At 43.1% G+C, this 144,179-nt stretch overlaps 1 protein-coding gene across 1 annotated transcript; it reads right to left on the bottom strand.

Moving 5' to 3' along the window:
• Window positions 1-60,955: 60,955 nt before the first annotated feature.
• Window positions 60,956-118,083, bottom strand: B3GNT2 (UDP-GlcNAc:betaGal beta-1,3-N-acetylglucosaminyltransferase 2). Its single transcript, XM_073628176.1, has 2 exons — window positions 117,753-118,083; window positions 60,956-68,626 (listed from the first exon to the last, which is right to left on the bottom strand). Exon 2 carries the CDS (start codon window positions 68,615-68,617, stop codon window positions 67,424-67,426), a length of 1,194 nt encoding a protein of 397 aa, XP_073484277.1. The 5' UTR covers window positions 68,618-68,626; window positions 117,753-118,083; the 3' UTR covers window positions 60,956-67,423.
• Window positions 118,084-144,179: the final 26,096 nt, after the last annotated feature.

The following is a 144,179-nucleotide window of genomic DNA, read 5'->3' as shown; positions in this document are numbered from 1 at the left end:
GTCTCGGTCTGATTCATGTTCCCTGATAGTAGGTGAAGGCCATGAATTCAGAAGATACAGTCAATCCACTTGTTGGTAATATTTTTTCCAGATTGGATGAGCAAGATCACCGCATGGATCAGTTTGCCATAGCGTTACAAACACTCCTGAGTCGCACGGCTCACCTGAAGTCTCCCACTGTGGCTGCTCCGGTACAACCTGAGTTGCATGCTGTCCCTGCTGCTGCACCAGTCTCTGTGCAGGCACCTGCCTCGAGTATTACCTCTATAAGAGGTATGTCTGGTTCGCCACGCTTCCCCAGCGATTTGGGGGCGATCCAGTTCAATGCAGAGGGTTTCTCAACCAGGTTGAGATTTACTTTGAGATGCTGCCCAGGCGTTTCCCACCGACAGAAGCAAAGTAGGTTTTGTGATTTCTTTGCTTTCTGAGAGAGCCTTGGCCTGGGCAAACCCTCTATGGGAGACGCAAAAACCTGTTGTCTTGAGTTACCCTGACTTTGTGGCCTCCTTTAAAAGGGTATTTGACGTTCCCGCATGCTCCGCTTCTGCTGCCAAGTGCCTCATGTCCATCAAACAGAGTACAAGAACTGTTGCAGACTACGCCATTGAATTCCGTACTCTGGCAGCAGAGGTTGCTTGGAACAATGAGGTCCTCGTGACTGCTTTTTCTCATGGTCTCTCGGATTCCATCAAGGATGAGATAGCAGCCCAAGATATACCCACTAAGCTGGAGAGGTTGATCACGTTTGCCATCCTCATTGACTCCAGACTCAGAGAAAGACTCTATTTTAAGGAGCGCTTGGGGAAGCCTCATGTACGTTTGCCTCCGAGCTTTGCAGTCCCACCCGTGCCTCCCTCACCTCCCATGCTTCCTGGTACCGAGTCGGTCAGTGAAGATGAACCCGTGCACTTGGGCTTCACGCGTCTCTTTGCGGATGAGAGAGCCTTTAGGAGGAGGGAGAGATGGTGCCTATATTGTGGCCAGGCAGGTCACTTTTTTGAAGTCTTGTCCTACCCATCCAGAGAACGCCCGAACCTTGCGGTCCTGTCATGGACAGACCTTTGTAATGCCCGGCAGTTTTCCAGGAATTTATTAACGATGTCCTCCGAGATTTGTTGCAGTTATATGTGGTGATTTATATCGATGATATCCTCATATTTTCCAAGTCCCAGGAGAGCCACCACACAGATGTCTGTCGTGTGCTTCAGAAGCTAAGAGAAAACAATCTCTATTGTAAACTGGAGAAGGGCGAGTTCCATCGTGAACAGGTTAAATTCCTGGGCTATGTCATTTCCACTGCTGGTTTTTCAATGGACCAAGAGAAACTTTCGGCAGTCCTACAGTGGCCCCGACCCGTGGGTTTACGTCCTCTGCAGCGTTTCCTGGGCTTTGCCAACTATTATTGGAAGTTTATTCGTAACTTCTCGTCTCTGGTTAAGCCCCTGACTGATATGACCAGAGAAGAGGGTAACCCACAGAGTTAGTCCCCGGAGTCCATTGAGGCCTTTGAGAGTCTCAAGGCTGCCTTTGTTTCTGCTCCTGTGTTGGCACATCCTGATCCTACATTGCCTTTTATCCCAGAAGTTGATGCTTCTGAGACTGGAGTTGATACCCTTCTGTTTCAACGTCCTAACCCTGAGAGTGCTATGCATCCATGTGGCTACTTTTCCAAGAAATTGTCACCTGCAGAGTGCAATTACGAGATTGGTGACAGAGCTGTTGGCGATCATTTTAGCCCTGAAAGAATGGAGACATCTCCTTGAAGGTACCACTGTGCCGGTTCTCATTCTTACTGACCATAAGAATCTCACATTCTTGTCTGAGGCTAAGCGCCTCTCTCCCAGAAGGGCGCGATGGGCTCTTTTCTTGTTGAGTTTTAATTACATTGTCTCATTCTTACCCGGTACTAAGAATGTAAGGGCTGACGCCTTGTCACGACAATTTTCCTCCACCTCCAAGTTGGAGTCGGTTCCAGTTCCTGTGATTCCTGCTGATCGTATTCTGGCTATGGTTCGCACCAGTCTTACTTCTCCTTTGGGTGACTAAATTCTTGCTGCTCGGGTCCATACTCCTCCTGAGAAACCTTTGACTGCTGCTTTGTCCCAGCGAGTCTCCGTCCTGCTGTGCTCCAGACTTACCATTCTCCCAAGGCAACTGGCCACCCTGGGAAGAATCAACTCGTTTGGGCCATTTCCCAACAATTCTGGTGGCCTAGTCTACAGGCTGATGTAACTTCCTTTGTAGCTGCCTGTTCTGTGTGTGCTCAGAGTAAGACTCCACAACACCTTCCAGTGGGCCTCCTACAACCCATACCCAATGGAGAGAGGCCCTGGACCCACCTGTCAATGGATTTTATTGTGGAGTTACCCAACTCCCAAGGCAACACTGTTATCCTTATGGTGGCTGACCGGTTCACAAAGATGTGTCATTGTATTCCACTTATGAAGTTGCCCACTTCTAAGGAACTGGCTTCCATTTTTGCTCGGGAGATCTTTTGCTTACATGGGCTACCTAAGGTGATTGTCTCGGACAGGGGTAGTCAGTTTGTCTCCCGGTTCTGGCGAGCCTTTTGTGCACAGTTGGGAATTTAGCTTGCTTTCTCCTCTGCTTATCACTCGCAGTCTAATGTGGCCGCAGAACGAGCCAATCAGTCCTTGGTGCAATTCTTACATTGCTACATTTCTGACCATCATAACAACTGGTCAGACCTATTACTGTGGGCAGAGTTTGCTCACAACAGTGCCTTGAATTCTGCTTCCCGATTGTCTCCGTTTATGGTGAATTGTGGTTTCCAACCTTCCATGTTGCCTGACTCGTTTGTTCCGCAGAGTATTCCTGTGTTAGAGGAGCATCTCCGTGGTCTTCGTTCCACTTGGGCACAAGTTCAGGAGGCTTTGCAACATGCTAACGATAGGTACAGACTCCATGCTGAACGCATACGCCTGCCTGCACCTTCCTACCAGGTTGGGGACAGAGTCTGGCTGTTGTCTCGCAAACCTCCGACTTCGGGTTCCTTCTTTGAAGTTTGCACCTCGGTTTATTGGGCCTTTCTGTATCCTTCGCAGGATTAACCCAGTGGCTTACGCCTTGAACCTTCCTCCTAGTATGCGCATCTCAAATGTGTTTCATGTCTCCTTATTGAAACTTTTGGTCTGCAATCACTTTACCACCTCTGTGCCATGTCCTCAACCTGTACAGGTTGAGAACCATGAGGAGTATGAAGTACAATCCATTATTGACTCCTGTAGGTTCCGTGGGCCCATACAGTACCTGGTGCACTGGAAGGGGTACGGTCCGGAGGAACGCTCTTGGGTCTCATCCTCGGACGTACATGCCCTTGTCCTCCTCTGTGATTTCCATAGATGTTTTCCCCTCAAGCCCAGTGGTCCTCTGAGGGGGAGGGGTCGTTGAGGAGCGGGTACTGTCAGGGCTGGGCTCAGCCCTTCCTTCTATGAGCTGGTCGCTCAGCTGTTGGCTAATTGCCAGCTCCCATCTCTCTCCACAGTTACCCAGCTGTTGTTGATTCTGCTCCTCAGTCCTGCCTACTTAAAGTCTTCCAGCATACTTGATCTCTGCCTTCGACTTTGTCAACATCACAGAGACTTTCTCCTGCGTTCCTGTTGAAGACTTGCTTGGCTGACGTTCCTTCTGGCTCCTGATTCTGCTTGCTGTACTGCTACGTTTATCTCTGGCTCTCTGACATTTGCTTGGCTGACTACCCGATCCGGTTACTGAACTCTGGCTTGTGTTGACTACGCTTACTCTGTTTACCTTATTATTATTATTAAACAAGTGTGATTTAATTATACTTCTGTCTTGGTCTGATTCATGGTTCCTGATATTCTCATACAAGAGAAGTCATTTCAGTACCATTAAGTACAACATACATGTATCTTGCTGCATGACATTTTCAATGTATTGATCGCTGCAAATATTGTATCACTATTTATTATTATGTTATTGTAGCACCCTATAGCTTAGTGTGTTTGTTGTATATAGTTTTTTTTTTTTTTGCTAGTGTAGGTAAATTTGGCTTGGCTGACAGCCAAACCTGTGTTGAATCTGGGTCAGGGTGAGTGACTCAGGGAGGCTAGATGATTCATCAAGCAGCACCTCTAGTACCTCCCCCTACTTGCTGGAACCTTAGAGAAGCTTCTAGAAGAATGGGTAGGATGTTAGGAGGAGCTGCTTACAGTATTGAGGAGGGCCCCAGCCAATCACCAGCAAGTGGGCTGGCAGAGAGCAGGCACCTCTTAAATACTCTGAGTCATGCCAGCAAGGGGGAGTTGGGTGGAAGATGGAGTTGGAGTGCTGAGGAGGCTGTTGGTGGCCCTTGAGGGTACCCCCTAGTCTGGGGGGATGACCTTGGGCTCGGGACTTAAGTGCTGGAGGGATCATCTAGCAACACACAGAGAAGTCCTGTCCTGGATGCACAGGAGCAAAAGTGAGGACAGCAGGAGCCAGCTAACACGTCCAGGAGGTCTCCAGGAGAAGTCAGCTGGGTGAGCCTGAAAGTTTGCAGTCTGGGAGGACTGTTCAGAAGTAGCCACAGGAATGTAGCTGGACACTAGACTTTCTCTACACAACCTAAGGGGCACACGGTTTCTGTCTGTAAAGGGTTTTTGCTTGATCTGGCTGAGTGCCTTGCCATATTTATCAAACAGTGTTCCAGCTGGGTCTGTGTTATCTTCTGCAAGCAAGTGATGTGCAGGAGGAGTGTATATATAGGACTGTAAATAGAGAAAAGTTGTCCCTGCAAAGTTCTAAAGTCAAGTGGGCATCCCATAATTTTCCCTCTACCCTATCCAAGTTTTATCCTCTCAATAAAACATAAAAACAAGCACTGGACTGTTTCTTGACTCTGGTATACTGTGGAGCTTCAGTGTGCTTGGCTGTGCAGGGTGGGGGATCCCTATTCACCAGCGGCTCCTACATGGGGTGCGCTACATTACTATGATAGTATATAGTTAGTCATCATAGTAGGATAATTTGTAATTAGTTTAGGCATTAGGTAGAGGTTAAAGGAGAACTGTGGACCAACACCAGCAAATAACATGGCTCCCCAAATCATCACAGACTGTGGAAAATGTTTCATTTCATTTGGAAATCAAGGTCCTGGAGTCTGGAGGAAGAGTGGAGAGGCACAGAATCCAAGTTGCATGAGGTCAAGTGTAAAGTTTCCACAGTCAGTGATGATTTGGGGAGCCATGTCATCTGCTGGTGCTGGTCCACTGTGTTTTATCAAGTCCAAAGTCAGCGCAGCCTTCTAGCAGGAAATTCTAGAGCACTTACCGTATATACTCGAGTATAAGTCAAATTTTTCAGCACATTTTTTTGTGCTGAAAGTGCCCCTCTCGACTTATACTCGAGTCAAGCACTTTTCTGCAGCAAAAAATTTCATTTTCCGAACCGATTTTGGGTCCCCGTATCTCAGGGCCACTTGGCCCCGAGATACATGGCCCCAAAATCGGTTCGGAAAATGTCATTCTCTGTTGCAGAAAAGTGCTTGACATTTTCTGAACCAACTTTGGGGCCCCGTATCTCAGGGTCACTTGATGCTAGGAACCCCAAGTTTGGTGTGCAAACCCAATGGAACTGGTACCATAACATATCCAAAGCTGGGGTTCCTAGCACAAAGTAGCCCCGAGATACAGGGCCCCAAAGCCGGTCCGGAAAATGTCATTCTCTGCTGCAGAAAAGCGCTTGACATTTTCTGAACCGATATTTGGGGCCATGTATCTCGGGGCCACTTAGTGCTAGAAACCCCAGCTTTAGATATGTTGTGGTCCCAGTTCCACTGGGTTTGCGCACCAAATGTGGGGTTCCTAGCACCAAGTGGCCCTGAGATACGGGGCCCCAAATTCAGTTCGGAAAAAGACATTTTTTGCTGAAGAAAAGCCACTTGGTGCTGGAAACCCCAGCTTTGGATATTTTATGGTGCTAGTTCCACTGGGTTTGCACACCAAATTTGGGGTTCCTAGCACCAAGTGGCCCCGAGATACGGGGCCCCAAAGTCGGTCAACTGTGTCCATCTGCAGCAACGTCATTTCGGGACCCTTTGGGTTCAGAGACCCCAAATTTTGGCTGCAGCTAGGGGGCATCTAGGAACCCTTAACTACCGAGTTTGAAGTTCGGGGGACCTATGGCTGCAAATGGGCACAGTAAGGCATGCAAATGGGCACAGTGAGGCTGCAAATGGGCACAGTGAGGCATGCAAATGGGCACAGTGAAGCTGCAAATGGGCATTGTTGACCCTCTTTTCCACTTACAGTAGCTGTGCATTTCTCACCCTCGTCTTATACTCGGGTCAATAAGTTTTTCCCATTTTTTTGTGGTAAATTAGGGCCTCGACTTATACTCGGAACGACTTATACTCGAGTATATACGGTAATGCTTCCCTCTGCTGGCCAGCTTTATGGAGATGCTGATTTCATTTTCCAGCAGGACTTAGTATATGCCCACACTGCCAAAAGTACCAATACCTGGTTTAATGATAAAGGTATCACTGTGCTTGATTGGCCAGCAAACTCGCCTGTCCTAAACCCCATAGAGAAGCTGTGGGGTGTTGTCAAGAGGAAGATGAGTGACACCAGACCCAACAACGCAGACAAGCTGAAGGCCGCTATCAAAGCAACCTGGGCTTCCATAGCACCACAGCAGTGCCACAGGCTGATCGTCTTCATGCCACGCTGCATTGATGCAGTAATTCATGCAAAAGGAACCCCGACCAACTATTGCGTGCATACTATACTGTACATGAACATACTTTTCCGTAAGCCATCATTTCTATATTAAACATCCTTTTCTTTTTATTGGTATTATGTAATATTCTAATTTTCTGAGATACTGATTTTTGGGTTTTCACTAGCTGTAAGCCATAATCATCAAAATGAAAAGAAAAGAAATGCTTGAAAAATATATCACTCTGTGTGTAACACATCTATATAAAATATATGAGTTTTACTTTTTGAATTGAATTACTGAAATAAGTGAACTTTTTGATGATATTCTAATTTTATGAGATGCACCTGTATGAGCCGGTTCACACGGGGACGACTTGTCAGGCGACCTAGCCGCCTGACAAGTCGCCTCCCGTTCTGTACAATGGAACCGTTCTAATCGGAGTGACGCAAGTCGATCCGACTTAGAAGAAAGGTTCCTGTACTACTTTGGGGGCGACTTGCATAGACTTCTATACAGAAGTCGTCTTGCAAGTCGCCCCGGCAGTCGTGTGCAGGTCGCCTCGGTGAGGCGACCTGCAACTGGTGCCGCGTCTAGTGTGAACTGGCACTATATCATAACCTGATAAATGAGAACCTTCACGGAAATATGGAGAAATGTTTGTCCATGTCTATTTTTTACAATATCAATGCATATGTGAGATTATGGCATATGTATGATTGTGTACTTCAGCTGGCTATTTCAATGGAAGTAATTTCAACATCACATGGCAGCAAATTTTATATATTAAGCAGGAAAAAAAATAGAATAACCTACTACTAATCTCAATGGTGGTCATTCAGAAGAGTGGCCGGTCTTGTGACAGTCACTTAGTTTATGTTGGCTTTGGGATAATAGACTGCTGTGACACATAACGCCTGTTTCCTCACAGTAAGCAATCCTCAGCTTTCACTTCCTAATGCCTCATTCAATATGACAGGTTCTCATGTGGCTTGTTGGTATGTAAACCAAACTGTTACTTAGCTGAGTGTGCTGTATTGAATGTTCAGAAGCAGACAAATATTTGGAGTGCATTTAAGTCATATAATCTCTAAAATAAATAGTATTCACCAACAACTGCTGTGGTCATGTATGCAAGAGCTGGGTCAAGAATTTCCCAAACTGCAATCTGTGTAAAAGTAGCCATAAAGATTCCAAAACCACTCTACTCTAGGGAGGTTACTAGTGCTTCTGAAATATCAAATCCTAAAGCTAAATTCCAGGTGTGGATTTTATTGTATATTTACCCTATATGCATATGCCATACATGTGGGACCACTATGGAAGTAGAGATTCATTGTAATGCATGAAGGTAAAAAACCTCTACAACCACTTTAACCATAAGTATATACAGTAGATGCATGCCAGTATAGAAATAATACAAACTTTATATTAGAAAAGAATAATAATAGTATATATTGTACATCCAATGTACAAACAAGCATTATCAGCAAAGGGCCCAACAAGCATCCTGGTAGACTTGTGCACATATACCCGGATATGCAATACAGTATATAGTTATTGATAAAGATATCTCCAGATGAATGTTGCAGAAATGTTCAGTTGCAGGGACCTCTGAAGATGATTGCAATGTGGCATCCATCTTTGTGTCGGTGACCTGAGAACAAGATCAGCGGTGATGGAGAGATCCTCCAGCTTTTGTCCAGCCAGCCTGAAATGCAGATTTTCACCAGCAGAAACCATCATGTGGCACTGGAACTCAGAGTCAGCCTATCTACTCTGTGTCTTAGTCCCTAGTAGTTTCTGATCTGTCATGCAACCGGAGCTATAACTTTCAGAAGTAGCTGCTGAATACCTACCCCGGATCTAGCCTATGCTAGTTATAGAGCCCTGAGCTAAAACTAGCTTTATAATGCTAGACCAGAAGGGACAGATTTACCTACAGTTCCTTAAAAAATTATTCATACCGCTTGAAATTTTCCACATTTTGCCACTCTTTCACAAAGGCCAAATTTGTGGAGTGCATGACTAATAGCTGTCCTGTGGACAGATTCTCCCGCCTGAGCTGTGGATCTCTGCAGCTCCTCCAGAGTTACCATGGGCCTCTTGGCTGCTTCTCTGATTAATGCTCTCCTTGCCCAGCCTGTCAGTTTAGGTGAATGGCCATGTCTTGGTAGGTTTGCATTTGTGCCGTACTCTTTCCATTTTCTGATGATGGATTGAACAGTGCTCCATGAGATATTCAAAGCTTGGGATAATTTTTTATAACCTAACCCTGCATTAAACTTCTCCACAACTTTATCCCTGACCTGTTTGGTGTGTTCCTTGGCCTTCATAATGCTGTTTGTTCACTAAGGTTCTCCAACAAACCTCTGAGGGCTTCACAGAACAGCCGTATTTATACTGAGAATAAATTACACACAGGTGGACTCTATTTACTAATTAGGTGACTTCTGAAGGCAGTTGGTTCCACTATATTTTAGTTAGGGGTATCAGAGTAAAGGGAGCTGAATACAAATGCACAACACACTTTTCAGATATTTGTAAAACAAATTTTCACTTCACAATTATGTGCCACTTTGGATTGGTCTATCACATAAAATCCCAAAAAAATACATTTACGTTTCTGGTTGTAACATGAAAAACTGTGGAAAATTTCAAGAGGTATGAATACTTGTTCAAGGCACTGTAAATAGCAGTATCTGCATGTAACTAAAATAGCAGGAGGTAGATATAAACTCTATTGCAATTACCAGGTTCACCTGCTAATATACTGGAAGGTGACCACTACACACATACAGTAGAGCAGACTTAGCTTTCTGGCACTGTGCATGTGAGATAATAAGAATAGAACAGAGATAAGTTTGTCACAAGGATTTAGATACACACTCAAGAAGCTATGGGCAGCTGCAGCTAAATTATTAGAATATCAGAATACTTGCCTCACTACTTCCGGTTTCCGGCGCTTCATGTAGTGGAAGCGGGAGACGACGGCTCTGGTGGGGATCGCTTTTAAAACCAGCATCGATCCGCCAGGTACAACTTCCTGCCACCTACTACACTACGCACGTCTCCCGCATCGCTCCCGATGGATCGTTATCTTATCTTGGGTGGCCCCGGTCCCGCACAAGCCGAGGAGCATGACCCCTCATCACTAGGCCCCCAGGCGGCCAAGATGGCCAACGGATTCATTACAGGCTCTGCCTCTCATGCAGCCTACACTGCTCAGATGTCCCAGGCCACTGCAGATGAACAATATGCTATGATGGCCCAGGCAGTGGCAGCTCTACTCTCCCCCACAATCACCGCTGCTGTGGACAGAGCTGTTACCTCAGGAATTGATAAGCTCCAGAGGGAGCTAAGAGAACAAGCAGGCAGGATTACTGAGGTTGAGCAACGCTTGTCAGATTAGGAGGAGGAAGCACAGAGCTCTCAAGCAACAGCACACCAAGCATCCCAAACCCAGCAATACCTTTTGGAAAAGATAAATGGCCTGGAAAAATGTTCACGCAGAAACAACCTTAGAATTATAGGCCTCCCAAATACTACAACTCGGACTCTCTGACAGAGTTGTGCAAAACCTGTATCCATGTGGCCCTCTGCATCTCCACACACTGCATAGTGGAGAGAGCTCACTGGGTGGGAGCCCCTTCCAGCAATCGACACTCCCCACGCCCAATTTTTGTGAGATACCTAAACTACTTGGATAGAGTCGCCATCCTAAAATATTTCTGGAATGCTAATTCCTTTCAATTGGAGGAGCACAAGCTGGTCATTTTCAATTCTTATTATTCCGATTATTACCAAGAAGTTTCCTGCAAGTGGAAAGCCTTCCAGCCTATCTGCTCAGCCCTCCATCACAAGGGGGTGAAATTCCCCTTGGCATACCTGACTATTTTACGCCTCACCGATCAGGCAGGGGAGACAAAATCATTTTCTCACCAGATGAAGTGGCCTCGTATTTTCAGGCGCATCTGCATATCCCACAGGAGCTCTCACTCATGGATACAAGTTTGTGCCCTGAAGGCCCCAGGGAGCAACACAGTCCCCGCAAGGATCCACCCAAAAGGTTACGTTCCTCACATAACCAGGGATCCCCAAAATTCCGCTGAAGGGCCCTTCACAGAACCTGAGTGTTCGGATCTACCCTTCTCTTCCTGGTCTCCCAGGAGGCTAATGCTCGACATAGATGTTTGACTGTTTTAGGTTACTTTTTGTGTCAATGTTCTTGTTATTTAACTATTACTGTTTATTGTCCTTTATGACAGCCTTCCAGAGACGTGTGATACGGTATCCATAAGCACTGACCTGCACCTTTAGATGACCCCCAAGTTCCTAGCCGCTCCCGCTGACCTGGCCATCTGGCGGATGCTAACTGGCTAATCAACCAAGTTCCCCTCTCTGGTAACGTTGTCCTAAGGTGATTGCTACGTGTGGAAGAAAAGCGAAGTCAAGGCTTCCCCTAAATTGTGAGTTAATTCTCCTATATCTATTCTAATCTTTATCGCTGTTCTCAATACACGTACACTACTCCTCGCGCCCCCCCCCCATCATCCACGACCTAGATCTAATATTCATTTATCAGGTTTATTGTTAGAAAAAATACTTCCCAGTTCTCTTCCAGGTCCCTTTCTATTACACAATGAAAATCATCTTGTGGAATGTCAAATGACTCCGGTCCCCTCACAAACCTATGGCGATACTGCGTCACTTAAAAAGACTAAGAGTAGACATAGTGCTCCTCCAGGAAACTCATCTACCTTCGGCTGACTTCTGGTGCATTCACAAATTGTGGGTAGGCCAAATACATGGCTCAGTCTAAAGGCGACTTTAACTGTCATGGACATGAAGGAGGACAAATCCAGAGATAAACCCTCCTCACAACCCCTATCTCAGCCCACCACAAGTCTGTAACAGCTCTCCAGCTTAATGACCCATGGCACTTAGCCCACCCAAAAGGTAGGAAATACACATTCTTCTCTCCCCCCACCACACTCTGTCCAGGATCGACTACCTAGTATGCAACTCCGCACTCCTAACTAAAACTTCAGAGATTCTCATACACGACATTGCTATATCTGACCATTCCCCTATATCAATAACATTGCGTGACTTTAGCCCTTCACCCCCCCACAAAACGTTGGCGCTTCCCCCAATTTCTGGCCCGAAATCCTGACCTCCAGAAAACCTTACAGGAGACATGGTCTGACTATGAGTCTACCAATGCCTCACATTGCTCTGACCCAAACTTGCACCATGTACCAAAGAAAGATCCTCACCAATTTCCGTGAAGCCAGTGACCACCTGCGACATACCCAACACAGCTATCACATAGCAATACCCCCACGCACCGCAAACTATGGCGAGAAGCCAGAACAAATTTTGTTCTGTGGGCGGACACTAAGGAATGCATATTTTAATCCTACTCTAATTTACAGTACCATAAGTTTGGCGACAAGTCAGGGAAGCTGCTTGCGAAGCTGTGTAAAAGTGCACATTTTCCCACACACATAACGTCATTGAAAGATACCCAAGGTAACATATGCTCCTCCTCCGTTCCTGAACAATATTACACCAATTTATATAGTCCAGACCCCTCCGCCCGAACGCCGATCAAGAATTATTACAGAAGGTTTCCCTTTCCTCACATTGACCTCACTCTCCTTGCTCAACTCAACTCCCTAATCACTGAGCAAGAAATACATAAAATGATCTCTTCCTTTGCAAATGGGAAAGCCTGGTTTACCCCCAAATTTTTCAAGCTTACAGCCCACACGTTAGTCCCAACCTTGGTGAGGGTCTACCAGACAATCCTCCAGGGAAGAGACTACCTCCTGTCTGGCTACCAAGCATACATTAAACTGATAGCTAAGAAAGGTAAAGATCCATCAGAACCCAGCTCAGATCCTTTAGACCCATCTCACGGTCCTTGAACATGCCAAATCCGATACCACTAATGACATAGCCATAATCTCCCTGGACGCTGCCCAACAACATTTTGGCTTCTTAGGCCCTTTCCTCCACTTAATCAACACCATGTACGCTGCCCCCACGGCAAATATTGTAGCAGCAGGCCACATCTCTAAATCTGTGAAACTGTACAAAGGCACCAGACAGGGGTGCCCCCTCTCCCCACTGCTTTTTAATCTGGCCCTTGAACCACTTTCTCGCTACCTCTTCTCCCATCCTTCCTTACACAGTGTGCAAATAGGTCAACAGGAACTCCGTCTAGCTCTATTCACAGATGATATACTTATTTTCTCCTCCAACCCTACCTTTGACATGCTTCTTATCCAGGATGTTTTCACTCAATTTAGAGGTCTCTCAGGCCTAAACATTAACTTTGCCAAAAGTGAAATCCTTCCGTTGTTTCACTGTAGAATCCCCTCATGGGCTAAAATCACATTACTTATCTAGGGATAAAAATTGGTAAAACTCCTTCATCCCTTTATAATCTTAACTTCACCCCAGTGATCTCTAGAATTATCAACGAATTGGAGACATGGATGGATCAGTTTTCGCCAGACCCTTATACCCCCTCCTATACCCTTACTCCTACGTCATAAAGATATTCAAAACCTGCAAAAAGCCTTATCCCATTTTCTCTGGCAGAGACGGCATCCCCCATATTTCTTTGAACAAACTATTCCTCCCGAGGAGCGAGGGGGGTGTATGCCTCCCTAATATCAGCGTGTATATCCTATCTTGTCTCCTAAGAATATGTCTAGACTGGATTGGACTGAACCTCCAGATACTCCAATTTTGACCTAGAAACCCAATTGGTCACCCCTTACTGCCTCCTGGCTATTCTACGCTGCAAACTGTGGTCCTCCCCCGCCAAAACTTTGAGACACTTCGATTGCCTCTCCCCATGAGTATCCCAACACCTTCAAATCCATCCTTCTCTCCCACCACATCTCACCCAGGTTTCAAAACCTGGGTTCATCAGTGGCTACTACACTTCACTCAACTATTCAACTCGATCATTGGTAATGCGAGTCCGGTCTCCCAAATCTTGGTCCACTTTGAGCTTCCAAAACACCACTTCCTGATCATCCATCAAGCTGTTCAATCATGTCACAAGTCTATGCCCAAACAAACTTCAGCGCTTTCTCAACTCCATTCTGGACACCCTACTGGGACGGCAAAAGTTCAAGATCTCAGACATCTAAAAACCTTTCAATGCATGCCTTTGCAAACCTCTACAGGCAACTCTACCTGTTCATTTTTCACCAATGAATTTTGGCATGAACAGTTCAAAATAATGCACTGCACCTAGATTCCTTTCCTGACTCCACCACATCAACCTCACAAACACCAATGTCCTTTGTGTAGCCTGGAAAGACCCACTCTACTCCACAGACTTTGGCTCTGCCCCTTATTTATTCCTTCTGGAACCAAGTCGAACATCTCCCCTAAAGTTCACGGGGCGCCCATCCCCCTTAAATAACATCTTCCCCCTGCTCTTTGGTCATCTGGAATCCTCCACCTCAAAAGGCTTTAACACTCAACGAGAAACCGATCAGTGTAACAAGGCCTGGCTGGCAACATGCTTCATGTCAGCTAGATGAGCGATTCTCAAAAAATGGTCCTCCCCCAGCCCCCCTACAATCCAGGATGTCAAAAACGACCTCACATCCCTGTTGGACAAAGAAAAACTTGATGCATGCCTATCTAGACGTGGACCTACACCCCGTTTGCAACGCAAATGGTCATCTTTCATCGGTATAACACTATAAACATTCGATCATCCTGGTACCCTAGCCTTCTCTCCCATGCTTACTGGAGGCCCCCACCTTCCTGCAGATCTGCTCTCTCGTTAGAGCCATGTTGTACAATGCACCAACTTACGCCTGAACTCAGCAGCACCCACACCTAATCTTCTTTTCAATCCATCAGCGTCTAACCTTTACGGGTGCCTACCTCCTGTCTCAATGATGGATAACTCTGTACCACCCCCGACCACTCCCATTTTCCCCTCACTTCAGCTCACCAATGGCTACAGGTATCGACCATCGCCTTGTATATGATACCTAGTCTGTACCTAGTACCTAGTCTGTATTACTAAGGTACAATGTTGTAACCTCAAGCCGTGGTTGACCCTTCCCTTTATTGCTTTCTGGGGACTCTCTTGTCCACACCAAATTTCTTTTGTCACAATGCTGTAACACTGCCTGTGTGCCCTCTTTAGCCTCGTGATCCATCCATAATCTCTGAGCTAGGTTATGTACTTCATCTAAACTCACAAGTATTTACCCTTTGAACCTTATTGTGTAATAACAAGTCCCCACAGGGTCACGGACTTGGAGCCGTGCCACCCTCTCAGGTGGTATGGCACCAAAGCCCTCATCTCAACCGCCTCCCCCTTTCTCTCTCCTGCTTGGAGCCGAGGAGGGGTGATGCCGAAGGGATTGGAGAGATATCCCTTCACCCCTCATGTATGGTTATTATTTCTCCTCATATATATATCTATATCTATCTATCTATCTATCTATCTATCTATCTATCTATCTATCTATCTATCTATCTATCTATCTACCGTATATACTCAAGTATAAATCGTTCCGAGTATAAGTCGAGGCCCTAATTTACCACAAAAAAATGGGAAAAACGTATTGACCCGAGTATAAGATGAGGGTGAGAAATGCACAGCTACTGTAAGTGGAAAAGAGGGTCAACAATGCCCATTTGCAGCTTCACTGTGCCCATTTGCATGCCTCACTGTGCCCATTTGCAGCCTCACTGTGCCCATTTGCATGCCTTACTGTGCCCATTTGCAGCCATAGGTCCCCCGAACTTCAAACTCGGTAGTTAAGGGTTCCTAGAGGCCCCCTAGCTGCAGCCAAAATTTGGGGTCTCTGAACCCAAAGGGTCCCGAAATGACATTGCTGCAGATGGACACAGTTGACCAACTTTGGGGCCCCGTATCTCGGGGCCACTTGGTGCTAGGAACCCCAAATTTGGTGTGCAAACCCAGTGGAACTAGCACCATAAAATATCCAAAGCTGGGGTTTCCAGCACCAAGTGGCTTTTCTTCAGCAAAAAATTTCTTTTTCTGAACTGAATTTGGGGCCCCGTATCTCAGGGCCACTTGGTGCTAGGAACCCATTTGGTGTGCAAACCCAGTGAAACTGGGACCACAACATATCTAAAGCTGGGGTTTCTAGCACCAAGTGGCCCCAAGATACAGGGCCCCAAAAATCGGTAGGAACCCCAGCTTTGGATATGTTATGGTACCAGTTCTACTGGGTTTGCACGCCAAATTTGGGGTTCCTAGCACCAAGTGATCCTGAGATACGGGGCCCCAAAGTTGGTTCAGAAAATGTCAAGCACTTTTCTGCAACAGAGAATGACATTTTCCGAACCGATTTTGGGGCCCTGTATATCGGGGCCACTTGGTGTTAGGAACTCCAGCTTTGGATATGTTGTGGTACCAGTTCCACTGGGTTTGCATACCAAATTTGGGGTTCCTAGCTCCAAGTGGCTCTGAGATACGGGGCCCCAAAATCGGTTCGGAAAATGAAATTTTTTGCTGCAGAAAAGTGCTTGACTAGTATAAGTTGAGGGGGGCACTTTCAGCACAAAAAAAGTGCTGAAAAATTCGAGTATATACGGTATCTATCTATCTATCTATCTATCTATCTATCTATCTATCTATCTATCTATCTATCTATCTATCTATCATCTCACAAAAGTGAGTACACCCCTCACATTTTTGTAAATATTCTATTATATCTTTTCATGTGACAACACTGAATAAATTACACTTTGCTACAATGTAAAGTAGTGAGTGTACAGCTTGTATAACGGTCAGTGTAAATTTGCTGTCCCCTCAAAATAACTTAACACCCCTAAGTGAAAAAAGGCCAAATTGGGCCCAAAATGTCAATATTTTGTGTGGCCATTATTTTCCAGCACTGCCTTAACCCTCTTGGGCATAGAGTTCTCCAGAGTTTCAGGTTGCCACTAAAGTCCTCTTCCACTCCTCCATGGCAACATCACAGTAATGGTGGAAGTTAGAGACCTTGTGCTCCTCCACCTTACATTTGAGGATGTCCCAAAGATGCTCAATAGGGTTTAGGTCTGGAGACATGCTTGGCCATCACCTCTACCCTCAGCTTCTTTAGCAAGGCAGTGGTCATCTTGGAGGTGTGTTTGGGGTCATTATCATTTTGGAATACTGCCCTGCGGTCCAGTCTCCGAAGGGAGGGGATCATGCTCTGCTTCAGTATGTCACAGTACATGTTGGCTTTCATGATTCCCTCAATGAACTGTAGCTCCCCAGTGTCAGCAGCACTCATGTAGCCCCCAGACCATTACACTCCCATCACCATGCTTGACTGTAGGCAAGACACACTTGTCTTTGTACGCCTCACCTGGTTGCTGCCACACACACTTGACGGCATCTGAACCAAATAAGTTTATCTTGGTCTTATCAACCCAGGACATGGTTCCAGTAATCCAACTGTTTGCGGGCTTTCTTGCTCATCATCTTTAGAAGAGTCTTCCTTCTGGGACGACAGCTATGCAGAACAATTTGATGCAGTGTGCTGCGTATGGTCTGAGCACTGACAGGCTGACCCCCACCCCTTAAACCTCTGCAGCAATGCTGGCAGCACTCATATGTCTATGTCCCAAAGACAACCTCTGGATATGACGCTGAGCACGTGCACTCGACTTCTTTGGTCGACCATGGTGAGGCCTGTTCTGAGTGGAACCTGTCCTGTTAAACAGCTATATGGTCTTGGTCATCATGCCCCAGCTCAGTTTTCTCAGAAATTTTCTTATAGTCTATGCCATCTTTATGTAGAGCAACAATTCTTTTTTTTCAGATCCTCAGAGAGTTATTTGCCATGAGGTGCCATGTTGAACTTCCAGTGACCAGTATGAGAGAGTGAGAGCGATAACACCAAATTTAACACACCTGCTCCCCATTTACCTGAGACCTTGTAACCTTGCAACACTAACGAGTCACGTGATACTGGGGAGGGAAAATGGCTAATTGGGCCCAATTTGGACATTTTCATTTAGGGGTGTACTCACTTTTGTTGCCAGTGGTTTAGACATTAATGGCTGCGTGTTCAGTTATTTTGAGGGGACAGCAAAAGTACACTGTTATACAAGCTGTACACTCACTACTTTACATTGTAGCAAAGTGACATTTCTTCAGTGTTGTGAGATGAAAAGATATAAGTAAATATTTACAAATATATATATATACTGCATGTGCTAACATTTCTGAACTTGACCAATATTTTGCCCTTTGTGCGGAACATAAAGATTACTTGTTATTGGACTACCTAATTGTCCAGAATGCCTTAACATGTTTATCCTGCTTTGAAACAGTGTTTTTTTTAAGGTTTGAAAGAAAACAAGAATACTTGCCTAATAGTTTTTGCTTCTGGTCTGGGTGAAAATATAACAGCACCTGCGTGTTTAAGGACACATGGCTCAGTTCTCTGTGTCTACTTCCTCAAAACCCCCCTTTAATTAACATCACAGTCCTCCAATCAGGGTTTCCAACTCAGTTAGCAGGGACAGGAAGTACCTGTCTGTAATCAACTAACTTGATTAATTGGTAATTAAAATACAAATGCTATTTACAAATACAGACCGTAGCGAGCAGCAGATTCCTACATTAAAATGCCCACATATATTACAATTCTTTACATTTACCAGTAACTATGTGATGCAGGAACCTACCTGACTAGATATTAAAGTGATTGTAAAGCTTTGTTTTTAAAAAAAAAAAAAAAAAACAAACATGTTATATTTACCTCCTTTGCAGTGGCGGGTGGTGCTCAAAACTTTTTGGGGGGGTGCAAACAAACTGAAAAATTCTGAAAAATACTGAAAAAAATCCATCAATTGCATTCTCACTGTGCCCATCAAATGCAGTCATTATGCCCATCAATTGCAGCCACTGTGCCCATAAAATGCAGCCATTGTGCCATCAATTACAGCCACTGTGCCATCAAACGCAGCCCCTGTGCCATCAATTGCAGCCACTGTGCCACCAATTGCAGCCACTGTGCCCATAAAATGCAGCCATTGTGCCATCAATTACAGCCACTGTGCCATCAATTACAGCCACTGTGCCATCAAACGCAGCCACTGTGCCATCAATTGCAGCCACTGTGCCACCAAATGTAGCCACTGTGCCATCAATTGCAGCCACTGTGCCATCAAATGCAGCCACTGTGCCCATCAAATGCCCCCACTGTGCACCATCAAATGCAGTCACTGTGCCCATCAAATGCCGCCACTGTGCCCATCAAATGCCCCCACTGTGCCCATCAAATGCCGCCATTGTGCCCCATCAAATGCAGCCACTGTGACCCCCGCCCACTGTCTGACCGGCACTTACCCCATCTTGGTGGTGGGTTAGGCAACTGTGTCCTTCGTGTGTCTCGTCTTCCTGCAGCACCTGTTCTTTCAGTTAATCAGGTAACGTGTATTAGACCTGCGCTACCTGATTGGCAGAGAGACGGTTCAGTGTTAGAAAAGCAAATATTCATTTGCTTTTCTAACAAATCTAGGTGGACTCCGAGCACAATGCTCTGCGCTCCAAGTCTACCTTTTTTGAGCCTGTTAGAGCCTATGGCTCTAATCAGGTGGTTCAAAAAACACCCCTGCCGCTGTAATTCAGGCCTCCGGCGTCCTAAAAGGGGCCGGATGCCTGAATGGGGGTAGCGGTCATGGATAGATTCATGCAATGCATAAATCTATCCATTCTACATAGAGGGGGTGGCCGTAGAGAGGGGGCAGTGCCCGTTCGCCCTTAATGGCCCCTGCTCCTCTGTGCGGTGATTTTACACAGAGTGGCCCCAATGCTCCTCTTCTGGGGTCCCCACTGCAGCACTATTCCTCTTCTCGATTGCCCCCATGGAGAGCCGCTCTCTCTGAGGGCACTCGTGCAGGCGCTCTCCTGAGTCCTGCTGCTGCGTCCATTGTCACAGACAGCAGGCCTCGGCCCCGCCCTCCCCAGCTCCAGGGGTGGTGCATCACAAAAGGTTTTTCACCTTAATGTATATGCATTAAGGTTAAAGACCGTGAGGGTTTACTACCCTTTTATTTGAATGGACTGATTAGGTATCCCCATAACTTTTAGTCAAGCCTTTCCTTTGCTTCCCCAACAGTCATATGAAGAAGTAGGTGGGGGCTGGTGACAGTCCTTAGCCCTATATAAGCTTGGACTAGAGAAACTTTATTCAGGGCTGTTTTTCATCCGACCAGGAGGCTGCAAAGAGTAGTGTGGAAGATGAGTATGAGCTTCTGGGGCAGATTTAAAATCAACTTAAAAGCACAGATTTGCTTTATAGCTTGCACTTCATGATCCGAAGGAGAAGGGTGTTTGTACACCTGCATGTTGCAAATTTATATGTGCAAACGTATTTATGCGTGCATGTTTCTTCACTATAAACTCTAGCCTCTAGTCTTGCACAGTTGTACAGGCTCCTATTCTGAACTTACTTACCAATATTTCACTGTACACTATGAGCTTTTCAGAGTGTGCATTAGAAGCAGCAGCAAGTCAGGTAGAGCCTTAAGAGCTTAAGGACATCTAGGACCATTTGACCCTTTCTTCCCCAGACTTACTATCCCTATCACTCTCCTTTTCTTTAATTGGATTTCAGTTCTTTCAATCATGGAGACTCAGCATCTTGTGGGCATTAACATAGGTCTGCATGCAAATATAGTCTGCCTAGTATCAGGGCTGAGGGCCCTGGAGAGAAGTACTGAGACCCTGTGATGACATCAATGGGTCGAAAATATAATGAAATGCGAAAGATTTTATTTTAAAATGTATGTATTAATATGCTGCTGGATGGAACCAGTGAAGGTGAAATACAGGGGGTCTCGGGAGGGGGTGGCTAGGGGGGGCTGAAGCCCCGAATGTGACCCCGAAAAGCCCCGAGTCTATTGAGTGCTGCATTCCATTGTTAGCCCCAAGCGTCAGGACCGATCTGATCGTGAGTGAGGCCGAAAGTGGCCGAGTGCGGCCGAAAGTGGCCAAGTGCGGCAGTGGCCGAGTGCGGTCGAAAGTGGCCGAGTGCGGCCCAAAGTGGCTGAGTGCCATAGCGGCCGATAGTGGCCGAGTAAGGGCGAAAGTGGCCGAGTGCCACAGCAGGTCCCACCTTCTAGAGTCTGCAGCGCCAATGCCAGGACCGTGGGACGTGTGAGTGATGTGACGTCCATCTTAGCCTGCAGGCTCCAGAAGGCGGGAATGCCACATCCCCACTCCCCGCTCGGGCGGGCGGCTCTCCTCTCCTCCACGGCTCGGCTCCTCTCTGACGAGTGACTGACTGACTGCCTGCTGTGACCTGAGGTAGGTCAGACAGTGTGTGTATGTATGTCGTCAGTGTATGTAGGTCAGTGTATGTAGGTCAGGCAGGTCACTGATCAGTGTATGTAGGTCAGGCAGGCACTGGTCAGTGTATGTAGGTCAGTGTATCTAGGTCAGGTAGGTCACTGGTCAGTGTATGTAGGTCAGGCAGGCACTGGTCAGTGTATGTAAGTCAGTGTATGTAGGTCAGGTAGGTCAGTGTATGTAGGTCAGGCAGGTCAGTGCATGTAGGTCAGGCAGGTCAGTGGTGAGTGTATGTAGTTCAGGCAGGTCAGTGTATGTAGGTCAGTGAGTGTATGTAGGTCAGTGTATGTAGGTCAGTGAGTGTATGTAGGTCAGTCAGGTCAGTGGTGAGTGTATGTAGGTCAGGCAGTTCAGTGGTCATTGTATGTAAGTCAGGCAGGTCAGTGGTCAGTGTATGTAGGTCAGGCAGGTCAGTGGTGAGTGTATGTAGGTCAGGCAGGTCAGTGCATGTAGGTCAGGCAGGTCAGTGCATGTAGGTCAGGCAGGTCAGTGGTGAGTGTATGTAGTTCAGGCAGGTCAGTGTATGTAGGTCAGTGAGTGTATGTAGGTCAGTGTATGTAGGTCAGTGAGTGTATGTAGGTCAGTCAGGTCAGTGGTGAGTGTATGTAGGTCAGGCAGTTCAGTGGTCATTGTATGTAAGTCAGGCAGGTCAGTGGTCAGTGTATGTAGGTCAGGCAGGTCAGTGGTCAGTGTATGTAGGTCAGGCAGGTCAGTGTATGTAGGTCAGTGAGTGTATGTAGGTCAGTGAGTGTATGTAGGTCAGGCAGGTCAGTGGTGAGTGTATGTAGGTCAGTTAGGTCAGTGGTGAGTGTATGTAGGTCAGGTAGTTCAGTGGTAAGTGTATGTAGGTCAGGCAGGTCAGTGGTCAGTGTATGTAGGTCAGGCAGGTCAGTGGTCAGTGTATGTAGGTCAGGCAGGTCAGTGGTCAGTGTATGTAGGTCAGGCAGGTCAGTGGTCAGTATATGTAGGTCAGGCAGGTCAGTGGTGAGTGTATGTAGGTCAGGCAGGTCAGTGTATGTAGGTCAGGCAGGTCAGTGGTCAGTGTATGTAGGTCAGGCAGGTCAGTGGTGAGTGTATGTAGGTCAGGCAGTTCAGTGGTCAATGTATGTAGGTCAGGCAGGTCAGTGGTCAGTGTATGTAGGTCAGTGTATGTAGGTCAGGTAGGTCACTGCTCAGTGTATGTAGGTCAGGCAGGCACTGGTCAGTGTATGTAAGTCAGTGTATGTAGGTCAGGTAGGTCAGTGTATGTAGGTCAGGCAGGTCAGTGGTCAGTGTATGTAGGTCAGTGTATCTAGGTCAGGTAGGTCACTGGTCAGTGTATGTAGGTCAGGCAGGCACTGGTCAGTGTATGTAAGTCAGTGTATATAGGTCAGGTAGGTCAGTGTATGTAGGTCAGGCAGGTCAGTGGTCAGTGCATGTAGGTCAGGCAGGTCAGTGGTGAGTGTATGTAGTTCAGGCAGGTCAGTGTATGTAGGTCAGTGAGTGTATGTAGGTCAGTGTATGTAGGTCAGTCAGGTCAGTGGTGAGTGTATGTAGGTCAGGCAGTTCAGTGGTCAGTGTATGTAGGTCAGGCAGGTCAGTGGTCAGTGTAAGAAAGGTCAGGCAGGTCAGTGGTGAGTGTATGTAGGTCAGTCAGGTCAGTGGTGAGTGTATGTAGGTCAGGCAGTTCAGTGGTAAGTGTATGTAGGTCAGGCAGGTCAGTGGTGAGTGTATGTAGGTCAGGCAGGTCAGTGGTCAGTGTATGTAGGTCAGGCAGGTCAGTGGTCAGTGTATGTAGGTCAGGCAGGTCAGTGGTCAGTGGATGTAGGTCAGGCAGGTCAGTGTATGTAGGTCAGGCAGGTCAGTGGTCAGTATATGTAGGTCAGGCAGGTCAGTGGTGAGTGTATGTAGGTCAGGCAGTTCAGTGGTCAATGTATGTAGGTCAGTGGTCAGTGTATGTAGGTCAGGCAGTTCAGTGGTCAGTGTATGTAGGTCAGGCAGGTCAGTGTATGTAGGTCAGGCAGGTCAGTGGTGAGTGTATGTAGGTCAGGCAGGTCAGTGGTGAGTGTATGTAGGTCAGGCAGGTCAGTGGTCAGTGTATGTAGGTCAGTGTATGTAGGTCAGGCAGGTCAGTGTATGTAGGTTAGTGAGTGTATGTAGGTCAGGCCCACTGCCAAAAAAGCCGCGCCACATACATCAACACCCCCCCCACCCCCCGTTTCTTGGTCTTCGGGCTAAAGCTCCTGGTCTTTTTGCCACCTAGCAACACCCCTGGTGAAATATAAGCAGATTAAACTGCAACTTTTAATATGTGTAAAGCCGCGTACACGCGAGCGGAATGTCTGACAGAAAAGTCAGACGGAAGCTTTTCATCATCTATTCCGACTGTGTGTATGCCTCTTTGGACTTATTTTTCGAAAATTCTGACGGACCTAGAAATGGAACATGTTCTAAATATTTCCGACAGAACCAATTCCTATCGGGAAAACCGATCGTCTGTATGCTGACGGCCTGACGGACCAAAAACGAAGCATGCTCTGAAGCAAGTACGAGACGGAAGCTACTGGCTACTGGCTATTGAACTTCCTTTTTCTAGTCCCGTCGTACGTGCTGTACGTCACATCGTTCTGGACGGTCGGACTTTGGTTTGACCGTGTGTAGGCAAGACCACTAGAATGGAATTCCGTTGGAGTTCCGTCGGAGAAACCTTCGGAGTTTATTCCGACAGCAAAACTGGTCGTGTGTACAGGGCATTAGGCTAAGTTCACACTATCATTGAAAACAGGTGTTTGAGGGGCATTTGTAACGCTCCTCAAAAGCCTATGCAAATGACACTATGGATAGCACACAGTGCTGTTCACAATATCATAACATGCAGTATTATCGTTGTTTCTCTTCAAAATTAAAGCCTCGTGTCGAGTGCGGAGGAGTTTTAAGCCTTTCAACGCCTCAAACGCACTTTGGCAGGCATTTATGGTGCGTTAAAATGAGTTTAAAAAAAAACATGCAGGGGGAATATAATTTACCACAATGCCCTGTATTAAGGATGAGCTCCGGCGTGTTCGCACAGCCAACGTGCAGAGCCCGCCAGGAAGTCGGCACGGCGATGCGCTAATCACGGGCAGTGATACATTTCCCGATCTCTGAAGCCGCACAACGAGAAAATGTCTCACTGCCTGTGATTAGCGCAGCACCGTGCCAACTTCCTGGCGGGCTCTGCACATGGAGTGTGCGAACACGCCTGAGCTCATCCTTACCCTGTATTGATAGAGGAGAGCATATAATGTCCTGCAGTCACTTCCTTCTATGCACTTCCTGTTTGTGCTCCTTGACGAAGGCTGACATCTTCTGAGTGTAGGTGCATAAATCATGATACAGGACGTGAAAGTGCCCTTTAAAATATCTCAGACAATTAGATGTACTCAATAGCACCTGGATGCCGTCCTCCTCTTCCTCTGCTCAGCCAATTGCTCATACATCAGCATCATCTGCAGGAGTCCAAACATGAGATAACACATAGTGAAGGAATCCATGCTGCTGCCTTCCCCGCTAATGGAGTATGTACAGGCCACACCTCAGATTGTTTCCTGTAATGTCACTTACCTTTAACCCCTTCAATATCAAACACTTTCGCCCCCTCCTGCCCGGGACAATGTTCAGCTTTCAGCGCTGTCGCACTTTGAATGACAGGTGCGCGGTCATGCAACACTGTACCCAAACAAAATTTTTATCATTTTCTTCACACAAATAGAGCTTTCTTTTGGTGGTATTTGATCACCACTGTGGTTTTTATTTTTTGCTAAACAAACTAAAAAAGGCCGACATTTTTGGAAAAAAAACTGATGGGCACTGATAGGTGGCATTAATGGGCACTGATAGATGGCAATGGATAGGTAGCACTGATGAGGAGCTACTGATAGGCATTACTGAGTGGCATCTGAAGGGCACTGACAGGCATTACTGATGGGGCACTGATTGGCACTTTGATGGGCATTAACAGGCATTATGGGGCACATGCTGGCAGCTGATGGGCAGTGATTGGCAGCTGATGGGCACCACTGATAATCAATGTGCTGATAATCAGCACAGATCCCCCCCCCCTGACAGGGAGAGCCGCCGATCGGCTTTCCCTGTCAACATGAATCGAGAAAAGCCGTTTACCGGCACTTCCTGGTTTACGCGATGATTGGTGATGTGATTGGTCTCAGCTGATCCCGTGGTAAGAAGCCTCCGTCAGAGGCTCCATACCACGATCGGAGATGCAGTGTGTCAGACTGATACACAGCATCTCAGATCGCCACGCTGCGCGCCGGCTTGTTATCCTGATCACGTCATATGACATTCGGTCAGGATAACAGAACCACTTTGCCAACGTCATATTGCTATATGGCAGGCGGCAAGTGGTTTAAAAAAAAAGGCGCTTGTGGAGTGGTTTTAATATGACTTAACGTGCATCAAATGCGTCAAAACTGCACATAGAGGTTTTGGGGAGTGCGTTTAAAGCATCAATAATGTTTGTAAAATGCCAGTCTTAAGCCTCGCACACATGGTATGATTGTTGGTCAACCGAGCGTCTGATCTTTGTCCAAAGGGCGTGTGCCAGGAACTTGTCTTGCATACTAATTTTCCGACGGGAAATGTTCGATGGGAGCTTGTTGTTGGAAATTCCGACCATGTGTAGGCTCCATCGGACATTTTCTGTCAGAACTTCCGAGAAACAAAATTTGAGATCTGGATCTCAAATTTTCCAACAACAAAATCCGTTGTCGTAAATTCCGATCGTATGTACACAATTCCAACGCACAAAGTTCCACGCATGCTCGGAATCAAGTAGAAGAGCGGCACTGGCTATTGAACCTCATTTTTTTTTAGGCTCGTCGCACGTGTTGTACGTCACCGTGTTCTTGGCAATCGGAATTTCCGACGAGATTTGTGTGACCGTGTGTATGCAAGACAAGGTTGAGCCAACATCCATCGGAAAAAAAACATGGATTTTGTTGTCGGAATGTGCGATCGTGTGTACGCGACATCACGGTACACAATTGTCGACCAACAAACACGAACGTAGTGACGTACTACGAGGAAGTTCAGCTCTTGAGCACCACCCTTTGGGCCCCTTCTGCTAATGTTGTGTTTGGTGAGCATTGATTCCGAGCATACGTGTTTGTACTTTCAACTTTTGTGTGACGGGCTTGCGTACGGACGATACGAAAATCAAACAGACCAATGTCCGCCAAAAATTTACTAGCCTGCCATCCACCATTTGTTGGCCGAAAGTTGGACAACAATTGTCAGAAGGAGCGTACTAACGATCAGATTTTAGGACAACAGTCTGCCAACAGACAATCCCCTGCCAACAATCTGATCGTGTGTACGAGGTTTAAGGCTCATACTAAAGCGCATTAGCTCTAGTCTAAAGCCCCATACACACTATTAGATTTTCTGCAGATTTTTGTCTTTAGATTTACCAAAACCATGTAGTGCAAGGGCCTGCCTTGATTGCATACAAATTGAAACTCTTTGACCTCATGTTATATGGTTTTGGTAAATCTGAAGACACAAATCTTCAGAATATCTAATAGTGTGTATGGGGCTTAAGGTCCCATACATACTATTAGATTTTCGTCCTCCGTATACCAAAGATTTGCCCCAAAAAAAGTGTGATACCCTGTTTGACTTCTGGAAATGTCTGACTCAATACTTACAGACACAACCACAGCGGCTGGTGGGAAGGTGTAATACTTTCTGTTCTCTGTTACGAACTGAACACAACTGTTACTGTTACAACATGAAAATGTTTCCTCATTTCCACTGTCAGGACATTCCACACCAACACTCATTTGTAACCTATTAATGTGTGTCACATGAAAACTCTCCAGATCTATTCTCAGCAGCCTATCACATTCACAGAAGTACTGGAGAGGAAGGTACAAGAAAAAACTTGCTAGGGAAAAAATGCAGGAGAAATGTTATATATTTATTTATGACTTTTATCTATATATATAGCACCAGCTGTATTTTTCTTGAAAAATTACCAACTGAAGTATCCAACACATGACCGTGCAAGCTCTTCACAGTAATTCGGTAAGTTACTGTCAGGAAGGCCAAGCTTGTATGTTTATTGATATATTGTACATTGACAGCAGAACCTTAATAAGGCCCCTTTCACACTGTTGGACTGTTCAGGTTCGCCTGTCAGTTTTGTCGGCGGACCTGAACGGGTGCTCCATGTTAGTCTATGGAGTATGAAGTAATGTATATAATGGAAAATAAATAAAAATGTGATAATAAAAAGTCTATGGAGCGACGGATGTCAGCGGTGACATGTCCGCTGACATCCAACCCTGTCCGATCCGCTAAAATCAGACGGATGGCCCTACGAATCGGATCAGGTGAGATCTGATGAAAATGGACATGCTGTCCATTTTCGTCCGATCTCTCCATAGCATCCAGCGGCGCCCGACAAGCCCCTCCCCGCTCAGTGAGCAGAGAGGGACCTGTCATCCATCGGCTCAGCGGAGATCAATGGAGAGATCTCCTGCTGAGCTGGCGGACTCAGTGGCAGCGAATCCGCCTCGTGGGAATGAAGCCATAGACACTGACAAATGTTTGGTTTGTGTGGATGGCCATGCTGCAAAATTCTCATGAATACCAACTGTAGATGTGTAATAGTATAAAAAAAATGTACAATGTCAACATTACAGTCAAAGGGATTCTAAAAGCTAAAGGTTTGCGTGAAGGTAAAAAACCTTCAGTATGCACCCCCCCCCCCCCCCCCATACTCACCCGAGCTTGATCGCGATCCAGCGATGTGCAGGAGAGTGGCTGCTCTCCCTGGTCTCTGCCTCCCTATTGGCTGAGAGACAACAGCGGGAGCTCCCACTGCTGTCAATCACAGCCATTGAGCAGGGAGTGGGGAGCAGGGACGAGCCTCCGTTTGTGTGTCTTATGGACACTCAGATCATGGCTTGGGAAGGAGCACGCAGGAGTGCCCCCATAGCAAGCAGCTTGCTATGGGGGCATTCAATAAAGAGGAGGGGCCAGAATCATCAGTGGGGGATCTGAAAAGAGGAGGATCGAAAACCATTGCACAGAGCAGATAAGTATAACATATTTGTTATTTAAAAAAAATAAAAAAATACCTTTAATACCAGTTTAACCTGTGCCCACTCTATGGACAATAAAGTATTTACACAACCTTAAAAAGTGGTTAAAAATCATCTGATCAAGACATCACTTACCTCTCTAGCCACACGTAATGTGAAATTAATCATTAAAAAAGAAAAAAAAAAAACCTCAAAGATCACAACCTAGACTGTAGTTGGGTTCTAGTCAGTTTCTGACCACTTAGTCCCCTTGCAGAGAGGGCGGACTCCATAATGCACATCTGCCTGCTCAGCAGGGGATCTCTCTGCTGATCCCTGCTGAGCAGGCGGATGACAGGTCCACTCCGCAGAGCAGATACGGACATGGTCCTGCTGTTCTCTATGGGGTGGTCAGATGGAAATGAACTGCCAGTCCGTTTCCACCCGACTGTCATCCGATCCGCCGGACAGGATTGGATCAGATACCGGCGTGTGTCAGCGGACATCCTCCGCTCCAGAAAGAACAATGGCTGGTCTGATCAGGTCTGCCTGAAAAACTGACAGGCGGACCTGATTGGACCTCCCGTGTTAAACCAGCCTTAGAAACACCTGTCTTTACGGGAATTCACATTGATAACATGAAAAGCCTCTAGTATGCAAATAGCATTGATACATGGGCACTGTTAAAGTATAACTATAGACAAAACTTTTTTCATTTTGAATAGAGTAAGGGAGGGTAACCCCTTTAAGATTTATTTTTGCCCGCTTTGTCCCAATGGGGAGAGTTACCTTCACTTCCTGTCCCATAACCAAAACAGGAAGTGAGAGAAATCCCTGCAAATTAAGGGAATCTCCTGGGGACCCCAGGTCACCAGAACTAGTGTCCCCATTGTAACATTACGTCTCTATTACTTTTCCTGGTGACGACCCAAAAATTGGGGTTTTCTTTTACTTTCACTTTCAATAAGGGTAAACAGAACAAATAGAGAGGGCGAATCTCTATTTAAAAACTGCCAGGTGTTCTAATCCCTCTCCCCTCTATCCACAAATAAAAAACAACAACTTTGCCTGTAGTTATACTTTAATGCTCCTCCATATGTTTATAGCTCTCTCATACTCTGCTTCCCCCCCCCCACCCCCACCCCCCCTCGTTGCCACCTAATGTACAGCTATACTATACATGAACTACTCCTTCACAATGTGGCCAATGAGTACCCCAAAAACACTTACAGTATGCCCTCAGATTGAGGCCACCATGCTTCCTCTAAGAAGGGTGCATTTGATAAATAATACTGACGCATTTTTTCTGAAACAATTCAGGTGCTCCAAATGTAGCATGACAGCAGGTTTCCAGCTGCATTCATAAATGGTGATCAATCTGCTCTCACTTTTGTATATGCCAAAATGGATGCAGATCCAAGAACCCAAATTCAGATAGAAATGGATAGGAGACATCATGGATGTGTGTATATTGCTTCCTCTGCTTTTATAACCAGTAAATCAGTCAGGCCAATTGGTCACACTCATCCTACTGCATACAAAAAATACAATGATCACGTAGGTGCTGCTGGGCTTGTTAGAAATCCCTGAATGCCTTTAAAACTCTGTTCTATGAAGGTCCCTTATACTTATTGTTTTGTTTTTATCAATTTGATGTTTAATTGGTGTAATGGAAAAATAAACGATCATTTTATTCCTAGAACCAGCAACCTTAAAGCAGAGCTCCAGGCTCCTTTAGAAAAAGTTATACAAATACTGTAGCTGCTGACTTTTAATATTAGGACACTTGTTCAACCTGACCTGTCCACAAATCCAGCGGTATCTTCACCCGAGCCAATTTTTCAATCATCTTTACAGGGTGCTGCCGCCACCATCTCGGCTAAGGGAAACCAACAGCGAAGCCTTACGGCTTCAAAGCCAGTTCCCTGCTGCACATGCGCAAAGCGCGTTGCACTTTGAGAATGGCCTGGCGGCGGGGGAAGGAGGAAGGGGCCGAATTCCCTGCTTGAAGTGACAGCAGGGGGGGGGGGGGACAAGTGGAGCTTCCCCTTTTGGGTGGAGCTCTGCTTAACCACTCAAGCCCCGGACCATTTGGCTGGCCAAAGACAAGAGCACTTTTGCGATTCAGCACTGCGTCGCTTTAACTGACAATTGCACGGTCATGCGCCGTGACTCCCAAACAAAATTGACATCCTTTTCTTCCCACAAATAGAGCTTTCTTTTGGTGGTATTTGAACACCTCTGTGGTTTTCATTTTTTGCAATATAAACAAAAAAATTGCGACAATTTTGAAAAAAACGCATTCTTTTTTACTTTTTGCTATAATAAATATCCCCAAAAAATATATAAAAAACATTTTTTCCTCAGTTTAGGCCGCTACGTATTCTTCTACATATTTTTGGTTAAAAAAAAAAAAAAAATTGCAATAAGCATTTATTGATTGGTTTGCGCAAAAGTTATAGTGTCTACAAAATAGAGAATAGTCTTATGGCATTTTTATTAATCTTTTTTTTTTTTTTACTAGTAATGGTGGCGATCAGAGATTTTTATCGTGACTGCGACATTATGGCGGACAGATCAGACACTTTTGGCGCTATTTTGGGAACATTTATACAGCGATCAGTGCGATTAAAAATGTATTGATTACTATGTAAATGTGACTGGCAGTGAAAGGGTTAAACACTAGGTGGCGCTGTAGGGGTTAAGTGTGTCCTAGGGAGTGATTCTAACTGTGGGGGAGGAGGGGCTGTGTGTGACATGACACTGATCACCGCTCCCGATTACAGGGAGCGTGATCAGTGTCAGTGTCATTAGGCAGAACGGGGAAATGCTTGTTTACATTAGCATCTCCCCGTTCTTCCTCACCGTGAGACGATTGCGGGTATCCCCGTGGACATACGGGCACGCGATCACGCTCACGGAGCTCCCGGCGGGTGCGCGCGTGCCCACAAGCCGCCTCTTAAAGGGCAACGGACAGGTACATTAATCTGCCTGTTCCCTGCTGCACATACGCAAAGCGCGTTGCACTTTGAGAATGGCCTGGCGGCGGGGGAAGGAGGAAGGGGCCGAATTCCCTGCTTGAAGTGACAGCAGGGGGGGGGGGGGACAAGTGAAGCTTCCCCTTTTGGGTGGAGCTCTGCTTAACCACTCAAGCCCCGGACCATTTGGCTGGCCAAAGACAAGAGCACTTTTGCGATTCAGCACTGCGTCGCTTTAACTGACAATTGCACGGTCATGCACCGTGACTCCCAAACAAAATTGACATCCTTTTCTTCCCACAAATAGAGCTTTCTTTTGGTGGTATTTGAACACCTCTGTGGTTTTCATTTTTTGCAATATAAACAAAAAAAATTGTGACAATTTTGAAAAAAACGCATTCTTTTTTACTTTTTGCTATAATAAATATCCCCAAAAAATATATAAAAAACATTTTTTCCTCAGTTTAGGCCGCTACGTATTCTTCTACATATTTTTGGTTAAAAAAAAAAAAAAAATTGCAATAAGCATTTATTGATTGGTTTGCGCAAAAGTTATAGTGTCTACAAAATAGAGAATAGTCTTATGGCATTTTTATTAATCTTTTTTTTTTTTTACTAGTAATGGTGGCGATCAGAGATTTTTATCGTGACTGCGACATTATGGCGGACAGATCAGACACTTTTGGCGCTATTTTGGGAACATTTATACAGCGATCAGTGCGATTAAAAATGTATTGATTACTATGTAAATGTGACTGGCAGTGAAAGGGTTAAACACTAGGTGGCGCTGTAGGGGTTAAGTGTGTCCTAGGGAGTGATTCTAACTGTGGGGGAGGAGGGGCTGTGTGTGACATGACACTGATCACCGCTCCCGATTACAGGGAGCGTGATCAGTGTCAGTGTCATTAGGCAGAACGGGGAAATGCTTGTTTACATTAGCATCTCCCCGTTCTTCCTCACCGTGAGACGATTGCGGGTATCCCCGTGGACATACGGGCACGCGATCACGCTCACGGAGCTCCCGGCGGGTGCGCGCGTGCCCACAAGCCGCCTCTTAAAGGGCAACGGACAGGTACATTAATCTGCCTGTTCCCTGCTGCACATACGCAAAGCGCGTTGCACTTTGAGAATGGCCTGGCGGCGGGGGAAGGAGGAAGGGGCCGAATTCCCTGCTTGAAGTGACAGCAGGGGGGGGGGGGGGACAAGTGAAGCTTCCCCTTTTGGGTGGAGCTCTGCTTAACCACTCAAGCCCCGGACCATTTGGCTGGCCAAAGACAAGAGCACTTTTGCGATTCAGCACTGCGTCGCTTTAACTGACAATTGCACGGTCATGCACCGTGACTCCCAAACAAAATTGACATCCTTTTCTTCCCACAAATAGAGCTTTCTTTTGGTGGTATTTGAACACCTCTGTGGTTTTCATTTTTTGCAATATAAACAAAAAAAATTGCGACAATTTTGAAAAAAACGCATTCTTTTTTACTTTTTGCTATAATAAATATCCCCAAAAAATATATAAAAAACATTTTTTCCTCAGTTTAGGCCGCTACGTATTCTTCTACATATTTTTGGTTAAAAAAAAAAAAAAAATTGCAATAAGCATTTATTGATTGGTTTGCGCAAAAGTTATAGTGTCTACAAAATAGAGAATAGTCTTATGGCATTTTTATTAATCTTTTTTTTTTTTTACTAGTAATGGTGGCGATCAGAGATTTTTATCGTGACTGCGACATTATGGCGGACAGATCAGACACTTTTGGCGCTATTTTGGGAACATTTATACAGCGATCAGTGCGATTAAAAATGTATTGATTACTATGTAAATGTGACTGGCAGTGAAAGGGTTAAACACTAGGTGGCGCTGTAGGGGTTAAGTGTGTCCTAGGGAGTGATTCTAACTGTGGGGGAGGAGGGGCTGTGTGTGACATGACACTGATCACCGCTCCCGATTACAGGGAGCGTGATCAGTGTCAGTGTCATTAGGCAGAACGGGGAAATGCTTGTTTACATTAGCATCTCCCCGTTCTTCCTCACCGTGAGACGATTGCGGGTATCCCCGTGGACATACGGGCACGCGATCACGCTCACGGAGCTCCCGGCGGGTGCGCGCGTGCCCACAAGCCGCCTCTTAAAGGGCAACGGACAGGTACATTAATCTGCCTGTACGTGCCCATCTGCCGCAGTATATCTGCCTGAGCCAGTCGGGAAGCGGTTAAACAACTTGACCTCTGGAAGGTTTTACCTCCTTCTTGACCAAAGCATTATTTACTATTCAGCACTAAGATAATTTAACTGGGAATTGCACGGTCATGAAACACTAAGCAAATTCAATTGTTATTTTTTTTCCCCCCCACACAAATAGAGCTTATTTTTGTTGGTATTTAATCACTGCTGGTGTTTGTATTTTTTTGCTATATAAACAAAAATTACCAAACATTTTTTGAAAAAAAAAAACAAGTTTTTCTTAGTTTCTGTTTTAAAAATTTGCAAATAATATTTCTTCATAAATTTAGGCCAAAATGTATTTTACTACATTTCTTTGGTAAAAATAACCCAACACAGTGTATATAATTTAGTCAGTGTGAAAGTTATAGAGTCCACAAACTATGGTATACAGTTGTGCTCATAAGTTTACATACCCTGGCAGAATTTATGATTTCTTGGCCATTTTTTAGAGAATATGAATGATAACAGAAAACTTTTCTTTCACTCATGGTTAGTGTTTGGCTGAAGCCATTTACTATCAATCAACTGTGTTTACTCTTTTTCAATCATAATGACAACAGCAACTACCCAAATGACCCTGATCAAAAGTTTACATACCCTGGTGATTTTGGCCTGATAACATGCACACAAGTTGACACAAAGGGGTTTGAATGGCTATTACATGTAGCCATTCTCACCTGTGATGTTTGCTTGTAATTAGTGTGTGTGTATAAAAGCTCAATGAGTTTCTGGATTCCGGACAGACCCTTGCATCTTTCATCCAGTGCTGCAATGAACAGTGGGCGCAATAAAGCGCCCGCATCATGGGATTGTGGTTGCCAAAGAAAAATATTTTATAAAGTTTTAATTTTCAAAAAAAAAAAAAAAAAAGAAGAGGTCACGAGGCAAGGAGCGGGAAAAACGTTTTCTCCTCAGACTAAGAGGCTATATAAGCCTCTGTGTGACAGACTCGCTCACACTTGCCCTGAGGTGGCTTAAGTTTGAGCTCCCCTGCGCTAACCTGGCTGGCTTGGGCTGTCTCTGGGCATGAAGTCGCTAGTAAGAAGAGTCCTTGAAAGGGCTGCAGCAGAAGGAGGTGATGAATGGCTCCAGCGGTGTTTAGCTCTCTCAGAAACGGACACTCCTGTGGGTAATGTAGCGGAATAGCAAGCTATGGAGCCGCTCTGGGAATCTCGGCCAGCTGTCTCTGACTCAGCACAGCGCTCACAGCATTCAGCGGAGCTCTCCCTCAGAACGTTCTTTTTTTAGAAACAGCAGCGGTGAGTGAGGATAGAATTACAGCCATAACTGAGCAAGCGGAGTCAGTGCAAGGGGTTAGAAGAAGCAACAGGCGGGGGAAAAGAAGTAGGAGAGTTTTATCCCCTTCTCCAAGCCGCAATAGCTGAGGCAGGGGCAGAACACACATATCATCAACACAATGCAGGGAAACTCAGCTCAGGAATGAAGCAGCTTTGCCTAGTTTAACAGATGTTTCGCCGGACTCTCCACCTGCAAGCCTGGCTTCACCTACAATACAGCAGTCGCCACAGTATGCTGGTGGTCAGTCCAGGCAGATACCTCAGTCAAATGTGGCATCACTTGCATCCAGGCCAGCCAGGCTGGATGCTGTGAGAGCCCCTCTGTCTCTTTCCTCCCTTACAGGTGATTTTAGTCAAGCAGCGCCAGGTACACAGATTCCAGTCAGATGCAGTCATTCTGAAAACAGTCCAGTCGGTCCTGATAGTCAAGTAACAGCACCAGGTATACAAATTCCTGTCAGATGCAGTCAGTCTGAACACAGTCATGCTGGTAAGTTTGCTCAAAATGAATTAATCAATTATTAGTGTCATTAAATAAATTTAATGAGAATATAGCTATTAATAATTCCACGTCTGTCTCTACAATTGTATCTCCTTCTCCAGCTAATGTTTGGTCTGGTAACTCTGTAGCTAATATTAATCCTATTCCTATAAATACAAGCATTCCTGTATGCATTCCTAACTCTGTTTCTGAGATATGTTTTAAAGAGGTACTCCCCTGTGAAATGTCTCCGTTAGGTTTTCATTTGCCTTTATCAGTAAAAGAAAAAATATGGAAAGGGGAATTCTTGGATTTATTATCGTTATTACCTATTGCTAAAGATTTCATTATAAAAATGGATAGAAGATCTGAGGATAGTGCTGAAGATAGACGCCGACCTGTTGCTAGATCCCTTTTTAATTGGTTGCAGGCGTTTTGTATATCCTCTGCGATAATGGGTGAGAAGCATCCAGAGAAATGTCCTGGACTTTTTCAGCTTTTGGAGGCATATAAAAGTTTTGGCGGCATGGGATGGTTTAACTACGACGAATCTTTTCGTCAAAAAATTGCAATATACCCTAATTTAAAATGGGGTAACAAAGATGTTGGGCTGTGGTTAAATTTAATTATTCCTCAGAAACCAGTATATGCAAGACCTCAGCCTCAGTCAAATCTGACCTCAAATGCGTCAGCATCAGTTTATAAGAAAGGAACATGTTATGCATTTAATGAAAATCAATGCAAATGGTTGAATTCATGTCGTTACTGTCATGAATGTTCTTTTTGTTTTGGTAACCACTCAGTCTTCAGATGCTTTAAAAGAACATCTAGCAATCAAGTCCTCAGGGATCATACAAAAAGCCTGCACGCCTATGAGGCTAATCGAAATGCATCCATGGTTAATGTTGTACCCCGACAAGGAGAAAGCACAATTACTAATTGAAGGTTTTTCTACAGGTTTTAAACTCCCTATTTTCACAGGTCCAGGTTGTCAAGTTTCAAAAAATTTGAAATCAGTCTCCCTCAGTAGTGAAATAGTTAGGGAAAAATTAATAAAAGAAATTTCAGCCAATAGGATTGCTGGCCCTTTTCTCTCTCCACCGTTTAATAATTTAGAGTTTCCCCGTTGGGTTTAGTACCTAAAAAAGAGCCTAACTCTTAACGGCTCATTCATCATCTCTCTTTTTCTACAGGTCAATCCCTAAATGATGAAATTGACCCATTATCTACTACAGTCAAACATGCCACATTTGATGATGCTATTCATATTATTAGAAAATTCGGTCGGGGTGCTTTATTAGCAAAGCAGACATCCAATCGGCCTTTAGATTATTGCCCATTGCTCCAGAATCTTACAATTCCCTTGGTTTCTGTTTTGAAGGCTATTTCTTTTATGATAAATGCCTTCCAATGGGCTGTTCATTGTCCTGTTTTTATTTCGAAAATTTTTTGCTTCTTTTCTTCAGTGGGTACTACAATTTGAATCGGGTCATACGGGGATAATTCATTATCTAGATGACTTCATGTTCATTGGTCCGCCAGATTCTTTAGTTTGCGATTTAATCCTCAGGTTATTTTTCCTTTTATCTAAATATTTCGGTATCCCCCTAGCAATGGAAAAAACGACTTTTCCATCTCCAATTATTGAATTCTTAGGCATTAAAATTAATACGCAATTATTCCAGTTTGAGCTTCCTGCTCTAAAAATTTACAGGTTACAATCCTTTATTTCCTTCTTCCTGCACAGAAAAAAGATTTTATTAAAAGAGCTTCAATCATTTCTGGGTCTTCTGGCTTTTGCTACACGCATTATGCCTATGGGTAGAATATTTTCTAGAAGATTATCCTTGGCTATGTCAGGTCTAAAATCCCCATTTTCCCACATTAGGTTGACCTGTGCTCTAAAAGATGATCTACTGGTATGGTCCCAATTTTTGCAGGATTTTAATGGCAGATCTTTTTTCCAGGAAGACTTTGTTTTCGCAGCAGATTTAGAGTTATTCACAGACGCTGCTGGTTTTCAAGTTTTTGCTGCTATTTTTCGTTCTCATTGGTGTTCTGGCGTATGGCCCCCAATTTGGATTGTTAACAAGTTTACAAAAAACATAGTTTTGCTGGAACTCTTTCCGGTTCTAGTGGCTTTGGAAATTTGGGGCGATCAGCTCGCTAACAAAAGAATCATTATCAATACAGATAATAGAGGTGTATTATTCGCTTTAAACTGTCTTTCTTCAAAATCGTTACTGGTCATAAAACTTTTGCGTTATTTAGTTCTCTTATGTTTAAAATTAAACATTTGGATTAAGGCAAAACATATACCTGGCAATCTTAACCTCCCTGGCGGTATGATTATTTCGGATTTTAGGTGCTGAAAGCGGTACCATTATTTTGCATGGAAATTTGGCGTTTTATATTGTAGGTCTGTAAATCTTAACAATAACACACTTAAATCTGTCCAAACCAGAGTCTAGTAGATATCCAGGGTATGATAAAGTTTGAAACACAAAAACATAAATTATAATATAATAAATAAAAATAAATAATTAAAAAAAAAAAAAAAAATAGTAATAAAATAAATTTCCCCACAATTCACTATCGCTCAATTCTGCAAGTGTTCTAATTTACTGTCGCTGTTTTCTAGCTGGTCTAAAGCCACTTTTGATGTAAAGGGACACTTTTTGGTTGCTATGGACAATCTCCAGTTTCCAGGCAGAAAGAACAGTGTATATCATGTAAAACTGCATGCAGGGCATGGGACAAAGCACTGGGGACAAAAGGGATGTGAAATCATTTCATACAGTACTGTAATCTGTAAGATTACAGTACTGTATGTGTTATGATTTTTACTTTTTTTTTAATTTGCCGCCAAGCTCCGCCCCCGTGCGTCGCGCCGCTCGCAGGGAACGGAGCCTGGCACGGAGAGGCTTCGGAGGAGGACGGAGCCCTCGGACACTGCGGGTGACATCGCAGGATCCCGGGGACAAGGTAAGTAACGCCGCCCCAGGATCCTGCAATGCGATCCCGAGTGTGGCTCGTGGTTACCGCTAATGGTACTGAATTTTAACCCCGAGCCACACTCGGGAAAACCGCCAGGGAGGCTGCTGTCATCGCTGATGCCTTGTCTCGATTCCAGATGGCTCGCTTTAGACAGCTATGAAAAAAAAAAAAAAAAATAATGCCTCACGCAGATCTGGTTGGGTACCGCTGCCCGAGTCATCTTCTTTGGGATCTAATTTAAACCCAGTAATCCAGGTTATTAAGAATTCGATTGCTCAAAAAACATGGACCAATTATTGGGTTGCATGGGAAAGGTGGTTGAATTTCAATAAGGAATTGGGTTCTCCTGCTTTACCACCTTCTGAGAGTTCGATCTTAGCATTTCTTTTTTCTTTAATTCAATTGGATTTTTCCTTTAATCACATTAATAACATATTAGCAGGAGTTTCTTTTTTCCTGAAGCTGAATAATTTCCCAGCCTGTAACAGTTTCTTTTCTGTTAAACAAGCTTTAAAAGGTTTACAGAAGGTTAAGTTGGCTCCAGATAAGCGAAGGCCAATTACTTTGGACACTTTGTCAAAGCTGTGTTTGGCTACTCCTTTTGTTTACATCTCGGAATACGAAGCTATTTTATTTCATGCTGCATTCGTTTTGATGTTTTTTGCGGCCTTTCGTATATCTGAGATGTTGCCAAATAACAAACGCAGTTTAGAAGGTTTGTTTTTATCAGAAGTATCCTTTTCAGACGATAAGGTCTTTGTTTTTGTCAGAAAATCAAAATGGATAGATCAGGCAAAGGCCAGTGGCTCAATCTATTCGCTTTTGGTGACTCCATCCTCTGTCCTTTATTAATTCTCAAAAAATACCTTTCAGCCAGACCAGCTTCAGGTCAGCATTTTTTTGTTCACATAGATTCATCTCCTATGACAAAATTCCAGTTTTCAGCAGTCTTAAAACGTTGTTTTACTCATTTGGGCCTTTCCCTTTTCAAATTTTCTACTCATTCTTTCAGAATTGGAGCCGCTACTGAAGCTGCTAGATTGGGTTTGAGTGATGAAGTTATTATGAGATTAGGTAGATGAGAGTCTAGTAGATTTAACATTTACATCCGTCCTAACTTGTCTCTTTGATTATAGGTGATAAATCTGCATTTGGATATTTGGCCATTCATACATTTACTGGGCTCATAAGAGAGCTGCTCAGCGTTGCTATGGTTCCAACTTATCCTTGCCTGCTGATAAGTTTGTTATACTTTGGAAAGGTATTCGTGGTCTACAATGGTCTAATCTTTTCCTTTACATTTCTGAATTATTTCTTTCTTGGCCTTATCCATCTATCATAATTTTACACATTGGAGGTAACGATGTTGGTAGATTAAAAACTTTGGATTTAATGTTTTTAATGAAGCAAGATTTGCATCGTTTAAGATTAATGTTTCCAAATACGTGTGTTGTTTTCTCTGTGATGGTGTCTCGACTGCATTGGTTATATTCTAAAGACAGCAGACCATTGGAAAAGATAAAGCGGAGAATTAATCATTCAATTGAAAAATTTTTAACATCAATCGGGGGGATCTCCTTCCGTCACGTAGATTTGGAAGGTGGTTTTCCTGGTCTTTACAGACAAGATGGTGTACATCTTTCAGATGTTGGTCTTGACATTTTCAATTTAGGTCTTCAAAATTGCATTGAACAGGCCGCGGTGCTGGGGTAGCCTGGTTTTGTTTTCAAAACCCGGCTGGTGGGGCTTGTTTTTTATGAATTTAATTTTCAGCTCGAGTCCTATGACTGAGCAAGTTAGAATTGGTTTTAATTTGAAAGAATATTTATTATATTTCATGGTTTATTGAATAAAGTTATTTGTTTAATTCTAATACCAATAAAGGTGCCGCGGCCAATTTTATTCCAACCTGTTGTAGTGTGATTATTTATTGTTATATAGTGCAACCTACAATTCCATGAACAGTGGGCGCAATAAAGCGCCCGCATCATGGGATTGTGGTTGCCAAAGAAAAATATTTTATAAAGTTTTTTTTTTTTTTTGAAAATTAAAAAAGAGGTCACGAGGCAAGGAGCGGGAAAAACGTTTTCTCCTCAGACTAAGAGGCTATATAAGCCTCTGTGTGACAGACTCGCTCACACTTGCCCTGAGGTGGCTTAAGTTTGAGCTCCCCTTCCCTCCCACCCTTGTCGCTGGCACTATTATGTGGTTATGTCACCCTTGAATCAAGGGGGGACTTGTTTTTTATGAATTTAATTTTCAGCTCGAGTCCTATGACTGAGCAAGTTAGAATTGGTTTTAATTTGAAAGAATATTTATTATATTTCATGGTTTATTGAATAAAGTTATTTGTTTAATTCTAATACCAATAAAGGTGCCGCGCCCAATTTTATTCCAAGCTGTTGTAGTGTGATTATTTATTGTTATATAGTGCAACCTACAATTCCATGACATTTCTGGATACTGAGTCATGGAGAAAGCAAAAGAATTGTCAAAGGATCTGCGGAAAAAGGTAGTTGAACTGTATAAAACAGGAAAGGGATGTAAAAAGATATCCAAGGAATTAAGAATGCCAATCAGCAGTGTTCAAACTCTAATCAAGAAGTGGAAAATGAGGGGTTCTGTTGAAACCAAACCACTGTCAGGTAAATGTCGAGTGAAGATTTGTGGTTGTAGATCTATTTCCTCCCCCTACCTCTTCCTCCATCCTCCCCCTACCTCTTCCTCCATCCTCCCCCTACCTCCCCCCCCCCCCCCCCTTCCTTAATTGGACCAAATTCTGAATGTGATTTTCTCTCATTGCACCAAATTCCTTCTGTTTTCTTGAATAAAATGCTGATAGGACAACTCAAAAGTAAGATAGGACATGTCAAAACTGATGCAATGCACGCTGTCTGCTACATGTGATGATTGTATATTATATTATATAATTTATATTATAAAAAGGAAAACCCACAAATAACTTCAGGTGAAATACAGGACTCTCTGAAAACATGTGGTGTGGCTGTTTCAAGATGCACAATAAGGAGGCACTTGAAGAAAGATGGGCTGCATGGTTGATTCGCCAGAAGAAAGCCATTACTACGCAAATGTCACAAAGTATCCCGCTTACAATACGCCAAACAGCACAGAGACAAGCCTCAAACCTTCTGGCACAAATTCATTTGGAGTGTGGTGACCAAAATTAAGCTTTTTGACCACAACCATAAACGCTACATTTGGAGAGGAGTCAACAAGGCCTATGATGAAAGGTACACCATTCCTACTGTGAAACACGGAGGTGGATCGCTGATGTTTTCGGGATGTGTGTGCTACAAAGGCACAGGAAATTTGGTCAAAATTGATGGCAAGATGAATGCAGTATGTTATCAAAAAATACTGGAGGAACATTTGCATTCATCAGCTAGGAAGCTGCGCATGGGACGTACTTGGACATTCCAACATGACAATGATCCAAAACACAAGGCCAAGTTGACCTGTCATTGGCTACAGCAGAATAAAGTGAAGGTTCTGGAGTGGCCATCTCGGTCTCCTGACCTAAACATCATTGAGCCACTCTGGGGAGATCTCAAACGTGCAGTTCATGCAAGATAGCCCAAGAATTTACAGGAACTGGAGGCATTTTGCCAAGAGGAATGGGCCGCTTTACCATCTGAGAAGATAAAGAGCCTCATCCACAAATGCCACAAAAGACTTCAAGCAGTCATTGATGTTAAAGGGGGAAATACATGGTATTAAGAACTGGGGTATGTAAACTTTTGATCAGGGTCATTTGGGTAGTTTCTGTTGTCATTATGATTTAAAAAGAGTAAACACAATTGATTAATAATAAATGGCTTCAGCCCAACACTAACCATGAGTGAAAGAAAAGCTTTTGTATTATCATTCATATTCTCTGAAAAATGGCCAAGAAAATCATAAATTCTGCCAGGTTATGTAAACTTATGAGCACAACTGTATATATTTGAAAACTGATCCATCCTGATGTACTGATGGCTTATCTCAGTTCTTGTGGCTTTAAAATAACAGGACAGTACAAATATCCCCCCAAAATCCCTATTTTTGGGAAGTAGACAGTCCAAGGTATTTAGTAAGAGGCATAGCAAGTTTTTTGAAGTTGTAATTCATTGTCAATTCTGCTTACCACCACGGGTTGCCGGCGCCGCCATTTTAGATAAGGGTGCTGGCTGTGGCTTACTGAGGACCCGCAGCCAGTTTCCCACTGCACGTGCATGAGCCTGCACAGCAGCTTTGTGAATAGTCCTGCAGCCTCCTGGGACATGTGACATGTCCCAGGAGGCTGCAAGAGGGGAAGGGGCAGGACAAGGGATGTACTCCTCATCAAACTCAGTTACAGCCTATGGGGGAAGCAACAACCCAGCAGGACTTCACCTTTTGAGTGAAGTTGTGATTTAAGGAAGAAAGCAATCTAAACTTAAAGGGGTTGTAAACCCTCATGTTTTTTCACCTATCTTATGCATTCTATGATTGATAGCAACTCAGCCATTGGCTCCAGCTGCTGTCAATCAAATCCAATGATGTAGGCGCCGGGGGGCGGGGCAGAGCCTGGCATTTGTGTCTATGGACGCAAATGCTGGACTCGGGAGCGCGCCCGCAAGGTAACCCCTCCAAGAGAGCGCTTCTCCTAGGGGGTTATCTGAAGTGAAGAGGAGCCGCGAGAGCCCCCAGAGGGACCCCAGAAGTCGAGGATCGGGGCCACGCTGTGCAAAATGAACTGCACAGTGGAGGTAAGTTTGACATGTTTGTTATTTAAAAAAAAAAAAAAAAATATCTTTTACAATCACTTTAACAAAATGTAAAGTCTTTAAAATCTTCATTGGAGTATGAACTGTTGCATTCCTTAGGATAGCTATAAATTGCTTGGACCAATTGAGTCGTATTAGTCTTTCAGATGATGATGAACATTATTGTGTAGAAAGGTTTTCTAAAGTTTGGCCAAAAAAAATGTAGTGATACTGAAGTGAATCTGTGTAGGCCAGTTATTTCTCTTCTGGTATTTCTAAGGAATAGACAGTATCTGCATATCGATAGCTACTCGTATGTTTTAGACCAGAGGTGTCCAACCTGCGTCCCAAGTCTGTTATGAATGTGGAGCTGTGGTGGGCGGGGGTGACAGGCGTCGCCTTGCAACTCCCCAGGATAAAACCAGGAGCCGCAGGGACTCCAGCACTGTATGCCACAGCTAGAGAGGGACATGTTACTAGTGAGTTCCCTCTTGGTATGGAGGTGGGAAGGGTAGCTATGCATTTGTCAGTGCATGCTAAACTGTGACTACTTAGTGATCCTAATGCATAGTTCCTGTGTATTACAGCTTGTCAGATATCTCCTGAAGTCTGCTGCCACCCTGAGTAACTCACTACCCGGTATCCAGGTAAAGTAGAGTTTTCTTAAAGGGCCGTTAAAAAAAAAAAAAAAAAAAGAGAATAGAGGAGCTTGCTTCTTCTTTTGTAATTCTGTCTTTTGTTACTTCAGCTATAAGCTCACCACAGCTCCATAGGAGGGGGCTACGTGGGCCACAAACAAAGTGCCGTACACCAGACTAATAAGGTGTCCTGTCTTTATAGGAGCAGAAGCCCTAAAAAAACACATTAGCGGAAGGAAAAGTCCTGCCACCGCTCAAATTCTCTGCATGCATCTGGGTCACGCACAGGGCATAGACCCCAAGCAACTGCCAGTCCAGGCCGCGGTAAATCTCCGGCAGCAGAGCCAAGAACGACAAGAGGTCGTCCTTCCGAGGGCCTTTGCTGGGCCTGTTTGGCACCATTTGCCCCCCAAAAAATCTCAGAATGCAGAATGCATGAGATGTGGTCACGGATAAGGAGACAGAGGTGCTTAGGATAAAGGTCTATATCCACGAGGCAGTGGCCAAAAGTATGCATTTGGTCTCTAGTGCAAGTGCTTCCAAGACCAAACCTAGAGTCAAAAGCACAAGCGGGACTCACCACCAGTGCTTGAAATATCCTCAGGAGACTCAGAGTCTGAGGAACCATCAGAATATTTATTCTAGTTCCAGCTCGTAGAGCCTTACATTATGGCAGTTAAGGAGGCCATAGGGTGGGAGCAAGACTCCCAGCCACCAGCGAAAATAAAGAGATATTTTCCAAACCTGAAAAAGCAGGGGGGCACTTCTCCGTTCATGACGGAGATCCGCAAGTTATTTGAGGAAGAATGGGAGAAGCCTGAAAAGAAGGCAAATGTACAGAATCGCTTTTAAAAATGATATCAATTCAAGACCCCAGACGCTGCCTTTTGGGAGTCAGCTCCAGGAGTAGACGCAGCCTTGCAGCGCCTAGCAAGGCATGTGTCCCTGCCATTGGAGGAATCTACTACCTTTGGAGACCCAATGAACAGGCATGCAGATGCAGATCTGAAGAAGATCTATTCAACTGCAGGCGCAGCCTGCCGCCCAGCCATAGCGCTAACCTCTATTTCCAGGGCTCTAAAGGTTTGGGTCACAAATGTGGAGGCGGCCCTGAAGTCAGGCGTAGAGACCGCCAGAATCATAATGACGCTGGAGGAACTTAATCTGTCTGCTGCCTTTCTGGCAGAATCCTCCATAGACCTGGTCAAAATGCTGGCAAGGCTCACGACTTATTCGGTGACAGTGAACAGGACCCTGTGGTTGCGCCACTGGGTGGTAGAGGGCACCTCAAAACAGGCACTCTGTAACATCCAGTATAATGGCAGGATTCTATTCAGAGAGACCTTGGAAGAGGCTATCAAGCGAGCCACTGGAGGAAAGCCGGGTCTGCTACCACAGAGACCCAAAAGGAGGTAGCAAACCGTTCGTTCGGGCCAGTCAGACTTCAGAAGAGCTTGTGAGGCCAGGTCATATAGACCAGGTCGAGAATATGCTAGAACCCAATGGAGAGGCACATAAAGCTCCTTTTTACGAAACGTGAAGTCCCGGGCTGCGCAGACCGCTAAAAAAAGCGAAGGAGTCTTTTTGATGGTTTGGCCGTCCGACCTCTCTAGGTGGGTGCCAGGTTGGCGAACTTGGAGGGTATGGGTGGAAAAGGTTACAGACCAATGGGTCCAGAAATCAAACAGGGTTACAGGATAATATTTTGTGAAATGCCGCCAGACATTTTTGTCCAAACAGAATGGCCACAAGATCAGGTGAAACAAAGGTGCTTGCGAGAATATGTGACAGAGTTACTTCAAAAGGAGGCAATCTCTCCAGTTCCTCTAAGACAACAGAAAATAGGAGTCTACTCTCCAATTTTTGGTGCCCAAAGCGTCCTGAGAACTCAGACCAGTCTTAGATCTAAGGTCTTTAAACCACTTTATCGATTCCAGGAAATTCAAAATGGAATGAATATTTACAATTATATTGATTCTGCAATCAGAGGACTGGCTAATATTGTTCGATTTCCCCGATGCTTACCTTCATGTGCCAATCAACAGACATCACCAAAAATAGCAAAAATTCATTGTGGGGATCATCGTTTCCAGTTCAAACTTCTGCCCTTTGGAATCAGCACAACACCTCAAGTCTTTTCCAAGATCTTACTACACTGAGCAAAATTATCAACGCAACACTTTTATGTTTGCCCCTATTTATCATGAGCTGAACTTAAAGATCTACAACTTTTTCTATGTACACAAAAGGCCTATTTCTCTCAAATGTTGTTCACAAATCTGTCTAAATCTGTGTTGCTGAGCACTTCTCCTTTGCCAAGATAATCCAGGGACTTGGGCACAGTGATAAGAGCTCTGCTCCAACCCCCATTCGTTTCAGGCTGAAACACACCAGCTATGGTTCCTAACAGTCAAGCTGGTCTTTCTCATAGCCATAATGTCAGCAAGGAGACATTTAGAGCTGGCAGCTTTATCTTGCAAGGATCCCTTTTGCATCATTCTTCAAGACAAAGTAAATCTAAGGCCCTCACTGGCCTTAACCCCCAACATGATCTCCAAGTTTTACGTAAATTGGGAGTGAGTCCTACCAAGCTTCACATAACCTCCGGGACAAACAGATGAACTAGATCTCAGATCACTGGATATAGTCAATTTGTTCTCAATGTACTTACACCGCTCTTGGCAGATGCGCAAGACTGATAGTTTATTCATTCTACCATCAGGGTCTAAGAGAGGAGAAGCGGCATCAGCGAGAGTCATAGCTACCTGGATCACCAAGGTTATATTAACCTTACGTATGAGAAATGGGCTGATGCCTCCATAAGCTATACAAGCTCATTCAACAAGAGGGGTGGCAGCCTCATGGGCAGCATCTGCTAAGGTGTCGGTGGAAGACATGTGTAGGACGGCTAATTGGAGTTCCTGCGAAAGCTTTGCTATACATTACAAACTGGATGTAAGCTCTGCTAGTTCACCAAAATTTGGAAGAGCAGCGGTGTCAGCACCCTTCCAAGCAAAATAAAATATTCACTAAGCAAAATTACCAGTTGTTTTAAATTTGTTAACCCATCCTATATTAGCTAAATCAGATCCCAGGTGTGCCGACGTGAGGCTGGCCAGGAAAACTGAAACACATTACCAATACTTACCATAATTTTCCTTTCCTGGTCTGTCCTCACGTCAGCACAATCTTCTTCCCTCCCTAAAAGGCTGTCGTCACTAGTTACGGAACAAGGGGGGGGGGGGGGGGTTGAGAGGCTCACTTTTATTAGCTAGGAGAAGGTGGCCCTGAGAGACTGGAGGAAGGGGTTAACCCAGGTGTGCTGACGTGAGGAAAGGAAAGGAAAATTACGGTAAGTATTGGTAACAATTTTCCATTTTCTGCAGTCCCATTAAAACGTGCAAACACGGGTAAAGCCTTTATATGTTTAAAGAAAAAAGAAAAGCAGACTTTGCTATGATTTGTACTAGAATCATATTTTTAGTGTTATTACAAATGGGACAAATAATAAATAACATTTTATACAATTTTTCAAACACTGATCAAAGTAGGAAAATATGCTCTCTAATTCTGTTACTTTTTAGTTCATGAATTGCATTGGAGATAAAATATTTTTTGTAAGACAATATCACCAAAAGAAAGCCTGGTTTGTATGGGAAAAAAAATGTTTGCATAACGTGTTTGCTTAAATGTGCTCTATTCCATAATTGCGTATGCAGGTTCAAGAGCCTGAAGTGGTTAATATTAGTCTGTGGCTAGAACATGCACCAGATGTATCTGTCACATATAAGCTTCCATGAAACAAGGAGCTGAAATATTTACGATGAGATCTAACTAGTTTTCTGTTTTGCCCAAATAGTAGGACAGAAATACATGTCAGAGCTCTGTTTATAGAAGAAATACAAGCAGCTTCTCTTGGGATATAGGCATAACAGTTCTGATGTTCTGGGACAAAATAATTAAAAAGATTCATGCTGTTCTTGGAACCTTGCCCTTTTTACATTTTGCTGCATATTAAAATTAAAGTCAAGAAATGTATAAGCTCTAGCCTAGGTGTAGAAGAATATCAATTATTCTTGTGAAAACTGAATAATGGCATTGGATTGGCAATCCATGGATGAACTGCAGAGGAATCAGATTGTCATGTTATCCACTTGAAAACCGCAATACCTACTTTTACTTCTGTACTTCAAGAGGTTATGCCGGGATAATACCTGCAGCTACAGGTATCATCCCGGTATTTGTTTTTTCAGGCGATCTGAAAGCTATCCAAAAAGGCAAATTAGCCGCTGGATTGCTTTTACAGGCAGCGAGGGGTCACCCCCTCCTGCCAGTGCTCCACCGGAAAACCTGAAACTGAAGCTGGCGATTTCGCCAGCTTACCATAAAGCTTTTTGAGGCCCGGAAGGTCCTTGATTAGCTATGCTGTATGCGAACGCACGTGTTGGTCCCACAGGCATACATAAATGACGATCGTTTCACACATGTGAGGTATTGACACGAACGTCAGAGCGAGATAATTCCAGCACCTGACCTCCAGTGTAACTAACCACTGGTAACCTGTAAAGGCTTTTAAAACGTCACCTATGGAGATTTTTAAAAACCGTCGTTTGGCGCCATTCTGCAAGTGTGTGCAATTTTGAAGCATGACATGTTAGGTATCCATTTACTCTGCGTAACGCCATTTTTTATATTTGGCCAAAAAACTGTGTAGGGTATCATATTGTGATTGCGTGTATTCAAATACTTTAAAGTGTATTTTTTTTTTTTTAAAGTGTTTGTAAAAAAAAAAAATAGTAAAATCCACCATTTTATTCTCTAAGACCTCTGGTAAAAAAAATATATGTTTAGGGACTCTAAGTAATTTTCTTCCAAAATAATTTTTGCTGATTGTTACATGTAAACAAAAAGTGGCAGGAAAGGCCTGGCCTTTAAGTGGATATAGAAGAGGGCACTAAAAAGATGGCAAAAGCTGTGGTTTAAAATCAAACTGCAACTTTAATTTTTGAAGAACTTCACTATTAAATAATAAAAATTCCCCATTCCGGAACTGAAGTTCCTGCCAAAGATAGCATTTCCTGTTGCACCTTAGTACTGCTCTCAGCCTTGAAGGAGTTAAAGGAGAAGGCCAGCCAAAGCTTGTTTGGCTTGCCTTCTCCTAAGGGTCACAGGAGTGCAATTAGTTTTGCACTCCTGTGACCCGTTTTCAGCAGAGAGCGGACTGAAGTCCGCTCTCTGCTGACGTCACGGATATCAGTCCAGGCACCGCCTCATCGCAACAACAAAGTCTGGACCTGCCAGGTGCCTGGACTAACACCCATCTCAGTCTCTCAGCAAGCCGCTGAGAGCCTGAGACAGCCGATCCCCACCCCTTCACAGCTCAGCACTCCAGTGAGCGTGGAGGAGCACAGCGGAGAGATGCTGATTGACAGTCAGCAGCTCTCCGCTTGGGGAGCTGTGAGAACCAAGCTATCGGCAATGTTCGATCACTCGGTTCTCAGTGTAGAGGTGCCGGGGGACAAACGCAGCATCAGACCGATACCTAGGTGTATGCAATAAGTATGATTGGGGAAAAAAACCCAAACCCATACTTCTCTTTTAACCCCTTCACAGTCACAGCCGTTTTTGCATTTTTTGCACGCGTTTAAAAAATAATTTTAGGCCTGAAGATTACATAAAACCCCCAAACATATATTTTTTGAAAGCAGACACCCTACCTAGAGAATAAAATAGTTCTGTTTTTTTCATCAATTTTTGATGTCACGCGATATTACCGAAAAAAACAAACATAGAAAGTTTATTTTAGGGGGCACAAAAATGCAAAAAATTACCAAATGTTTTAGTAAAATATAAAAGCAGAGGTTGCACCGAGTAAATAGATACCCAACATGTCAAAACTTAAACATGTCAGCACTCTATATTTTCCATAGGCAATGCTTTAAAAGCTTCCTATAAGTCATGAGTTTAGTGTTACGAAGGAGGTCTGGTAGTAGAATCATTCCAGCGTGCGCAGAGATATGTAAAGTGTTCACAGATGTTTTCTATTAACAATTAACGTCTTACATGCTTTTGTCCATTTGTCTTGATTGTATGTGTAGCACTCTAGCTATGATTAAGCACCATATCCAGTGTGAAAAGCGTTAGCTGTGCGTGTTGGTCTGCATGCTTTGGACTTTTGTTTTTATACAATAAAAGGCGAATATTGGAGTGCGGCTGTCCAGCATATTTTGTTCCTTAACCACTTCAGGCCCGGAAGGATTTGCCCCCTTAATGACCAGGCCATTTTTTGCAATATGGAACTGCGTCGCTTTAACTGACAATTGCGCAATCATGGGATGTGGTACCCAAACAAAATTAACATGCTTTTTTTTCCCCACAAATAGAGCTTTCTTTTGGTGGCATTTGATCACCTCTGCCATTTTTATTTTTTGCGCATAAACAAAAAAGAAGCGACAATTTTGGAAAAAAAAAAAAAATATATATTTTAGTTTTTGCTATATTAAATTTTACCAAAAAAAAAAAAAATCGCAATAAGTGTATATTGATTGGTTTGCGCAAAAGTTATTGCGTCTACAAAATAGATTTATGGCATTATTATTATTTGGTTTTTTACTAGTAATGGTGGCGATCAGCAATTTTTTTCAGGACTGCGACATTGCGGCGGACAGATTGGACACATTTTTGGGACCGTTGACATTTATACAGCGATTCGTGCTATAAAAATGCACTGATTACTGTGTAAATGTCACTGGCAGGGAAGGAGTTTACACTAGGGGGCGATCAAGGGGTTAAGTGTGTTCCCTCAGTGTGTTTCTTACTGTGGGGGGATGTGACTGACTAGAGGAGAAGCCAGATCATTGTTCCTAGCTAGTAGGAACAGACGATCTGTCTCTCCTCTCCTGACAGTACCAGGATTTGTGTGTTTACACACAAATGCCCGTTCTGTCTCTCATGCCTGCGATCGCGACCACCGGCCACGCACATTGGCTTCCCCGCCGTGCAGCGGGCGCGTGCCTGCTCTAGCTGTTTAAGGGGCCGACGTACAGCTACGGCGTTTTGCGGGAGAGAGCCAACCTGCCACAGTATAATGACGGCGGCTGGTCGGCTAGAGGTTAAACATGTCAGTACTCTATATTTTCCATAGCGATGCTTTAAAAGCTTCCTATAAGTCTTAAGTTTAGCGCTACAAAGGTAGGAGGTCTGGTGCTAGAATCATTGCTATCATTCCAGCGTGCGCAGAGATATGTAAAATGTATTGCAAAGTTTTCAGGTATAGGCTCCCCACTGCGTTTGTTTATTTTTTCGGAGGGGGGGGGGGGTTTATGTGCTTGGAAGTACCTTTAATGTTTTATAATTTAAAAAAAACAAACATTTTTTTCCTTAACTTTTTGCCCCCCATCACATAGGGACAAAAAGTAATGGTACACTTTTTTTTTTTTGGTAACAGGTTCTCTTTAACCACAAGAGATCTGCGCTGTAGCCGAATGACGGCTACAGCGCAGACCTGCTTTGCCGGGACTACGTTCATTGCCGTCGCCCCGTGCACAAGCGGCCTGCGTGCCCCCTGCAAGGTGCGCGCGGCTCGCCTGATCACAGATCGGAGTAAGGGGTCGATCCCGACCCCTTACCACATGATCAGCTGTCAGCCAATGACAGCTGATCATGTGACATCAACAGAGCCGGTAATCAGCTATTTTTTCTCCTCGCGCTGACAGCGTGAGGAGGAAAAAAAAAGATGATCACCGGCGGCTGTGAGAGGGACATCAGTCCCGATCACGGCGAGCGCCACCAGATCCTCAGTGCCCACCTGTGCCCTCTGCCCGTGCCACCTAGCGACAGCAGTGCCGCCTACCAGCGCCACCCATCAGTGCCCACAGTGCCACCTATCAGTGCCCAGTGTCAGCTATCAGGGCCCATCAGTGCCGCCTTAACTGTGCCTATCCGTGCCTATCAGCACATATCATCGAAGGAGAAAAATTACCTGTTTGCAAAATTTTATAACAAACTATGAAACATGATTTATTTTTTTCAAAATTTTCCAATTTTTTTGTTTGTTTAACAAAAAATAAAAATCCCAGCTGCGATTAAATACCACCAAAAGAAAGCTCTATTTGTGGGGAAAAAAATGCTAAAAATTTCATTTGGGTACAGTGTTGTATGACCGCGCAATTGTCATTCAAAGTGCGTCAGCGCTGAAAGCTGAAAATTGGTCTGGGCAGGAGGGGGGGGGGGGTTTAAGTGCCCAGTAAGAAAGTGGTTAATGAGACACCCAGGGTCTAAAAGACCCTGGATGTCTCTCCTGTGCTCCACCGCATTACATTAAATGGGGACAAGTCACTTCCAGGTCAACAACTAGAAGGGGACGAGAGCGGACGTGTCTGCTTTCCTCCTTCCCCCACCCCCTCTACCCAGCGGCACCTACTATGCCGATCCCAGGGCTGCAGATGGGCAAGTGGAGCCCGGAAAACATAGCGGGGGGGGGCACGTTCAGGGTGTGGGGAGCATTCAGGTGGCAGCCCAGGCGCCATGATGAAACTTCTCTGTACTAGAGCACAACCTTTTCATGTTTTCAGGGTTTGCCAGCTTCTCAGAATATTACAAATGTAAAATTCTATTCTCTCTATAATCTACCCCCACCCCACACAATTTCCTTGCCAATTTTCTCATTCAATTACTTTGCTTTAAGAAGAAATTACAACTGGTGTGCACACACAGAGGGGTTAAAACAAGTAAATTCATGTACATTTGCTAAAATATAAAACATATACAGTGGTACCTTGGATTATGAGCATAATTCATTCCAGAAGAATGCTTGTAATCCAAAGCACTCGTATATCAAAGCGAGTTTCCCCATAGGAGTCAATGGAAACTCAGATAATTTGTTCCACAGTGACTGCAATTGTATGCAGTGCCGCATGTGGCCAGAGGTGGGGGGGGGCGCCAGAGACACTCAAACACTCGGAGCTGCTCAGATGCACACAGAGACACTCAGGAACTGAGTGACTCCGAGTGTCACCGGCACCCCGCACCTCTGGCCAAATGCAGTACTGCACACCCCAGAGCCTTGAATCCTGCTTGTCTTGCGAGACGACGCGAAAAGCTCGTAAACCGCATTACTCACAATTTGAGGTATTACTGTATAAACAGTCATTGTTTGGTTTTCTGAATTTCCTTTGGAGTCTTACACAAGAAAACTAGAGCCTACAGGTGGTTCGGGTCATTGTGGGAGCCAGTGGATCCAGGAAGGAGAAGATATAAAGTGGGGATCCTGGAGGAACAGGATATATTAGGTCATATCCCCCCAGACTCAGGCCAAGAGATCAGGTAAGTATTATAGGGCACTCGGGATAAAAGAATTCAGGGATGGTAAGGCATAAGTGAGCCATGGTTCCCATATTTTAAGAAATTGAGTCATTGAGGATGCTTGAAATTTCTAAGTAACCAACATCAAATTATTTCCTTGCTAATCTTCATACACCATCTCTAATGTAGCCCTGGCTCTGCATTCTACCTTCCATACTAGTCAGCTCCTGACATTCTCAAATCGAAGACTTTGCACATGCTTCTCCTCCACTCTGGGAGAGTGGAATTTCCTCCCTTTTTTTTTTGGTACTTTTGGTACTTTCCAACCCTCAAAACCTTCAAGTCTACTTTCAAAACACATTTCTTCAGAGAAGCAGACTATCCCATTTAAGGAAACAAATAGAATCTCTGCAACATTGATACCATCTCACATATGTAAAGTCATGCAAACTATATGCAACAACTTTGTTGTACATTGATGGTGTTAATCTAATTGCTTTTAAAGTCTTATTTTATACAAGAAATAATTATGTACGTTGAGCCCTTTTAAATGGCTGTCGATTTGTGGTCTCCATGTGCCACAATAAAAGCCCAATTGTTAGCCCTCCTCTCCTTTTTATTAAAGTATTTTCCTCAGCCACTGATCCATTGTTGACATCTTAAAGGGCAAGGCACACAGTCTCACCATATGTAGTAAAGGGTGATGGGACTTACACAGAGAATATAACCAAGAGTGGGTGTTGTAGTTTTGTTATAACAGAGGTGTTGCTTTGGGGCTTTATTTTTTTTTTTTTTTTTTTACAAAAAATTAAATACAAATATTAAAAGCACATATTTGCACAAAAAAAAAACGTGGATTTCTTTTTTGCAGATAAGCCTGCAAAGTTTTGCAACTGCAATGCCAGGCTTCTGCAAACCCTTTCTCCAGTTCTATCTTCTGAAGGGCTTTCAGGTAGAAAGTTGGAGGAAGTGTCAATGGTCACCACACTTGTGTTCTATTGAAAATTACAAGTCCATAATATGAACTTTTAGTTACAAGAACTTTAGGTGAGGGTCTTTTGGAGTTCTCATCTTTGAGCCACTCTGAATACACTCGGTTTCACCATTTTATGTGACAATGTTCACACTTTATCCCTTTAAACTCCTGGTGCCCAACATGTGGCCCTTTAGCACTTGCTTACTCAAGCCAGTGAAGGAAAAATTATTCGTTACACTGAGCTAGTCTTGTTCTGTTCATCCCTTTACTTTTTTTCACTCTTAATATTTCTCTCATCAATATCCATTATAAAAGATCAAAGTGGCACAAATAATTTTTAACCATCTCAATAAAGGGCACTTACACCCACTTCCTGCACAAGCCAAATTTTCAGCTTTCAGCGCTGTCGCTGTTTAAATGACAATTGCGCGGTCATGCTACACGGTACCCAAACAGAATTTTTATCATTTTGTTCCCACAAATAGAGCTTTCTTTTGGTGGTATTTGATCACCTCTGCATCTATTTTTTGCTAAACAAATTAAAAAAGACATAACATTTTGTAAATAAGTTTCCTCCTCCACTGATGGGCACTGATAAGGTGGCACCAATGAGGTGGCACTGGTGGGCACTGAAAGGCTGCACTGATGGGTACTTATGGGTGGCACTGATACGTAGCACTGATATGCAGCACTGATAGATGGCATTGATAGGCATCAGTGATGCCTCTGGCAGGCATTGGGGATAGGCACTGATTGACAGCTGCCTGGGCACTGACTGGCATTCCCCTGGTGGCATACCTGGCCGTCCAGTGTGGTGCCAATCCCTGGTGGTCCTGGGTGGGCATCATTGATAAACAATCAGCACAGACCCCCTCTGTCAGGAGAGCAGTCGATCGGCACTCCTCTACTTGCGTCTACTAGCGACGCTTTAATTGACAATTGCGCGGTCTTGCAACATTGTACCCAAACAAAATTGACATCCTTTTTTTCCCCACAAATAGAGCTTTCTTTTGGTGGTATTTGATCACCTCTGCATTTTTTATTTTTTGCGCTATAAACAAAAAAAAAAAGCGACAATTTTGAAAAAAAAACACATTTTTTACTTTTTGCTATGAAAAATATCCCCCAAAAATAATATATATATACATATATATATATATATATATATATATATACATATACATATATATATACATACATATATACATACATATATACATATACACACACACACACACACACACACACACACACATATACACACACACATTTTCCTCAGTTTTGGCCGATATGTATTCTTCTACATATTTTTGATAAAAAAAAATAAAAATTTGCAATAAGCGTATATTGATTGGTTTGCGCAAAAGTTATAGCGTCTACAAAATAGGGGAGAGTTTTATGGCATTTTTATTTTTTATTAGTAATGTCAGCGATCTGCGATTTTTATCGGGACTGCGACATTATGGCGGACACAGCGGACATTTTTTACACTATTTTGGGACCATTGTCATTTATACAGTGATCAGTGCTATAAAAATGCATTGATTACTGTGTAAATGACACTGGCAGTGAAGGGATTAACCACTGGGGGAATGAAGGGGTTAAGTGTGTCCTAGGGAGTGATTCTAACTGTGGGGGGCTACAACACACATGATAGCGATCACTGCTCTCCATGACAGAGCAGTGATCTCTGTCCTGTCACTAGGCAGAACAGGGAAATGCGTTGTTTACAAAAGAATCTCCCTGTTCTACCTCTCCGTGACACGATCGCGGGCACCCGGCGGATATAGAGTCCGCGGGACCCACAGTCATAGTCAACGCGGCGCACGTGCGCCGCTTCTTAAAGGGGACGCCCTTTTGCCCACCAGTGCCATTCTGCAGATGTATATCGGCGTGCGCTGGTCGGGAAGCAGTTAAAGTGGAACTTCACCCTCCCAATCACTGATTATTTTTAATTCCCATGCTGCTAGCATTAGTAAATAGACAGGAAGGTACATCATATTTACTTGTTTTAAACTTGTGTTTTTACAGTTCTTGTTACTTTCTGGTTTCTTGCCTAGGTAAATGATGCCATACATCCCAGATGTCTTCAGGAGGGGTTCTCTCAGGTAAGCACACTCTCCTGCATGCATACCTAAGCTAAGGGCAGATGGATTCCAGAAAGTAAATGTTACAGGATTCATCTGCCCTTACTCAAGATGGTCACAGACAAAAATGCTTGGGGGGGGGGGGGTGCGTTTTGAAAAGGGATTTCTCAAAAAAAAACAAACAAAAAAAAAAAAGCCTGAAAACATGGATGGATGGGGGCTTTTTGCTTTGAAAATATAAAAAATTAAATTGCGTTTTTGGTGCTAAGATGCAGCGAAGATCCACTTTACCAAACTTCTATAGCATGTTAGACTCTTGCCTTCTCCTGTTACATGACTGCAATCTGACAGCTTGCCATTGCATATACACTGAATATTACATGCAGCCCTTCGGGGGTCACGGGCAGCACTTTAGTATTAACCCCTCAGCAATTTTTTTAGTTTGAGAATACATTAAAATTTTCCCTAGCAAACTATTTGTTAAAATTCTTACCCAAGCATTTGCAATTTACAACTTTCAATGAGGCTGGCTCTTGTTCTCAGTGCTGCTTCCCTGAATGTACGGTATGCACAGGAAAAAGTTAATAGTGGACAGCGCAATCTCCAACCAGTCTATTAGTATTGAGAAGGGGAGTGCCATTAGTGCTTCTATTGGTACACCCAACTCTAGTCCCTACATACAAGGGTGGTTCCATAGGAGGCTGCAAGAGAAAGGAGCCACCCTGAAACAAGAAAATCTGGGGCAGGCGTTTTAGAAACTGCATACTCCACTAATTGTTGAAAATTATAAGCATCAAAATTACCTGTGCTACTCTTCATTATATTTCTTTGTACAGCAGCAATGGATATAAAGAACCATTTTCCTGCATATACATATAATACCTATGCTCTTGTCACAAAATGCAGTGTGCTTGTCACTATGAGCTGGACCAAATTGTATCTTCCTTTCTAGCTACCTTCTGTAAATGACCAATTGCCCCCCCCCCCCCCCCCCCCCTGTAATGGAGAAGGAGCTAAGGACACTTTTTTTGTCCATATCAGGAAAGCAACAAAGGGTGAAAATCATGGCTCCCTACATAGACACAGTGTGGGAGTGATGAAGCCACCCAGGTACAGGAGATTTGTTATTTGTAGGATTACCAGGTAAAAAAAAAAAAAAAGCTGGAAAATAAATCTAATGCAGTCGCCACACCAAAGAATAGTAAGCTGCAATAAGGCTTTGCATTTAGATAGATTATTAAAAGTAAATTGCATTTACAAAATTATCTACACATAACCAGCAGTACCAGGATTCTGTGTGTATGTAGCCAGGTCCTGTGTTTCAGTTTACCTTACACTGATGGGACGGTCTATGGCACTCGTTTCCTGATTGCAATCATCAACAAGTCCAAGCTGCTGTCTCCAATGTTACTTAAATATCACAGATCAAAAGAACTGCTGACTGCAAATGGGACCCACTTAACCTCCCTGGCGGTATGATTATGTCAGATTTTTGATGCTGAAAGCGGTACATTGTTTTGCATAGAAATTTGGCGTTTTATATTGTAGGTCTGTAATTCTTAGTAATAACACAACACACTTCATCTGTCCAATCAAGAGTCTAGTAGACATCCCAGTTATGATAAAGTTCAAAACACGAAATCATAAATATAATAAAAAATAATAAAATATTCAATAATGTAATCAAAAAAACTGAAATTTGCTCAGTTGCAGAATTGTCGCTGTCGTTCCTTTCAGTGTTTGTTGACTAATATCCCCACTAATTGCTCAATTCTCCAAGTAATTCTAATTTATTATCTCTGTTTTCTAGCTGGTCTAAAACCGCTTTTGACATAAAGGGACACTTTTTGATTACCATGGACATTCTCAAGTTTACAGGCAGAAAGAACAGTTTATATAATATAAAACTGCATGTAGGGCACTGGACAAAGCATGAAGGACAAAAGGGAGGTGAAATAATTTGATACAGTAATGTAATCTGCAAGATTACAATGTATTGTATGTATAATGTGTTTTTCACTTTTTGAATTTGGCACCAGGCTCTGTCTCCATGCGTCGCGACACAGGAAACAGAGCTCGGCACTGTGATAGATCTAGCGGAGGACACAACCCGCACACACATCGGGGAGACATTGCAAGATCCTGGGAACAAGGTAAGTAGCTTTGCCTGGACCCTGCGATGCAATCCTAAGTGTGGCTCGGGGGTTACCGCTTTTGGTAATGAAAAACTCACCCCGAGCCACACTCGGGAATACCGGCAGGGAGGTTAAAGTGTGTGACATGTGAACTAATTGTGTTGCTATTAACTGGGGATCTGGAAATAGGATAATTTATCCCAATATCTTTATTGTGTAAATTGGATGATTTCTGGATGGTATGGGATGAACAGTTACTCCAGAGAAGCACTCTAAACAGGTTTTCTTTTGCAATATATAGTGGTGTGATGAAGGGAGAGGGTGAGGAAGGACGATAGGGAGAAAATGAAAAAAGAAAGACTCTTGAGCACTGTAGTCAGAATATATATTTGCCATTGCTGGGAAAAATATTAATAATTTGCTTTTATTGACTATGTTCAAACTCAAAATTACAGCCAATTAAAAAAAAAAAAAAATAAATCATGCTTTGTTAAATAGTCGACAGAAAAGCCTTGTGTACAAATAATGTGCTACATAGACAAAATTTATAAAACAGTTTGTTTTTTTACATTTCAATAAATAGAAATATGGGCACTTGGAAATTGAGAAACAGCACGTCAGCTTTATTATATTAACATTATATATTGGTTTTAAAAACGCTCAAAATTTAAACTCAGAAGTTGAAAAAAGGTGAACACCACCCCCACCCCTCTAAAAGCCCCCCACCAGCCACTACTATACTTGTGGATGATGACCAGGCTGTCCATGAATTTGAAATCTCCCTTCTCTGCCTTTTTTCTGCAGGGTTTCTGGGGAGGGATGATAGTGGTTCCGATTGGTCAGTGCCAGCACAGAGAAACGCTCCGATCCATCCTGGAAGCCCTGCAGAATGGGGGGGGGGGGGGGGGGGAGCGGGGATTTAAATCCTTGACCGTGAAACCAGCTGCATAGGCACTGACAGTTCATCATACACAGAGATAAGTACAGCAGCTGGGACCAAGGGGTGGTGGGGTAGGGTGTTTGTTCACCTTTTCAATTCTTCTGAAGAGGTGCAGTAACCCTTTAAATAACAGATGCAACTGTACTTTCCCCCTGTCCATGCCACCAAACCTGCTTTAGTGAAGGTGAATCAGCTGCTGACGTTTCTACAAAAGTCAACACTTCTGGGAGTGTTGATCTATGTATCCCAAGCTGTGTTTAATGGTTTATTCGCCGATCCATACATCACTATAGTATCCTGTAGTGGTGTAGAGTTGGCAGAAGTCACCATTAAAGGAAACCGGGAGACGAACTTACCAATTAGTACAGGCTTCTGAAGAAATTTCAGCAGATACTTCTTCAAAGGTTTGCTCCAAGGCAGAATTTACTTCACAGGTGCATCTGTTATTCAAAATGAATTTTCCATGACAGTCAACTTCATATATGACATTCTAGACCTGCTAGTACCACTGCCTGGTCCACAATATGGTGTGAATATCCTGTGATGAGTGCACGAGAGAATACTTCCCAGCCTCTGCAGACTTCCAAAATATGAAAACCAGACATTAGGGAGCCAAAAGCTGGGGAAAAGAAAGCTTGTCAACATCACATGACCAGCATACCAGGAATATTGTTTTTGGCAATGCCAGGATGGATCACAGCATGCAGGACTGTCCCCGCATACCAGAAACATGACTTGAGTAGTGTTTTTACACATTTCAGTTACAGAGTGTGTTAAACCAGTTGTACTGTACACTGTAATTATGGGGGGTGGGAGGCATTAACAATAATCCCAAATCCTTCAAGTTTCAGAATTGGAGAATATATATTTATAGAGGTTTTATATACATTTTTTTTTCTAATTTATAAAACCCAACAGCTTTGTAGCCAACCTAATGTTATAGAAACTGCCCAGCTTAAAACATTGTTTTCAATGACCAAATCTGGTAGTTTAAATAATCTCAGTAGTTGTAATAAAACATTACACAAAAAAAAAAAAAAAAAAATTTTACTTCTTTCAAGAAACAGACTGCTACACAAAAAAAAAAAAAATAGATATCGTTTGGAAGATGTGAAATTCAGGGTTTAAAATTGACTGACCTTTTCAGCCTCAGCGTATGAAAAAAAAAACTGTAAATACCCCCCACATACGGCTGTACATGTTTTATAGCTTATATTCCAACACACACACACACACCATAAAAGGGCTGAAAATGAAGGAGGACAGATAATTAAAAAGGTTCTTTCCAACATAACTGCAACCTGTGACTAGAAGAAAAAAATAAATACAAATAAAATAGTAACTGAAGAGGGGATACAAAGCAAAATCATGCTGGCACTTTAATGAAAAATTGATCATCTGCCCCTTTCAGGCAATGGAGAACAAGTGTCAGGACAATACACCGCACTTCTAATCTCTGTATCAGGACGCTCTAGTTTGTTTTCCATAACTCCATAGTGATAGCGAAGGACCAATGAAAAATTAGAGCTGCTGTGTAGAGCAACCAATCAGGCTTCATCCTTCAAGTAAAAACAAGGACTCCTACTCACTTTTGTCTGTAGTTCCTAATTTACAAAATGGCTTCATTTTCATGAACATTAAACGCTTTCAAATGGTTGACTCCTCTAATGTAGGACACAGGTACATTTTAAATGCTGTTTGATAACTAAATGTAGAAGTAGAATTAACATTTTTTTTTTATTATTTATAAAGAAAACCCTTGTAACCAAATGCTGCTCTGCCATAAAATAACATAATACCTTTTTTGTAAGAGGATACACATACCCAAAGGCCCAATTCCATCTACAGTACCTATACCAACATTTAGACAGTCTGCAAATATGAGGCCAGCCTTTTGGCTTTTTAAAAGTGTGCTAATGAAGCAGTTTACTTAGCATTTCATTGTATGAAAAGGAAATAAAAGCAGTTCAGTAATAAGTGACCTTGGCTGCTGCTTTTGACCAGAGTACACAAGAAAGTATTCATTCACGTAAGATTTGTAAGGCTCAATTCATTGAACTGTAACACATGCTTTATTTGCCAAGAATAGATTTCCAGAAAAGAGCTGAAAATAACCATCATTATGACTAATGATAGTTCTATATTTCACAATTGAGCTTACAGTCAGCACAATCATATAAATGGGATATTAGCATAATGCGGCTAGCGTTGTCTTGTTAAGTGACATCAAAACTTACAATATAGGGCCAAATTAAAAGCAGCATTAGGACCTTACTGCGGCCCGAGCACTGCTTTAAAAAAAAAAAAAAAAAAAAAAAAAAAAAAGTATATTGGTTCCTAGTACTGCACTGTGGAAAGCAGGTGCAGTATCCTATGATCCCCCATGGTCAGGTTTTGGGCACCTACGGCAGCAAAGGGAGGGGTTTTACCAGTCAGGGGTAAGTATTATTCATGCTGCCTCATGTTGCCTGCTTACAAAAAAGTCTAATCTGCACAAAACAGAATTTCTCTTTAAAAGGCCACCATGCTTGGTCCATGCATCTGGAATGAATATTATTCTCCAAGTCAGGGATTTCAGTATGGACATGGATTTCAAAACATTAAAAGGGCAAGGATGGAAAAGCTGTCTGGCCCAGAGAGAAGATGGAATTGTCTAAATCGAATGTCTGTATGGCACGGGAGTATATGGCATTTTGTATAAAAGTAGGACTACCCTTTAATACAGCTACAATGTGCTTTGATCTGTTCACTAGTAGAAAAATCATACCTAAATTACAGACTTCTTGATACAGTATAGACCTACAATTAAACACTTAATGTATATGTGGTAGAATGCCTTAAAAACTGAACCTGCTGCTGTAATCCATTAAATTAGTGCTTCCCACTATCAGCTGATCATGCTAGCTTTGTCAAAAAAAAGGATTATTGCAATACAGTAAAAGTTGGCTATTGACCAGCCCTCTCTGATCATCAGAACTTCCCTGAGCCCCTTTCGGCAGCGATCACATGTTTAGCTAATGGTTCCAGCACAGCAATAGGTTCTTGAAACCAATACATTTTTAAGGCTTTCAGCCACATTCTTACAATATTGACAAGCTGTTTTTACAGTATAACTCTGCTTTAATAAAAGAACTTTAGGCTAAGGCAGAGATGGGTAGAGAAGACTATCTAACCTTAAAAAGGGAAGGCTGCCATTGCAGACTCATTTTTTTAAAGATGGACCCTCCAGGGAAAGTAAAAAGACTTCATATAAACCTGTATTAAAGATCCTGAGGATACCAGACATGCATATGCTTGTTCAGTCTTTAACTTCCCAAGTAAGAAAGGACCTAGAATGTGCACCTCCAAAAACAGTCAGGAATGAGGACTGCCCATTTTTAGATGCCAACAGGTTTATTTACAAGTGGTAACACAAACTAGCAGTTAGTGAATGCAAACCATGGAAAGGAAGAGGGAAAAAAAAAAAAAAAAAAGTGGTCTATTCAAAATTTACTCATATACATGACTTACCAAATTAATGCTCAGTTCAGGAGCCTGTATACTACTGCTTCTGCAGACATGAACAGTAATGGTTCCAAATGTAAGCACAGTCTAGCCCAGGCTTTAGGACTCTTTCCAGCTCTGGTCACTTTAGACTGTAAACTAAATTCTACAAAATGTAGGAGACTTGGTTAAATTACATAATCCCACGTTTCTTTAGGACTTGGAAACCGCTGTATTTAAAGAAGTAAATGTGCGCACAGACATTAGATAAAAGCCATAAATGGCTGAGAGACTGTTGACTACGGAGTTCTCAAATGCATTGCTGGCTGAGGGTCAGCAGAAGAAGGCAAGTGGACTGGTTAGAAAACAGTGGGGGTTATTTACGAAAGGCAAATTCACTTTGCACTACTAGTGCACTTGGAAGTGCAGTCGCTGTAAATCTGAGGGGTAGATCTGAAATGAGTGGAAGCTCTGCTGCTTTTATCATCCAATCATGTGCAAGCTAAAATGCTGTTTTATTTTCCTTGCATGTGCCCCTCAAATCTACAGCGACTGCACTTGTAGTGCAAAGTGGATTTGCCTTTCGTAAATAAACCCCAGTGTCTGATTACTATGGTTTACCCCCAAATATGCGTTGCTGTATGCATATGTAGCAGTACATAAAAAGCACCGTTATCCCAGCACTGGTAGTCTGTACCTTAGTTCCTTAAGGAAACTGTCATTGCGGAAGTCAAGTTAGTGAAAAATAATTAAATTGTCTGCTTTTATTAATGAAATGTCATATCATCTCAACAGAGCAGAACACCTTCACTTACATAGAGTGTGACAGACTATTTTAATTTTTCAAAAGTCATATTACAAGGCTGCCATATTAGCTTCTGACCCGTTGCCAAAACCTACAATGACGTGTCACTTAAGAGCACCAAAAAGTTCTAATGCTGGAGTCCTGTGCGTCAGAACAAGCTGTTCATTTAACGATGAGTGGAAAGCACTCCAACTACAGCAATAATGCAAATAAAGAACGGGGCAGACACAAAATGCCAATACTTTGGACAGAACAGACCTCATAAGGGCCCTTTAACACTCATACATTTTTTCCTGCATTTTTACCTTACAAGAAAAAATGTTTCCCTTTAAATCCTATGAGACTCTTCATACCACTACCAACAAACTCCTGCATCTTTGGTCTGGTTTTGTAAGCCACACCAAAGATTCCCATTGAAATTGCGGAGAGAAAAACAAAAAACAAAAAACAAAAAACAAAAAAAAAAAAAAAAAAAAAAAAAAACAAATCGCACCACGATTTGCGTTTCAGTCACAGTCAAAAGACATTTTTTTTTTTAAAGAAAAACGCACAGGAAACACATCTAAAACACATACTACAGAGCAGTGTATAAAAGGCCCTAACATTCCAAATGGAATCACTGTTTAAAAGTGTGCAGCTATTTGGAGACTTCACACTTTCTGACTTGGCTCTTCTAACAATAAATGTAATCCCATAAAACAAGCATAAATTGTTTTGTGAAGTGTCAATCACAGTAACATTTCAGATTTTGTTGAAGAACAGATTTTAAAGGGTTATAAAAACATGTGATTAGGTTACACTGCTCACAACGTGCAAATAATTTTAATTAGAGCTAAAATGCTGAATTTGTGATGAGGCCTGGTTCACACCTATGCAAGTTGCATATTCCAGGTGCATTTTGAGTTTTTCAAAATGCAAATCCCTGGCCTATTCAATAAAATGCACAGATGTGAACGTGACCTATAGGAAACCATGTTAGAATGAAAAACTGAAAATGCACTAAAAAAATGCATAGGTGTGAACCAGGCCTGAAGGCATATTAAAAAATTAAACAAAGTCACCATTTTAACTATGGGTAAACACAAGGGGAGATCAGCAATGGATGGCTTATATATAACACATTAACATTAGCCTTCTGGGTACTGAGGCAAAATGCTCTTATCCTCCAGCTTCCTTCAAAAACAGGTATACACATCACTAGGTTATATACTGATAGGTTTTAAAATATCTCATATTGACAGGTACACTTAAAAAAAAAAAAAAAAGGCCACTGGTGAAGAACCAGGTCACGCGATCATGCTACAAGTGTGATTATTTTACCCTTTTCCTACACTCGTTATTAGCATGCACTTTGCAAACCAAGTTCCAATCAAACCCTGACATTTCACCCTCCCATCCCTTCAAAAAATATAACTTAAAAATTTATAGGGTTCTGTATTACATATATTATACAGCAGAATTCAACTCTGTACAAATATTCTAGTTGTATTTTTCAAGCAGCATGCCGTGCCATTACAAAAAAAAAAAAAAAAAAAAAAAAAAAAACACATATATGAACAAACTCCTCTGATATAATCAAGCTTCATAAAGTGACCGTAACAGGTCTAAACAAGTGTTAAAAAAAAAAAAAAAAAAATAATAATAATAATATAAAAAAAAAGGGGACACATTGCAGAATTTATTGGCCCAGATAAACATTTTAAAACCAAAGACTCTCTCTGCTCCCAACTCCAGCTATTTCCAGCTAACTTTTCCTTTTCACACAACAGGTTCAAGTCCTTCCAGATAACCTATATGCTCACCTATGATACAGTTGAGAGAAAAATCACTGTGGGGGAATAGGAGTTGGGATAGCAGCACAAGGGACATATTGGTCAAGAAGCAACTTGCAGTTGCCGCATGATATAAATTAGCTGGTAGATAGGGATTGGAACAGAAAGGCACCTAAACCTTTTACATTAATCACCCCACGCTACCACCCATTGGTGAAAAAAGAACCTGTGGTTTGAAGCCTTGGTCCATCAATAGTCATACCTCCATAGTTATAGGTCTGCTGCCATGGCAAAACAAGAAGTGTGCGTCATTAGTGTTTTCTACACAAAGTTTATTTGAACAAAAACACTAGCCAACTGTAGTTCAGGCATCAATGATACCGCGACACAGGGAAACATAACTAAAATATTTGGGTAGATCACTCCTCTAAACAGACTGCCAAAAATGAAAATGTGAACATTTTTTAAAAATGGACCTTGGTGTCTGTCAAAGAAAAAAAGAAAGAAGCTACAAAGTGACCAGTACTTTTTTGTTACATCTTTTTGCTAATGAATGCGTGCATATTTCTGTGAGTCCCTCCTATCATTTCATGACAAGATAAACATGGCTGAGGAGAATACTACATTACTTATCACACTCGTATTATTTTGGATACCATTGCACAACTGTCTGGATCCACTTTACCAATTGATCTTGGAGAAAACCACTGATCGTAATCAACTCCTTTCATATTAGGGCTTTCATCCCCCCTACTATTTTAAGATCTATTGTCTGCATTAAAAAAAAAAAATTAAAAAATAATAAAAAAAAAATGCTCAGGGTGTTGGGAATAGTTAACAAGGAGGCTAAAACACATATATGTCAATTGGAGGTGTCAGAAATTTGAAAAAGAGGGGATTATCCAAATATACTTTTAGAACAAGAAACAGAGAGCTAAAACTAGGAAAATTGAGCATATACCAAAAGAAGAACACCATTTGTCTGCCAGTACCACATATGTGAGAATACATTGCAATTGACATTCAAGATGCAGGCATTTCGTAGGAAACAGACCCTGGACAGTCTGATTGGGGCAGACTTTGTCCCAGTCAAAACACAACCTATTACATTACTTGGCACTTGTAATAAGGGTTCCCATCTTTGATAAATGCACATATACACCAGCAGGCCATGGATCTTGAATTGTATGCCAGACGAAGGGGTCCTGTGTGGCTCCTTTATGTTGCACTTATCCTGTTGTGATGTGATCTTTCTGCAATAAAAGCTTTGGACTACAATTCGAGATCCATGGTGTGTTGGTAAACGTGTATTTATCTGTGATATATCCATTGTCCAGCCGAAGATCACTGCAGCAACCACTACAGATGAGCCTTTAATCCAGGAATGTGTGCGATGAGAATATGAACAAAAAAAGGGTTCCCATCTTTGCCTAAACTATTCTGAATGCCCAGGTAAGGATAAGGGACCTGTTATTCATAATTATGAGGGCTCCATACAATTTTCGCTCTCACTTTTTGATGCGCCAGTCTGCATATCTGGTATATTTAATAGAACACCCACGTAGCTTAAATGTTGGTTTAAGCACAAAATAGTGAGAGCTAGAACCTTGCAGCATTCAAGCCAAGATATGCCTCCTTTGAAGCAAGACTTTTTTTTTTTTAAACTGTCCACACAATTCCGTTATAGGACAATTGATCATATTCCCAAACCCTAGAGGTGGGGATTGCATACAGCTCCTAAAGAAAGGAATAGGTTTTAGATACATATTCTCTGTACACCACGATAATTGTGATTTGTATCTTTGTATGGATTGAGTAGTTACTATAACTTTTTTTTTTTCATGGACTTTGATGAAGAAATGTTTGTTTGTACGCTTCTATGTATCATTTATCTTTAAAAAGGGTAATTTGTTGTCTAGATGTTAAGATGATGCTTGTGTCCCCATGCCTGCGTGATCCATGTATGTAAAGGATACTGCTTCCTTCATTTATAATTGGCTTGATAAAGATAATGGTCTGCTAAAAACTCCAACATCGTATGTACTGCAACCCCTATCATTTTTACTTCTACATATATCTATGGCTCGCACAATTCTCTTGCATGGAAATTAGGCAACTTGGCAAACCAGTGATCCCATTAAAATGGAAGTGCTATTCAAATAAACACAAAATGTGTGCGTATGTAAAAGCTTCTGGAAATCCTGTCCATACATGTACATTTTTAAACTATAACTTAAGACCAAATGCATCAGAACGAAAAAAACAAAAAAAAACCATAAATATTAACAGACTTCAGGCTAAGCAAAGACTCTGGTTACATAAAGCAAAGTCTTTGGAAACATTCTGTGTGACAAAGACATGTACTCCTAGCACAAGCTCGCACAACATTAGCAGTGCAAAAATGAGAATTCCTTCGGCAAGGCCTAAGGCCTCCACTCTTTGTCTAACAGTTTAAACTAGAGTCTTGTAACTGTGACCAAATCTTAATCATTTCTTGAGGCTTCCTGGGATGGACTAAAATTAAGTTAGAATAGGAGCAAATGTTATTCCTATGTTTCTCCTCTATATCAAATGTCTTGAACCCTTTGTGTTTCTCTGGAGCTAGCCCAAGTTTTTCAAGGCACATTCCAGTATATACATCATCTATAGGATAAAGGAGAACCCTAGAAGTGGCATTGTATAGTCTTAATGCCAGATTGCCAGAGTAGAGAAAGCCTCCACCACCAGCGTACGGTGGGTAGGAGCCTTCATAAAGGCTCTCAGGAATGTAGTACTTCAGCTTCTTGTCCCTATGGGGACCAGCATCTTTGATCACATCTCCGATAAATAAATCTTTGGCTTTTTCTGCCGATAACATCTTCAAGTAATCCAGGATCTGATGGGTATTTACAAAAACGTCATCATCTCCTTTAAAAATGAACTGGACATCTGCACAGGAATGGCTAACCCACTTCAGGAAGAGAACTTCTTTAAGAGTCAAGTTAAAGAAAGTATCCCTATAGTTCCAAAGGAGGATATCATTGTACATATCACTTTCATATTTAATCAGACTTGAAAGATCTGGGTGATTGTCCTCGGTTGGCGTCTGTCCAAGAAGGAACACCCGTACAACAGTCATGTTGTTTAGTTTTATCTCTTTTCCCCAAGATTCCCGTATGGCTTGTCGTCTATCAAACTGTGGCGTCAAGGACTTTATGGCCAGTAGCAAAAAGGGCTTATCTTTACACTTATCCGGCTGGTCCAAAGTCAGGGAATAATTCTTACATCTTAAATAAAAAAGGAAATCCTTAAATCTGTCGGGCAAGCTGCCAAAGTCTTTTATTTCAGATGTTATATTTGTATCCATTTCACAGGAGTTCAGCAGACTTGCATTGAAAGACACCATCTCTTCCACTGTAACATTGTTGAGCATGTTGAGTATTGGATTGTACAATCTGTCCAGCTTTTGCTGCTCCCTATTCCAATAAGCATTGCTTGCTGTATATTTCTTCCAGAATTTGCCACGTGGCAAGAGAACCTGACCTTTTCCACTTTTGTCTTGGCTGTCGCTTTTTGAAACTTCGACAATGACATAGATGAAGAAGTTTACCATCATTAAGATCCCCACCAATTTTAATCTTCTCCTTCCAACATTCATTTCTCATACCTGCCAAGAAGAGAAAAAAAAAAAGTTAAATATATATTTATAAAAAAATCCATTTACAGATAGATAACAATATACAATGGTTGGGTTGTGTCTGCTTTCATGGAAGTGAGAGATGGATATCTAAATAAATAAATATAGATTTAAAGAGGAGCTCCAGTCTCCTATGTAAAACATTAAACGTCAGCAGCTACAAAAACTGTAGCTGCTCCTCCCCAAAAAGCTCCATTTTAAAACAGGAGCGGGGGAGGAGGCCCTAAAGCGGAACTTTCCCTTTTGGGCGGCGCTCCACTTTAAGTATTACAAGCCTCAAATCAAAGTCTATGCCAGGTCTAAGGGGAAAAAAAACGAAAAAAAAAAAAAAAACACATTTCAAGTTACCAGTAACAGCTAGACTACAATGCTGTATCAGTGAATGAAATAAAGAATCCAATTGAGTGCTATGGGCTAAAAAGGACAAGAGAACACCACCCCTTCATATATAAATTCCACTACGCATTACTACGTATTGCTAAAAGTACCGCTGAATAAGGGAAATTCTGTAATGCAACAACTGCATTTGTAATACAATGACTAGACACTAGGCGAGTCAATGCTTACTGTAAGAAACTGAATATTTGAATTTGTAACAAATAATTAGCGATTGAATTATTGAATTTAATTAACACGACACATGACCGAAAGCACAAATTGTGCAACAGATAGACAAAAAATAAAATAAAAAGTATGCTTTTAAAAATGCTCTCCTCCAAAAACTAAAAATGAAAGTCTTATTACACCTCCTGTGTATTAGAAGAGATTTTGTTCAATAAAGGATTTATAAACAGTCGTCCTATTTACCGATCATGGTCACTGAACTTGAGAGAACAAGGTATAGGGGGATACTTTGGTCCTTACCACTAGGTGGCCCCCTGCCTTTCTCATCTCTACCTTAAAATGATCCATATTATGTAGGGCTGCGGAAATTAACGATTAATTCCTTGATTAATTGTTAATCTTTTTGATCGGTAGGCTGCCTGCCCTGGGGCCGCTTTGGGCCAAGCTGTGGCTGCAGCGCTCCGCTCCCTCCTCCTCCACTATATGTCATACACAGTCTGCGGGCATCTCCCACTGTGCGTCTCCAAGCGGAGTGTGAAAACGTTGGCAGGGCTGTGAGAAAAGTCCCGTCCTCCTCCTAGATCAGCTCGTGTGATAGACGCAGTGTTCTGTCTATCACACAAGCTGATCTAGGAGGGCGGCAAGACTTTTCTCACAGCGCGGCCAAAGTTTTCACACTCCACTCCGAGACACACAGCGGGAGATGCCCGCAGACTGTGTAATCCAGGCACAGGCACTGACTACAGCGAGGCTGCGATTGTGGGCAAGGCGAGGCTGCGATTGTGGGCACGGCGAGGCTGCGATTATGACGTGTGACGTCCTAGCCATGCCCCGCTATGTTCGGCTTCGGCCATTGCCATAACAACGGTGCTAAATCAGCTAAAAGTAGTTGGATCTGTATGTGCGTTATAATTAATCGAAATTAGTCGATTAATAAATAAAAAAAAAAACAAAAACAAAAAATGATTAAATCGAATACGAAAATTTTAATCAATAACAGCCCTAATAATATGGCTTTCAGAGCAGATGTATATAAGTTTCTAAAACACAATCATTTGCCTGTCAGTGGTTACCAGAATAAATCACTAGGTAGCCAAAAATCGCTGAGTATCCCTTTATGGGTTTTACAGTAAGTTGCATGGTCTGCTATGGCTATACAGTAGTTTTAACATTAGAATGCACTTGTTACTATCCAGTGGTAAAAGGACAAACGTCACTAGTAAAGTTGTCTTTTAATAAACTTTTCCACCAATAACCCCCCCCATTGCAGCCCATCTAGAATAGTATGAAGCTTCTTCCTTGCTCCAGGGATCTTTCATCTAACCTGCTCCTCTTCATAATGAACATGTGCATTGTAGCCCCATTCATTTTTAGGGTAAGCTGTGCTCATGGCTGTCCAGCGGTACCTGTACAACTTAGTGTTAGTGACTCTACAATGTGACTATACATGTCTTCCCTCCAGATTATGCTGCTATTAACGATAGTGTATGCCTTTTTTTTTTTCTTCTTAAATGGAGACAAATACCTTCTCTCACACCGCAGTTGTGACTCCGGCTCTGACTGATCAGAGTCACTCCCGCGCATGAGTGAGCCGCCAGTCACGGAACGCCGTCTCTTTACAGTGAATGCATGCGCCGATGACATCATTGGCACAGTACAAAAGTAAATATCTCCTAAACAGCGCACATTTAGGAGATATTTACTGTACCTATAGGTAAGCCTCATAGGTTTACCTATAGGTACAACTTGAAAATGGAGGTTTACAACCTCTTTAACGTGCTTGCAAAATGCGGCTTTAGACGGGTGATTTTTTATGCAGCATTTCTCTTGCCAGGAGAAAAAGCGTTTAGAGGAGCTGGGTAAAAACCCAGTGTGCATGAGGCCTAAGTACATCATCTTATTCGAAGTGGCCCTGGCACCCACAGAAGCAGACACATCAATTTTACTGGTTAAAGGATAAGCTCACGTTTTGGAAGAGGTTACATGTTCCATCCGTATTTGGGGTGGAACATCTAACATGTTCCAGCAGCTGCAGACTCTCCCCAACCTGTGCTCCCCAGTAACAGCGAGCAGGCACCTTCTTTGTGCGCCCATTGTCACTGTTTGTAAAGAATGTGGCTGTGTGGGGCTCTGCCCGCCTGGCCACGTAATTCATTCACAGTGGTCTGTGAATGAGACACTACAAGTACCGCCCTCAGAAGAAGTCCAGGAAGTGACGAAACGTCAGGGACGTGACGCACCGGAAGTGACGCATGCGCTCCATCGACCGAGGAAGAATCAGGACGCGTGTAGCTGTAGTCACACACAGTGAGCGCTCCTGATATACACTTCTCTCATTAAAGAACGCAACAGGCACAGTGCACTTTGCTTTTCTTTGCTCTTTGTTATAGATTATCTGGTACGCATGTTTTTAAAGGGGGGTGTTTTAATAAAAGTGTTTTAGCGGTATCACTCTATGTGGACATTCTATTTCTCCCATATATTTCATTGGAGCTACCGAGAGTAAAAACGGACATCTGGTGGTCGTTTGGAAAGTGGTGCAGATGAACTATTACTAATCAAGGCTCATATTGGCTGGATTTCTGGTGAGTGCGTTTTTCATTGGGGGTCCCAACACGTGGTGTATCGCTTGGTGAACGGATTAACTGCCCTCACAGAATACGGCAATATTGATTAGTGGGACTTTCATCATCTGTTCCATTTTTTACATTCAATGAACTTGACTGAGAAAAGGGGCCCTAATTATTTGGGGCATACAGCGCTGCTGCAATACTGAATGAACTTTATTTAATTTTTTCATTATTGCCTATAGACACTACAAGTACCGTCAGCCTTTTTGGCTGTCTTATAGTTTCAATAAACTACCATAACACTTTTGAGTGCTTTGGTAGCTCAATCTCTATTCCTGTCAGTGTGTATATGCTGCCCATACCAGGTACGAGCAGACAGCTACACAGATATGTCTGCAGAAGTCCTGCATGTCACACATGATCTGCTGAACGGGGATGCAATGCTTTACAAAGTCCAATAAATAAATGCACATTTTTCTGCATGCAAAGAAATTGCATTATGTTTTTTTTTTTTTTAAAAGTGCACTTTAAATCTATATACACCTTTCTAGTGCCTTTCACTAGTAAGAGCATGTGCTCAATGCAGAGAAGGTTTTTAACCCCTTCTCGCCCGATCCTAATTTGACAGGTGTGTGGGTGCAGGAGTACAGCTCTGAACATTCAGGGCCACTCACCGACACCTGTCAAATTAGAACTTATTCACACTGTATGGGCCGGAGACCCTGCGTAAAAGCCTTTTTTATACAATTTTTTTTTTTTCAAAATGCTTTTGGGTGTGGGTCTTTGGTGAAATAACAGGGGTGTAAACAGACCCCTGCAGTTTCACTTTTGAGACAGAAAAAAGGACATAAAAGTCTGCCACCTAAGCTGCACTGGACAGTGAATGAACAGAAAGCACTCTGTACAGAGGTTCCTGTTTATTCATAAACGTTAGCACAGTAAACACAGTTACCCCTCCACACACACCTGTCAAATTAGGATCTGCTCCCACTTTAGCTGCTGAAGGCCAGTGGGAGAGGAGGGGCTCTCCCTATATAGGGCTCTTCCTGCGGCAGCTGAAAGCCAGCGGGAGGGAGATAGCGGCTGCAGGGAGAGCCATATAAGAGATTGGTTCTTGTAATTGCCCCTCTGTCACACCGATAGCCAACTCCCACTGCTGAATGGATGGAGCCCAGCCCCAAAAAGGAGGCTGGTGGAGGAAAGAGAGAAAGAGAAAGAAAAAGAGAAAAAAGAGAAAAGGAGAAAAAGAGAAAGGAGAAAAAGAGAAAGGAGAAAAAGAGAAAGGAGAAAAAGAGAAAGGAGAAAAAGAGAAAGGAGAAAAAGAGAAAGGAGAAAAAGAGAAAAGGAGAAAAAGAGAAAGGAGAAAAAGAGAAAGGAGAAAACAGAGTTAGGTACCTGGTAACTCTTTTTCTAAGAAGTCTTCCAGGGCAGCATCCGAGAGATAGGCTCCTCCTCCCTAAAACAGGAAACACATTAGTCCACCATTATAAATTTCACACTCTTACCTGTGTGCCTCAGTTATGTTAAAGCACCGAAGGAATTCCCTGTAAGCTGCAAGCTCCCCCTCTGTACCTGGTTTTTGTTGTTTCAAGGGTGGGAACTAGTGCTGCCCTGGAAGACTTCTTAGAAAAAGAGTTACCAGGTACCTAACTCTGTTTTCTCGAATCGTCTTCCAGGGCAGCATCCGAGAGGATATATCAAGCAATACTTACTAGGGTGGGGTTAGAGACTGGAGCACTTTACGACCAAATGCTTGGTCTTGGTCAGACAGCTGGTCTATGCGGTAGTGCTTAGCGAAAGTACTGAAGCTCGACCATGTCGCTGCCCTGCAGATCTGCTCCGGAGTTGCCCCTGCTTTCTCTGCGGCCGAGGTTGCCCAGGCTCTAGTTGAGTGCGCTCTGATTTCACTAGGTGGAGTGAGATTCTGTGCCTTATAGGTAATCTGTATGGCCATCCTTATCCATCTGCTGATGGTGCTTTTTGAAGCTTGTTTCCCTCTGTTGATTCCTGCATAGAGGATGAAGAGGGAGGTCGTTCTACGCCATTCTTTTGTTCTTTCGAGATACGCTATGAGCGTGTTCCTTACATCAAGTTTGCTGTAAATGTTTCTTTTCCTACTATCCATGGTTGTTGGAAGTGAGGGTATGACGATGTTTTGGGTTCTGTGAAATGTAGAAGAGACCTTGGGTAGAAAGGCCGGATCTGGAGAGAGAATTATCTTGTCCAGATGTATTAGACAGTATGGTTCTATTGAAGATAGAGCTTGGATCTCACTCACTCTTCTGGCAGATACTAAGGCCAGAAGGAGCGCAGTTTTTAACGTGAGGTTTTTGTCTGAGCTGTCCTCGATAGGTTCAAACGGAGGGGAAAGAAAGCCCTTAAGTACTGTGCCCATGTCCCAGGTGGGAGTTTTGTACAATTTGGCTGGTTTGGATCTTTTAAGAGCTATGAGGAATCGTCTTATCAGCGGGTCTTCCGCTAGTCTAGTATCCATGACCGAGGAAAGTGCTGCAACTTGTACTTTCAGGGTACTTGGTGATATGTTTTTGTCTGCACCATCTTGTAGGAAGTCCAAAACTATTGGAATTATCCCACCGTTGGAGATTGGTCTGTCTTCGTACCAAGAAACAAATTTTTTCCTTATTTTCTCATAGATGGCTCTCGTTACCGGCTTTCTGCTGTTTAAGATGGTGTTGATTACTCTGTCTGACAGGCCTTTGTTCTGGAGTTTTACCCTCTCAGTAACCAAGCCGAGAGCTTCAAGATTTTGTGGTTCGGATGGTTGACTGGGCCTTGTGACAGTAGATCCGGGCGGTCCGTCAGTGTCAGCTGAGGTTGTATGCTGAGATTTTTTAAATGACTGAACCATGCTCTCTGGGGCCAGTGTGGTGCTATTAGTATTACTGTTGTTTTCTCTGCCTTGATTTTTTGGATTACTTTTGGGATTATGGCAGTTGGAGGGAATGCATAGCACAGATGCCATTTCCAGTTTTGGTTGAAAGCATCCACCCCGCTGTTGCCATCTGTAGGGTCCAGGGAGAAAAATATCGGAGATTTTGCGTTCGCCCTGGAAGCAAATAGGTCTACTTCGAGTATTCCCCACTTCTGGGTGATTTGAGTGAAGGTTGTTTGGTTTAGCGACCATTCCGTGTGTTTTATCGTTTTCCGGCTCAGGAAATCTGCCACTGTATTGTCTGTTCCTTTTAGATGAATACCGGATATCGATCTTATGTTCACTTCTGTCCACAGTAGGATAGATTGTGTCAGTCTCATCAGTTTTTGGGATTTTGTGCCCCCTTGTCTGTTTAGGTATGCGACTGTTGTTGCGTTGTCTGATTGTATCTTTACATCCTTCCCCTGTAATGCTGGCTTGAAGGTTTTTAGCGCTTCCCCCACAGCTTTCAGCTCTCTCAAGTTTGAGGAGGCTTGTGCCCATTTGGGTGTCCATTTCCCTTGCGAGAACCGCCCTTCCATGTGGGCTCCCCATCCTAGGGCGCTTGCATCGGTGGTGATGCTGACTGGATTGACTTGAGCCCATCTGCGCCCCTCGATGACCCGAAGTGGGTTGAGCCACCAGTAGAGTGTTTGTTTGACTGTGGCGGGGACGGGAATGGATTTTTCTAGGGATGCTTGCCTGCCATCCCATTGGGACAGAATGTAGTTCTGTAAGGGTCGCATGTGAATTTGTGCCCAGGTGATGGCTGGAATGGAAGACGTCATCAGTCCTAGTACGGACATTCCGTGCCTGATCGTTGTGGAATGGTTCCTTAGCAGGGACGTAATTGCTTGTGTCATTTTTACGTCTTTTTCCTTTGTTAGGAAAATTTTTGACAGTCTGGAGTCCAGCACGTATCCCAGGTACACTACTCTCTGGCTTGGGATCATTTGCGATTTCTCTGCGTTTATTAACCATCCCAGGTTTTGCAGATAGATCATACTCTTGCGCAGGTTGTTTTCTAGGATTGCTGCTGAGTCCGCAAAGAACAGGAGGTCGTCTAAGTATGGTATTATTCCAATACCCTCCTGTCTTAGACCTTTTAGCGCTTCCGCCATTATTTTTGAGAATATTCTTGGAGCGGAGGAGATTCTGAAGGGGAGAGCTGTGTACTGTAGGTGCAGCGTAGCTGCTGGCCCCTGGATTGCGAACCTTAGAAACTTTTGGTGATCCTTCCTTATGGGGACATGTAGTTAGGCATCCTGTAAGTCTAGTGTTGCCATGAATGTCTCCTGTGGTAGGATGTTCCTGATTGAATAGATAGATTCCATTCTGAATCTCTTGTATCTTATTCCTCGGTTGAGTGGTTTGAGGTTTAGTATCAGCCTTAGTTTGCCTGATGGTTTTCTTTTTGCGAAGATGTGTGAGTAGAAGCCCTTTTGTTCCTCCTCTTGGGGAACGTGACAAATCACCTTCTGATCTAATAGTTTCTGTAGGGATTCTAGAAACACCTTTGCTTGATTGCTGTCCTTGGGTAGCATGGTCGCTAAGTATTTGGTTGGGGGGCGGTTGGAGAATTCTATTGCGTAACCGTCCGCTATGGTGCGTAGTATGAATTTGTTTTCTGTTATCTCCTCCCATTGGTGGGAGAAAGCCGCCAATCTGCCCCCCACCTGAAGGCAGTCATTGTTTTTTGTTCTTTTGGGTATTAGGCTTGAGGATGAATTCACCTTTGCCTTTCTTGTTTTGTTGACCCAGTGCTTTTTTGCCCCTGGCTTATTGAATTTCTTGAAATGCCGAAAGGGCGCCTTCCCTTGTCTCTTCTTGGTTTGAGGGAACCCCTTATTTTTTGCTGCAGTCCTATCCAGGACTGTTTCTAGTTCGGGACCGAACAGTAGGTCTCCAGTGAATGGTATGCCACATAAACGGTTCTTGGAAGGTGCACCCCCCCCCCAGGATTTTAACCACAGGGCTCTGCGGGCCGAGTTTAGTAGTGCCGTGGTCCTAGAGGATATTCTGACAGTTTCTGCTGAAGCATCTGCCAAGAAAGCTGCCGCTCTAGTTAGTGTGGGGATGGTTTTAATTAGTTCCTCCCTGGGTGTGTCGTTCTCCAATAGATCTTGCAGCTGGGTTAGCCAGATTAGCAAGGTTCGGGCTGTGCAGGTGGAAGCAATAGCCGGATTTAGGTTTGCCGCCCCTGCTTCCCATGCCCTTTTCAGGAGAGCTTCTATTTTCTTGTCCATGGGGTCGCTGAGGGTACCTGCGTCATCAAAAGCCAAGTCCGATTTGTTCGTGATTTTTGCCAGAGAGGCATCCACCTTGGGGCATTTAGCCCAGGTTTTGGTGTCTGCTTCCGCAAACGGGTATCTGCGTTTGATTGTGGCGGGGATGAAAAGCTTTTTCTCTGGGTCTTCCCATTCCTTTTTGACTATGTCTTTAAGTGTTTGGTGTACCGGGAACGTTCTTGGCTTCTTGGGCTGGAGCCCTTTGTACATTCTGTCATGCATAGTGAGTTCTGCGGTTTTCTGTTCTTTAATGCCTAGAGTGTCAGTGATGGCTTTGAGAAGACTGTCTGTGTCCTCAGAAGGAAACAGGTTGCAGTCTGTCGTGTCATCTTCCTCCTCTGAGTCTGAACAGATACCGTCTTCTGATTCAGATTGTTCAGATTCATCTGAATCCACCTCTTGTTCTGCCTGTACCTTGTTCTCCCTTGGAATGTGTGTTCCGCTGGTAGATGGGATACTGGCCTGAGCGACACTTGCTGGCGTTTCTAATTTCTCTATAGCTGAGCGTAGTGGTGCCATGGTGCTCTGAATTTCTTTCTTAAAAGAATTGAGCAGGTCTTTCAAAAATCCCTGTGATTCTTTTGCCACCATTTTGTCTAAGCATTTCTGACACAGGGGCTTTTTCCAATCTGGTGAAAGCATGTGGCTGCATGAGGCACATGTTTTGCCTTTAGCCTTCCTTTCCTCAGGGGTCTTTGCCTGCAAGCGAGCATAGAGAACAAAAAAACCCCGTGAGTTTAGGTGGTCAAAGGAACTGCCTGTAGATAGGCAGTAAAGAGGTTAAGACAGAGATAATTCAAGAATATTCTGGCTTACCTTGGAGCTGTCCTGATTTGCAGGATCTGCAGGGCAGGGTGGGGAAGCGTCAGACATGATCAGCCACCAGGATCCTCTGCTTAGAGGCCTTTTTATCTGCTTCCTGCATAAGCTCCGGCCCCGCCCCCGGCTGACCCCGTGCAGGTTGGTGGACACACCTGCACATGCCGCTGTATTGTAGAGTAATTGTGCTGGTAGTGAAGGGTAGCATTGAACAAATTTGCTATTTGTATTCTGTTTTCTTTCTCTTCTTTTTTTTTTTTTTTTTTTTTAAACTTCCCGCCCCTAGGTGTCCCTGCTCTATCTCCGCAGTAGATAGACTACGGGGAAAATGGCCGCCAACCCGGAAGCGGAACTTCCTCGGCGCCATCTTGGTACACCCCCGACTTCCTGTAGCGGCCTGTGGCGGTGAGGACGCTGCTGCGCCGCCCGGAGAGCGGCGGATTCGTTTGGGGGGACAGCCGCAGCCACCAGGGACCTAATTTAGAAGGTGCAAAACCCTCCCTGCTAGACCCTCTGCTGCTGAGGTTTTCGGCAGCGGTCGGCGGCGGCGGCGCCCATCTATGCATGTATCCATCCCCCCTGGCGGGCTCCAGATTCTGCGGAAAGCCAGAGGGGGGTGCTTGCGGAAGCATACACAGGCCTAAACAGCGGCATGGAGTGGGGATGACAGAGTCCTCCTGCAGCCTGGGGGGATGATTGCAGACCCCTCAGTAGGGGCGAAATCTCAGGCTTTGAGCAATGTTGCCCAGTGCTGCGCCTGCTCGCCCTCCCAAAGCCCCTTGGGCTGTATGGGATGCTGGCAGGGGGTCTCCTGCAACAAGCACAGAGACAGGTGAAAATAAAATAACAAACGTTCTTGCAGCTCCTGTGGGTCCGGAGGAAACACAAACAACTGAGGCACACAGGTAAGACTGTGAAATTTATAATGGTGGACTAATGTGTTTCCTGTTTTAGGGAGGAGGAGCCTATCTCTCGGATGCTGCCCTGGAAGACGATTCGAGAAAAAGAGAAAGGAGAAAAAGAGAAAGGAGAAAGAGAAAACGAAAGAACGAACGAAAAATTCACCAAGCTCCCCCATTAAAGGGGTTGTAAAGGTTCGTGTTTTTTCACCTTAATGTGAAAAACCACCTGGCAATCACCGGTCCCCTAGTTTTACTTACCTGAACCCCTTCATTCAGTCATCGGGGACGCACTGTCTCTCTCGCCACAGGCTCCTGGCTCTTGATTGGATAGATTGAGAGCAGAGCAGCCACTGGCTCCCGCTGTTGTCAATCAAATCCAATGACGCGAGTGCCGGGGCCGAGTCCTACATTCGGCCTCTATGGAAGCTGAATGATGGACTCAGGAGAGCGCCCGCAAGGTAATCCCCCGGAAGAGCGCTTCTCCCAGGGGGTTATCTGATGCGGGGAGGAGCCGCTGGGGGACCCCAGAAGACTAGGTTCGGGCCACTCTGTGCAAAACGAGCTGCACAGTGGAGGCAAGTGTGATATGTTTTTTTTTTTTTTTTTTAAATAACAAAGTTACCCTTACAATCACTTTAAGGTTTGGTTCACATTGGTGCAATGCAGGAACCCCGCAAATCCACTGCGAGTTCCCGAATCGCAACTGACTCGCAAGACAGTTCACACTGCACTATGCAAACTGCTGGGAGTGTCAATAGAAAGTGAAGGACACCCCCAAATCAGTTTGCATATTGCAGTGCAAACTGTCAATTCGGACAGGAATTGGATCGCATGGATGTGAACTCATGCGATCCAATTCTGGTGTGGACCAAAAAAGGGTCCTGTGCGAGTTGGGTTCTAATGCGATGCGAATTTGCATCGCACAGACATTGCATGTGATTTGCAGTGCGAATCATATGCTGTATCACATAGCGCACCAGTGTGAACTGAGCCTTAAGGACTTAATCAGCTTCAAATCAGTGAGAGGCCAAGCCTGGCCAGGGCACAGTGTGAAACACGCAAGGAATTCATGACATCAGTACAAGAGCAGTTTGCACTAAGCCAGAACACAGCAAGAAAGAGCTAGCACAATGTCATGAAAACAATGCAAGGAGCCAACCTAACCAATACAGCACATTATCAAAATCTAAGGCCCCTATACATACATACCAATTTAGAAAGGAGCCATTTAACCTTCAGCTTGTCTGAAGTGTGGGAGGAAATCCATGCAGGTAATGTCCTGGTTGGGATTCAAACAGAGGACGCTAGCTAGTGCTGCAAAGGTGGTAACCAATGCTGAACAACTTTGCAGTGTCCGCAGTACAACCAATTCAAATCCTGCCTCAACCAGAAGCTAAATAAAAAAAAAAAAAAGTACTAAGAAATATGGAGGCCCTCACAGATGACCTTTCTAAAAATAAAAATTGCTTGGCTCTTAGACATTATGTAGAGGTCCAGGAAGGTTGTCATATCATGACTGCAGCAGATAACTCTGAACACCCATCTAAACCCAAGGACAAAAATGTATGGTATTACAGCCTATTGGTCCTTAGATGTGGTGGCTGCATTCCTTTTCTTCCCCCCCTCACCCCCTCCACTCCTCTTTATTTTAACTGGATAGCCCTGCCATTACTACACTTGCAGTGTTAGGCTGACAACCGTGTTAAGCACAGTTGTCACCCTAGGAAACAGTGTGTTGGCACTACATAACAGTATTTTCTTTAAAAAAAAATAAAAATTAAAACAAAACCCATCTAAAAGGATTTGAAAAAAACAAACAAAAAAAAACAAAAACGTATGCTCAAAAAAGCTCAAAGGAGCTTAAAGAAGCTGAATAAAAGTGTACACAAGAGCACAAAAAAGCACAAGCTTCTTCAAGCTGAAATAAAAGCCTCTAAAAACAGCTTTTTTTTTGGAGCTGCAGTGTGCATGAGCCCCATGTATAAAATATCAATACCTGGAATTAATCTAATAATTCCCCACCTGCAGTTATTAACTGGTGAAGCTTAGTAATGCTATGTATATATACATACGTACAGTGTGTAGTCCTTTATCTCCAATGTCTTGGACATGGGATAGAAGTACTAGATATTTCCAAAAATTATGAAATGTTCTGCCATTGTGCAAGAGGGAGGGGAGAGCCTTCCTCCATCCCTAGCAGTTGATACACTGATCTTTGAAAGGGGCTTGAATAGAGCAGTTGTGGTGTGGAGGGAGTAAAGCATGGGTGCGCATGTGTGGATCCCGGCAGCTCACTACTGAAGTTCTACAATGTCCATGAGAAGGCAGTCTAAAAACAGAGTGCCCGGTCACACAACAGCTACACCCGCTAGTGTAGACATTGTTTGCCCACATACCACATGCTAATGCAGCACTCAGCGCTATTTCAGAAAGTTTTCCCAGCAATACCTATTGCATGGTTGGAGATTGATCGAGTGCACCGGGCGTTGGTGCATCGGCAACCCAACGGCCCACCAAAGGGATATCATAAAGCTGCACTACCATAGATCGAAAGAACGGCTTCTGCAAGCAGCCTGGTAAAAAGAATCACTCTGCTTCCAGGGACACAATTACCAGCTCTTTGGAGATATAGCACCGCTTACTATCGTAAAGCAATAAGCTATGAAGATGCAGCTGTAGAGCCTTACAGCTTATCAGATGCAGTGGCGCTAGGCATTTCCTTTTGCTCTCCATTTCACGTTCCAAGAGAAGCAATATGCCAGCAGAACAAAAGAACTCCAGACAACACTCAATAGATTACACTTGTCGACTTCTGTCAACCAGCCCCCATGCCAATCTCCTCGAAGGTCTACTCCGTGGCCAACTGCCACATCCTATGAAGCCTCTAGGTGCTCTTCACTACTCCTTCCGCAAAGAGTGGTCGCTTTTAATCCCTTATAGAAACTAGTCTGTCCTCTTGTGGCTACTACTTAAGAGGCACTAAGGGGTTCATTTGTCTACAAGTGGCATTTGTTCAGGCAATCCTTGCTTTTAGATCTATATTTTCATTTCTCGCATGAATAGGTAGTGATCTCTGCCGTTATATTGGAGGATTTATAAATTAGAACATGCATATCTCCTCAAGGAAATGGGTGTTATATTATTTGTGATACTATTTGTGTAGAAGTATAGAGAAAGGTATCAGTCTCTTCCTGAAGAGGGCACTGTCCCGTGAAATGCATAAAAGACATCTACCTGCTGGAGACCCAGAGAAGCTATATTTGGGGAAAATCTATCCATAAAAAGGGATATATTGTATGCTGTACCACGATTGTGTGCATTTTGTAACATGCCAAAATGTATCATTTTCTCCCTGTTCTTTTTTTCTGCGTTTAATTCTCATTTTATGTGAAATGGTTTAATAAAATGTCCAAACGTTTAAATACATTTTTTGTCATGGTACCGGTAGCTCCTTACATTAGGGGTTTTTCGTTGTAAATCTTACGCAAAAGTTTTTGCTAAAATGAATGGTCTGGTGACAGGGTCTCTAGGTGCTTTGGTATTTTGTCCTACAAATCCTCACAACTATTGCAATTACAATCTTGGTGAATGCCATCCATGCTAGTTCTTGCCTCAACCTTCTGCTGGTAGTACAACACATTATGACATTAATCTTTGCTCTGGGTGGAGGCCTAACCTTGGAGGAACTGTGAAGGCTATAGAGGAAGACTATCAGTACAAAAAGGACCCACATTTCTCTTTAACATTAACATAAAAGAAAATGCTAACATAACCCACTCTAAAATAGTTTCCCTACTGATCGTTTACATGTAAAATGCATAAACAATTAATCTTGAGACTGCAAAGCACTGGCTTTTCTGCATAGATGTGTGAGCTGACTTATACAGGGACCTTAAAGTTTTCCACTTCTCTAGCCATTGGGGGCAGAGGCAGGGGTGGACTGACCATTGAGCCACTCGGGCACTGCCCGAGGGCCCTGGGCCACTAGGGGGCCCCATCAGGGTTGCCAGCCTCAGTAAAACCAGGGACAGTATGTATAAATCTGTGTATACATGTATGTGTATAGTGTGTGTGTGCGGTGTGTGTGTGCGGTGTGTGTGTGCGGTGTGTGTGTGCGGTGTGTGTGTGTGCGGTGTGTGTGTGTGTGCGGTGTGTGTGTGTGCGGTGTGTGTGTGTGCGGTGTGTGTGTGTGTGCGGTGTGTGTGTGCGGGGTGTGTGTGCGGGGTGTGTGTGCGGGGTGTGTGTGTGTGTACACTGTGTGTGTGTGTGTGTGTGTGTGTGTGTATACTGTGTGTGTGTGTATACTGTGTGTGTGTGTGTATACTGTGTGTGTGTGTATACTGTGAGTGTGTGTGTGTGTGTGTGTGTGTATACTGTGTGTGTGTGTGTGTGTGTGTGTGTATGTGTATACGTGTGTGTGTGTGTATGTGTATACGTGTGTGTGTGTGTGTGTGTGTGTGTGTGTGTGTGTGTGTGTGTGTGTGTGTATACGTGTGTGTGTATACGTGTGTGTGTATACGTGTGTGTGTATACGTGTGTGTGTATACGTGTGTGTGTGTGTGTGTGTATGTATGTGTATACGTGTGTGTGTGTGTGTGTGTGTGTGTGTGTGTGTGTGTGTGTGTGTGTGTCCATAATCTCTGATTGCCTGGGGGCCCCATAATCTCCTATTGCCTGGGGGCCCCATGAGTTATCAGTCCACCCTGGGCAGAGGAGAGAGTTCCCTTCCTGCCCGTTGCCGATTACACGGGGACTGAGCTTAGCGTTCATTTAACCACTGCAGCCATGCATCAAGCATAGGGAGGCAAGGTTTAAAAATTGGGTTATTTTAGCTTTTTCTTCTACTTTAATGCTGGTTATCTGCTGGTAAAACAAAAGATGAAGGAATATAACTCTATGCTTGTTTGAAGTCTCCTTTAAACGGTTATCAAGGTCAAGCTATTTTGTACTTAGCCATTTAACCAAAAATGTATAGTAAGTAACAGTATAATAGTAAGCATGTATAGTAAGCACAGAAGAAGGAAATACACACTTAGTAAACACAGGCTAAAGAAGTAAACAATTAACATAATAATATTATTATTAATAAATAATATCACCAGTATCTGGAATTTTAAGTGTAGCCAACGCTTACTCAGAACTTTTACATCCATGGCTGCAAATTTCTGACCTGGACACTGCTTATACAACTAGATTAGTAAAAACAGGCACTAGTGTCTTGATAGAGGCACATCCATGCTGACCGTCTAGAACACCCTTTTTCATCTAAGGTTCCTCCAGAGGTTGCTAGGGGTTCCCTGAGCCATGTTGATTGATCGAACATTTGATGGTCTGGTTACTCCATAGTTCTATGTTTAGGTGCTATGACCACCAGTGTAAGGGACATTCTTCCAAAAAATTGATTTTAGCAAGGGTTCACAAGATTTTATTTTAAGCATTTCTCTAGGTCTAGGGTAAGAAGGTTGAGAAAGGCTAGCCTAGAAATACTCCCAAAACTATAACTGTACACATTTAATGGGCATCTATCACATTCATAGCTACTTTGTTATAAAGTAGTGATGTAGGCGTCAGTGGGAGGAACCACCCACAGTGCACAGAGGGGGGACCAGAAAGCCATTCACTTGGGGGGCATCTTTTTTTTTTTTTTGCCCCAACACAATTTGGGTGCAGCGGATGTACAACCCCATCTGGCTGCATTTGCAGCTTAAGGTAGTGTGGTGGGGGAGCAGTACAACTACGACACATCCTACGACAAGTAAAAAAATAATTCTACAGTAGCTTTGTGGGAGGGAGTGGGGGAACATTTCTGCAGGTTCGGCAGCATGCACACACCTTCACCACGCAAAAGCTTTCTCCCCTTTTTAAGCATTTGTTGTGCGACAGCAAAGAGCAGCCCATTAATTCACCAAAGTCGCTCCTGCACTTTTTTCAGTTATGAGCCAATCGTGTTTGTTGTGCAACTGCCATCTGTGTTTGGGGTGCCATTAATAAATAGCAATGAAAACGCAATTCGTGTTTTGGCTCATTTGTCCCATGTTTCTGGCATTGCGGGCAGCAAAGCGTGTTTCTGGACTTAACAGAATCTAAAGATAGTTTTCTATTAAAGATACATTAATAATTTTGTTTATTCGGCATGAATTAGAGCTTAGTTATGTGGCACAAGGCTGTACATTCTGCAATATTTAAATTTTTGGTAAACTCATTCAATGAATCCAAACTCTGCAAGCTATGATAACACGCACTGCACTGACGCATTCACACAATTTCACAGTAACCATGAGATAAAACAAAGTTCAGGAATATTCCTTTATCCCATTGATTTGAAAATCTATGTACACTACAAACTGTATGATTAAATCAGTTCTGAGATCGCCGTTTTACTAACCTGACAGCTTATTATTCTAAATTTTGTTTGCAAATATTAAAGATTCTAACGAACAGCAAGAATAGGTCCTTAGATCTAAAGAGCACTTGTCATTTCAGATCCATCATGGCAGCACCTGTTAGTGGGCATCCACTCACCTGCTGCCGCCACGTCCCTCACTTTGTTGTGTCACTGCCGCATCACCAGCCATCCTATTAAAGTGAATGGGACTGTCGATGAGTCAACAGCGGGTCAGAGGAGGAGCCGCTGTGGGACAGAGATGACAGTTGCTCTTTAAAAATTCTGATTTAAATCAAGTTGACTTAGGGTACTTTCACACTGAGGCACAGGGGTGTCGGCGGTAAAGCGCCGCTAGTTTTAGCTTTACCATCGTTCTAGAGGCACTTTTCAGCCAATAGCGGGGCGCTTTTAACCCCCCGCTAGAGGGCGAATAAAAGGTTTAAAAAGTGCCCACAAAGCGCCACAGCGCTGCCCATTGATTTCAATGGGCAGGGGCGCTTTAGGAGCGGTGTGTACACTCCTCCTAAAGCACCTCAAAGATGCTGCTTGCAGGACTTTAATGTCCCGCAAGCGCACCGCTCCATCGTAAAAGCCCTCAGGCTCTCACACTGGAGTGACAGGAGAGGCTAAAGCACCTGTGTGTGAAAGTAACTAGTTTTTTAAATCATGATTTAAATTGACTTGATTTAAATCAAACAAATCCACCCTGGATGAAACTACCTACCTAGTATCCATGCAAATACAACTCACCAGGACTTATATTATACATATCATTGAGACTTCTACACAGAGTGTAAGCGACATTAAATCTGGAGGAAGGCCAGGTTAAAAAAAAAAAAAAAAAAAAAAAAAAAAAAAAAAACACCACACACCTACCAAAACACACCTTTCCATGACAGATGCAATCAGGTATAATAAACGTGCACAGGTTGTGGCAGTGAGCATCACCGTTTTGACAGGGCACGTCACAAAGCAGGTGGTATGCAAATCACTGAAATCTAAATCAGTTATGGTCACTCACTTTAACTACAAGCTAGCAGCTTGCAAAGTTTATTTTGCCTCAGCATGCTACCAGTAAGTAATGTGAGTTTAGGTTTCCAGGGGGACCTAGAATAAAACAAAAAATGGCACATAAAAAAAGGACCTCTACAGCTCAATACAACATCAATATACACATATAGGAGCGGTTTCCCCTGTCAAATTATTTGCATTTGTCTACCAGTCCTGAGATTTAGACATCCTTGCCAGGAAACACAGCCAGTCTGGTGACCCGTTTTACTGTACTTCTACAACACAGCCAGGTCACATCCCTGCCCCAACATGAAGACAAGCAATATAGGTTGGTCCCCTTGCTGCTCAAGCTTGTCACTGTACAATGAAGGAGCAGCATCAAATTGTTAGCATTTCTTTGTTGGCACATTCTCTCTCTCTTCTATATCTATATCTATCTATCTTACTCTAGAGATCAGCTGTAACAGGCAAAATAGATTTGAATGAAATTAAAATTAGGCCTAGCACACACTAGTAGTTTTTTTTCACCAATTCAACCCAGTAGAGCTAAAAACGAAAAAAGAACAGCTCTGGAGGAGCCGCTGTACTATGTGATGTTAGTACAGCGAAACCCCTGCTGTGCTATTGTGTTGCGACAGGGGGACATGTCAACCCAGAAGGAAGCCTCTTCTAAAGATGATACACAAGAAAGCCCGCAGTTTGCTGAAGACAAGCAGACCAAGCACATGGATTACTGGAACCATGTCCTGTGGTCTGATGAGACCAAGATAAACTTATTTGGTTCAGATGGTGTCAAGTGTGTGTGGCGGCAACCAGGTGAGGAGTACAAAGACAAGTGTGTCTTGCCTACAGTCAAGCATGGTGGTGGGATTGTCATGGTCTGGGGCTGCATGAGTGCTGCCAGCACTGGGGAGCTACAGTTCATTGAGGGAGCCATGAATGCCAACATGTACTGTGACATACTAAAGCAGAGCATGATCCCCTCCCTTCGGAGACTGGGCCGCAGAGCAGTATTCCAACATGATAATGTCCCCAAACACACCTCCAAGACGACCACTGCCTTGCCAAAGAAACTGAGGGTAAAGGTGATGGACTGGCCAAGCCTGTGATAAAAGCAGCCAAAGTTTTGTGTTGGGAAGGATGCTATAAATAGATTAAAAGAGAGCTAAACTATTCACAGAACAGCGGAGAGATTTTGCCCATGTGGAGTGGGGGTGTGTGCGCGCGCCTTTCCTCCAATCAGCTGTCTTGGCTGTATGCCAATAATCCCCTCCCAGCGCTGAACAGAAAGAGAAAATCTTTAAGACACTGAACTTTCTAAAGAATATGTAAAGCTGAAGACAGCAGATATACATGTAAAACTTATGTAAGGAGATTTGTTTCATTCCCATGTATCATCTGAGGCTGTTAATTTCACTGGGTATATGTGAGGGTTTCAATCCACATTAAGTCTAGAAATGTATTCTCTATGGGAATGCGTTACTGACAATCAGAAACACGTTGTGTATGTTACTGTACTGCCACGGTCTATGTTGGTGATGCAGAAATCTGCCACTGCTGAAAATGTGACCAAATGAATATACATTTGGACTGCATATTTTCCCTGTGCTTGTGTGGGTTTCCTCTGAGTACTCCAGGATTTATCCTACCCTCCAAAGACATGCTGGTAGGTTAATGGACTACTGTCTAAACTGGTCATAGAATGTGTGTGCATGTGAGATTGTGAGAGGCATTTAGATTGTAAGCACTTTGAAGAAGCGAAATAATGTGAAGTCACTGTAGGTTTGTAAATTGTCAATGCTATATGAATGTCTAATAAAGAAACACGTGGAAGTCAAAGTTTAGAGTTTAGGATGGCCAATCATCTCCTTCAGTAGAAATAATGTGACTACATGTGGGGGCCAGTCATATAACCAACTGCCAAATCAAGACTTCCTCAATCAAGGCTTTATATTACTTCTGCTACCATTTAGAAAGAAGCAGACTTGTTAGGGGACATTGTTCTGGCAATGGGTGCGATTTAAGAGGAACTTCAACCTAAATGAAAATTCAACCAGCAATAAAAAGGAGCTGGAAAGTTTGCTATAAAGTTAACAATCTGAAAAACAAATTCTGTATTTTGTCTTTATGGTTCCTGGATATGGGAAAGCCGATTACATTCCAATCAGCAGCCCTGTTTCTCCCCTAACCCTGATAGAGTAACGTACTTATTTAATAAGGAAGTAGAAAGAAAAGTTTAACGTGAGCTATAGCTACCTAATAAAGACGCATATTTAACGTTTGCACGGCTATTTACATGGCTTTTTACTGCAGGAGCCAGTGTTGAGGTTTCCCTCTTAAAAAGGTGAAGTGCACCTTTGTATAAAAATGCACATCTTTTTGCAGGAAAAAAAAAAAAAACAACAAATTTTATTAGGAGCCTGTAAGCCATTGCACCTGTGATCTTGTCAGGCTCCTGCTGACTGTCAGTGTAGCTGTCTGCCCATACCCCTTATGGGCAGGCAGTTACTGAATGGCAGGAAAAAAAAAAAATCAATGAACTACTAGAGCTCTCATCAGCACCCTGGTAATTCATGGAGAACTACAAGCCATAAGCTGCAACTGATGGTGGTTGTAGTTATCGCATTCACAGAATGAACGACGCAGCTGGAGAGCAGAGCCCCCACACATCCGCCTGGTTTATAAACTTGTGACAGCAAGTGCTGGAAGAAGATACCCTGCCAAATGTCACAATGGGGGGCTGCTGAATAAGGGTGTAACATGTTATGAAAGGTGAACTTATTCTTAAAGCTGGCAATACTACAATTGAAATTTGGCTGGTTAAGCAGGGACTGGCAGAATTACAATCAATGGATGGCAGGCTTCACTCGAGGGAAGTCAATCATTTGATCACCTGCTGCTGAAGGGACATGCTGGAAGATCTTTCTTGATCAGCGGCTGTAGCCATTGATCAATTTATTCTGACAGCAGCGTGAGCTGAATTCATGATACTCTACAACTGCCCACATTTGCTAGGGAAGTAGCGACCATGGCATTATTTCAGGGACATAGGGTTAACATAGGACAGTGGAAGTTAGCACTCATAAGGAATGGCTGCAATGTATTTGGGGGGGGGGGGGGGGGGCAGTGAGTACAGCAGCCAAATTGCCCCTTGAAATAAAATCAAGTTTGTCCAGCTGAACAAGAAATGCCACAACATGTAAACAATAGAAATAAACATTTTGGCCTTTATAGTTTGAAAGGACATCTAATAACTTCTAGGAGATTCCTTAGGTAAAATAAAAAATAAAAAAAAAGGTAGTAAACAGAAAAAAGAAAAAAATGAAAAAAAATGTAATATAATGTTTTTCCATATAGTACTTTTGGTCTTTCTAGTTTCAAAAAGGTCAGTATTTAATAACCTTAAAAAAAAAAAAAAAAAAAAAAAAAAAGGGATCTTTAAAGATGCATGCATAGCACACAACAGTTAAGATATCTGGCTTAATGCTTTTTTTCCCAGTACAGGTGTGGAAAATCTTAGTTTAGCAAAAATTTAAGCCGACAGCAAAACTCCCACATCAAAAACACACTGATAAATAGATTTGGGATTTCCATACACTTTAAATAAAAAATAAATAAATAAGAAGTTGAACTTTGCTTTTCAGAATGAGGGCAGTGACAGGTGTTGGAGCCTGCCACTCAGAACCGCTACACACATATTTCTACTGGATCATCAGTATGCTGGGCACCCTTACTGGCCAATAGGAATGTGCAGGAAATTGGAAGAGGCAAGCTTCAGCCAATCAGTGAAGCGTTAAGGGCTTGTTCACACCTCTAAAGTTTCTAACTCTTAACGAACGCTCCAATAGCATCAATATGCTTTAGTATCAGCATCAGACTGGCCTTTTACAAACGTTAACCACTTGCCCTCTGGAAGATTTACCCCCCTCTTTCATGTCCAGGCCATTTTTTGCAATACAGCATTACGTTATTTTCTCTATGGGGTTTTCCCGCACAAATAGAGCTCTTTTGGGGGCATTTGGTCACCTCTGCATTTATTTTTTGTGCTAGGAAAAAAAAAAAAAAAAAAGTTTTACTTACTGCTATAAAAAAACTAAATAATTAATTTCTTTTAAATCAATTTAGGCCAATATGTATTCAGCTACATCATTTTTGGTAAAAAAAAAAAATCTCAAATTGTATATAGATTGCTTTGAGGAAAAGTTAGAGTGTACAAACTATGGGACATTTTAATTTTTTTTTTTTTTACTAGTAATGGCGGCGATCAGCGGCTTAAAGCGGGACTGCAATATTGTGGCTGGCAAATCAGACTTGACACTTTTTGGGACCAGTGATACGAATACAGTGATCAGTGCTAAAAAATATGCACTGTCACTGTACTAATGACACTGGCTGGGAAGGGGTTAACATCAATGGCGATCAAAGGGTTAAGCGTGTGCCTAGGTGGTGTTTTCTTACTGTGTGGGAGGTGCTTTTACTAGGGGGAGGCATAGATCCTTGCAGGAACACAGGATCCATGTCTTCCCTACTGACAGAACTGCGATTTGCCTTGTTTACATAGGCAAACCGCCGTTCTCCCTCTGTACTGAAGGATCGCCCGTCCCATGCTGGCGAACAGAATCTGTGGTATCCACCGATCAGCATGCGTGCCCCAGACCACTCTGCCATTGTATTTCTAAATTACAGTTGGCAAATGGTTAATGAGGCTTAAAAAAACGCCCCCCAAACCCCAAATGGCCTATGTGCGATTTTGACGAGTGTTAAAACAGCTCCACATATACATACACACATAATATAAATATATATATATATATATATATATATATATATATATATATATATATATATATATATATATATATATATATATATATATATATATATATATATATATATATATATATATATATATATATATATATACACATATATATACACATACACACACACACACACATACATATACACACATACATATATACATACACACACATACATATATACATACACACACATACATATATACATACACACACATACATATATACATACACGATGAGATCAGATGATGCTGATGTATAAGCAATTGGTTGAGCAGAGGAAAAGGATGGCATCCAGACACTATTGAATACATCCAATTTTCAGATATTCTAAAGGGCACTTTCACGCCCCCATTATGATTTACACACCTACACTTAGAAGATGTCAAGCAGTACATAGAAGGAGGAAGTGACTGCAGGACACTCAATACTCTCCTTTATCACTGCAGGGCATTGTGGAACATTATATATTCCTCCTGCGCGATTTATCACTAATTTTAACACGCCGCAAATGCCTGCCAGTGCATTTGCGGAGCATTACCATCGACTTGCATTGGAGGCACTGAAAGGCTTCAAACTCCTCTGGACTCGACAGGAGGCTTCAATTTTTAGCAAACTGACGCCAACTCTTCATGTTTTGATAATGTGAACAGCACTGTACCATTTGCATAGACGTTTGAGAAACATTAACCAAAACTAAATACCGTATTAATCGGCGTATAACACGCACTTTTTTCCCCTTAAAATCAGGGGAAAGTCGCAGGTGCGTGTTATACGCCGATCCCCTGCGATCCCGTGGTGTCAAAACTTCAAAATCGCCGACCGCGATTTGAAAATGGCTCCGCCGGCGCCGAAATACACAGAGCCGGTCCTCGGCTCTTTCCGGCGGCTCTCGTTCATTTTCGGCTCCACTCGTAGTCCCGAGCGGAGCTATCCGAACCTAGCCGAGATTTTGAAGCCCAATATGGCAGGGACAGGGGATCGACGGCTGCAATGGGGCAAGGCTGCAATGATGGGCATTTAAATGTAAGTTTTTTTCCCTTCAACTTCCCTCCTAAAAGTTTTTTTTCCTTAAAATTCCCTCCTAAATTGGGGTGCGTGTTATACGCCAGCGCGTGTTATACGCCGATAAATACGGTAAATAAAAAGGCACACACCATAAAATTAGAATATCATCCAAAAGTTCACTTATTTCAGTAATTCAATTAACCACTTCCGGACTGCCACGCGCCGATATACGTCCTTACTTTGAAGGAGGATATCGTTATGGCAGCAGCTAACTGCCATAACCCCAGTATCCTCTTCTTCGGTCGGCGGTCCGCTTCAAAATAAGTGGTCTCTGCGGCAGATTCACCGTGAGATCACTTTTATCGGTGGCGGGAGAGGGCCCCACCCCCTCGCCGCCCTCTTTCACTTCCCGGAGCCGTCGGCGGCGATCGGATGTTGTGCCTTCCTTGGCATGGAGACGAGTGAGGGGGAAGTTGGCCCTCACCAATCTCCATGACATTGCAGGGCGGAAGCGAGATCAAAACATCACTTCCACCCATAGCTCTAAAAAGGGCCATTTTATTTATTTATTTTTAATTGCATTTTAGTGTAAATATGAGATCTGAGGTCTTTTTGACCCCTAGATATTTAAAAGGTCCTGTCATGCTTTTTTTCTGTTACAAGGGATGTTTACATTCCTAGTAATAGGAATAAAAGTGACAATTTTTTTTAAATAGTGTAAAAATAAAAAAGGTAAAATAAGAAAAAAAAAAACAAAAAAAAAAAACATTTAAGCGCACCCCGTCCTGCCAAGCTCGATTGCAGAAGCAAACACATACGTGAGTGGCTCCTGCATATGAAAACGATGTTCAAACCACACATATGAGGTATCACCGCGATCGGTAGAGCGAGAGCAATAATTCTAGCCCTGGACCTCCTCTGTAACGCAAAACATGCAACCTGCAGAATTTTTTAAAATGTTGCCTATGGAGATTAAGGGTAAAAAAAGTCTGTCCCCATTCCACGAGTGGGCGCAATTTTGAAGCGCGACATGTTGGGTATCAATTTACTCAGCGTAACATTATCTTTCACAATAAAAAAAAAAAAAAAAAAAAAAGGCTAACTTTACTGTGGTCTTATTTTTTAGTTTAAAAAAAGTATTTTTTCCAAAAAAAGTGCGCTTGTAAGACCGCTGCGCAAATACAGAGTGACAGAAAGTATTGCAGCAACCGCCATTTTATTCTCTAGGGCATTGATACATTTAAAGCATTTTCTTTTAATTTTGATGATTATGGCTTACAGCTAGTGAAAACCCAAAATTCTGTATCCCAGAAAAGTAGATTACATAAGACCAATAAAAAAAAAAAAATTTTAATACAGAATTGTTGGCTTACTGAAAAGTACGTTCATGTACAGTATGGTATGCACTCAATTCTTGGTTGGAGCTCCTTTTGCATGAATTGCTGCATCAATGCGAAGTGGCATGGAGGTGATCAGCATGTGGCACTGCTGAGGTGTTATGGAAGCCCAGGTTTGATAGTGTCTTTCAGATCTATATTTCTGGGTCTGGTGTCTCACCTTTCTCTTGACAACATCCCACAGATTCTCTATGGGGATTAGGTCAGGCGAGGTTGCTGGCCAATCAAGCACAGCAATATCACGATCATTAAACCATGTATTGGTAATTTTGGCAGTGTGGGTAGGTGTAAACAGCAGAGGGAAGCATGAAGTGCTCTAGAATATACTGGTAGAGGGCTGTGCTGACTTTGGACTTGATAAAACACAGTGGACCAAACACCAGCAGATGACATGGCTCCCCAAATCATCACTGACTGTGGAAACTTCACATTGGACCTCATGCATCTTGGATTCTGTGCCTCTCAACTCTTTCTCCAGACTCTGGGATCTGGATTTCCAAATGAAATGCAAAATTGTCCACGGTTTTGGGGAATATAATTAATAATGTGGAATGTTTTGCTAAAGAACTTTTATCAAGTTACACACCAATGTCTGTTCAGCTCCTCTGTCTTCCTCCACCAACCTGAAGAGAAAATGTACAAGGACTGTAAAAGTGTTAGCAAAGCATTTGCATTAAAATAGCTGCATTCATTTCATTCAAAGGTTTTGCTAGCTCCAATCTGTACAGGGTTATATGGACTGCCCAACAATAGTGACAGTTGTTGGGACAAACTAAGGACGGTATGATTCATTTTCTTTTGTTCAACCTGTGAGTTGAACTAAAGAAAATTAAATCAATTTCCCCATCTACACATAGTATAAGGTAGATGGGGGAATTCGTCCCGCGGAGCTATTGTATTCTGACAGCAGGGAGACTGTCAGAATACCGCTGTCAGAATACACTCAAACTAATCAAACAAAACATTTCCAACAGGCTGGTTGTACAGAAATCAAATCAAGAGATCAACTTCTGTACAACTAGCCTTCCCGTAGATGGATCAAAATTCAGGCAGTCCCTGCTAAACCAGCCAAATTTTAATCCATCTATGGAGAAGAGAAGCTGCGCTGTGTAAAGGTTCGATCCAACAATAGCTTGTAGGTGTCAGGATAAAGGAGGAGTGACAGTTCAAACGGATCCAAAACACCCAAGTGAGCCCGATCAGCAAATAAGTGCAACCGCCTTATAAAAAAACTTGCTTACCAGATGGCAAGCAAAACCAAACAGACGGCTATAGCCCAGCCAAGGCCTTTGCTTGTGTGGAAAGATCGTCTGGACAAGTATGGATAAGATTGGTTGCCTATATACTCCAAACGCTCTAATGCCGTGGAACTCCGATGGACCTCACTATCATACTTGACTAGATTTGCCTGCCTTCTTCCTAGGGTGTTGCAGGTGTCATGTCACTTGGCTTAACTTCCCTTACTGGCAAATGGACATCCTTTCAGCAGGCACACAGCAGATGTCTAGCACCCTCTGTGGTTTCTCTGCCTGTGTAGAGAGGTGACACAGTGGTTTCACATACTTTTACTTACCACTGTAAATGTAAAAAAGGCATGTAAAAATTACAAAAAAAAAAAAAAAAAAAAAAAAAAGAGGAATTTGTGCATTAATTACACATACTAATCACATACAGTTAATGGAATGCTGTATATATTTTTTTAAATGAGACAGTTGGACAGATTTCAGCCCCTAACACATTGCTGGCATGATGGAAAAAAAAAAAAAAAAAAACCCTTTCCTAGTGGGCCATCGAGGCTGGCTGGCTATTGGTGCCAGTACAATAGGACTGCCACACCATGCCTTTAGGTCAGCTTCTGCCAGGAACAGGAATGATCGAGTCAAACAAGCAATCAATCCTGTTTAGGCTGTAAGGCTGGGTTCACACTGACACTACACGACGATCATACAACCTTCATCCTACATCGGTCCTACATCCATCCGACTTGAATGAACAGAATACTACTTATCCAACTTTGCGATAGCCTGACTTGTCCTTTGACCAATAAAAACAATCCCAGTGTGAGATAAATTGCTTTTAGGCCGGGTTTACACTGGTGCGACACAACAGCCGTCCTACTTTGGATCCGACTTTGCCCTGCGACTTGAAGCCGACATACGTCCGACTTTCAATGAACAGGGATCAGACTTGGATCCCCGCCAATGCCAGGCACTAGGGGCTTCCCCTTAAAATCCATATCAGACTGAAGGGCCTGGTATGCTCTTGGAGGGAGTACCCATGCTGGCTTTTCATTTAAAATTTGGCACAGAGTTCCCCCTCAAGATCATCAGAGCACAAGTTGCATGCCAAAGTCGGATCATGCAAGACGGCGACCGGACTTTGATCCGACTTCAATGATAGTCAATGGGCTGAAGTAGGATCAAAGTCGGACCAAAGTAGTACAGGGAGCATTTTCAAAGTCGGACCGACTTGTGTCGGACCAGTTAAGACGGCTCCCATAGGAAAAACATTGATTTTTTACACGTCATGCGACATGAGCTCCCAATGTCGGAGCGTTTTTCGCACCAGTTTAAACCCGGCCTTACTGCTGCTGTAATCACCATGTCGGATGTCAAAAGTCGGATGGTTAGGACAAGGATCCTGAACCCGGCCTAAAACATAGCTGCCATTCTGAAAATTTTCCCAATTGCTTATAGGCTGTGACTATCTAATGGTCTTCTGAATTTTATTATCTTTATACCTATACAGCATATCGATTTTTATATACATACTAAAAGAAGTAAAAAAGTTCCTTCTGTACTTTAGGATCACAAGCCTGAAAAATTGTTTTCCCAAGAAAAGTTACTTCACTTTTCCTGTGCTCATGTGATTCCTGTTAAACATTAAGCTAATCATTGACCAAGATATCAGTGGAACTTGAGGTTAAGTGGAACGTTCTGAATAATATTCCAACTCTAACTTTCTTCATTCTTTCTACTGTGATACAAGGATCTTTATGCGTTTTAAAGCGATTGACAAGTCCAACTTTTGTTTCTTTAATAGCCCCTGCAAAATTTTTACCATCAGCGAGTTCCAACCTTGATCTCGTAAGGATCTACATGGTTGCAGAGTGCTCAGTATCAAACAACACTCCAAAGTTTTCACGGTTCCTCCCACCAACTAGTTCACTACAACACACAATAGTCACATAGGGGTCGATGGGAGTTAACAGTGCACAGCAGGTGGCTTGGCATCTGACACACCCCATATTACGCTGCACGTGTCTTAAGCTGGCAATACATGTCAAAGTCAGTTAGCCAATTAGGAGAGAGGGGGTGGGCTGAACCGCAGCTCCGTGTTTGAATGGAAACACAGAACTGCAGCTTGGCTTGGGAGCCCCCATAGCAAGCAGCGAAGAGGGACCTGAGAAGAGGAGGAGCTGGGCTGCTCTGTGCTAATCCACTGCAACAGTGCAGGTAAGTATAAAGGCCCCTTTCACACAGGCGGATAGAATTGTGCTTTTAACTGCGGACAAATGAAGTAATCTACCGCAGCTAAATGCACACAATGCTTTCCTATGGCCCCATTCACACACTGCGTTTAGTGACGGTTTCGTTACATGCGGCTTTGTGGACATAGAAAAAATAAAGTTGACGGCGTCCAGCAACGATTTAGCGCAGCTATCTGCACAGAACTGCAGGTAAATCGCAGTGTAATATTTCTCCTGCAGATAGCAGCGGCAACAAGGAAAGAAAAACAACAGAAAGCACATTAGAAATTGCAAGAATGTTCCAAACACAGCCGCATGTAATCACAGCTAATTGCAATATACAACTGCGAGTGAATGCTGTGCCAGGATTCTCTGAATTTCAAAATAACAAAACGTGCTTTTAAACAGAGGCAGAACAGCCGTGTGAAAGGGGCCTAACTTTTTTTTTTTTTTTTTTTTTTAACAAAACACCCCAAGCCTCTACAACCACTTTGAGCAAGTAACAAGCAAATATGACTGCCCCTATGCCAAGATGACACTTTGCACACCGATAAGATTTACATCATGTCTTTTTTACATGTAGGTCTAAATATAGCATTGTATTATATATAGCTACCACTATACAATCCTGCAAGAGCTTTTTTTTTCCTTAAGACTTGCACAGATAAAGCATGTAAAAACAGGGGAAAACTGTTACCGCAGGTGAATTAGAAGCGAGCCCGTTTCCAAGGAGGGGCCCCACAACTATTAGTCACCTCCCCAGGGTCAGCCAGGGCTAGTCTGGCACATCACTTCAATGAGCCATAAACAAGGAAAAACAGGAAAGGTTTGCTGGAGGCCTTACAGGATTTTTTTTTGCACTAAAGGCTCTTGAAAAACTGGATTGGGGAAGAATGGTCTGCAATTATTCCACATTACAAAATTAGTGTAGGTAAATATTGGTGTGTGAGCTCAGCAGATGATCCCTTGTTGTGTGAGCACCCTGCAATAAACATCAATTCCAAGCCATAGATGAGAGACTCGCTCATTCCCCAGAGAAGACTTCCTAGGGGACCTCATTCATTATTACCAAACACACTGCTAAATGAAACCTTCTAGTCATAGCCGCAGTTCTTTCCAAAAAGGACGATTCTGGACCTGAACAAAGCTTAAGGCTAGCAAATACACATACCTTGAATTAATTAAGATTTTTAAAGGCCAGGGAACCTAAAACAAGCTTATATTAAGCTCAATTTAGTAAAAAAAATTAACAAAAAAAAAAAAAAAAAAAAAAGAGTAATAAAGCATTATGTCATGTTTGAACCATGGGCCCACAAGCTAGTGATCCATTGAACCGATCAAAAGGATTATACATGGATGTTTGTTTACCGCGTGTGGTGCAGTCCTAGTTTAGCATGAGCACTGAACATCCAAACAATGCTGCTCCTATGCCGCCTTGCACCCAATCTTAAACAGAAAGGGACTGTATCTAGAAGTTGGATATGCACTAAGAAAATTTCATGCAACATTTTTTGTTTCTACTCTACACCTACCGCTCGCTGCCCTTTCTGGCTGACGCACATCCAACCGGTTACTGTGAACCCAGGCATTTGTGGACCCAACCACCGGTCCTCAGAGTCATCACACTGCCTGAGCTTACTGTGTTTACTTAACGTTGTTTACTCTGCTTCAGTTTATGAATCAACGGGAGCCTCTGTCTCCTGTCCATTCATTTTCAGTGCTGAGGCTGCTGAGAAAGGGACTGGGGAATCTGTGTCCTCAGTCCCTTTCACTGTCTCAAAGGGGAGATATCAGGGGTCTAAACAGGTCTCCGACATCTCACCAAAGCCCACACACACACACACACACACACACACACACACACACACCATAAAATAAAAATAAAGAGCTACCGACACGATCCTGCACACATTCTACTCACCGCCGTACACCTCGCCTGCACATTTTACGCACCTCCATACACTCTGCACACCTCTCCTACACATACTATCCACCTCCATACACTCCACATACTACCCACTGCCGTACACTGCACTTTACATTCCCCATTTAACATTACCACATTCTGCACTATGCAAGTCACCTCAGACTATTAAACCACACCCTCTTTAAGGCACACCCAATATGTCACAATTTAAGCTACGCCCATTTTTAAATTTTATTTTTTTTATATATATCAATGCCGGGGGCCCACTCAATTCATAAAAGGCCCCTGAGAAACACCCAATACTTTTGAGTATATCTGACTTTCCTCCCACCTGCAGCTGCTTGCCTTTACACTGTGCTCTGTCTGAGTGAAACCTCAAAATGTAGGCAAACAAGGGAGTCGTCAATGCTTTGACATACTCTTCTGTGCGGAAATTTCAACATAGTATTCATTTATCACGGCTTGACAAACCGCAGGTGCCAGGTCGCCATGGGGACAAGAAGGTTTGTCTTTGTACCTGGGCTGCTACCTGAATTATCGCCACCCTCCACATATTCTGAGTTCCGCTTGCCCATCTGCAGGCCCGGAATTGGCATAGCGGGTGCCACCAGGTTGAGAGGAGGAAGGAGAGTGGACACACGTCCACTTTCCTCCCCTCCTAGTTGTTGACATCATGTGTGACATCACTTCCGGGTCCCCATTGACAGTTTCCTCAATGCGCACTGCATTACATTAAATGGAGCACAGGGGAGAAATGCAGGGTCTTTTAGACCCTGGATGTCTCATAAAAGAGAACCCGTCACAAAAAAATAAAAAATAAAAAAACAAAATTAAAAAAAACAAAAAAAAAACAAAAAAAACATAGGGGCGTGGCCAGGCAATGGAAGAGTGAAGACGTGCATCTCTTCTGCTCCTCTCTTATCTCAGCTTTAATCAGCTTTCACATGGGTGATTCTGCCCTCACTTTCCTTATGTCCCATCGCCGGCAGACATCTGCCCAGCCACCGGGCATGGCTCGTTAACTTTTTCCCGGAGACCTGATCTGCATATTTAGGGAAATACTGAGACTCCCAAACACTGCTTCTATTGAAATTGACAGGGCACACAGGGCTCTTAGACCTTCCCATGATCCAGATAACCCCAGAGACATTATCTGCAAGCTCCATAAAGGCACGCTGAAAGATCGCACTATTCAAAAACTGCGTAACAAACCATATTTTGATGGTGATGGGGAACGGTTGTTTTTCTACCATAATCTTTCCAGGCATACCCTCATGCAGCATACAGCTCTGTGCTTCTTGCTGGCCGCCATTCAAGAGGCAAGCCTCACTTACCGCAGAGGCTTTCCCTTTAGCTTACAAGTGACAAAAGGAGGATCAACAAGTCACGCTGCGCAACAAAGATGATCTACCACATTTTCTATCTACTCTGGAGCTGGGAAACGTCGACTTTCCAGATTGGAGAGGCTCTCTGGAACTTCCTGCTCTTTCCCTCCCTCAACCATGGCTGCCTGCGAGAGGCAAAGGCCGCAGGTGCCCTACTTCTGGCTCATCTCCTGGCCCTTCTACCCCCAGAGATTGATGGGACGCTATCCTTATAACATACTCCACCTACCTGGGTGAGCACACCGGTCCCTACTCCTTTGGATCCAATGGGGCCTGCTATCACTAGACTCAATGGGGTTGCTCTGGAAGCATCAGTTCGAAGTTTAGTTACAGTACTTTGCAGTTTTTGTTGCCTACAATACAGGTTTATTTCCTCAGCTCCCAGTGAGTCTATGAACAATTGGCATCCCCTACTCCTTTCTCTGCACATTGCAGATGAGACTGGCGGAGCATGGGCTCTGTGTCTCCTCCATGATGGTCCTCGTTCCCCCAGTAGGTCCATCCAATAATGATGTAGACCCTATATGGGATAGCAGGCTGAGGCCCAGGGAATTCCTTGGCTTGAGGTTGTGCCCTGTGCCTAGCTTGCTGTTATTTCAGGTAGCGGGCTGGTTAGCACCAACCTGCTATGATGTGTTACACTTTTCTGTTTATTCTGTTCTTTTTCTAAAATGTCCACATAAGCAATTGTCGTCATTCTTTTTATTCCGTCAGAAATAAAGATAGATATAGATATATATTCTATGCAATGTTTTTTTTTTTAATTATAAAAATGTAAAGTGACACCCAAGCACAAAAAATTGAGCCCCCCCCCCATACGTACAAACGTGGCGCCAACGCCTGAAACCGTCAATTGTGATACATGTTACATTACACTGCGCACGCCAGAATGAGAGCAATAGTCCTAGCAGCAAATTTGTCAAGCCCTGTTCATATATGATTAAAGTGGTTGTAAAGATTACAGGTTTTTTTACCTTAATGTATGCTCTGCATTAAAAAGGTAAAAATCCTTTTGGGTGCAACTTAACACCTCCCCCCCCTCCTCACTGGTTGGATGGCTGCTCTCCCTCCTCACTGGTTGGATGGCTCCCGCTGCTGTCATTCATATCCAGTGATGAGGGAGTGGGGGGCAGGAGCAAGCCACATTGTGTTTGGCAATGGACAAATTCCTGTAACTTATTCGTAAGCTTGAGCTACAGAACTCTAAGCCGGCTTTTTGCAGCAGCACAGCCAAGAATAGAGATTTTTTTATTTTTCTGAAGTAAACAAAAAAATACAAACTTTTTTTTTTTTTTTTTTTTATGAAAATCACCAATATTAGATTTGTCTACATTTTATACCAGAACGGAAAAAGGAAAGAATACTCCTCTTAATACAGAAAGTCTCCATTTAAGATTATAGAATTTTGTTATTTCATCTCGATGTCAATATAGAAAATATTTACAATTCACTTTGCACTCCCCTATGACACAATATACCACAACAAGTGAAGGTGGTTACCACATTGATAGAAAAATAAGGCAGAGAGCCTTCCATAAATTGATGGGTGTTCTCCCGTCCAGTTAATTTATTCTTCCTACAGCTAGTCCCGGCTAGACATGACAGGCCACCAGTCTGCTCATAAAGATGTGCAGAGAATTAGCAAATGTCTATCAACACATGGGTCTGTGGTTTGCAAAATTATATTTTTTTTGAAGGATTGCCAGAAAAGTCACACAGGCAGGCTGCACTCAATTACTTTGTAGTCACCTAGATTAATGGAGAAATGAGAAGCCAGCACCACAACCTGCAAGACCTGTTTCCCTCTGCCAAGGAGCCCTGTCTACAGTTTCACCCAGATTTCTTTAGACACACCAGCTGTTCACACCTCCCAGAACAGTGGGCTTAAAATGCATGGAAGTACAAGGTCAATAGGAAACCACGGTGACATAACACAAAATGCCTAATGAGACACGAAGATTGAAACAATGCCAGACACCACCATGGAACATGATGGAACTGCATTAAGGGAATGATAGCCAACTTTGCAACAATGAGAAATTAGACACCTTCACAGAGATCAGAAAATTAAGTGGGTTTCAGCTTACATAAAAAAAAAAAAAAAAAAAAAGGGAAACTATATACCTGTTTGTAAATTTTTTAAACCTATCATTTTGAATTGATTTTTAAGGCTCCGTTCTCACTAACGTGACTACACTGTCGCATGATAAGTCGAAACCCATTTATTTCAAAGGCACCCCTTCCAATCTATGGGACTAAAGTTGCAGCGTCTTTACAAAAGGTTACAGCACTACTTTGGCGACTTTCTAGCGACTTACCATAGAGTAAGAAGTCATGACTTAAGTTAGGCTGGGTTCACACCAGTGCCACTCTAATGCATGTAATTTCTATAGATTTTATTTTTGTAAGAAAAGAGAAAAAAAAAAAAAAAAAAAAAAACACAACCCACACAGAACTTTGTTGCAGGGCGCACCCATCCCACAAAGCATTATGGTTTTCTAAAGAAACTTGTTCTCCAATCAAAAATATATACAGCTTCCTCTAAATACAGCCAGCAGGCCTGGAGGGAAGTCATGCCTAGAACTTAAGTTATTTGTAACCTTGAGATACAGAAATCTGTAAGCAGGCTTTTTGCCACAGAGCAGCTAAGAATAGAGTATTTCTACATTTTGTTTTAGTTTAAGCTACGGAAACAAAATACAGTGCGATTCATAAAGTACACAGTTTCCAGATGCTGTAAAACAGTAACCGTTGAAGACAACTGCAATCCATTAGATAGACGTACTCATAAAATTTGTGTCCCGCTGAGGGAAGCGACATAGGCGATAGCGTGTAGGTGCGTGTATCACGTGACTAGTCAAGTCAAAATGCCAGCGTCTGCAGTGGAGAAGGAGTTGTGTTCTTGAATTGAGCAAAACAGAATCTGTAACTGGTTGTGCAACGGCATTTTCAAATCACAATTCGAAAGAGAACCTCTAACCAGAAGATCTATCTATGATTGTCATAAAAAATAAAATAAATAAAAAATTTGAAACTCCGGGCTGTTTGTGCAAACTTAAAAGTGACAACTTGATTCTCCAATTGGATGGTGCACGACCACACTGGTGAGGCGACATGCGAGATTACCTCAATGAACCTCTTCTTCACTAATGTATTGGACGAGCCGCAGACTACAACATGCCACTGACCCAATGGCCACCCAGAAGACCTTGTTACTTTTTCCTGTGGGGATACATAAAAGGACAAGGTATTTGTCCCTCCCTTTTCTGTTGATCTAGCGGAGCTGAAACAGCTGATCACAGCCACCATTGCTGCACTTGATTCAGATATCTTAACTCGCGTTTGGGCAGACATGAATTACCGGCTCGATGTGCGTCGGGTGGACTAATGCCCTGTACACACGGTCGGATTTTCCAATGGAAAAAGTGCAATCGGATTGTGTTATCGGAAATTCCGATCGTGTGTGGGCTCCATCGGACTTTTTCCGTCGGAATTTCTGACACACAAAGTTTGAGAGCAGAATATAAAATTTTCCGACAACAAAATCTGATCGCGTGTACACAAATCCGACGCACAAAGTGGCACGCATGCTCAGAATAAATTAGGCGACGAAAGCTACTGGCTACTGCCCCGTTTATAGTCCCGACATAGTTGTTTTACGTCACCGCGTTCAGAACAATTGGATTTTCTGACAACTTTGTGCGACCGTGTGTATGCAAGACAAGTTTGGCCCAAAATCCGTCGGAAAAAATCCGATGGATTTTTTTGTCGGAATGTCCGATCAATGTCCAATCATGTGTACAGGGTATTATGGGTGCACACACAGAACATCTGTGACCATCTCTAAAAAAAACTTGAAACATTCCCCTACAATCTAAATCTAAATTAGCTTTAGCTTACATCGTTCTTGTTTTATAGTGCATTGAAACTGTATACTTCTTTATGAATCACACAAAAATACTCTAGATTCCTTTAAAGTACTGAGACAAAAAATGCTCTAAATAGTTCATGTACCCATCCTCAAGTGCCACTATTAGTTCTTTTTTTGTGGACAGTCATAGATAATAAAGCAACAAAAAAAAAAAAAGAAGAAGGACACACACACACACACACACAAAGATACTTTAACCACTTGCCGACCGTTGCACGCCGATATACGCCAGCACAATGGCAGCGGTGGGAAAATGGCAGGACTAGCGGGCGTGCACCCCCCGCCTACAGCATGACCGGCGGACTCCATGTTCGGGGGCAGTGCCTATGTAAACAAGGCATTTCCCCGTTCTGCCTTGTGACATAACACATCACAAAGAACAAAAAGTGCTCTGGTCAGGAAGGGGGTAAAATCTTCCGGGGCTGAAGCGGTTAACACTACATTTTATACTGGCGTCTGGCACTGGTCACCACACATAAGTAGTAGCACTCCTCTAAATCCAAAATTCCGGACTTAGATTTTTTTTTTTCAAGTTTCATAATCTTATCTCCTTTCCAAATACATAATACAATTTTCTTGTTCAATTTCCTTTAGCCTGCCTGATTGCATACAAAATTGAAAGTGTTTAGGTGTGACCTTATTATAAGGTTTTGGTAAATCTAAAGGAAAGTTGGAGAAGAAAATTGTATAATGTATGGCCACAGCCTTCGTGTCTTGAAATGTACTTCTTGATCCAGATTGGAGGGGAGAATGTAAAACTTCCCTTACACCTCTTTTTCTCCCTAGACTTTTTCTCCCTGTTCTTTTGTTTGGGCTTTCCCACCCACTTTTACTCCCCTTCTCAAATTGTGTTTAGGAAGGATACCCAACTGCAGCCATAATTCCACCGGAAGTATCAGTAGCTTTATGTGGACTGTTATGCTAAGAACCTAAATAATTCTCAATGGATAATGCTGATTGAATTCATGCTGGAAATAACTTGCAGATCCTTTACATTTATTATTGTGGCAGTGAAATCCATGTGCTTTGGGTAGCAACTGTATACCTTTTGCGGTGATAAAAAGAAAACAAAAATAATAATTCACTACATATATAATAACCAATAAAAATGACAACGTATACAACCAGTAATTTATATGGCACCCATAAAAATAGAAAGCAAATACTGAATGTTAGTAAATGCCAAGACTACTATATCACTGCCTTGTTATTTTAAGTGGCTTAATAAAAGTAGATTTGTGATGATGTTACTTCTTACTTTGCAATTTCAACAGCTGACTGATTAAGATGTAATTCAGAGTAGCACGCCTTTCTCTCCACGATTTCATATTCCTTTTGCACCTCTCTCCTCTTAACCCCCTCCCACCGACTGTACCATATATGTGTATCTCTCACTGAGAGCCCTGGGTCCTCTACTAATAATAGAGAAATGGGAGGCCGATTTCCAATCACCTGATTGGCTATCACAGTGATCAGTGACTATTTAGTCCGCCCCTTTGTTTTTCTGTTTTTTTCTACTCTTGAATAGAGAAAAAGGATGCGTTTTTTTTTTCGCCTTACTAGAGGAGAAAAATGTAAAGTAATCTGTGAAAAAAGAAAATAAAACCGGCTACATCAGGGTATGATCTAGGTCAAGGCTAGGGCTTGAGTGAAAGGTCAAAAACAAAACAAAAAAAAAAAGTTAAATTAGTAGCAGCGTAAGTCAGGATGGAAACCGCAAAATGCACACTGTTGCTTCTGGGCCCCTTACCATGGGTACAAACAATTATACACATATGTGGTATAGCTGCGATCAGGAGGAAAACATGATCTTATCTACCGGTTGTAGGTTATGGTAACAGCAGGAAAGGTACAGAAGAAAATAAAAACAAACACACAAATTCACCAGGATACACCAAGCAGTGTAAGTAGTATATACAGTTTTACTTGTCAAAGTTATAAAATTGATCAGGCATAAGGATTTGTTTTACCCTTCATTACAAAGGGCTTAAATACACTGCCTTGGACAACATATTGGGGACCCCTTTGATCGCGCAACACACTCCCTTTCCATCCACTTTTATAGTATATCATTAAATCTTCAGAATATCCTCAGAAGGGGTTACTGGCCTCTTATCACCAACTCCTACACACTCCAGACCATCAACTGGCATGCTCTAAATCTCTTCGCAAATTCATATTCTGCCTATTAGTTTGTTCAAGATGGCCTTCCTATACTTCCCCAACATAATCAAAATTTACCTTTAAAAAAGGTTCACCTTTGTAATACACTATGCAGTCAAGGAGCCCCCTGTACTTTTTTTTTTTCTTTAGAAACATAACAAAACGTTAATATTTGGAGTTTTATTTAGGATTCTTGCCTGTAGGCCCATAAGTTACCCACAGCCTGACTGAACAGCTACTTAGACCTCTTTCACACTGGAGGAATTTTTCAGGCACTTTAGCGCTAAAAATAGCGCCTGTAAAATGCCTCATCTGCAATCCGAGTGTGAAAGCCAGAGTGCTGCGCTGGCAGGACGTCAAAAAAAAGTCCTGCAAGCAGCTTCTTTGAAATCAATGGGCAGCGCCACCAAAGCACCTCGGCTGCGGTGCTCTGCGGGTGCTTTTAGCCCTTTATTCGGCCACCAGCCGGGGTTAAAAGCACCCCACTAGCGGCCGAAAAGGGCCTCTAAAATGACGGTAAAGCACCACTACTAAAATGACGGTAAAGCACCACTAGTTTTAGCGGTGCTTTACTGCCGAGTCAACGCCCCCCCACACTGTCAGTGTGAAAGGGCTCTAATGGGAATATCCACACCGCCCTGCCTGTGATCTGGGATACCCCAGCATCACAGAAATGAGTACTCCCCCTCTTTCAAGACCTGCGCAGGTGTAGCATTCTGTGGCAGCTGTGCTGCTGCGACAAAGGAAGCAGCACCTACTGTGCATGGGTAAGACGGGGGGTTGACTCACCCCACTGATGCTGGGAACAAGTACAAAGTGGCCATGATGAATAGAGCGAGAGAGCGAGCGAGCAAGCGAGATACTTAAAATCCTTTCCTCGTGGAACCAAACATAGGACTGCCACGTTGTAGTGTGCGCTGTGCCCTCGATTCCTCCTAAGATAAGCCCTTCTCCCTGAACGCACTTGCAGGATAGGATACTGTATCCAGTAAACACACAGCCATGATAACAGATCAGCACATTCCTCCATTTACATTTACACAGCCTGTCAGGGAGATCGTGTGAGATTATAAACAGTCTGCAGTCTCTTGGATAGGAAAGGGGAATGAGTGAAGTTTGCAGGTCAGACAGATCAATAGGAGCGTTCATTCTGCATAGTACCCCAAAACACACACACACACACACACACACACACACACACACACACACACACACACACACACACACACGTTGCAGTTTAGCACCAGGTTACGCATCAACGTGTTGTGGTGCCGAAAATTATGCTTGTGCGATTTTTGGTCTGCGTGGTACACTGGGCGGCCCATTTGGATGAATGGCCTGCTCTAAAGCAATTCGACTCAAAGTGGATGTAAATCCTTACATATACCGAGTGATGTGAACAGCCTCAGAAAAAAAAAAAGCCCAAAAAAAAAAAAAAAAGAAGAAGAAGCCTGCAGGCCTACCGAAGTTCCCATGAGAAAATACTTGAAGCCTGAGCATCAAGAACACGTCACAAGACATGCATAATACGTTGTCAAGTCAGCCTCTGAAACTAATCACAGGTCCCTCTGTAAACCTCCATCCTTTTTGATGCTTTCATCCTCATTCCTACAGAGGGCTCCAACTGCTTTACAGCACCCAAATAGGCGTGGAGCACAACATGCAGCGCTGCTCCTCGCTGTTCTCCCCCCTTCATACAGTTACAACATTGTGGTAATGGTGTACTTTTCAGAACAATCTTTAGCTTATGACATTAGCTTAATTTTAGCACATGCTATCAGACATTACTGGAAATGGACACACATCACTTTTAAAAGCCACATTTCCTTTTGTTAACCCCTCAATAGAGTACTTGTTTATTGTACTTGTTAAAGTGTTATCAGCTCATTTTTTTTGGCCTATTTAATGTTCCCTCGGCACATACCACTGGGAGTGTCTGCAAGACGCACAAACATCTCAGGATACAAGTGCACATGCTTCCATAAATAGGGTGGTAAAATAAATCTTTGCTAGTAAAAGACAAGGAGAAGATTTATAGATCTTTAGTACATCTAATAATCATTGAGCTATTACATATAAAAATGGAGGTGAAATGGTGTCAGGCAATAGAGAACCTCGTCGTCTCTGACACATAGTAAGATCTAAATCAGGAAATTAAACAGTCTATACAGGAAGCCTGCTAGACTATTTTTTAACTGTTAAATCACAACACGTGTATTTTGTATAAAAGTGTGTTTTTCACCATAGAGTAAACTCCGCTTAAATAAGTCTACTTACACAACCTATTGGGAATATGGCTACAAGTTAAAAGCAGACCTTCACCCTCTTGACCCACTTCCCATCACCTGACCCTCTACCCCCTCCAACCCTGACAGACAATCACCCCCCCCCCCCTTAAAATAAAATAAAAAAATAAACAAAGCAAACAAACCCAACAACAGGGAATATATCCATATTTTCTGGATTCTTGTCCAGTGCACAGCTTCCTGGGAACCACATGTGATGCATCCCAGGAATCCTCAGATACAACAGCACATGCACCAAGGACTGTCACCACGGTGTCGCTTGTCACTTTTGGTTCCTGCTACCAAAACTCCAAGACGTAAGATGATGGTGCTGTAGGACTGGGTGTGCATCAGATCCCTACAGAACCCTCATGCCATGAATTCCAAGACGCCTCAGGTATTAAAAGCACAGGCAAACTGCCCGTCCTGGTTCCTGCTACAAGAACCCAATGAGGCAAGTGAAGAGGATGCATAACCCGGTGTGCAGCAGCAGAGCAACAGATCCCTACAGAACACCGCTAGACTTGCAAGGCATGCACGTTAGCAAAGTTTTTTTTTTTTTCTCATGGTTATTCACAAAAAAAAAAGTAAGAGTGGTGGTGGTGGTGGGGGGGGTTCACATTTGAGTGATTTGAAACTTAACTAGAAGCAATTCAACACTAGAGGTTCTATTATATTTAATGGTACCTGTTCACACCTGAGAGTTGGGTCACTCAAAAAAGCCCATAAGCTTCAGGTCAGAGTTACCCATTTTGACCCCAATAGGCTAGGAAGCTTCTGAAAACTGTGAAACACGTTTTGTTGCGCTCTCTTGCTTAGCAACTAACTTTCCATTGGCTAAAATTGGAAAAATAGATAAAAAACCTTGAAAAAAAAAAAAAAACAGGACACGCAGCTCAAGAGTGAATGGAGCTTAAAATTTTACTAAACCCACAACAGTAAAACCAGTCTGTATATGCAGTAAAGAATTGCTATTTTTTTGGGGGGGGGGGCATATGATTGGTACAGGGCTAATGAACTGTCCAAACAGAGGGTCAGGGGTCATGCAGCCTCATAGGACAGTCAAAGGAGAATGAAAACTCCTCCTACAAAGCTTTAAGCCTGGTACACACAATGAGATCATCCGATGGATGATCATCCTTTTTTTTGCATGTTAGTCTCTATAATCGAAAATGAAGAGGTTGCCAAAATTACAAAAATTCTCAGACAACAGAATAAAAATGCAGAAGTGATGTAGTGTGTTGTATTGTATTTTTGGAAGACAAATGTACTGATTAGACGAAAATTGCACAATCTAGTATCAAACAAGAAAATCTTTTGCGTTTCGTCACTTCGGATGAACTGTCGTGAATGTCTCTCGAACAATCAGATTACCATATGATCACTTTGAAAACTGTAATTTTCACAAAACTGCTATATACTGCTGATGAGAAAAGGTTTTCAGCAGTTTATAGTTACTAAAATAATTGCATTTCCATGTTGTGTGTACTGTGGGAGACTAAACATAGTGAATGCAGGGTCCTGGGTTTAGTAACACATTAAAGGGGGAGTAAATGCCCATCTCTTTTACGTATAGATAAGCCTATAATAAGGCTTACCTATAGGTACTGTAAGTGTCTCCTAAACATGCTTAGGAGATATTTACTGTACGTGCAGCCGGTGACGTCACCGGCACATGCGCTCTGAAGGAACGGCCACCCGATCATAAAGATCTTTATATGTGGTTATGAGGTGAGAGATCTGTGTGCACTAAGGTGTTGGTGGAAGCACAGAGAACCTGTTGAATTATTTTAAAGAAGAAGAATTGAGCACCTAATATTTATGAGTTTAATGGACAGTATATGTTTGTGATAAGAATCACTCTTGTTCTCTGGACTGTTTGAACATTTGTATTTTATATCATTGAATGCTTTATATTGATTGTTTATTTTACTGCATTTTATTCACTGAGGAATAGCGCAACACCACTTACTATCCCAACTTATTGCATGTGTAGCTGTGAACACATTAGGTATTGCAGCAATTCTTTTCTATTTCTTTTTATTTTTCACCAATATAGTGGTTTAACTGTTTTCAGTTTCACTCATTACATAGTAGCGCAGGGGACCACTAACACTTAATACGTTCTTCCTTTAGAGACCTGAACACACACGAACGCGTGCGCACACACACACAGGTTTACTACCGCTTAAAAGGGATAAGTTCATCTTTGGGAATATGTAACATGTCCCCAACGCTGCAGCCGCTGCCCGATTTCCCTCCCCCCATGACAACAGTATGGGGAGAAGTTCCCTGTACTAGCTGTCAGTTTTTTTTAAATCAGCGCTCTGTATGAATTAAAGCGTTTGTTACCCCAAAACGTCATATTCCTGATATGTGCCTGTTTTACCATGTACTTGTATGAGAAAGTATCCTGTTCTTTGTATGGTTTCCTTTGTGTGAAATCCCTGGTGTTCCTGCCCGTCCCCCTGCTTTCCTATTAAAAACTGAACACACCGTGGTCAGTTTTCTAGCTATGCTGGGAACTCTGTGTACTCTCCTCCAGTGATTAGACTTGTCCTGCCATGCATCCGCTTCACAGCCATTCACTGGGAAGCTCAGTGTGCTGTTGCTTCTCCCTCCTTCCCCTAGCTCTTATACAGCTGAGAACAGAGGGAATGTGATTATGAAAAAAAAAAAAAAAAAAAAAGAAAAAAGAAGTATTTATGTTTTTTTTCTTCCTATACACAAATGTTTTGCCTTTAATTTCTATTTTAAACTGCATGGGTTATTTTACAAGGTAACCGTTTACAAATCACTTTAACTACAAGTCCCGGCATCCTTTGCAGTTCTCAATGAACTACCATGGCACTGTGGAGCACCGTGGTAGTTCATGGATTCTTCATGTCAGTATCTGTTTGCCTGTATGGGGTGTACCGGCACACAGATACTACAACAGCTCTACAGGAGATCTGCTGATCGCTGGTGCAATGCTCCCCGGGTTCCAAAAAGAAATGCACTTTTACCTGGGAAAAATGTGTATTTATTTTAAAGCGGTGTTCCGCACAAAAAAAAATAAAATAAAAGCCAGCAGCTACACATACTACAGCTGCTGGCTTTTAACAATAGGACACTTGCCTGTCATGAAGTCCAGCGATGTCGGCACCGCAGCTGATGTTTACATCAGCTGTCGGGTGCTGCCGCCGCCATTGCGGGTAAGGGTATCCAGCAGTGTAGCCTTATGGCTTCACGCCGGAAACCCTACTGCGCATGCGCAAGGACCTGCTCCTCTCTCCTACTGGCCCGGCAACAGGGAGGAGGAGGAGGGAGGAAGCCACGGCCCGGACTCCCGGAAGTGGGAACATGATACCTGTCTGTCTAAGACAAGTATCCTGTCCCCCCTCCCTCCTGAAAAGTGCCAATTGTAGCACCGGAGGGGGAGAGGAGACAAATGAGTGGAAGTTCCACTTTTGGGTGGAACTCCACTTTAAAGTGAACGTATCCTTTTAACGGTTTTCTCTGTATCAGTGTTTTACATTCAGCAGAAAAATTACATAATTTCTGCGTTTTTCTGCACATCACACCAGCATTGTCATGAGAACAGGGCACATAGAAAACAAAAATTGTGACCTAGTGGTGATAAGCATTTATCCAGTGCAGAAAAAAAGCTTCATGTGTGAACGATCCCCAACAAAAGCACACCTCCCAATAAAAAGCAAAAGCTTTTGTAGAAACCGCTCCTATGCAGAAGAAAACAGTTGGGGAGTAAACACACGTGTACAATCACCATTTTGCACCTAGGAAAAAAAAAAGAAGCCTACAAAGAGTCAAACATTTCACTGAGCTGCTGCCACGGCACCTCCTAATTTGCCTCCATGATAAACACAACCTGTACTGTAAGACAAGCTTATGGCGTGCTCCAGGGAGGTAGATGGCCTTATGCAAAACCTGTTGAAAGATATCTCTGTGCAAATCACACGGCTCAGGGAAAGCCAGACACATTTAATATAATCTGTAGACAAGACATGCAACTGAGGAAAAAAAAAAAAAAAAAAAAGGAAGAAAGTTTCTCAAATGAAATGATCCAATAAATACAGTGAAGGGTCTGATTTTTTTTTTTTTTTTTTTTTAATTCTACATCATTGTTCTTACAGCCTCTAAGTATCATGCCCTTGCAAATCCACTGCCATCCACGACCTGCCAAATCCTGCTGGCTGCCAAGATGGTCAGACTAAGGGGGCCCGTCACACAACTCTCACATATTATCCAATGAGTGATGCCTGGGGAAGGATTTACACATGATCCTTTACAAAACATCCGGCTTTCTCCAGCTTTTCAGAATCCTAGTAAGAAGAGCCGATGGTTGAGCTGAACAATCCAGTTTTTCTGTCGTCAAACAATGATTAACGCTAAACTAGTTTTATGCCAAAGAAGTGAAAGGAGATCTGAAGCTCAGACTAGGGGGGCAGCTGAACACAGACCACCTATACTCACAAAGTACACCATGGGTGAAACGTGCAGCGTCCACCAATCATTAACTCTGCCACTGACCGGAGTCCAAATCACACGTAGAATATGTCAGGCACAGAGGATTTCTAACAGGCACACATTGATTAAGTTCTCATTCACACCAGCAGAGACGTGTGTACATAGGACATCCTTAACACACAGAAATTCATGTAATGATTTTAAATGGTATAATTACTATTTGCGTTCAGATTGTCTGCATTCAGAGAAGAAAAAAAAATAAAAATAAAATTCTGTGCAATCAGGGGCAGATTAGGGAACACTACACGTGCACAAGTGGATGTCAAACCACAATACCCTTGGGGCTCATTCACATGCCCATACAGTGCCCAGATCGGGGTATGTCTGCGGCAGGTATGGGTAGGTGTTTACATTCAGCCTGTGCAAGTCAATGACAGGCTTTGCAGCTGTCTGCATGTAATTGCACATGGGAGTCAGGGGCATATCTACTGCGAGGCAAACAAGGCGTTTGCCTTGGGTGGCATTTTTTTTTTTTTTTAGGGGGGCGGCGCACACCTTCAGGCAGAAGGGCAGAGTCAGCTCTATAATTAGCCAGGAGAAGGTCCACCAGGCAGATCGCTATGTTCTGGGGAGCCCGATGCCTACAGTAGTGTTTTGACAAAGGAATCGTGGGAGGCTGTGAAAGGCATCAGCCATGCCTCCTTCCTGCCTACCTCAGGTGCTGACGTAATGCGACTACGGGAGGCGCCGGACTACCTGGAACACAGTGATCTGTCTGGTGGGCAGTCCATACGCCCCCCCCCCCCAATCCATGCACCCTTAAAGTGGGATTCCGGCCAGCTAAAAAAAATGTTTAAAGTCAGCAGCTGCAAACACTGTAGCTGCTGACTTTAAATAAGTAGACTTACCTGTCCTGGGTGCCCGCGATGTCAGCCGCCCGAGGCCGACCCATCCCTCAGCTCCCGGCACTGCCATCCTAGGTAAGGGAAACAGGCAGTGGACCCTTGCAGTTTCACTGCCAGTTTCCTACTGCGCACGCGCGGCGATCTGTGAATGGCCCCATGGTGTTCTGGGAACACACATAGTTCCCAGAAGACAACGGGGCCGCTCACCGAATAGCAGAACACGCCGCGTAGTAGGAAGAGGCCGATTACGAAGACTGCGTAGCAACAAGGGTTTAGGTAAGTATAAAAAAAAAAATTTTTTTTATTTTTTTAGGATTTTTGGTAGAATTTTTTTTTTTTCAGGGTGGCCCTCCACTTTAACACATGGATTCCAATGGGGTTTTTTTTTTTTTTTTTTTTTGGCAGCACATCATTAGAGCCTTAGGCTCTAATTGGCTTCATAAAAAGGGCGATACAGTTGATGCGACAGTAGTGAATTTATATTCACTATTGTCTTCCTGATTCTCCTCACGGCCAATCGGGAAGTCTGCGACCTAGATGGGGTGAATTTTTAGCAATAAATAGTCCCCCCCCAAAGAAAATGGAACACCAGCCACCACCGCTGGTGGGACTTCTCCTGAGCAGCGTATTCTCTGGACTATACAGCTCCATGCTGTGATCCTCCCGACCCCAGGTGGGTCTGACAAGCGCAATCCTTTTTTTTACATGCAAGCTGCAATTTGTCTAATAAACTGGTTGTTTAGTTTTATTGCTCCACTTAAGAGTGCAGCTCTGCGTTTTGTTTTTGATCCATGCAGAGATTCCTTCTCATCTCCTATTGACCCCATCCTGTGCCCTGCTGACCCCCTATGTGGCACTTGGACAAATCAGGTCTCAGGGTCTGTTGAGGAAGGCGCAGCTGTTCACTGTAAAGGACTTCAGCTTCCTCATCAGACCCTAAGACAAGAATGGTATACCGAGGCTGGGGTAGGACAAATTTAGGGAGGAGGTTTGCCCAATTTTAGTCCTGCCTAGGGCAGCACAAAACCAAAATACACCACTGCATGGAGCAAGTACCTGCTGCTAGCAACAGATGAGCAGCCCATGGTGGAAACATTCTGCGTACAGAGCTGTCATTTGTCCTGAGCTGCATGTAATCATTCCTTCAGTGATGACATGAGATCACCCACGGATTGTCAGCCTGTCATTGATTTGTATAGACTGGAAATACACCCATCAGCATACAGCAGGAACGGCCATGTAAATGAGTCCTTAAAACACAGGAGAACTTGATCTAGTTACATAAAGAATGTGGTCTCAGGCCCCTTGCATATCGAATGTCTATATGCTGCGACTCCAATCTTTCTGTGGTGGGTGAAGCACAGGTACAGCATCCACCTCTGCTGCTGCCTGTCAGTCTATGGCAGGCTGAAATATGCTGGACAGTGCTTTGTGTTCAGGAACGAATGTCTAGATTCCAGAATACCTGCATTCTGGGCATTCTTCCCAGAACACATAGGCCCCTAAACCTGAGCACCACTCACTACAGCGTTCGGCCGCAGCATATTTCAGTCTGCGACTTTGATAGGCCGCAGAGCTAAACTGCTGTATTTGTGCTCACCAGGTGACTAAAACGCCAGGAACGCAGGCACAGCAGCTGGATGTCCCCCATGTGCAACCAGCCTAAAGCTGGTCATACATGGTTTGGGAAAAAAAAAAAAAAAGAAGGAGGGGTGGGGTTTCTAAAGATCTGCCAACGTGCATGCGATAACGCCATCGTTGTATCAATACAGGTCACCTAATTAAAATCAACACCTTATCAACCGCTCACAACAAACCGTACATTTTTCCGGGGTTACGTTCTAACCTGTGCTGTAGACTTTTTCGAACGGTTTGATTGATTCCACTACTAATGCTCAGAAAAATTGATCATTTAGGCTCCAAAAGTTTGATGTGACAGCTTGTTATTTTACTGGAAAAACTTTATTTTTAAAAGTCGAGCGTATTAAACGCTTTTTCAAAAGATTTTTTAACCGTGTATGGCCAGTATTTGAGTCACAGTCCACTTTACATTTACCAAAACCACACAATATAAAGCACCTAATTTAAAGCTGGTCATAGATGGATAATTTTTTTGATCAGCCTGCCCACTGATAAAAAAAAAAAAAAAAAATTAATAATAATAATAATAATAATAATAATAATAATAATAATAACTCCTCACACATTTATACTTTTCACCAAGCTATTGTATTCTGACAGGACTCCTCTGCTGTCAGAATACACTGATCAGTGTTGCAGCTGATTGGCTGCATGCATCGCATCGAACGAACAAATTTTCTAGCAGTCCCATTACATCAACTCCTCTCAAATAGAAACTGCCTCAGAGGCATTGAAATAGCCAAATTTTTATCCATCTATTGCCAGCTTTTCAGATCACCTTGTATCCAATCATGCAGGCCCTACTTCGCATAGCTTTTAGTAGAGCTAAAATGAGATTACACAATCAGGTTGTAATGTGTGTTTGCTTTAACATCTAAAGATCAAAGTGTAAAAAAAAAATAAAAATAAAAAAACCCTGTCCAATCACTCCTGGTATTCAAGGAGAGTGCTGGGTTATGAAAACCTGCCCCTGACAACATCCCTTTCCAATATTTATCTCAGAACAACATTTAAATAGACGAAGTATAAATATAATATTGAGGTCACGTCACTATTTGGTAAACAGTCTACCATGATCTTCTATAAGAATACAGGGCATGATCATGATGATGTTCTCAGCTAAGTAGCAGCGAGTCTCTAGAGATGCCCCCCACTTTGTTATATTGATCTCAATTTGGTATTTAACAAAAAGTATTATATAATCATTTTGTCACATAATAATAAATGATATTATTTATATAAATAGTCTACCATGATCTATTACAATACTGGGCACCATTATGGTGATGAACTCAACTAAGTACCTGTAGAGATGTCCCTACTTTCTTATATATAAAATCAGACCAGTATTTAAAGAGAAAGAGTATTATACAAATCAGAATGTGTAATAAAGAGAAGTTACATTATTATTATTATTTCTTACCACAATCTTTTATAGCAATACCGAGCAGGATGACCTCAGGTAGATAGCAGGGTGTCCCTGCTTTGTAATATTTATATCAGATATTTAAAAAGAGAAACAGTATTATTGTATAACCATGTCCTCAAATATTAATAATGTGACCAATAATTATATTCTGTTTCTCTTTTTAAATACTGATCTGAGATAAAATATTACAGACGGGGACACCGCTGAGGTCATCATGCTCAATATTGTTATAGAAGACCATAGCAGATTATTATTATTATTATTATTATTCCACAGTCTTCTATAGCAATATTGAGCATGTTCCCCTCTCTGTAATATTTATCTCTGATTAGCATATAAAATAAAGTAGAAGGATGCTGTCCCATGTTATTGTTCTGTATACAATGTAACATCGCCTTCTATTCCAATCCAGTTCAGGGTGACCTCATTAGGTATCAGGGTGTCCCTGAATATGTCCTTACTGCCAGTAATAAAACAATTAAAATATATAAATACAATAATTGTCCGGTGTGATTGCTGGGTGTATCAGCCGACTATAAATACAACACAGAAGACATCTCCGGGAAGTTGTAGCGATGACAGTGGAGGTGTAGTGGGGGGAGGGGGATGTACCCCACAAGTAGAGATGAGGGGGGGGAGGGGGACACCTGGGTGGAAGCGGAGGACGGTGATGACGGGGCAGGGAGTAGGTGGGGGAGGGGGGAGAACACCCTGTTGCAGTGATCGGACAGTTTGGGGCGGAGTACAGAAGTGACGATCGGACGATATGGACGGTGATCGGGCGGTGTCGGGGATTACCTTGTCTGCAGTCTCGGTGGTCGGGACGGCTCTGTGGCGGCGCTGAGTCTTCCCAGGGTCCGATCATCCTCTCCGCTCCTTCATCGCCCCGCAGCTGTACTGCATTACCTGGGGGAGCCCCTCTTCTCCGGACACACTGTCCGCCCCGGGAGGAGGAAAACAATCCAGCCGGAGTATCACGGAGTAAATCCGACAGGAGAGAAGTCCGGGGGACACACAACCCGAACCCTCCGAACAGATCACCGACACCAGACTACTGACCCACCTTCCCACACCGCCGGGGGACTGAGCACAGGGCGGGGCGGGGCTGCACTTTTCTAGCCCCGCCCCCCAACTGGAGAGTAGGGGGAAATGGGCGGGGTGTGTGTGAGCACAGTGCAGCCTTTTCCTGTACACAGAGCCAAAGCAGAGGATGTCAGTGTGATCCAGACTGTACGGTGTACACTATCCACTGTACTGATCTATGATAGATAGACGTCTATATACCGGGGAGTGTGATCCCTGTACACTCATCTCTATACACTGATCTCTATACACTGTACACTCATCTCTATACACTGTACACTCATCTCTATACACTGATCTCTATACACTGTACACTCATCTCTATACACTGATCTCTATACACTGTACATTGATCTCTATACACGGATCTCTACACTGTACACTGACCTCTATACACTGTATACTGATCTCTATACACTGTACACTCATCTCTATACACTGTATACTCATCTCTATACACTGATCTCTATACACTGTATGCTGATCTCTATACACTGATCCATGTACACTGATCTCTATACATTGATCTCAATACACTGTACACTGATCTATATACACTGATCTCTATACACTGTATACTGATCTCTATACACTGTACACTGATCTATATACACTGATCTCTATACACTGTATACTGATCTCTATACACTGTACACTGATCTATATACACTGATCTCTATACACTGTATACTGATCTCTATACACTGTATACTGATCTATGATAGATAGACTTCTATATACCGGGGAGTGTGATCCCTGTACACTCATCTCTATACACTGATCTCTATACACTGTACACTGATCTCTATACACTGTACACTCATCTCTATACACTGATCTCTATACACTGATCTCTATACACTGTACACTGATCTCTATACACTGTACACTGATCTCTATACACTGATCTATATACACCGTACACTGATCTCTATACACTGTACACTGATCTCTATACACTGATCTCTATACACTGTACACTCATCTCTATACACTGATCTCTATACACTGTACATTGATCTCTATACACGGATCTCTCTACACTGTACACTGACCTCTATACACTGTACATTGATCTCTATACACGGATCTCTCTACACTGTACACTGACCTCTATACACTGTATACTGATCTATATACACTGAACTCTATACACTGTATACTGATCTCTATACACTGTACACTCATCTCTATACACTGTATACTCATCTCTATACACTGATCTCTATAAACTGTATGCTGATCTCTATACACTGATCCATGTACACTGATCTCTATACATTGATCTCAATACACTGTACACTGATCTATATACACTGATCTCTATACACTGTATACTGATCTCTATACACTGTACACTGATCTATATACACTGATCTCTATACACTGTATACTGATCTCTATACACTGTATACTGATCTATGATAGATAGACTTCTATATACCGGGGAGTGTGATCCCTGTACACTCATCTCTATACACTGATCTCTATACACTGTACACTGATCTCTATACACTGTACACTCATCTCTATACACTGATCTCTATACACTGATCTCTATACACTGTACACTGATCTCTATACACTGTACACTGATCTCTATACACTGATCTCTATACACTGATCTATATACACCGTACACTGATCTCTATACACTGTACACTGATCTCTATACACTGATCTCTATACACTGTACACTCATCTCTATACACTGATCTCTATACACTGTACATTGATCTCTATACACGGATCTCTCTACACTGTACACTGACCTCTATACACTGTATACTGATCTATATACACTGAACTCTATACACTGTATACTGATCTCTATACACTGTACACTCATCTCTATACACTGTATACTCATCTCTATACACTGATCTCTATAAACTGTATGCTGATCTCTATACACTGATCCATGTACACTGATCTCTATACATTGATCTCAATACACTGTACACTGATCTATATACACTGATCTCTATACACTGTATACTGATCTCTATACACTGTACACTGATCTATATACACTGATCTCTATACACTGTATACTGATCTCTATACACTGTATACTGATCTCTATACACTGATCTCTATACACTGGATACTGATCTATATACACTGATCTCTATACACTGTACACTCATCTCTATACACTGTATACTGATCTCTATACACTGATCTCTATACACTGTACACTCATCTCTATACACTGTATACTGATCTCTATACACTGTACACTCATCTCTATACACTGTATACTGATCTCTATACACCGATCTCCATACACTACACTGATCTCTATACACTGATCTCTATATACTGTACACTGATCTCTATACTGATCTCTATACACTGTACACTGATCTCTATACACTGAATACTGATCTCTATACAGTGTACACTGATCTATATACTCTGATCTCTATACACTGTATGCTGATCTATATACACTGATCTCTACACTGTACACTGATCTACAGTATCTCACAAAAGTGAGTACACCCCTCACATTTTTGTATATATTTTATTATATGATTAAAAGGAGAGAAATCAGCAGCAATTTGCCCACTCGTCCTTTAAACTACCCTAAATATTGCTAATTTCCCCTATTTATAGGTTATTAATACGGTTATGCTCCTGATGAGTGGCTATAAGGTCCCGAAACGGCGTAGAGCTTACAACTACCGTTATTCATACACCATTATTAGCTATGTATGGACGTTCCATTGTTATTGCATTTTGTCTTTGCCACTTTTTTCTAGTGACACTGCGTGCCACATATTTATTGTTATGCATTTTTTATTCATATCCTCATATGTTTACATAGAAATCCTTGTTGGAATGTATTTTATGATTGAATACAAATTATATTTATTAATCTATGTGCCTACAAATGTAAACTTATGAATTTATGTATTATTTTATATTAAAAAATTGAAACTTTATTCTAGTTTGATTTTTGCTCCTGTGTGCCTCACTCAAAGTCCCACATCCTTTTTCTTTTTTAGTTTTTAATATTTTATTATATCTTTTCATGTGACAACACTAAAGAAATGACACTTTGCTACAATGTAAAGTAGTGAGTGTACAGCTTGTATAAAAGTGTAAATTTGCTGTCCCCTCAAAATAACTCAACACACAGCCATTAATGTCTAAACTGCTGACAACAAAAGTGAGTACACCCCTAAGTGAAAATGTCCAAATTGGGCCCAAAGTGTCAATATTTTGTGTGGCCACCATTATTTTCCAGCACTGCCTTAACCTTCTTGAGCATGGAGTTCACCAGAGCTTCACAGGTTGTCCCTGGAGTCCTCTTCCACTCCTCCATGATGACATCACGGAGCTGGTGGATGTTAGAGACCTTGTGCTCCTCCACCTTCCATTTGAGGATGCCCCACAGATGCTCAATAGGGTTTAGGTCTGGAGACGTGATTGGCCAGTCCATCTGGGACTGCGGCCCAGTCTCTGAAGGGAGGGGATCATGCTCTGCTTCAGTATGTCACAGTACATGTTGGTATTCATGGTTCCCTCAATGAACTGTAGCACCCCAGTGCAGGCAGCATTAAGTGCCATGTTGCCATGTTGAACTTCCAGTGACCAGTATGAGAGAGTGAGAACGATAACACCAAATTTAACACACCTGCTCCCCATTCACACCTGAGACCTTGTAACACTAACAAGTCACATGACATTGGGGAGGGAAAATGGCTAATTGGGCCCAATTTGGACACTTTCACTCAGGGGTGTACTCACTTTTGTTGCCAGTGGTGTAGACATTAATGGCTGTGTGTTGAGTTATTTTGAGGGGACAACAAATTTACACTGTTATACAAGCTGTACACTCACTACTTTAGTGTCATTTCTTCAGTGTTGTCACATGAAAAGATATAATAAAGTATTTACAAAAATGTGAGGGGTGTATTCACTTTTGTGAGTTACTGTATACTGATCTCTATACACTGTACACTGATCTCTACACACGGATCTCTCTACACTGTACACTGATCTCTAAACACTGTATACTGATCTATATACACTGATCTCTATACACTGTACACTGATCTCTATACACTGTACACTGATATCTATACACTGTATACTGATCTATATACACTGATCTCTACACTGTACACTCATCTATTTACACTGTATACTGATCTCTATACACGGATCTCTATACATTGTACACTGATCTCTATACACGGATCTCTATACATTGTACACTGATCTCTATACACTGTATACTGATCTATATACACTGATCTCTATACACTGTACACTGATCTCTATAGACTGTACACTGATCTCTAAACACTGATCTCTATACACTGTACACTGATCTCTAAACACTGATCTCTATACACTGTACACTGATCTCTAAACACTGATCTCTATACACTGTACACTGATCTCTAAACACTGATCTCTGTACACTGTACACTGATCTCTATACACTGTATACTGATCTCTATACACTGATCTCTATACACTGTACACTCATCTCTATACACTGTACACTGATCTCTATACACTGTACTACTTATTGATATATGATAGGCTTCTATTTACTGGGGAGTGTGATCACTGTACACACAGCACCGATCTACAGTGCCTTGAGAAAGTATTCATACCCCGTAAATGTATTTTATTGGGGTTTTATGTGATAGACCAACACAAAGTGGCCCATAATTGTGAAGTGGAAGAAAAATGATAAATTGTTTTCCAAATGTTTTACAAATAAATATCTGAAAAGTGTGGCGTGCATTTGTATTCAGCCCACTTTACTCTGATACCCCTAACTAAAATCTAGTGGAACCAATTGCCTTCAGAAGTCACCTAATTAGTAAACAGTGTCCACCGGTGTGTAATTTAATCTCAGTATAAATACAGCTGTTCTGTGAAGCCCCTCAGAGGTTTGTTAGAGAACCTTAGTGAACAAACAGCATCATGAAGGCTAAGGAACACACCAGACAGGTCAGAGATAAAGTTGTGGAGAAGTTTAAAGCAGAGTTAGGTTATAAAATATCCTAAGCTTTGAACATGTCACAGAGGACTGTTCAATCCATCATCCAAAAATGGAAAGAGTATGGTAAAACTGCAAACCTACCAAGACATGGCCGTCCATCTAAAATGACAGGCCGGGCAAGGAGCGCAGTAATCAGAGAAGCAGCCAAGAGGCCCATGCTATCCCAATTATGCTTTTTATCTAGTTCATTATAGTCAGTTATTATCAAACATTACGCAGTATAATCCAGGCCCAGTTGCATATTATTTACCTTTTATGTAAACTTTTAAAAATGTTGTCTCCCGGGATAAGGCGGCACCATCTTAATAATGGTTTTCCAAGTGCGCAATGCAGAGCATTTTCGCCCTTTCATGTTTCCCTTGCTGTAATCTCACATATGCACAATCGTGTTTTAGCCAAGCCTCATTCTGGATCCTACATTCCTATGGCAACCATTTACTTTGCCTTTCTTAAGTAATCTGTGCTTTTCAGTCCACTGTATGCTTCGGCTGATCACGGCTATAGGATGCAGTACGATGCCCAGGTTTACTCCCCATGTGACGTTACATGGGCTCTACCAGAATGCGGAAATCAGACATGACATCCTGTCAATGGACAGATGGCACACAGAGCATGCCGTGAATCAGGGGAGAGATGCGCATGCGCGGGTGATGTCATTACACAGAACAGGACAGATTACGGTGCTTTTTATGCTGATTAAAATCTGATAACGTTGTGGAGGAGAGTTTACTACCCCTTTAAGTGTGTGCCTAGTCAGTGTTTTTGTGTACCTTGTGTGCTGCTTTTACTAAGGGAAGTGATAGATTTTCTTTGCCTGCTTTGCAGGCAAAGAAAATCCATCACTTCCCCCGTGTCAGGACAGAGCACTGCTTTGTTTTTTCATAGGCAGAGCTCTGTCCGGACTCTCTCCTCACCAATTAGCAGACATCCATTGGCCGGCACCCGCTGATCGGCTTGTGCTATGTCTAATGACAGTGCGGTGGTGCACGTGCCCCCTACCCGGAAGTGCCAGGTCACATACTAGGTATGTGAACCAGTGCAGGAGAGCCACCTTGCCACCGTACAACTAAGTGACATGGTTGGCAAGCAGATAAAGATTTTGTGTTGTTGTCTGTGTAGCCATGAGCTGGCTAAATTGCCTGCGGTGTCAGGGAACACTTTGCAACATCTTCCACAGGGAGACTGTGTCTCCTAGTACAGTACTCAGCACAGACTCTGTTTTGTCACATCCTGAATGCAGAGTGAGTGAGGACTCACAGAAGAGTGGAGGATCTTCAGACATGTAGTCCAGGGAGCCGAGACTCCCACTGAAGACTGATCATTGTGGACTACAAGTTCCAGCTTGCTGGAGGGAGAAGACAGAATGCTGGGAGAGGTATAGCCTGTATGGGGAAGGAGTCAGTCTCTTGGGACCACGGCCTTCATCTGGAAGCAGTGACCTGGATGGTGCTGTGGCCTAGGCAGCAAGGGAGAGCATCCGATGGGCGAGTGTGGATGCATCCATCATCGGCAGCGTCCAGTCGGTTTGGTGATAATCAGGAGGTCATCTTCATCACTTGCATCACAAATCCAGTTGAGCTGTGGCGCAGAGGAGTATGCGTTTGAGCACCGTTTCTTGAGAACAGTATCTGCAGGAGCCTGCTGCAGGGTCTTTGTGTCATCCCTTGAGCCTGATATCCCCTTGACTGGTGAGCGGGCAAAAGCCCACCCTCTTTGCATCTAGAGACACTGCATGCAGACACCTTTACTTTGCCCTTCTCATTGAAGCCCTATAAGGAGATATCTACAACCACAATTGCACTGTTTGGATGTCATTCTCAAAAGGTTACATTGGGCCCCTTTATTCGAGCTAGCTGAAGATACAAGACACCTGCATCAAGAGGACTCTCTTTAATCCTGCCCCCCTACAAAGAAAGGAACTTGGGGGCATTTGACTAAGGAACTCTTTCTTAGAGACCAGGGCATATACTTTGTTCACAGCTTATCGAACAAGGTTGACTGTCCGTGTTTATTGGGTTGTGGTGTCTGGACGCAAAAGGCAGTAGTCTGACATAAAACTGATCATTCTTCTTCCCTTTTCTGACCTGCAGCCATAGGCCTTGATCAGGTTACTGCTTGCTGCCCTTTATTCTACTAAAGACTATATCCACAATGTTCTCATACATTTGTGTCAAGAGTTTAACGATAGTCTCATATTTGCTTAAACCACTATTTGTTGTGTAGCACTGGGCTCTTTAAAAAAAAATCCCAGCAGTGCTGACAAAATAAACACAGAAAGGACATTTTTTTTCTTCTCTCTTGTGATGGACAGCTACAGGGAGAGAAGGGACTGGACTGTGTGCCCCAACAGAGGAGGAGGCATATCCGAAGCCTGAGCAAAATAGTCTGTGAGGAGACTAAGGAGAGCGGTCTGGAGAGAGAGAGAGTATAGTGAGGTGACAGGTGTGAGGAAAACCATTGAGACTGAGGAGACAGAGAGAGAGACTCTGGCAGCATCAGAGGGGGGGAAAGCCAAGTTTTTTCAGAGACTGCCTGAGAAGGAAGCATGAGGACACCTGAGGGGAGCCAGGAGTAGAGACAGCCACGTGGTCCACTACTATTTAGTCCAGGGACCCTACTCAGCAGCCCAGCACCACTAAGCTCAGCATAGACGATCCACGCCTTTCAGTGATCGAGATACCCATCCAGGTATCAGGTCGGCCTCTGCCTGTACACCTTGCGAGTTTCTTTATCAGTCATAACGATCGGCCATCAGCAAGAGATCCAGTGCCTTACAACATCGCTAGGAGCATCAGGAGCCTGAACAAGCACCTGGGATTATCGTTGTGTCATCGCACCGAGGATTGGTGAGAGGGTGCAAACCCAACATCCTTCTTGACACCATACTGACACTGCATGCAGACATCAATTTCCCTTTTAAGTGTCACGGGATGCTTGTTTGGAAGCTACCATCTCTAGTTTGCAATTTTTAATCTCTACCTAACGGATTATTCTAGGGGATTACTGCTCCATGCAAGCTTGTTTAAATCTACAGGGGCCCCACCGTTTGCTAGCCAAAGACACTAGTATTCTTCACCTCAGGACCTGCAATATTACAGAACTGTGTTTACTGTACATGCTTAACCCATTTTTTTCTTTGCATGTTTGCCTCTCAGGGGTGTTTGCGGCCCAGAAGGAGCTGAGAAGTTGACAAGTTTTCTCTTCTCCCTCTTAGCGCCTGGGTTAAGGGCATATAGATTACTGCCCTTCCTTATCTGCAGTTGCTAAATATTGAAGGTTGACTTTTCTAATGTATTAATTATTTGTAGCAAGGTTTAACAGTGTTGTAAGTTTCAATATGCATTAAACCGTGCTAATATATTCAACTTGTTTATCACTACCAGGTGTGTGTCTATTTTTGGTGATAATCCACAGCCAGGATAACAGTATTTACCGCATGTGTCCTTAAATGTGTTTGCAGTAGTTTTATTTAACCAGGTGTGTCAGAGGGGGTGAGGTCATTCTTGGAGTTGAGGCGGAGATCAGAGAATCCAAATTTACCAAGCGGCTCCTTCGGGGGTGGCGCTACAGTTGATACTGTCAACTATCAAACCTTAAAGTGATTGTAAGGGTTCGTTTTTTTTTTAATAACAAACATATCATACTTACCTCCACTGTGCAGCTCGTTTTGTACAGAGTGGCCCTGAACCTCGTCTTCTGGGGTCCCTCGGCGGCTCTCGCGGCTCCTCCCCACATCAGATAACCCCCTAGGAGAAGCGCTCTCCCGGGGGGTTACCTTGCGGGCGTGCTCCCGAGTCCATCATTTGGCATCCATAGCCTCCGAATGTATGACTCAGCCCCGCCCCCCAATGGCTGCGCTGCTATCAATCTATCCAATCAGGACACGAGACACTGCCCAGAGCTGGTGTGCTCATTCCGTCATGCAAATTTCGGGGCTCAGGTAAGTATAAGGGGGGCTCGGGGGCGCTGCTGCATTAAAAAATGTTTTTCACCTTAATGCATAGAATGCATTAAGGTGAAAAATGGCAAGGGTTTACAATCCCTTTAAGTAAAAACTCATCTGTTTTACTGTGTCCTCGTTTTGGTGTCTGTGCATTATATTTACTATTGATGAAATAGTAAATTGGCAACCATTGGGGTCAAGTGTCATTACTGGTATAGCGCTACATCTGTATTTTCTTTCTTTGGCACCTACACCGACCAGCCATAACATTATGATCATGGACAGGTAAAGTGCATAACACGTGCACGATTATCTCCTTACAGTACAATGGTATCTGAAAGTGGGTGGAATATATTAGGTAGCAAGTCAACATGTTGTCCATAAAGTTGAGGTGTTGAAAGTAGAAAAAAATGGGCAAGCATGAGGACATGAATAACTTTGTGAAGGGCCAAATTGTAATGGCTAGATGATTGAGTCAGAGCAACTCCAAAACTGCAGCTGTTGTGGGATATTACCAGTCTGCAGTGATCAGGAGCAACTAAAAGTGGCCAAAGCAAGAAAAAACAGCAAACCGACAACAGGGTCATGGGCAGTGAAGGTTCATTGATGCATGTGGAGAGTGAACGCTGTCCCATGTAGTCTGATCCAATAGAAGTGTAGTCCAATAGAGTAGTCCAATAGAAGAGCTAATGAAACTCACATTGCTGAAAAAGTTAATGCTGGTTTAGATAGAAAGCTATCAGAACACACAGTGCATCGCTGTTTGCTGTGTATGTGGCTGCTTAGCCGCAGACCAGTCAGGGCGCCCATGATGACCTGTGTCCACAGCCAAAAGTGCCTACAATGGGCACATGAGCATCAGAACTGGACCACAGAGCAATGTAAGAAAATTGCCTCGTCTAATAAATATCATTTTCTTTTACATCATGTGGATGGCCGGGTGTGTGTGCATCACTTACATGGGGAAGAGATGGCACCAGAATGCACTATGGGAAGGAGACAAGCTGATGGAGGCAGTGTGATACTTTGGGCAATGTTCTGCTGGGAAACCTTGTCTCCAGCCATTTATGCAGTGCTGTATTCTGGCCTAGGCCGAAAAGGCCCAGGCCTAGGTCGGCACTTTGCGGAGGGCGCCAAAAAAGCCGCCCCCCACTAGGGAGACCATATGTCCCACAAGTAAACTGACAAAGAGCAGTCCGGAATGCAGGCAACCGGGGCAGACTGAGCGCCCGTAGCGCTGGCTCTGCCCGCACCTGAGACTCTCCTGGTCACTAGTTTCTAAAGCTGCCTGGCGTCTAGCAACCAGTGAGGTCATGACCACGACTCCCTGGCTCTTCACAGCATTCAAAGCGGAGGAGGGTTCAACTTCCTTCTCCTCCGCGCCTGGTGCTCGTGGGGCCGAAAGCAGCTGCAAAGTTGAGCCCTTGTCATGGAGTCCGGCTGTGAGGTGCAGGGCAGCGGAGCTAAATCTGGAGCTGACAGCACGCGCTGCGTCTTCACACAGCAAGCGGCCAGCCCCAGAGTCTGCAGGGAAGGTGAGCAGCACCAGCACGAGGCTGGCTAGAACCAGAAGCCCGGGAGGGAGAAGACATCCACTACCACCCAGACCTGAGCAGCAGCAGGCGCAGCATCCCAGAGCCTGCAATCCTTCTCCAACCGCCTCTCTGCTTGTCGCTGTGACATCAGTATGAAGACAAGCTGACCAAGAGCCCAGAGGATGAGGATGGGCAGGAGGCAGGTGCATCACACACACCTACCCACGGACAAGGTACACAGGAGGGACTGAAGGCAGGGCCCAAGGGTCTCTTTCATCCCCCCTCTCTCATTTTTATTCAATTTAAAAAAAATAAACTTTTTTTTTTCCCTAGTAATGGTGACGATTAGCGACTTATAGCGGGACTGCGATATTGCAGCAGACAAATCGGACACTAAGTGACACTTTTGACACTTTTTAGGAACCAGTGACATTATTACAGCGATCAGTGCTAAAAATATGCACTGTCACTGCACTAATGACACCGGCAGGGAAGGGGTTAACATCAGGGGTGATCAAAGGGTTAATTGTGTGCCTAGGGGAGTGTTTGCTAACTGTGGGGGATGTGCTTTCACTGCATGAAGACATGGATCGGTGTTCCTGCTTCACAGAAACACAGGATCCATGTCTTCTGTACTCGCAGAATGACAGTCTGCCTTGTCTACATAGGCAGACTGTCATTCTGCCAGAGTACCGAACGATCGGTTGGTCCCAGCAGACATCGGGTCTGCGGGACCCGCTGATCGACTCCTGCTGTGTAAAATCACAGTGGGAATGAGCTGGCGGTGCACGCTTGTGCCTGAAACCTGGAAATGCAGAATCACGTATATATACTTGATTCTGCGCACAGCGACTGCCCTGTATAGGGCGATCATAAAGTGGTTAAACAGGAAGGGGTGGGACAAATTTACATAGGAGGGGGTGCCCAATTTTAGTCTTGCCTAGGGCAGCACAAAAAAAACCCAAAATACACCACTTCATTTATGTACATGCTACTTTGACATGTCCCACCTACCTAAACATCATTGCTAACCAAGTACACACCTTCATGAAAACAGTATTCCCTTATGGCAGTGGCCTATTTCAGCACTCTGCAAAATTGGTTCAAGAATGGTTTGAGAAACACAAGTTTCAGACATTGACTTGGCCCCAAAACTCTCCAGATCTCAGTCCAATTGAGCATCTCTGGGTAGTACAGTGGCTAAGTGGTTAGTACTTCCAGCTAGCAGCACTAGGGTCATCTGTTCAAATCCCAACCACAACACCACTTGCCTGGAGTTTGCATGTTCTCCCTGTGCTTCTGTGGGTTTCGTCTGGGTACTCTGGTTTCCTCCCACACTCCAAAGACATACTGGTAGGGTAATTGGCTCCAGTCTAAAATTGCCCTAGTATTTGTATGTATGCATGTGAGTTAGGGACCTTAGATTTTATGCTCCTTGAGGGCAGGGACTGATGTGAATGTACAAAATATTAATGTAATGTAAAGCACTGTGCAAATTGACAGTACTATATAAGTACCTGTAATAAATAAAATAAAAATATGCTGGAAAAAAACAAGCCCGATCCATGTGGGCCACACCTCACATCAACTTACAGGATTTAAAGGATCTACTACTGATGGCTTGATGCCAGATACCACATCATACCTTCAGAGGTCCAGTGAGGCCCATACCTGGACGAGTTATGGCGGGTTATCATAATTCTATGGCTAATCGGTGTAAAGGCACATCCATACCCTCCTAATGGTAATCCAAGCCCTAGGCAACCAATCTCAGTCTCACCATACTCTCCCACTTTTCCCCTTATCTGCAAGGGGAACATGCCATCTAACCAACAGAAATATAGTTAAATCGGTACTACACAGCATTTGAGCACCACAAACCGAAAACACTTTTGTTTTACTGGGATTATGGCTGAAGATATCAGGCATAACCCCGGTATAATTTTTTGCACCTGGCGGCCAGCTTTCTCACAAAATTGGTCCGAGCAGCTCATGAGCCACTGGAACGATTTCCGAAGCAGCGGGAGGGGGCGTCCTGCCCCTCCTGCCGCTCGTTGGTGTTTCTCGGGCTTACCATTTCCACCGATTCGCCCAAGAAACGATCCTATGGTGTGGCCAGCTGCTCCCATAGGCAATCAAAAAGTCAATACTCTTTGATCGACTCTATGGCCTTGTAGGACCAGAGCGACGTCATAACTTCACGTGACGTCCAGGCTGGAAGCAAATACATTTTTTTTTAATCTTTTGCTTTTAAAGGTAAAGAAAAGATGTCGGGTCTTTTTGACCCCAGATCTCTCCATAAAGAGAACATTCCTTGTTATAGGAATAAAAATGATAAAAAAAATGATTAAAAGGACAGTGTAAAAATAAAAAGTCAAATAAATAATAGAAGGAAAATTTAAAGTGCCCCCATCCCTCCACGCAGAAGCGAACGCATACGTAAGACGCACACGCATATGTAAACAGTATTCGCACCACACATGTGAAGTATGGCTGCGAACATTAGAGCGAGAGCAATAATTCTAGCGCTAGACCTCCTCTAACTCTAAACAGGCAGCTTGTAAAGACTTTTAAAGTGTTGCCTATCAAGATTTTTAAGTACCATAGTTTGTCATCATTCCACGAGGATACACAATTTTAAAGCGTGACATGTTAGGTATCTATTTACTCAGCGTAACATCATCTTTCACATTATACAAAAAAATGGTGTAAATATTGTGTTTTGTTTTTTATTTATTAAAGTGTATTTTTCCCAAAAAAATACTTTGCGAAACAGCTGCACAAATACCAAGTGACATAAAAAGTTGCAACAATCGCTATTTTATTCCCTAAGGTCTCTGATAAAAAATGTTTTTAAAATGTATAATGGTTGGGGGTTATAAGTAATTTTCTAGCACAAAATACTGATTTAAACTTGTAAACAAAACGTGCCAGAAAAAGCCTGGTCGGCAAGTGATTAATATTCAAAGAAAACTCCCCCATCCATCCATGTCTCCATGCTTTAGTATTCTGAGAAACACTTTGAAAAACACCCCCTAGTATTTCTGGTCCTGACCATCTTGAGTAAGGGCAGATGATTCATGTAGCATTTACTTTCTGGAATCCATCTGCCCTTAGCTCAGGTATGCAGACAGGAGGGTGTGCTTAGAAGAGAGAGCTCCTTCCATCCTCCTGAAGACTCCTGGCATATATGATATCATTTACCTAGGCATAGAAACCAGGAAGTAACTGAAGAAATGTAAAAAAAGAAAGTTTAACCACTTCCTCACATATACTGCGGCAGGGCGGCCTGGCTGTACCTTGGTCCGTGCATGAGATACAGTGAGCGCGGGAGTGGGCCCGTGGGTCCGGCGGACTCGAAGTCCGCTAACCACCCGCGATCGCGGTAAACAAGGCGGATCCCCATTCTGACAGGAGACAACATTGAGATCTGCTGTTCCTAGTGATCAGGAGCAGTGATTGTGTGTTGTCCCAGTAAGCCCATCCCCCACACAGTTAGAACACACCCAGGCAACATAGTTAACCCCTTGATCACCCCCTTGTGTTAACCCCTTCCCTGCCAGTTTTATTTATACATTGATCAGTGCATTTTTACTGTAATAATGTCACTGGTCCCCAAAAAGTGTCAGTTGCGGTGAGATTTGTCTGCCTCAATGTCCCAGTCCCGCTAAAATTTGCAGATCGCCGCCATTACCAGAAAAAACAATAAAGTAAATAAACCAATAAACCATAAGTAAACCAATCAATATATGCTTATTGCGATTTTTTTTTTACCAAAAATATGTAGAAGAATACATATTGGCCTAAACTGATGAATACATTCGTTTTTTTATTTATTTTTTTTGGATATGTATTATAGCAAAAAAGTAAAATATATTGGGTTTTTTTTTCAAAATTGTCTGCATTTTTCTGTTTATAGCGCAAAAAATAAAAACCCGCAGGCGTGATCAAATAACACCAAAAGAAAGCTCTATTTGTGGGAAAAAAAGGACATCGATTTTGTTTGGGTACAACATCGCATGACCGCGCAATTGTCATTTAAAGCGACACAATGTCGTATCGCAAAAAATGGCCTGGTCATTAAGGGGGTAAATCTTTCCAGGGCTGAAGTGGTTAAAACAAGTAAATATGATATATTTTCCTACCCTATCTATTTACTAATGCTAGCAGCATAAGGATTAAAAATAGTCAATGTTGATTGAGAGAGTGAAGTTCCGTTTGAAAAGTTTTGTTTTTTAAAACTACTGTGAACGCCCTTTTAAAACAAAGCTTTAACTCACCTTTACCGGTTTACCAAATTGGTTGTGGTTCTTGTTTCTGCTCCATGGTTCTCCACTCCTGTTTGGTGGTTTGGAAGAACTATGGGTCAGGTAGTGCTAGGCCGGTGTCTTCGGATGCCTGGGGGTCCCAGGCAGTTATACCTTTAAATGTTCCATAGGTATTGAGTTAGCAACACTGTTTTAGCTGGTTCTTGAAGACTGTGTAATTAGAAATGTTCTAGATTCTATGTTAAAGACATTTCAGTTGAATGTATTATTTTGTAACAGGCCGATGGTTCCGAAGGACCACTGCTCCCCCCATGAGTTGGCACTTGGCTAAGACGGCTGTCTTGGCCAATGTCCCACCCCACTGTGGGCCTTACAGTCCACAAGGTGATGCATTTAAGTTCTTAATGCTTACTCTACTCCGAGTTCTCCTCAATACTCTTATGTCTTATGTCTTGATCTCTCTTTCCCCCTCTCTCTCTGTCTCTTCTCTTCTCCGCTCTCTTCCCCCTCCCTCTAATTCCCGGGAGTGTGCGGCTGGAGCATTTTGTAGGAGTACATGTCCGATTCCATGACCTTCCACTGGTTGTCCCTGAATATTCAGGGCATGAATTCCCCCCAGAAATGGGTCAACGTTTTTTAAATATCTCAAACAACAAAAGATAGATATTGCATGTCTGCAGGAAACCCATTTCTCTTCCTCCTCCTACCCCAAATATTTTGCGGCAGATTACCCCCATGTTTATCTGGCCAATGGCCCTACTAAGCAGAGGGGAGTCCTGATCGCCATATGCAAATTGGTCCCATTTATTTGCAGTAAACAAATAGCAGACCCAAATCTTAGGTATCTAATTTTGCAAGGCACCATTCAAGACAACGAAGTGACCATTATGACTTACTACGCCCCAAATAAGAATCCAGAGCCCTTCCTGACCCACGTCTGCTCCCTGCTGAGGTCCCACCAGAGAGGTACCCTCCTGTTGGCGGGCGACTCTAATGTGACATTGAACCCTTCTCTTGACAATTACCCATTGGACCATAAACTCCCCTCCCCAGCCGCAAAAACATTCAAACATTCCCTGCAAACTCACAACCTAGTAGATGTCTGACGGGATCTCCATCCTCTGGGTAGGGACAATACTCACTATTCCCATCCTCATCATTCTCCCAGAATTTATTATATGTTTGTATTACGGAAACACCTCCCTCTAATAGATTCGATCTCTATCCTTGCCACCCCATGGTCCGACCATGACCCTATCTTGACAGTTTTTCACTCCATGCTAAGTAAACTGCAACACCCCCCCGGTCATGAACGACTCTCTCCTGTCTTTCAAAGAGATCCTTAGCGACATTCACAAGACTTCTGTGGAATATTTTAAACTTAATGCAGGGTCAGTTTCATCCCCGGTCACACTGTGGGAAGCATACAAGGTTGTTCTTCGGGGCCACGTTATCTGCCTTGCGTCTAAACGCAAAAAAGAGCGAGCACAGGCTTGCTGCGATATGGAGCAACAATTGGAGGCCTTCAAACAATCCCCTACCACTGCCAACTGCAGACACTAATAAATGGACTCTTACATTTAAAACAATTTAAAAAGGCAGATAGGCAAATATACAGCTAGACTTCATCAGACGTGACGTAATGCGTAGGGCATGGCCGCAAGTAGACGTATACCGGAAATAACGTGAGAAGGCCCTGTGAACGCCGATCCTTCTGTATATTTGCCTATCTGCCTTTTTTAATTGTTTTAAATGTAAGAGTCCATCTATTAGTGTTTTAATAAATGAAACCTCAGGTTATTTTTAACCTACTACACTATTGGAAGCCTTTCTCCCTTTCCTATATCACTGCATTACCTGTTATACACCGGAGTCCATTAGGACAGGGGTATGGAAGTCTACAGAGATTGAGGAGAAGCCGTTTGAGCCATGGTTTGTCTATGAGAATCTGACCGGGCTTTATTTGGATTCTGCACCAATATCCACCCACTGCGAGATATATGTTAATGCTGATTTCTTCATACACATGAGGTGAGAGCTCTGAGAGACCACTGACACTAGGAGATCACCGGTGGAGTTGCCCAGGAACTTTTCTTCCTCTTTTTTATCACCTTTGCACCTCATCATCTTTTGTACACCCCCAGTTTTTTACCTTTCTGGAAGGACTTTTTCATTTACTATCTCCATCCATTCATTTATGGTTTTATCTCTTTACAGTTTACTACTCTCATTTTCTCATCACGGTGATGGGCTCTATCTTTGTATACCTATATACATCGACAAGGTCATTTATGCCATATATTTCTTATTTAATTTTATACATTTTAGAATTCCCATTAACCGTGACATGATGCATTCATTTTTCATGGGGAATTGCGGCCGCGCGCCTGGCCCCTCCCACTGGATCCCTTCCTCAGCTCCCGGGCGAGACATAGTCGGTCGGTCCCTGGCATATGCTATCACATGTTTCAGTTTAGACGTGAGTAATTTTGCTATGGCCAGAAATCTTTTAGCAATTTTTAAGTTCTTCATGGTTGTTGACACAACAGACTATAATGGTCATCTATTCCTTCCCTCTTTAGAACGTGGATGCATGGCTCCTGATGAGTGAATGCAGTCCACGAAACGTGTCGAGCCCATCTTGATGCATCCAGTTATATCTAAATGGTTTTATCAATTCATGTTCCCATTAGTCTATATTTTGCTTAACATCTAATATGCATATCTTTTATCATTTTGTGCCATGTGATCAATTATTATCTTTATGTAATTCAACAACTGTACCGTGCATGTTATGCTGTATTATGTTATGCCATTCAATGGTTTAGTAAGAAACATATGGATGTTTTTATTTACATGTTTTGTTTGGTCTGAGCAAACACACCTCATTCAAAGTCCCAAAACCTTCAAAACCTTCCCCCTTTCTTATGTTGCATACATTTTATTTACACACCCTGGCTATAGATACAACTCTATTTACTCACATTAGCGCAAAGGACGCTTTTAGATAACCCTTGGCGGAGGCCATCCGATCCCACCCAGATATATCGGGGGTGGAAATAGCGGGTACTTCTCACAAACTGTCCTTGTTTGCAGATGATATTCTGCTCACCATTACTAAACCTAGACTCACCCTCCCTAACCTGCTCTCTCTTTTAAATACCTTTGCCACGTTTTCGGGCCTATCAGTCAATACCGCTAAATCCAAAGCAATGTCGATCAATCTCTCGTCCTCTGAGCTGGAAGCCCTAAGATCTGCATTCTCCTTGCAATGGCTAAACTCATTACCCGACCTGGGGATCAAGCTTACCCCAAGATACTCGGGCCTATATCAAACCAACTTCCCCTTACTTTTTGGGAAGCTCAAGCTATGCTCGCCTCCTGGTCTACCCTCCCGTTGTCCTGGTTCGGAAGGATAGCAAATGTCCGTATGACCTATCTCCCAAAGCTGCTTTATTTTTTTCGGGTTTTACCAGTCCAGGTCCCTTCTCACATTATACATATACACCAGCGTAAAATTATGCAGTTTATCTGGGGTTCTATGAGACCCAGGATCAAAAAGCAGGTTCTGTATGCCCACAGGATCAATGGTGGCCTTTCGGTCCCCAACTTACACGCTTACTATACAGCAGCGGCTATCGCCCCATTATCCCATCTCCATGAGAAACAGCAAATGCTGTTGTGGGCCACCATTGAACTAGTGGACTCTCACCCAATACCATTAGCCTCCCTCCCTTGGGTCCCTCGAGTCCACCGTCCGAACAATATCGGCCAATGTCTGGCGCACTCACTCCGGTTGTGGAACTCGGTTAAATACTCGGTGGGCCTGATCTCCCCCCATCTCCCCCTACTCCACCTTCTTCTGTGTCCATTTTTCAAACCAGGCTGCGATAACCCGTTGCATTTCACATGGTGGACCGAGAACGGCTTTGTGGATATCCATTCCATGTTTACCCCCACTAAGATTATCCCATTTGCATCCTTACGAACCTCCCATGACATCCCCCTTAGGGAGCACTACAGTTATATGCAACTCCGACATTTTCTTCAACATCTTATTAAGTCTTGACCAACCCCCTAAACATTAACCCCTTTTGAAAGCCTTTGTAGATCACGGCCCCAATCCTCGGTTTTAATCTCTTTAATATATGCAGCTATAATAGGCTCTAAAAAAACACCCTTGAGACCATATCATCTCCAGTGGGAGGCAGAATTAGCGATTAGCGAACAGATTGGACCCAGAGGATTGGCAGGTCATGACTACTGCACTGTCCAAGTGCTCCAAGAATGTACTCTTCTTGGAAAATGCTTACAAAGTGCTCTATAGATGGTATTATACCCCGGCCAGATTAGCGAGTTTTATCCCATCATATTCCCCCTTGTGTTTCCGTGGGTGTTCTCAAGTGGGCACAATGGCGCACATCTGGTGAAAGTGCCCCAGGGTATGCAGATTGTGGATCAGAATCTATGACCAGAATCTATGCATTTCTTCGCAACCTCTTTAACGCTAACATAAAGAGGGACCCATTTGAGGCCCTTCTGGGGAAACCGATCACGGAATTACTATGACCAGAACGCCAATTGGCGTTACATATTTTTACTGCAACTAAACTGACCATAGCAAAAGCCTGGAAAACCCCGGCTCTCAGCTTTGAAGCAGTTAAAAACCGCGTAAACTACATCATGGTTAATAATAAGCTGACAGCCGTGTTATCAGATACACACGATAAATTCCTCTGGACATGGCAACCCTGGGTGACATATATCCACCCTTCCCGATTTGACCCAGCGTTACTCTATCTCTAGTATGCCTCCACTCCCCCTACCCCGGGGACCCCCCCCCCTCTTCTCACTCCTCTTTCTTCCTCTGCACCATCCCCTCTTTTTCTATCCTATATATCTATTCTATTTTTCTCCCAACCTTTCTTCTTCTCACGCCCTCTCCCTACATTCTCCTTTTCTGACTCTCCGACCCACAGGTTAGTTCCTGTGGGGACTGGACACATGTTGAGAAAATGTTTTTATTGATTACAGGTATATGCTACCTAGTCTTATGTATTCTCTTTAGTTTTACTTTTTTTTTCCCTTCTCTTTTTGAAATGTCATGTTTTACATTCTTCTTTCGACTCATACTACATAGGGCTCTGTAAAATTACGTACACGCAAACGTAGTTTAGCATGCTATCATACCATCAGGACCTGCTGACCACGCACGACCGCCCCTGAATCCTCAGGAGCTTGTGCAATTTTCTGTGTCCCGGAGTAGCATTTTTTGTCACCTGATATTTATGAAAATATGTATACATGATGTGTCCACCACTGTTTTTGTATTTTGCTGCTGATCTGTATTTTCAATAAAACCCTTTGTACAAAAAAAAAACCAAAGCTTTAACTCTCATTGCCATACTCCCCTCCTATCTAGCGCTGTCATCCAAAACCTCCTGCTCCGAGATCCAGCACCAGTCCTCTTCCAGGGTAAATAGTGCTCAATGTTACTGCAACTAATCCTTGTGAGCCCAGACCATCAGGGACCACCCTCGGGAGTATGTTATCAGTCTGCCCTGGACTCACAGGTGGAGCAATATTCATGATTGTACACCACTACAGAGGAAGAGGACCCCTCACTTCACATGACTGGACTTTTTAGCCCTGTAAAAAACTACACTGATATTTTCAGTGTAAATCACAATTTTTTTTCTCTTTTTTGAACTTGATTGGTTCATGTCCCAGTGTATGTGGTAATTTTGCATTACTATCCCTTTTCCCATATAATTTTGGAGGTTTACTTTTGCAGGCCTAAAAGGTTCCCAAAGCACGCTGCCTTATGGTCATAGCTCTTGGTGGTGGACAAAGTCAACAAAGATTCCCTGTGCAAGAGCAATTTTTTTATTCTCAATTATCACCCAACTACAAACATGTATTCATTGTGTATTGGATAGATGGAGGTAAAGAGTTACATTTGCAAAACCTTGATAGATAATACTTGTTCAAATGGAGTCATGTAGACATAGATTTGCCTTGGGCAATGGTAGGGGGTCCCAGCACCTAGCCAAGCCATGTTTAAATGGGCCCTAAAGAGCATTCGAATAGTCGCAAAGCATTCATAGTTACATAATTACATAGTTACATGGTTGGTAAGGTTGAATAAAGACAACAGTCCATCCAGTTCAACCTGTGTAGGTGTGTGTGTATGTGTAGAGAAATCATTGACTGCCCTGACTGTGAAAAACCCCCTAAGCAGCTTAAGGTTAAACTGCTTCTCTTCGAGTCTCATTGTGTGCCCCCGTGTCCTCTTACACTCCCTGGGACTGAAGAGTTTCATACTTACGCTGGGATGAACGATGAGATGTTTGTATAATGCTATCATATCTCCTCTCAAGCGTCTCTTCTCCAGGGAGAATATATTTAGAGCTTGTAGTCGTTCCTCATAATTGCGGTCCTCCAGTCCCAATATTAATTTAGTTGTCCTTCTCTGGACTCTCTCCAGCTCCAGCATATCCCTTCTAAGGGTTGGTGACCAGAACTGGATGGAATACACCAGAGTTTTATAAAGTAGCATAATAATCCTTTTTAATGCATGCTAATATTCTGCTGGTTTTGGTACTGCATGCTATTGCTCAGTCTGTCTTCTACTAGGACCCCTAGATCCTTCTCCATCCTGAAAGCCCCTAGGGGTTCCCCCCCTAATGAGTAACTTGCGTTTATATTTTTACCCCCCAAGTGTCATATTTTTACCTTACATTTTTCAATGTTAATCTTCATTTGCCATGCAGTAGCCCATTCCAATAATTTATTCAGGTGCTCTTGTAAAGTTTCTATATACTGCTGTATTGTTATTGCCCTGCATATTTTTTTGTCGTCAGCAAACACTGAGATCGAGCTATTTATCCCACCCTCTATATCATTTGTAAATAAATTAATCAAAATTGGTTCCAGGACAGAGCCTTGGGATACCCCACTAACCACTCTAGACCATTCTGAGTATACGTATTTTATCACAACCCTTTGGACACAACCCTGCAGCCAATTTACTTTCTATCCAAAAACAAGCCTTATGGTCCATGCCTCCAGACCTCAGCTTGTAGATTAAGCATTTCTGGGGGACTGTATCAAATGCTTTTGGAAAATCCAGATACACCTCATCCACCAGCCTACCTTTGTCCAGATGGCAGCTTACTTCCTCCTGGAATGTTAAAAGTTGGTTTGGCAAGAGCGACCTTTTGTAAACCCATGCTGATTACTGCTAATTATAATGTTTGCTTCAGCAAATTCTTGGATATGGTCCCTTATCATCCCCTCAAATAGTTTAAAAACTACAGATATTAGAATGACAGGCCTTTAGTTCCCAGGAATGGCTAAATGGTTTGACTTTGATTTTTTTTTTTCAATAGAATTTATTGAAAGAAGCAACAATACAGAGTAATAAGAAAGTGACAGGACAAGTGTAACCATGAGTTCAACATTTTACATTTTAGTGTTAATTACACTAATGCCCTGTACACACGGTCGGACTTTGTTCGGACATTCCGACAACAAAATCCTAGGATCTTTTCCGACGGATGTTGGCTCAAACTTGTCTTGTATACACACGGTCACATAAAGTTGTCGGAAAATCCGATCGTTCTAAACGTGGTGACGTAAAACATGTACGTCGGGACTATAAACGGGGCAGTGGCCAATAGCTTTCATCTCTTTATTTATTCTGAGCATGCGTGGCACTTTGTCCGTCGGATTTGTGTACACACGGTCGGAATTTCCGACAACAAGGTCCTATCACACATTTTCCGTCGGAAAATCCGACCGTGTGTACGGGGCATAAGAGAGATATTAACAAGATGCTCGCATGAACACTCATAGGATGGACAGGGTAAGAAATCTCTGAATAGGTGGTACAAGAACTGAGATAGATTCGTTGTGCCCCGTTCACCCAAAGCTGGAGAGAAAGGGGTACAGAGAAAGGTATAAAAAGCATATGATAACATAAAACAAATCCAAGGACAATAAGAAATTGGATGGGTCAAACCTGCAGGATTACACACAAATGTTTGATGAGATGTTATCAGGGATGTGCGATGAGGTCAGTGGCTGGTGAGGCCAGATACACACAGTTTACATACACCACGATCGTTAAAGCAAGAGCAATAATTCTAGCACTAGACGTCCTCTGTAACTCTAAACATATACTCTGTAAAAAATTTTAAAGCGTCACCTATGGAGAGTTTTAAGTACTGAAGTTTGGCGCCATTCTACGAGTGAGCGCAATTTTAAAGTGTGACATGTTAGGTATCTATTTGCATTTACATCATCTTTCACATTATACAAAAAAAATTGAGTTATCTTTAGTATTTATATATATATATATTCATGAAACAGTTTTTTTCCCAAGAAAAGTGTTTGAAAAATTGCTGTGCAAATACTGTGTAACATAAAAAGTTGCAACAACCACCATTTTATTCCCTAGGGTGTCTGCTAAAGCAATATATATAATGTTTGGGGGTTCTGAGTAATTTTCTAGCAAAAAAAATATGATTATTACATGTAGGAGAGAAGTGTCAGAATTGGCCTGGGTGGCAAGGGGTTAATTACCATAAGTAACATAAAAATAATTATTATATATTGTTTTTAAGGTAATTTACTATATTTTCAAAAACTGTACTCAACTAGTTGGCTTAATGGACAAATTACTGAAGTTTGAAGTTATAACTTCAAACCAGTAATTTCACAGTAAAAAGATAAATAATAAATTATTGTCTTATAGCATAATAATATATGATTTAGCTTGATTATAACAGTAACTTTTCAACAGCAGCAGATTCTCATTCTCCCTCTTAACGGTGTGAGAAAAACATGGGATTATGTATCTTATACCTAGAAACCCATTTATTTCCTTGTAGTTAAGAGGGCAGGGCTGGAAGGGAGCATTTGTCTTTTAGACACATTCCCCCTTCTATGACACTGCAGTGAGAAGCGTGCCTCCACTGCAGCAATTTTATTGGACAGCTGGGGCTAATGGTACTTTACCATTGGTCCAGGACTCCAAGCTGTCCGTTGAGCTCAGTGCCTCTGACAAGAAGTGAGGAGAGGCACTGTGAGCTAAACCTCTCAGTCTGCTGCAAATAGAGTGTGCCAGCTTGTATTTAAACAGGCCGCTCTGTATGTAGCTTCTGACAGGCTGCGCAAGAAGCCCCATATCTCCGGAACCATAGGTCCTAGGAGTCCCAAATTTTTTACCAGTGGTGGGGTAGGACTTAGGCTCTCTGGGACCTCAGGTCACAGAGCTATGACCCTCATTTATTTATGTTTATGGCAGGCGAGGCTCTACCCCACCTGCCTCCCCTGACTGCACGTCCATGGATAGTGTGTGTATATATATATATATATATATATATATACCTAATCTAGCAGTATCCTTGGCAGGTAGGTTTCTTAAAATATATCCTCTTTGTCATACAGTAGTTGAAGACCTTGGAAGTAAGAGAAAGATCCCTGAAAAATCTCAAGTTCCTCCGGGGACATAGTCATGTTCATGAAAGCCTGTCATCTCATGTAGAAATGTTTCCTGGAAGCTGTGAGTAAAGTCAGTACTGATTTTCTCCCTTAAGAGCCCATTCACACCTGAGCGTTTTGTAGCTTGAAGCCTGAAGCTACAAAACACTTGAGGGGAAAAAATCCATTATTCTCTATGGAGATGGTTCACATCTCCACTCCATGTCGCCTGAAGCCCTACGCCTGAAGCTCAAACAAGTTCTGAACCCTTTTTTGTTGCGCGAATCGGGCAGATTTGGGCGTTTTTGGAGCAGGAAGCAGATGACAAAATCTAACAACATAGCAACAAATGATGAAACAGATGATCATTTTTCCTATTGGCTAATAAAAAAAATGCCAAAGCTCAAAGACGCCGGACAATGCTGCATGGAAACGCGCAAATATGCCCAAAGAAACGTGCGAGAAAATGCCGGAAGAAACGCTCAAAAACGCTACGCTCAGGTGTGAATGCAGCCTTAAAGCAGTAGCTGTAGTTCCAATTTGGTCATAGAAATTGTAGGGTGGGAGGGTGAAGTCCAGTTTTTTAGAATAGCTCTCCGAGCCACTAAGTGGCATATTAGGATCCAAGCTTTATGTTTGGTGTTGTCGTTGGTTGAGGACGATGGCAGGAGCTGATTATTCCAATAGCCAAAGATCCGTAGGAGTGGGTCCTTGGGAAGTTGAAGTAGGGTGATTCCCAGGGGCATTGCTAGGTGGCAAAAAGACCAGGGGCTTCAGCCCGAAGTCCGAGCCCGGCATCGGGGTGAGGGGGGGTTGTGGCGCGGGGGTTTTTGGCTGGGCGGTGGGGTTGTGTGGTTGTGCGGCGGGGGGGGTAAGCTCACTTGCTGGTTGCTGCCTGGCTTACAAGTGCCCATTTATGCTGACCACTAAACTCACCTACCTGACACACTGACCAACCTGACCCACACTGACCATTACACTGACCTACCTGACATACATACACTGACCTACCTGGCATACATACACTGACCTACCTAACAGACATACACTGACCTACACTGACCTACCTGACATACATACACTGACCTACACTGACAGACATACACTGACCTACACTGACCTACCTGACAGACATACACTGACCTACACTGACATACCTACACTGGCCTACCTGACAGACATACACTGACCTACCTGACAGACATAAACTGACCTACCTGACAGACATACACCGACCTACCTGACAGACATACACTGACCTACACTGACCTACCTGACAGACATACACAGACCTATCTGACAGACATGCACTGACCTACCTGACAGACATACACTGACATACCTGACAGACATACACTGACCTACCTGACAGACATACACTGACCTACCTGACAGACATACACCGACCTACCTGACATACATACACTGACCTACATGACATACATACACTGACCTACACTGACCTACCTGACAGACATACACTGACCTACATGACATACATACACTGACCTACACTGACCTACCTGACATACATACACTGACCTACCCGACATACATACACTGACCTACACTGACGTACATGACAGACATACACTTACCTACCTGACATACATACACTGACCTACCTGACAGACCTACACTGACCTACCTGACAGACATACACTGACCTACCTGACCAGGAGGCAGACTTCATGTGTCCTGCAGCTCAGTCATAGCGTGCCGTGTGCAGCGTGCCCATCATCATAATCACAGCAGGCAGCCAGAGACAGAGCCAGAGTAGGAGAGGAGAGCCGACCGCCAGAGCGCCAAGCGGGGATCTCACAGTGACGTGGCGCAGCAGCCGAATTGTAATTCCCGCCTTCTGGAGCCTGCAGCGCC

The sequence above is a fragment of the Aquarana catesbeiana genome, linkage group LG04 (assembly GCF_042186555.1).
Source record: "Aquarana catesbeiana isolate 2022-GZ linkage group LG04, ASM4218655v1, whole genome shotgun sequence".
NCBI lineage: Eukaryota > Metazoa > Chordata > Amphibia > Anura > Ranidae > Aquarana > Aquarana catesbeiana.
Note: the sequence above shows the minus strand (reverse complement) of the source record. Positions and strands in the feature narration are given on the sequence as shown.

Coding starts and splice junctions, on each gene's coding strand:
- B3GNT2 (XM_073628176.1), bottom strand. CDS start 68,617: ATGAATGTTGGAAGGAGAAGATTAAAATTGGTGGGGATCTTAATGATG.